Raw genomic sequence first — 144,179 nt, 5'->3', positions numbered from 1 at the left:
ACATAAATCAATTTGGTCACCTGCAAGCTTGGCCATAGGCTCCCCGCAGGAATTACAGCTTATACATACACAAGCCCCAAAGAGTTTTGTTCACAAAGCTTAATCACATGGCAGAAAATATCATTTTCATAATACATATACTAGCTCAAGTTATGAGATATCATATTTCTGAAAAGGTAAAGGAACTGGGTAGCATTCTGAATCTACTAGCAAGGTGAAAGAAATAATTTAAAATGTTCAATACAGCAGTTACTCTTGCTGTTATTCAAGATTGTCTCATAAAGTGTGAAAACTAAAGGCCATTATAAAGGCAAGAAAGTTTATAGAAGCTGAGTATTAAAGAAACCAGTAGGACAGTGGTATCAAATATGAAGTCCAAATGAATCCAAAAGGGCTTCCTCCTGTCCCCACTGTAAGGATGTTGACAATAAAGTCTTTTTTCTTTTTTTTTTAATCCTGACTTGCAGGTCAACACATTCAGGTTTTGGAAGATCAGTGGGAATAGCAAGCTGCAGAGAGAAGCGCCGGAATGGCAGAAAGGCCTGCTTCCAGCCTGGATGGCTCTTGAAGTAGTTGCCTGCTAGTAGTGTCAAATTAAACACACCAAATGAATTCCTTTGTGATGATATAACTCTTCAGTGTTCTCAGAAGTTCGAATTCGTCACTATATCTGGAATATGGAAGTAACTGTGTTTTCTGAAAGGAGCACTGTTCCTCTTTCTTTTTTTCTGCCCCTCTTCCCTTTGGCACTGGTTTGCACCTCTCACTCTCACAAATTATTGTTTGAGTTTTACGCACAAATGCAACAAGCACATCTGGTGCATTTTTCCTAAGTATTTGATTTGCCTATGACCTCATACTACTTCAGCTTCAATACTTCCTCTATCTTACTTTGCATTCTAGTAAAATAATGAAAACAAATACAACAACCTCAAGTGCTGCAGGACGTATGGGAAAAGTTCATGTCTCAGACATAGCATCCTTTTACTCCATAGTGGTATTCCAGCTTCATCACTCTTACACAGTACAGTGCAATTTACACATGATACAGTTTTACAATATTTTTGTAACAGTACTCAAATGCCACACAGACCTTAGACATAATGCTTAAACCTGTACAAAACATATCTCCTCCCCTCTGTTTATTTAAGAATTGTAATATATTAGCTGGAAGCACCGAGAAAAAACAGAACCTCCCAGCGCACTCTCACCAGCCACAGCGTGGACCAAACAAGACATATTGCATTTCTACCTCTTTCCTCTCAACCATATTTCCCTCCTTAGTCTCTTTCCCAATGTTTGAAAAGCAACAACTCAACTAATGTTTAAATTAGATTTTAAGAACTCATGGTGTTTTCAATTCATCCTTTCCAAAATGGGAATAAAATCAGAAATAGGAAAGCACAAGCAAATTAGTAGCCTGTGTGTTCAGTACCAAAAGGCACACTTAGCAACCATTAGGAGACCAAAGGAGGAATTCAGAATTCCAGGGATCAGAGTGAAGCTGATCCCCTCCAACCCATTTTTAAGCAAACAGCCTGATTTTTCAGAACACATAAACTTGCAGCTCTCATGGCTGAAGAGACAGTACCACATGCTCAAGCCACATGCTAAGCGGTCCAGGTCCATGCTACTATTTTTGAAAGCTACATTATAGATTAGCTTATTTTGACTCTTATTTGGCTTCTACTGCTGTTCTCATTGTAGTTTTCAAGAGCTTCCAGATGTACACATGTAATAGTAAGAAAGATCAAGACAATACACCTCAATAGGTATAATGACAGAGGAACTAATACAAAAAAAGAGTTATAAGGGAAGGGAAAAAAAACTGCTCACCCATCTCTGAAGATTGAGGCTCACAAAGGAAGGATCTCCAGAAAAAGATCCTTACCCAGTGGCAGTCAGCCCTTAAATGAGGTCTGAGAGGTGCTGCCAGGCTCCAGACCATCTGGTCACACACATGAATTGCCTTCACCTGTGCTCCCAGGGCTGACCCCATCCTTTCCCCAGGTGCTCAGCCAGTGGTTCAGGCCAACAGTTACCAGCCCTAGTACCTTTGTTAGAGAAAAACAAATCTCATATTTGAGTTGTGTGTGTCAGCATCCAGCTTTCACGAGTTAGCGTCTACACTGTCTGTCACAAATACAGAGAGCAACACTGGGCCCAAACTCAGCATTCCCCTGAAGACAATTATAGAAATGAAAAAAGAAAGTCAAAAGTCTCTGCTATTCCTCTGTGGCACACTGAGCCTGTAAAACTAAACCTATTTTATTTCATCCTATTCAAATCCCTATAGTTCCAGTGAAATTTAATTATACCTTCACTTTGCATAATTAAACAGCCATTGCATAGCATTCTAAAGCATATAAAATGACTGATGAGCATAGTAGAAAAATTTTTAGAAGTAGTAGGTGGTTGAGGAGGCTACAGGTATGTCTAGACAAAGCTAATGTGCACAAAAGAACCGTTCTTGCTTGCCCAGCAAGACGAAGCAGATCACCACATATGCCATGTTTTATGTAGTTCGCCTATTACTGATACTTTATCTACCCAATTCACAGCTAGCTTAAGTAATTGCATCGTGCAGAACAGATATATCTGAAGTCCTGCCAGTTATCACACAGGACTATCTCAGCCTCATAGGAGCTCCTGAAAGGCTTGGCATTTAGTGAGGTGGTAGCAGTGGTACCATTGGCTAAATCCTTAGCAACAGCTTATTCCACTACACAGACTGAGAACCAATAGTTTTCCCCACTCACACTGAACATAGATTATATGAAGCTTTCTATTTCATTTTCTATGCCATGAAGGATAATACAAATCAAATTCCTCATGTTTTGGTAGGTTTCTTCTTCCTTGCTTTTTCTGCGCGGTATCCATCATAGTGATATCCAAGTCGGCCTTCATTAAACTCATTCCTCTGAGAAGAGGTGCTAATGAGCTGTGATATCTCTGAGAGTGGAGCATGAAAGCTTTCTCGATTTTTTTTCTTTACTAGAAACCTCATATATTGTAAGCAGCTAGAACACCATTCCAACATACTGTCTGACAGAGTATCCCTCTTTGTTTTCTCTCTCATTCCCTTCTCAAAGAGATTTTCTTTGGTGATAGAACTATTTCTGAAACCAAAGAATACACCTTCCAAAATCCTTTCTTTAAATGTCAGAGTAGGTGATAGGGGCCTTTTCAGTCACTATGTTGAACACTGTATGTAATTAACAATGGCTTTGAGGATGTATTTTATTTTTCATGTACTAGGGGTGAAGAGTAAAATGTTTTTTACCTTTCTTCTCAATTATTCTACAGAAACTTTTGTGCATGAGGAACACTACTATTTTGTATGTAAAGTTACTCAGATAAAATGACCAAGGGTAACGTAAGTCAATTTAATTATAGCAACCATCATGGTTTTCTTTTTTAATTCACTCTGGTGGGTTTTTTTAATCAAAACACAGAAGGTCATAACTGAAGAAAGTATTCCTGGACACAATGCATAACTGTGAACTTTCTAGCAAGAAATAAGGAAAAATATTAGCCAAGACTTCTGGAAAATAACTCACATTGAAATTCATGTGGTGAAACAGATGTTTTACATTATTTTTCACTTTTGTGTTCAGCTGCACTTCAAATACAGAATAGAAAAGACTAAAAAGAAAAAAAAGCTCAGATAAAGCAATATTACATACATGTTAAATTGTGTACAAAAATATAAAGCACAAATAACAGAGATATATCCTACATGAGAAACCTCTCAGGTGATCAGATGAAAATCAGAGCAGTTTCTCCAGTCATAAGATAGATGGCTTTTCCATACCTTTTAGAAAGGTTGGAGTATTCCTTTTTCTTGACAGACTACTACCACACTCCCTATGAAGTATTTTTTCCCTCATCTTCTATTGCTTGCTTTCCTAAAGCACTCCTTAGCAAGGCTCAGTCACTGGAGACTGCACAGTGCATGCAGACCTGATCACAACATTTCTGTAATTTAACATCTGTAGACATGCACATGCTGCTGACAGATGCACATTAAAAAAAAAAAAAAAAAAAAAAAAACAACAAAAAAAAAAAAAACTGAAGATTACAGCATATATGTGAGTGGAATAGCTACACACGAAAGAACTCGACTGAGGAGGAACAACCTTGGAAGTCCATCAGATTGCAGGAACTATATGCTAAATATAAGGTAGCTTTGGTTCATGAGAGAATCAGGGCAAACAGGAAAAGAAAATGTTTTGGGCATGATAGGGTGAAACCACACAGTATTTTAAAAAAAAAAAAAAAAAAAAAAAAAAAAAAGCATAAATCAGACCATCAGATTTGAACCACAGAATAGTACTAGAGACCACTTCTACTCTAACCTTAAGCCAGGCCATATTTTGGTAAGCTACCACATACCAACACACAACAAAGCAGAAATTCTTGGAAAGCCACCATCCAACCAACAACTGAAATACACAAACATAAACCATAACTAGAAAAAAAAAAAAAAAAAAAAAGCATGGCTTTTCCTCAGTAGACTCAGTGCAAGGAGCTGTAGCAACACAAACATCTCAAACCATCCCAGATCCACTCAGTAGAGCCATTCCTAAATAACTACCACTGCCTAGTGCCAGCAAGTTTGCTGTGACCCATACCCTAACGACACAGCTGCACCAATTTAGCAAGTCTTTACCTCAATCCACCTCTTACCAGCTCTGATGGGAAGCTGCTGTCTCTGCAAAAGGACAGTTTATAAGCCTGTGCCTTAGCTTCTTCACCTCAGACCCTGCCATTTAGTGCAAATCTGCCTTTTGCATCTATTTCATCTCCACCAGTTCTCAACAGATGAGATGATGCACAGGTATATTCTTCTTCTATGAGTATAGCAAACAACCAGAGATGGAGATGTCTTAAACTGCTGCTGGAAAACTTGCTGCCACCATGGAGTCAAAAGTGTCATATACATGGAAACTGAGCACGTATTGAAGCAGCTTGGCACAAGGTTTTCCCATATTCATGTTTTACATTATGTCCTCTGCTAGTGTGATATGCCACCAAGCACAGGGATGTAGTGGCCAGTCATGTTTGACAAATGACGTCCTGCTGGGCATTCTCTGCCTTGCCTGTGCTGTAGGCAGTATTGTCTACAGGGGCATTGGTCATGTGCATTCCTTTTGCTGGAGCACAAAGCCAGCTTGTGCAGATGAAAAAGGAAAATGGGAGGAAATGCAGTTACCTGCCCTAACATTTTCAGACTAACTCTAGGAAACAAAGCATTCACAGCAAAGTGTCATCACTAGAAGAGTATCAATAGGCACAAAGGATTTTAAAAACAGTCCTCACTTACAAAACCACATTGATTTTCAATAAAGCCATTTGCACATTTGTTTCTGTGGATTCCAGGCTGACTATCACCACTGATTTACAGACGAGATATTTCTATATAATACCATTACTATTATTATTTTGTAAGTGTTAAAAAATAAAATAAAATAAGCTTTTTTCTGCTTCCAACAGTGAGGAAAATAATATGAAAGCAAAAAAAGAAAAGAAGAATGCCATTTGATTTGCTTTTCTTTCTGGGTAGAATTGCTTGGGAAGCTGAAAGAACATATAACCTTACCAGATAAGGAGGCACTTGTTTTGAAACAGCAACACAGATCATATTGGCTTTTCACCAGAAATGCTTCTAACAGATCCAGCACAGGAAATTAAGAATGGGCAGCTCCAGGAGAGCTTTTCATGATCCACATTCTAGGTGAGTGGCTGGTTTTACTTCATCTCTCAGCACGTTTGCACTACAAAACATCTACCCACTAGAAGGCCATCATGCAAGAGTAAGAGGTCATGTGAAGAAATTCAAATAATATGGCCAGCTGATGTAGGTCACCCTTATAACAGAAGACTTTCTGATTCTGTAGGGCTTTAATTTGGCTAACAAGCAGGATTTCACAGGCAGAGCAATCAGTAAAAACATACTAATAAATACAGGGCAGGACAATTAAGCACACTTGTTTGGTGATGCTGGACACTTTGCGCTCACACCTGGAAATAAAAAAGAAGAAAACAAAACCTTACAAAAAACACCACGGCTATTTTTCATCCACACAAAGTACCTATGGGATCTGATTTCACTTTCCAAATAGATGTAGCTACACCTGCTTCACTCATGAACTGTCTCCTAACACCACTGATGAATAGCCCTACATTTATCACACAGGGACGCTGATCAGAAAGGAATCTGCCTTCTGCTCCAAATTTCAGTAGAAATGCCTGAAACCATGAAACACCAAAGACAACTGCAGATTCAACTGGGAATCATGACGCTGCCGTTATGACTCCTAAAGAGTTTTCAGACCCTGTCGAAACAAGAAGCGAGCACGTGTGCAGAATGGTTAACAGCAAGTAACACAGGAGCCAAGTCCTCTTGCATGGCCCTGACTGTGGCAAATGCCCATGCATGTACTTGTCTTATTTCTACATGGTCAGCTCTAGGGCCAGGAACATGGTACCTTCCTAAAGCCTACATTTCAGCCATTAGTATCAGTATTTAACATTAAATATTTAGTGTCAATATTTAACAGGGATAAATGAGATGACCCAGATAATTATAGACTTCTCAGCCTGATATCAGTCCAGGGAAAAATAATGAAGCTGCTGGTACAGGATGACGCTAAAAAAAAAAGCGATGAAATGTGGTGTAATGTCATGCAACATGGTTTTATGGAAAAGAAAAAAAGATCTCTTCAGGCAGTTGTTACCTTTCTTAAGGAAAAACAGGTTTCAGTGAGAAGGGCTGTATCCTTAGCCTTCCAGAGGGTACTTGGCAGTTGTAGTAAAGGAGTTCAAAAGATGCAGAGTCAACATTGGCAGTTTTAAATAAAAACTTGAAAAACAAAACTTTCCACTCAGTACACAAGGCTCCAGCTAGCTAATTTAAGGAGAGGGAAGAAAGAGAAATCCCACAGGAGATGCAGAGAGAATGAAGGAGAGTGTCACAGGTTCTAGAAGTGCCCCGCTGATGATCTTGCTGTTCCTAGTTCCCAGGCTGTTCCCACATTTTGTCTCACATTTTTGACAAGTAACCTTAAGAGTCCCTTTTCAGGACAGTATTGCAGCATATGCTAATTAAGTATAATTCTGCCCTTTATTTGTTAAGAAAGGGAAGGGGAGCATATTTTTGTCATATGACCATGTGCCCAAAGAGAGTAGGACTGAACCCAAAAATCATAAAATATAGTCCTGTATGCTGCCTGAGAGTAACTTTCAAGTGGTGTCATCTTGGCCCAGATTCGAAGCAGTAGCTCTGAGCAGACAGGAACACATAACCTTAACTGCCCCAAGAGCAGTCACTGTGTCCTTCTGTCACAGAGAGGAGTTGGTTAGACAGCCTGGCAATGTCCTATCCCTGCTTGTACAAATTGAGCAATTCTTCAGGGCTTGTTTTGAGAGTGTTTTGTTGTGTTTTTTTTTAATGGTTAAATAACTACTCATTTTTACATTGTTATCCATCATCATGGTGAACAGCCAGTGATAACTGAAAAAATTGGATGTGTTCGGTTGGGAAGTGAACCTGGTGAGTGAGTTATAAACACTCCACAGAAAAATCATTCTCCAGAAAGCTTTAATACCTTCCAAACACATAGCTCAGGTGCACTGGCACTTCCTGAATAACCACTGTGACTGTCTTAATTATGGAAATACAACTAAGTGACTGCATCCAGGTAAGCTATTTTCAGTTCTGCTGCACAGTAATGGTAAAAGCGTTATTCCCAGAAACTTGGAGGTGGGGCAGTTTTACAAACTGCTTTCTCTCCGCTCATCATGATTCTTGTGCGAGACCAAGCAAGTTTTTGGTCTCTTCCATACCAAAAATCACTGAGCTAGAAAATGTAAGGCCGGAAATATCCAGTCATCAATCCATGCTGGAGCTTCAGTTTAGGAGACACCTGATAAAAATTTTATTGGTTTTAGAAGCTGAAGTCTGATATCACTGCGTCCTCTCCTCTCTCCCTTCCTCTTCAAGGCACACCATTAGGTCTCATCTGTTTCAGAAGAAACTGTTTTTATCACAACAGCTGAAACTCTAGCAAAAATGCCTAATTATGGAGGAGGAAACAACAGATTGCTCTAGGTTTTAGTGTTTGTGAGCAGAGAGCAATGCCTTGTGTTCTAATAAAAGCAATGAAAGAAAAATACCCTGCATTTTGCATATGGCAATTTTAAACAAATGAGCTGAAAATGTTTATAAACAGAAAGGGCAAAATCCACAAAAGCATGAGCAGAATTGTTGTCCAGTAAGGCAAAAACACCATTGAAAAAAACCATCTCTGATAGACATGCACTGTGTGTCTTGGAGACCCCCAGCACTGCTTCATTCAGTGGGAACAGGTCAGGGGACCCTCGTATTGAAATCCAGCCTCACAAAAACCAAAACCAACACAATCAGTAGTAGCAATCCAAAGACTACAGGGGAACACCTGGCAAAAACAAAGCTTAGAGTTTGGGTATTATATAAAAGTATAACCATTATTCTTTAGTATAATTAAAATAGTTTCTAGAAGGATTTAAATGTGCCTTCATGGAATCTTCTTCCCATCCCCAGAAGAATGCTGGAAGGCAAGGATTACACCAGCCTAATTTCACTAAGCCACTTTCATCTGCAGCAGAGGCAATTTAGCCTAATTCCAAGACCACGGAGGAGATGCAAAAGTTGTATGCATATGAGGGTCCTGACTGGAAGGCTAATTCTGAATTAAATGCAGCCTGCAAAGAAAGTCTAGGAGAAAACAAGACATGTACTTTCTTTCACTTCTTTATGAGACTCACTAAACAAAGTATCTAGATTCCATTGCTGACTTTTGCTTACATGCATGCGCTTTTATTATGGTTAGATTAATTACACTTCCTTAGCAGCTGACTTTGTACCTTTAGCCTGTAAGGGAACCAATAACTTTGAAATTATAAATTTGCCACCTAGTTCTGGAACTTACATCTCCTAGCTGTGAAGCTGAGCCCTGGCTATGCCAGCCACGTCGGCCACCTCAAGAAGGCTGAAGATGGAGGGAGAAGGCTTCATCTTGAATACCAATTTCACTGGTTTTGCACCATAGTGGTGACGAGCACTAGGTGGTCTCTGCCCACAGCTGCCAGCCCATTACCTCTTGGTTAAGGTAATGCAAGGCCATGGCTGTTTTGCCATAGAAGGAAAGCAGCTGCCCAAGATAATGTCCTTTTTGTCTGCACTGAGGTTGACACAACCACACATGCATGCATGAAGCTACAAGAACAGGCAGGCCACACAGACTCTGGCCATACAGGGCTCTGCATGGCTGTGACCCTACGCAGCCCCTGGCTGATGCAGGTGCACAGAGCGTGCCCTGTTCTTGGCCCTGCTTCAATATGCAGTGCCCAGCCCAATCCATGAGCTATACCCCTCCACATGCCCACACCATCTGAGTAGACCCAAATATTCAACAGCTAGTGCAGAGCTCCACCAACCTGCAGCAATATGGCTATGTGAGCACACATCACCTGCTCTCAGGAGCACTCTGACAAGTATACATGAACTGCAATTGCCCCTTTGAACTCTAGTGCAGCATACGAAGTTAGCCAAGGTGGCTTGCTCAGCCAGCACACTCTGGTACTGATGGTGACCTTGCTGGAAACCCCGTCCTGTGCACACACAGGGCCCTGGGGAGAGGCCTTTGTCTCCTCACCTTCTGACCCGAACCTCTCACGTTGCACCTCCTGGGGCACAGCAGAGAAGCCTGGCCAGATGTTTCAGTTTCCTCATGTTCACAATTCTGATTGCATTAGACAAGACAGGATTTCTCCACTGGCACTACCCAGGGGTAATGTGAAATGAGTTATGAACATTATCCACTCTGCAGTGTACATATCTGATGCTGAGAAAGCCTTAATAAGGTCAAGTGGAATTTCATGCTTGAAGAATCTCATATGCTTGGACATGACCCAGTTTGGAAAATGAGTTGGTTGTATTTCTGTACAAATGCTTTGGAGATGCCGTTCCTGGTAGAACACGGCTGCCGGCTGAGGCAGCCTGGCATTGCCTGTCCTGACAGGGGCTCTGTTATTTCAGCTGGAGGCTCTTTGCTGCATTGAAGGGCTCCTATTCTTTTTAAAAGAGTGATTTTAGCAGTGTTGTTTCTGTATATCGAAATAGATAACCTGAATTACATAGGAAAGAAAAAAAAACTAGTTTTTGTGCTACCGATAACCATGACTCAGCTTTTCACATGATCTCAGCATTTCAGATACTCAACAGAGAACGCAGGACACAGCATCCCTTTCTAAAACAAACACTGAAGGTTTTGCTAAAATCCTCTAAATTGTCCAGTGAATAACGGAGAGTCACAGATATCTCACTCCTGTGCACACCTGCTCCCACAGTGAGTGCCTGCCCACAGCTCTGGCACCCAGTATGATTTAGCACAGGTCTGCCCTCTCTCACGTACTGAGACATGCAAGAACTCGATGATGCTGAAACCTCCAACCTCAGCCAAACCAGACTGACACTGACTGAGCCCAAGAGGTCCAGAACTGTCAGGGACAGGGCAGAGGGAGCACAGATGGACAGAAAGAGTCCTCACACAATGCCTGATTTTGTTGAGAAATCAGACTAAAAATCATTAGATAATTAAGATGATCATTTTTGCAGTCAAAACACGATATGTTTGTATTGACTGCCATATACATGATCAATAATAATATTTAGCATTGCTGTGGTGCTTTTCACATGCAGCATGAACTTGTTTATTTAATCACTGACCAAGCAGTGCTGAGAGTAAAATTCTGATGCTTGCAGGGCTTTTGCATAACTACAAAGGAGACTTGCCTGACAAAAAACATAGTCGGGAGGAGCTGACAGTGCACAATTATCACTAAATAATGGGTAATTGACTTAAGATAAATTATTTTTATTTCCTCTTATGCACAATAGCTCACCCAGTCTACACCCCCTAACTGTGTGCTAAAGATTTGATCCAAGCCAGCTCAACTAGCTACGCTTATTATTAACTTTGCTTTGTGTAAATTTGTGGATTTAATAACAGAGGAGTTTGGGGAGCAGACCGTCCAGCAAGCCCTGCACTGCTGACAGGCCAGCTGCCACAGGCTGCAAAGCAAGTACAAGAAACCTTCGTAGGCTTATAGGGAATAGCAGGTTCAGAGAGAAAGCCCTAATTAGTTAGAAGATGGCTTGTACCCTGAAGCACAGGAGACATTCTAAGGTAATTAAATATAAAGAAAATTAGCATGTAGTTCATGAACCACACAAGCAGGACGAAACAATGCCTGGTAGCACTGAATTGAACTATTCTGCTAGCACAAAAATTAATACTCCTCTTATTAATGTGATCTTTTTCTCAGCCTCAGTTTAAGGCTGCAAGAATAGAAGGAGGAGAATTCAAGAGCAATCACTATAGACACCAAGATTCACCAGCAACAAATGCAGCCTGGGGGGAGAGCAGACACAGCAACTGCTACTCAGCCCTAAGCAGGTGCCTGCGGGTGGACATGGGGCTGGTCTCTGCTCCTGCCTCTGCCAAAACCCCTGGCAAACATTCCAGTGTGCCAGATGGTCTGCACTTCGAAGGAGAGTGTAAAAAGGCCAGTACAACACAAGAGTTAAAATGCATGTAACACTGATCATTGAGAAAAACAATGGCATCACAATTGCAAATTCATATCCCCTCCCCCATTGATGAGAATTCAGAAATAAGCATCAGCACATATTAAAAGGAAAGAGAGAGTAAATTCAAAACTGTATTAAAGACCAGCAGTGAGCATCAGGATGCTGGGTTTTCCCAAGTTATATTACATTTTTCAAGAATGAGAAATTTACTTGTAAGTTTTCCTAAATTTCCTTTATCCCCTCTAAGATGAAGCCATCTTTCCTCATGGGCTAAAATGTCTCAGCAGAAAAGAACCTAGACAAATCCTCCTTTCTTCTTCCTACCAGGAACTGTGGGTACTTGCACTCCATGCTATGATATCCATCCTACTTTTATACTTCAGTGTGCACAGCAATCTATCTCTACCCGTAAAACATTCTAATCCTCATCTCTGTTGAGAATGCTTCCTAATCTCTATCATTGTATCTGTCCAATAACATTGATTATTTTTAGCCCTGCTATTATTTTTCAAACTGTAAATCAGCTCACCGTTGAGACTCTACATGAGGTACAGTCTCCTACAGTCCTCTCCTGTTTCTCTTTGCAACTAAGTTTTTTCCTTAGCATTGGTCACAGCCTCCATGTTTACTTTCAGACCCTTTTTCCACACGAGCATCTCTCTCACACTTTGACGCCATAGGGAATGGCCTTGGTGTCTCTGATGAGCCTCACAGCCTGGGGAGAATGAGCTTTGCTGGGTGACTATTCCTTCTGCTTCAAGTGGAAAGGCTTGAGACTTTTGGGAAATGACAAGAGCTAATTTCAAAATCTCGGTATTTTTCCCAGAGACACAATTCCTATTTCATACCCAGCCATAATTTATAAATAGAGTGACAAAACCAAGGGAGCTTTGTGAAGGCAGAGCTGCGTGATTACCTCCCAAGGTCTGGCAGACAGGCTGTTCTCCTGCTCCTGTTATCTGATACAGAAAAAGAGCACACTCAGTTAATCCCCGCTGGCAGCTAGCATTTCAGTTTCTGGGTCTGGTGGCAACACAAGGCATCTAATGCCCCTCTAAATGCCTAGGAGGTTTGTGTGAAAAGAAATATGGGCACCTAACTGGAAAAAAAAAAAAAAAAAAAAGCAATACAGAGCTATAAATCCCAAGTTAAATTAGAAAAGACCTCACACATCACTGCAGGCAAAGAAAAAGTAAACGTGTGTATAAATGGTGACAAGTTGCATGTTTACAGCCACTCATCTTTGAGTAGTCTAGCCTTTCTTCAATAAATATGCACAGCTTTTTATATACGCCCATGCAGTCAATACAAGGCGATCAATAACATTGTTCAAACAGAAGATAGCAAACCTGAATGAGTAATTTTTTCAGGAGTTTATCAAACCATGAACACAAAAGTCATGGTATTGTCTTAAAAAGCTCTACGTAGCTAGAGTAAATTAGGAATGTCATTGCAAAGGCACATGTAAGCTAGAACCCACCCTGGGTAATAAGAGAAGACCTTTATTCAGATGACCTGTGCTGCTGGCCACAGGACCTCAGGTCAGGCCCCTTGGGGTACAGCTGCTCAGCCCCTCTCTGTGGGTCACAGCCCAGGCAGAGGCACCATCACCAAGCTCTTGCTGGGCAGGGCAAAGCACCATTTCTACTTGCCTTCTAACCCAAAAAAACAGTTTATAGAAGTTTACATTTCCAAGGCCATCATAGCAAGGAAAAGTGCCAGAAAGTTAGTGTTCTTTAAATGAAAGCCTACTTTATATGTTTAGCTTCTCCAAATAAATGCAGCCTACATTGTGTTTTGAGAGGCCTAAAGTCTAGCTCTGCAAGTGAGAGAAAAACTCCGGGCCTAAATCTTCTTGAAATATATGCTGAGTGTCTGCGATTAGTGGTGGAAATGTGCCATAATATGCGTCAATCTAATTTTGGAAGCAAAATGTCCAACCGAATGGCATATTGCTAATTTTTTCTCCTTCTCTGTGATTCTATGCAAATCCTGTCATTTCCCCCATCCTGGAGTTGTCTGCAGCCATCAGAAATGCTGACTTCTGTGCATTTAGCATTCGTGTGAGCTTGACAAGAGCCAGCACTTCTGATCAGTGCCAGTGCTGCTGAGAGAGAACTTGGCAAGATTAATAGGCTACAGGAGTTTGCACCTCTCTTTTCCTACCCTTCTCCCTTCTACTGTCTCTGTAAAACATCCCAGGCCGTTGTTTGCTCTTTCTGCCACTACTTCATTAACCTCATTAACAGCAGGAGACGAAGAAATCAAGACAGTTCTTAATACACCAGATTTTCAGATATGCCTGCTGCAGTTTTATCTGTATGCAACAAGATGCTGTAAGAGAAAAAAAAAATACACATCACTTTAGATAAATTAATCTCTGAGAGTCGGAAACCAGAAACAAAGTTAAAGTGTGATTTTAAAAAGTCTTGTTAGTGTTTGCACCAGCTCTGTATTTTTGAGGGGAAAAAAGCATTTTCACTGTGAAGCATTCAAGATTTAAAATTTTAGCATGACACTTGTAAAAAGTGACAAAACAGAGATACTAAAATATTAACATCTTGGATTTTGTTGTAGTTGCTGTTTGTTTGTTTGTTTTTAAGGTGCTGGCCATAGCTCTTTTAGCATGTGTTTGTCTGGTTCATCAAGTTTAACAATTGTGGTGTGTCTCCGGACTGTAGGGCTAATATAATTAAATCCTATTAACACATCAAGAATAAAATCCTTTAATAGGCACATGAGGCTTTGAGAGGCAGCTCATTCCTGAGCAGATTTAATATCCTTAAATTAAGCAAGTGTGAATGGGAGGATGAATCTTATTAAAAACTTAAATCTGATTATATTTGAAAATTATTGGTTTCTTAATGTAATAAATTATCCAATACAGACTAGAACAAATAATATATCCTATCTTCACATAACTCCAGTCTATAACAAGTGACAAACGAAATTAAGAATGACTGTGGGGCAAAAAGGAAGGTCTTTTTATAAAAGTCATTTTGCATAATGAAATACTTAAATCATTTTAACAAACACTGGGGGAGGGGATAGAAGATATATGTGCGGATGAGGACATTAGAACAGGACTCATTTTTCCTCTTCAAAAACTGAATACAAAGATAGTAGTATTGTTGCCTTTTTTCCTCTAAAAATGCCATTCTGACGAATTTGTTGTAAATTTTGAAAAGAAAAGCTGAAGCTTATGTTGGTGGGAGCTGATTCCTTTTCCAGAAGGCTAATGCAAATGTAAACCATCTGCCACACATTCTGCTGATAAAGCTGTACTTCCGAACAATGGACCAACAGCACTGGAATACTAAAACATTAGCTCAACATTAGGAAAAAGTTTTGAGAGAGATTATAACTTCCAGAAAGTGTAGGAAAATGTAGGTATTTTTTACTGTTCTTTCACCCAAAAAGGAATTGGATAGCTGTGTGCATAAACATATATATCATATATATCTGAAAATAATGCCCCCTACTTATTTCCATGGAAACTACAACAGATACAAAGACCTCAATAACACCATTAGATAAAATAAATTCTCAGATACAAAACACTATTTCTCAACATAGCCACCACCATTAGTTGAGCATTTTCTTCAGTAATGAACAAGAGCCTGCGTGAAGCACTCAAAAATCTGCACCCACTGCCACTGTAACCACTGCTAAAATGCACCATCCACAGCCTCACTGTGCTCACATCCACTGATTGGTTTCCAAAATCATTCAGCAAGTGGTGATGAACGTCAGTGGATGCCATTTTTTCCACATGGAGGAAGTCAGGGACATACCTTTACTTCATATACACTTCTATGTCAAACACCATTTAGTCGGACTGCCCCCCTGCTGCCATCTGTCACACGGCAACAGAATGGGAAGGTTCAGCCTCTACTCCCATAGCATCAATGTCTGCCTCTGACATCATGGGCCAACATCATAAAATAGGAGACATTACTTTCACGGCAGCCCTCATCCACATATACACACAGACACTTTGTATGTATAGAGCATAAATCATGAACACTGAGTAAGAGGTAAGGGTGACAACAGGATCCCCTGATAACATTTACAGTACAAGTAAACAAAGAGTTCGTAGCTTACAAATACCATGGCTACTTCAAATGAAGATTGGAGTCCTTGAATTGTGAATGTCTTCCTTCTAACACTGGGACATTGCAACGTGTTGACAAGTATTAGTCAAACAAGCAGTAATGTGACTGGCAGTAGTCTGAGGTCTTTTCAGAAGCAGTACTGATTATCAGGACAGTGGATGGCATCCAAACACTAATGAATCTAAAGGAAAGCCCCAGTGGATTTCTAATCCAGACCTATGTGACATATCTGTGAGTGGAAGAACCAGGAACCAGAAAGTTTTACTTCTAAATCAGGTTAACAAAACTGTTTTCTGTAAGCACATGCAAGTATAATAGTTAACCTGAGGAGAATGCCACAAAGATGTTTCTATAAATACATTTGGGTAGTAATGGTAATGGGAGGACATTTGGACTAGATGATCTTGTAGGTCCTTTCCAACCTTGTGATTCTATGATTTATATGTACACAACTGATTAAATATCATGCACAGAATGGTCTGTTATATTATTTTGATGGAGGTAGACACCAGGGTAAAAACCTCTAGTGAAAAAGCTTATGGTGCAGCTAACATGTAATGCAGCAGCTTAAAACTGTTCCACTATTTCACTGCTGAGCAATATTCTTGAGTGCGTTCTAGGCATGTATGCATTACTAATTATGTATGCACTGTAACAACAGATCTGGATATAATGTAATGTGACCCTAAAATGCTAATGATCTGACCAGAAAACTTCCATAAGCCACGAGTTCCCTTAACTGTATTAACTATTCAAGCACCAAGGTGGAGATGAGAAGATAAATGATGTAATCACAAGTTAAAATTTCTCTAAAACGCCACTAATGCAAGAAAAAAACATATTATTTTTCTTACCTGCCTACTAGAGCTGATGATGTGTCAAGCTGTAAGCAGGGACCAGTAAAAGGAGTCCTCAATATCCCAAATCTCAGAGATATTTACATAATTCTATAAATCCACCTACACATGCACTTCCATCATTTGAACATCTCTTTAAGAAGAAAAAAAAAAAAAAAATGTCATTTAATTGCAGAAAAACACGTATAATTATGACTTCTTTAACAGTAGTTGTCTTGCATTTACTAAAATGTCAGCTTGAAAATCACTATTAGTCTTTCTGCAATTACTGCCTCAAGTTGTGTGTTTGTTTTACATTACCAGTAATTTTCTCCCTCTTTTTTTTTTTCTTTTCTTTTTTTTTTTCTTTAAGTAAAATAACTGATACATCTGTGTTTAGTACACAAAATGGGTTACTCTAGAATAAGTAAATTAATTCTTCCCCCACCTTTTGATGCTAGTACTCATTTATCTTTAAATCTGGAGGGGGAAAGGGGGGAAGGAAGAAAAGCAAGAGTTCTGGTTGTTTCTTAGATGGATGACAGATTTTGTTCTAATTAATCTAGAGCACTGTGTATAGAAAAGACTGCAAAAGCAAACATGTCTATTAACAAAAAGCAGTGATTACTGCTTGGCACTTAGCCAGTAACTCTACATAAGCAATGAATTGATGCCTGCAACTGTCTCAGTGCCATATGGGTTCTGCTGTAGCAATGAATTGGATCCAACGCAAGGTTAAGATGTGTCAAATTTAACTGGGGTTTAATTGATACTGGTAAAGAGGCTCTAAATAAAGAAACAGTGTGTGTGCTATTAGAAACAGGATGCATGTCAGCCTACATCCCCCAGCTTGCTGGCAACAAAACTGTGTTGAGATATCCAAATGAGTTTCCAAACTCTTTTTTTTTTCCCTCAAATCAAAGAAAAGAAAGAGACGGAGACAACAAAAACTCTAGGTTAACAAGCTTACTGGTGCTTAGTTGAAAAGACAGACCACTAGTCAGGTGTACAGTGCTACAGTACTCACATATTTCTCGTTTTCACATACAAAGTCTCTTTTCACAGTGGTGTTGGTCATTTTGCCCAACTGAAAATCCAAGCTAGCATCTCCATTCACTTATGAAAATAACAGGAGAGGCACAAGTTTGCACAGCTCAATATTCAAGAGCCATGAATGGCAACTTGCTTACAAGAAATATCGTCTTTTCTTGAACAGCAACAACACAGTCTATGATCCCTGAACAGCCTCAGAAGTTTTTCATTCTGTGAGACTGTTATTTCTGTTCTACTGACAGCTCTATTGCAATAAGCATTTTAAGCAAAGTGACATGTACTTGGAGCGTAAAGCTCTAAATTGTCCACTGGGGTTGGATAAGCGCCTGGCCTGAGAACCTGGGGCTACAGGGAGTTATTCTGATCCTTTTGTACTTGGAGTAAAACAGAGATGAATAGCAGGTCAAAAGTATTCATCTCTGCACCCAGAGACTCTCCTCTCCTGTCCAAATGCAAACCATTTCAGTTTCAAGCTTGTGGAAGTGCTATAGTAGCAGATGCAGATGTTCAAAATGCCAGCCTCCCTCTGTGGGTCTTAGGTAAGGAAATTGAGACAATAAAGGGTAAAGCGACAAAGAAACAGGATTGTTTTACAGCTTGCTATTGAACTACATTCCTCTCCTTTCCCTTCCTTGGCAAGGAAGAACATGGCAATCGGAATAGAACTCCCAAATTTTCCCACAGAGACATGCAGCACCCCACTGGCCACAGTCCAGAGCAACCTGCTGCAGCCGGCCCAGTGCCAACAGGGGGCTGGGCTGGAGGGTCTCTAGCCATCCCTTCCATTTTCAATGGGTCTTTGATTTGGTGATTCTGTAAATTAGAATCCTTTTAGCACTGAGCCTGATCTTACCTTTCATGATACAAAAAACAAACAAACAAACAAAAACTGATTTAAAAAAAAATGGTAAGTTAAAATATGAAACTGAGGTATTCTTAAGACTCCCCGTCTTCCACGTGTTACATTTCTGAAGATATACTGCTTTCATTCTAACCGTTGCTCATGCTCAAGTGGCAGCAGCCCATAAATATCCCTAGCTACCTATCCTTAAAATCACTTTGGTTTACTTCCTTCAAAAAGAAAAAAGAAAGAAACCACCCATGCTGAGCCCATGCTGAACCTCTGCTAGTTCAACTACATCCATCTTTTATTATATATATAATTGTTATTATTTTGAATGAGGCCACCTTTCACTTTGTATTTAAGCAATCCCTGGCATAGTGAGGGTCAAAGTTGAAAGCCAGAACTTCTAGGCACTTCCCTACCAGTAACAATGGTATGATACTTTATTCTAACAACAGCCTTGAATCTCTTCAACACCACCTTCCATCTGCCTCCCAGACCAGTATACTTTGAGTTAGTGTTTAAAACCAGTTTCACATCTATACATCAAATGGTATCTATAGAGTTTATATGATGCCATACAGACTGTTTCCTCAACATTAGATTTGTGCAATATTCTATATCTGTTCAGACAGGTTTTTATTATAATGTGTTATTGCACAACTAACTTATTTTTTATAATCATTTTGCTGCAATTTCAGTACATTTCACCAGCAGTGGAAAATGTTTTCTAGTAATTGTAATGATTTCTTTTCACTTGGCTTTGCTGGCAGTGTTCTAATCCCATAGGTAGCTATTCACATTGTTTTTAACCCTGCAGGGAGTAATGACTGTGTGACATATTCTGCAAAGGAACCATTTACAGTAAAAGGACATTGCTGCATTACTTATGTTAAGGAACAAAGACAAAAAACAAGACAGGGAAATAGAGTAAAACCAACTGTATCTATATAGCTAATGTTTGATATTTGTCAGAAAGACATAACAGAGTTGTTGTTCTCTCCATGCAGACAGTGGAATCAATACAGTTCTACAAATAAACGTATGACAAAGAAGAAAAAGTTGTTTGTTGCTTATTAATGTTCAGTAATACTATGTGCTCTATATATTTCAAGCAAAATATAAACTCTAGTCTCACTCTGCAAGAAACACAATGAAAGAAATATTTACTAGTGTATCTTTAATGCCCCACTTACTATCTTGTCTGAAAAGTAGGAGCTTGATTTTCTTCCTCTGTCCTTTCAGACGATGTGTGTGTCTGAGAGACAAGATTGCCATGTTACTGCCAATTCTCTAATACACAGTCTCGTACATGGGAAATCAGTATGGAACACTGCACTCGCATCTCCAGTAACTTTTTACAGCCTTTAAATTGCCAGTCTTCTGACTACATTTCTTCAAACAATATTGCCATCTGACTGATATCAATCAAATGTATTGCCCTTTGATGTCAGAACTCACAGAGTCATCCCACTTGACTGAATTTTGATTACCTCTATATTCAGAAAAGTAATGTGTTGTTCTTCAAAAAAAAAAAAAAAAAAAAAAAAAAAAAAAATTCCAATTCTGTGTGCATTTTGTTTCCTGAGTGGAGGTAAATTTTTTATAGCGCAGTTGGGATTGGGTAATAAACATTTAGAGATGTAACCTCTAATACCGGTGGTCATCTGTTGTGGCCCAGATTTCACACATCCTTCCAGCCCTGCAGTATGATTACTGAAGGGGACGTAAACACCCTTTGGTGGTGTCCAATTCTACTTCATATGCATCATAGCAGGAGAGACACTAGCATCCTTTTTTTTTTCTCTTTTAATCAGTTGTATGTTGAAGCGAGATTCAAAGATAGAAGCCTTTGCTCAACAGGGAACAATTCAGAGATCAAATTTCCTATTGTTTAAGTCAGTTGCAAAATCCTACAGAATCAGAGTCACAAAGGAAGGGAGCCCAACTACAAGCATCAGAAACAATGATCTTAACTGCTGCATTCAGACAGCCCATGTGGAAATGAAGAGACTGGATAACTTACAATGACTCATTGCTAAGAAATGGCCTACGAAACTGTGCTGAAAGCTAGTCATAACTTGAAGCTTCTCAGATGCTAGAAGTTTGGTTTTTTCCATTTATACTTTTCTTATGCTTTACTTTAACCCCTGCAGTATTTGTTTCCTGTGTTCTCTTTCCTTCAATGGAAAAAAAAAAAAAAAAAAAAAAAAAGCAATTGCAAAAATCAGACTCCTTGCTATCACCTCCATCCTGCATCCTGCACTTTGTGCAGAGCCTGCAGGTGCTCTGACTTCAGTTCTCACCTTGTCAACTTCTATAGGAATCCGTTATTTGAGAAAAAATTCTGTTCTCCCAGATGACGTACTTTGCCCATCATTCAAGGAATGGATCTACCACCCTCACAAGAACCCCTCACCTCTTCAGACACCACGTGTAAGCATCAGCAGCAATCCCCAAAAAGAGCAGTCTCCTCAGAAGGCAGCTCATCCTTTCCTCAGATACGCACAACGTGAGGCTAGAAAATTCACTGCAGCCTTAAATGATTAAAGTGCTGAGGAGATGGGAGAGATTTTAGCCATAAAGGGGAGGCAAACCAAGTGGAAATGGTTCCCAGATAATGGAACTAAAAGGTTTGGTCTTGAAAGACCCTGTCTGAAGGATAATCCTGAAATTCAAATCTTTCTAGAGAACAATGATACACTGATTATAATAAGAACCTCTGTTTTTGAAAGCCATTCCTGTTAAATATTTGTGAATCTGGGGGGCAAGGTGAGATGTGTATAGAAGGCTGCTCCTCACAATCTGTGATGGCAGGTTTCTGGGAGAGCTGTGTGTGGTGTCAGTGTTTTCCTTCTGAACTGTGCCGTGCCTCCAGCCTGAACTGCCCAGACTGGCTGCCTAAAAATATTCTACAGACAAGAAAGCTGATACCCAGCAAGTGGCTCACACATTAACACCACACAGGATTGCACTGTCCCTCTGATTCCCATATTTTTTCAACAAATACACCGCTCATCATGCATCAATTCATCCAGTGTTACCGTATGCAATGTTTCTCTTTGTCTTTATTTTTTTTCCACCTCTACTCCCTCAAATGTAAATAGGGTAGGATTCTCAATAAAAGTCAACTAGAAATCAAATTGAAGTTAACAATTAATTGCAATAGGAACAAAGTTACACAGTTCCTAAGGAGTTTGGAAGATGCCACCCTTACAATCAACAAGCTTTTGAATTCAAAATGCTGGTTGGAAAAAGAAAGCACAGAAGAAGCAGCTTCTCTAGCTTCCTTTTGGCCTCTTAAGTAATTGAATAGGTACTAACCATTCTCAATTTGGCTTAGGTATGCCTGTGTTACTATACCCTCTCCACCCTCTTAGGCACCCTAAATTACCACATTCTGTTGTATGTATTTCTGTTGAAAGTGTTGACTGTCTTTTGCTCATGTCCCTCATGAAAATTCTAGTCTTTTGCAATGCTTAGCTTTTGCTGCATTCTCACTCCATCACTGTTGCCAATACATAAAGTTCCTTGGCACATCAGGGCAGACAAACTGTTTCTCTGGATGGCTCATTTTTCCAGAAATGACATGTGTCACAAAGCACCTCAAACTCCTTAAACCCTGCATCCATCCAAGCCATTCAATATATTCCGGTGCCCTTGTATACAACCTTCAGGCTTTGAGAAAAAGAATTAACTTTCATCGAATCAGTCCTCAGTATTCCTAGCATAACAGACTGTACTGTCACACCTAAAGCCTCTGCTTCTTCAAACAGACTCCTCGCCCTTTGTGCAGGGGCTGAGGGGAAGGATGCCACCTCCTTTCTTAATTCTCACCCTCAGAATAAGCATGAGCATTTATGGAGGTAACAAAACCTTATGCTGTCAGAATTATGTTCTCTTTCTGCTGGAAGCAGGCACTCCAAACACTCACAACATCATTTTCCATTTCTGTGCCAAGCTCACTGCCCCAGCCAGCTTTCTCTGAGCCTGATCAAGGAGCGAGACTGGCTCCAGGCTACACATAATTCTTAAACTTGTACTTTAAAGAATGATTTTAACAGAAAGGGGTGTTTTTTTGTTTGTTTGTCAACTGAATCTGAATGGCTTATGGTGACATATATTTCTACGGGCTAACTACACAAAAAGATTAGCTCTCAGATGTTACAATACGTGGTAATGCCAGACACAAAAACTAGATTTACACCTGTATGAATATTTTGTATCTCTGTTAATCTTCTGTGCCTGTTTGCCTTTTCTAAGGCCATTACAATTGTGAGCCACACCTATAGCACAACATTTAGTACAATAATGAGAGGTGCATCAGTATAAATTTTGTTTGCTTCCTCAAAAGTATTGTACTCACGGACATAGACTCCCATCCCCAAAGGATGCATTCCACACATTCAGCTCCCAGATGCTTCCATACCACCCCACTGAGCAGAGATACCAGAGAGCAGCACAGCAGGGAGATGAGCAGATCTCAATGTTAGCACCAGCCATCATAGCTCACACCTGGGAATGGCCCTGGAGCACAGCAGGAACATGCACCTGCCCCACTCGAGGAGCACCACAGTGCTCAATGCTTGCATTAGGAAAAGGACTTCCACCTGGAAGCAAGAAAGGCTTTACTGTTACAAGGCTGTTACACTTCCTGTTTCTCCTGCTTGTCGCTGACCAAGCCTCTCTTCTCTCTTTTTAATCTAGGAATGCTTCTTACCATAAATAAAGAAAAATAGAGAGAGCCTAAGCATCAAAATCCTGCAAGTTGTAACCACACATATGAAGTGTTAAACAGCTAGCGTAAAAGAGCTCATGAATGACAGTAAGTAAAGCACAAAAGTGACAGAAGTGGTGTCTACAGAATTAAGACTCCGATTTTGGCGCTTCTTAAAAACACGTCACAAGAAAGTTGTGCCAGCAGTGATGAGAGCAGAGAATATCTCTCCTCCAAGTCATAGAATAGTTATAGAATAGTTACTGATGGATGACTGGTAGATTTTGAATCATTCATTAAATAAACAAATAAATAAGTGCAATTTTAGGATATGCGGAGCTAAATGTTTTATGGATTGGTTTAAGATAAAATCCGTAAATTCTCCCAGAAGGTGTTCTAGCCAGTGAAGGAATAAGGTATAAACTAAAAAAATCAAAAACCTATCTAAAAGCTGCTCATCCATACACACAGAAATTAGTCTGGGGGTTGACTGTAACAAACAGTTCTTTGCAAAACAATTCTGCTGAGAAGAGAGAGGCAAGGATATAATAATGAAATTTTCTTCTGGAATTCTTTATGTTATTAATGGAAAAACATGGGACTAATTAAAATCATTTTGTTTGTGTGGGATGGCCATTTCAGCCATTCAGAGTACAAAATCTGAAGTTTGGAAGCTACTTGCAAGAATTCCAAAAGTCAAGCACAAAAGAGGTTAGCACAAGAGGATACAGTACAATATTAGTTTAGCTTATGATCCAGTGCAGTGCTATTTTCTTTAAAAGCTTACACAATGCTGTATTTTGTGCTGCCGGCAAAAAGTTCTAGTAATATGTTTTTAGATTGGCAGTTCTTGCTCTTGGTGTTCATTTAAAACTTGCTCATGTTTCAGAATTGGCATTTTCAAGATGACGAAGAAACAATGAACACTTTTGTATCATGGCTCATCGTGTTTTGCTGTTCTGGACCATTTCTTTCTTTCTCAATTTGATTTTTCTTAGCTGCCCAATCTTCAAACAGCTTATCTTTTAATTGTTACATTACAGCTGCACAAGAATACTACTTTGTGGATTGGCCTTGAGTATTATTTTCTTGAATTCCTGTCAGAGGGATTGACCTCCCATTCTCTTGCCTTCATTCAATAGCATGTCACTGAGGTCTACACTGAGCCTTTCCTCTTTATATGCTTTTCCATCCTGCATTTTGTCTCAAGAGCTGCCAAAAAGCGGCAGTTCGTCACCTCTTACTGACAGTGCTACAGGTCTATACGTCCAGATACGTGCAGTATAATCATACCTTTATGCAAACAATAGGTGTTTTCTCCCATTGAGGAGTTTTACAAAACTATGTTGTTAGTAATGCTTCTTTTTAGTTCACAGCTAATGTGACAATTATTCCCAAGAAAAATAAGTATGAAGGCTCAATTTTACCCTTCATCAGTTCAGAACCAATTGTCTTATGAACTCCATTAGGAAATACTGCTTTTTAAGGTCATCTTCCTTTGGGCCAGAATTTCTGTATTTCTCTGTTATTAGTTAGGATTTCTCTCCTACCTCAGCTCACTGTGTCCAACTCTGTAAAAATAACAGAGCAGGCCAAGTACTACTATCTACTCACTGCAACAGCAACACGGTATTTGGAGTTTATTCTTCCCCTTCTAAAAGGTTGTGTCAAAAAATAGCTTTTATAGCAGTGATATACTCAGGCAGCCTAATTCATTAATTAAAAAATAATTAGAATAATTAGTTAAAAGATACCTGTTGATTGTTTTAACCACGAAAACCTAGAAAAGTTTTAGCCACAAAGCATATTCAATTTTAAAAAATATATGAAGAACAAGTCACAGCACAGTTGGCTCTTCACTACCTTTGACATTTCCAGTAAAGCATCTTTCTTTAGGAAAATAATTATGGACAAGACTAAAGCACTTGCTTAATTGCTGAACTTAAGCGATCTTAAGGCAGTTTTCATAAATCAACAGCCTTACAAAGGTTGGGACAATCTCTATTTTTGCTCTTCTGATTTTGGATGCAGAATATAAACCCAGTAGTCATTAGAAAATACTGCAGACTGTGGAGTAATGAAGAGTAAATATTGATAGGAGGAATTTACCAGCTTCTTTTTCAGGCTGCGTAATGTACTCACATCTCATTCATACAAAGCAGATGAATCTGCCCATTTTATTCATTATTAAGCCACTGCTTTAAAGACTTTCTAGAATTTTTTACAAGGAAGATGCAGTTTCAAACTCAACCTACTTCATGCCATCCCTTTGCCACATTGACCACCACAGCAGCTCCTGGAAGTCTTCATCCCTTGCAGCAGGCTCAGCCAACTCCTGAACAGGTACATAAAAGCTTGTAAGAAAAGGGTTACATATGGCTCTGAGTTTTGACATGGAGATAGAATTATTTGAACACTTGCATGCATGTGCAGTGATGTGCTGAAAGAGCCAACAGTTCTATTTAAAATTTTACTCCCTTCTCATATCACCTCCAAGGAGGCAGGATAATAGAGATATCTGCAAAGGGGGAGCAAGAGATCTTTACAGATCCTCTTGCCCAGCAGTAATTTACTGCCTTTACATCCCATCCTGATGGCTGGTTGCTTCCTTCATCACCACTGTGCTTTTTCCATTATGACAGAAAATGATGAAGCAAGAGGAAAAGACCTGCAATCACAAAGCAGCCCAGCGATAGCCCAGCTAATAACATAAAATAAAACGCATTGTGCTTCCCTGATCCTGTGAGAGAAAATGATGAAGCACAAACTCAGCTCTCATCATTCAGTAGTTTGGCTTAAGAGAGGGGAAAAGAAGATACCACATGACTGGTAAGATTTTGGACTATGTCATTGTGATTGTTCTATTTTCAGTATTACATAACTGACTATTTTTGAGTCTGTCTTTGTAGCCTGACCTGTGAAGTCATTGGATCTGTGAAAGTACAATATCTGACAATACTTGAAATCCTCAGTGAGCAGAAATACCATCATGTTTCAGGAAGTTCATACTAGTACCATTCTGCATGTGGATTATGCCCTCTAATAATTCATAACCAACTTCTGCCTGTTGACTTTTCTACATTCCAGGAAATACACTGACTATAGCAATGTGGGAAGGATGGTAGCTTTCTTCTGTTCACCACTTCATTACAAGGCTGCTTGGTAGCTTTAACATGTTTAGTCTTTTTCCAAATGCAAAACTATTATAAATATGTTTATTTAAATAATATCGTTGTGGTCTACTTCCCAATCACTCAGTAAAAATAGTCCTTTGTCAAATTGATTTTTATCTGTTGTTTTCCCCAGAATAATGAATAAACAAAAAGGAGGAGGACAAAGGGAAAGGCTTGAAAAGCTCTGACTTCTCTAACTTTCAACAATTTATTGCCCCTTGTCATCTTTACTGATAACGGCTGGGTTTTGTAATTCAAACTTTTATTTATTCCTTAAGCAGCCTGATGGCGTGGGGAAATATATGAGAGCACCAAAACCAGCCTAGAAAGCCAGACAGTCTGCCACAGCTCCTCCAGACAGAGTGCTAGCCAACGTGAGGTGCAGAGCTGCCGAGTGATGGGCACCAGCATGAGATGAGGGCACGCAGCGCTGTCAGGGTCAGTGACCCACAAAGCGCCATGCATGCAGATGTGCGGAGCATTCTGCAACAGCAGGCAGCATGTGACAGGAGACTTTTAGTCACACATGATTTGTGTACTGATTTAAACAATAATTGCTCAGCTATCCTCCACCCAGCCAGCACCGTGGGGTTCACTGGGCTTCTGAAGTAAGTAGAAGAAGTTTTATCTCTCTATTACTCCCTCTCCAAGTGCTCCACCTGTGTGAAAAGTGATTACTTTCAGAACTGCAGTCTAAGACATCTACAGCTATCACGCCAAAGACATCACCAGACTTCCCTCTCTTTCATTCCTATCATTTTATAATTAAGTAAACAGCATTTGTTAAGAATGTTACACAGTACAGGGTACAAGCAGAGCAGACAAATTATCCAAAAATTTTTTTTCAGATTATTTTCTTCTCTCTTCAATACAGAATATTTAGCAGTTTTGCTTTTTGTGTTATCTCTACTTTACTGTGCAAACAGAGACTACATGTTCTTCGCTATTTTATAGAGGAGCTTTTGGAAAATAAGCAAAGGAATAAGACAGTTTATGTGATACAGAAGCATATGAGCCCCTGACATTGTAGCTTCTCACATTACTGCAGGTCCACATTTCTTAGCAGCATTTTCATTTTTATCAGTATTTCATCAGAGTACAATGACAAATGGATGTTGCATACCCCCAGGCTTGCAAGCAGTTGAGGAAAGATCTGCCATTACCATAATATACAAACGCTAGGTCTTAATAAACACACTGTGTCATGCAGCTGTAGACCTAATATACAGACATATGTAGCAGATTAATATTGGAGGCACATGCATATTATATAACCGCATTCTAATAATACCTTTACACCGTGATTTATTCAAACTCCATGTGATGAGCTTAATTATAAATCCAGACAAATTAATAAGTGCAAAATAGTCTTCAGTTCAGAGCTGCATACTGTGAGTGCCCTGTACAAGAGGCCAGCACCTACTGCAGTGGCTTTCTGCACAGGGATGAATTATCTTTATAAAATCACATAATTTGGAAGGAAATAACCGTCCTTGTCATGTTTATGTCTATCCAGCAAACAGAAGTTGATGATTAATGTGTAACGTATTTTCCACAATGAAAGAATCCACTTATTCAATACGGTTTGATTTGCTCTCCCTTATTATTGTGCTGTAGCTTGATAGACATTGTATCTGTCTATCAGGCCTGGTCTTAATCTTTGTAACTAATGCAGCCCCTGAAATACTTGGGCTTCACGCAAGCCAGTGGTATTTGTATAAAGCCACATTACCAGTTGCTGCAGAAACAGAGCCACTTCCTGAAGCCAGGCTGCTCTTTTAAAAAAGCTTGCTATTTTCTCTTTTAGGGAGAAATATAATCAAGGTAAGATACCAGAATCCATCTTGCAAAGCGATATCAATCACATAACTTTATGGCAGCAGCTTTATTTCCTGTCAGTTCCCAACAGAGCAGATTGCAAGGTGCTTGCTCTCAAAATTGGTCCAGCTGATTTTCTTCATAAGGTTTTCCAATGCAACCAAGAACGAAGACTCTCCTCTGCTCAAATTACCTAGATGGCCTTTGACTGGAAACACAGATCCTAGTCACCATCTCTGGGGTAACATGCAGCAAGCTCTCCCAGTCCCTTCTCTGTAGCTACTCCATTGCTACATGTAACTAACCAGGCACTGGCACAGCCCAAGGATCTGTGTGGCAACGCACAGGGCACCAGCAATTTCCCAGACAAGGATTCACTGGATAGAAGGACTTGGGGGGGAGAACCAGCTCCTATATCATGCCTGCAGATCAGGAGAGGATCTTCTCCATACACCTCACATTGCTCCTGATGATTCATCCTTTCCTGAAAACAGCTGGGATGCATAGCATTTCCTACCCACTCCTAGCATGTGCTGGGCACTCACCATGGACAACTAAACCTCCATTATCCCCTCCATCACCTTCCCATCCTCCGTACCTTCTCAGTTATTTCTGTCTTGAGCTCTCTCATCAAACTGCCTTGCTTCTCTCTCTTCTTACCATCCACACTCAGCTGCAGGGGAAAATCAGCACAAGCAGCGACCTGTAGGAAGGCTCCTGCCTTTCAAAACAGACCAGCATGTACAATCCAAGGCTCACAAGCCAAATTCAATGTGAATATTGCCATCTACTTAGTTATGACATGTGACTAAATAACAACAACAAAGTACTATTATAACTCCAAAGTGATTTTTAAAAACCTTGTTGAATGGGGACAGCTTTCCAACAGTCACTGCATGGCTCTCCTATCAGAACAGCAGCATTTATTCCCTGCAATTTATTACTTGAAATGGGATAAACGATAGGAAATCTCTTGAGTCACAACATTTAAGAGCCTCAGTACAAAGCAATGTTTGTTTTGAAAATAAGATTACAACATATACAGTGATTCATAAATATTTGCATTTTATAATTGATTCTACAAGTGAATTGGCAAGTTAAACCACACAGGGATGCAATTCTCCCCCTACAAAGAGCTTGAGGTGCAGAATTCTAACTAGTTTCATTCGAATTATCTGGAAGCTGTGGTCACTTTTTCTCTCTCACAGCTCCTTCTTTGTGACATGCAAGGGAAAAAAATTACTCATTTTTTACCTGCCTGTTTTCCTACTTGGAGCTGTGTGCATTAGCTGCAAAAAGCAGACATTCCCAAAAACCAACGGGTCTGGCAAGAATAAGGCAATGGTCCATTTAAAAATAGAGACAATGTTTCAGATTCCTGCAGTTTCTCCCTTGTACCTTCTAAGTGTCTATACTTAAGGCTATGCTGCCACAAAGAGGCAACCTGCTCTGGCTCTCACTGCACACAGGAATTCAGCCACTGATTTCCAGGCAGGAGAACAAGCAGGCTCAGAAATACTACTTACTTTATTTACTATTTATTTTAAAGAAGTCCCTATAATACTGGGGAAAACAGCATATGCTTAATTAGGCGGTGACACCAGGATAATACATACCTCCACGGATGCCTCTCCTGAACTCCTGAAACCAGGAGTGCCATCCCAGCTGTTCTTTTCATCCTACCTGACCTAAAGTCACTGAAGACTGGAAATCCCTTCCTGACTGCTGAATGGCAAATCAAGAGTGTGTGGAGGGAAACTACAGAGTCGCTTCTCTCTCCTTCCTCATGGGCCATGGAAGGATGTTGGGAGGGGGAGGGGGGGGGGGGGGGGCTTCAGAATGGAAGAAAATAAAAGGAAAAAAGAAAAAAACCCAGTCACAAAGCAACAGCTACACAGCAGCCAAAAAGGGAGCAGGTCAATCTGGCACTGCACAAAGCACTGATGGCATTGTATGGAGAACAAAGACATGTAGGACTGGAGCTCACATCCAGAATCCCACAAGATAGTCCCCTGCTGTGCCTCATGGGTGCCTACCCAGGTGCAAGAATGTTCACACAGGCCTGAAGCAGAAGGGTGGCCTCTCTTCTAGGAAAAGAAGAAAATGGCACACACAGAATTTTCTTTCAGATAAATCAGTGCCATACCCTCCTCTCCTCTACTCCTCATCACATACTATTTCACACAGGCAGACACAAAACCAGGCTTTGAGGTTTTGCTCTTTGTTTGCACTCAGTTGCAGTCAGAAAGGGGAGTTCAGGAAAGGAAATAGACAGTACTGCAAATTGTCACCCTGCAGCTCCTTCCACATCAGCAAGGGAAGCTCTGTGGTCAGGACAGGTATATTCATAAAGCAAACTATGGTGAAGTTAGAGAAGAGAAGCATATCTAAAACTGGTGGGAAATAAACACATTTACTAACATTACAAAGAAACTATCAACATTTACCTGCCACAAAACCATTCTTCCATTACTGAAAGGAAGCCCGAATGTGCTTAACACACACACCCACAATGGAATTTCTAACGAAGTTGGACCAAGTACATTCATTTAAACTGACCACAGTAGAGCTTTACTTCTCTATCTTCTCCATTTTGGACACTCACTCTTTTCTTAGCCTGTGTACCTGGCAAGCTCCCTGAGATGTCTCCCAAATTCCAGCAAGTATACCAATTTCAGATCATTTGAATGAGGCTGTTGCTAAGCAACACCTTTTTCTCTCTCTCTCTCCCTCTCTCTCTCTTTTTTTTTCCTTTTTCTTTTTGTGTGTGTGTGTTTCAATTACATTTAAAAATAAAAAATAAAAATCCAGGATGTGCTGGAAGTGAGCAGAGACACTGCTTAAAGTTTTACTAATGGTATCACAGAGTCTCCACTAAAATGTTATGGCTCCCCATTTTTTAGTTTTTATCAAAATATTGACTAAAAAAAGCTCAGGTCTACACGAGACTAATCTGAACACTTTACTTCCTATATTTTCCTCAGTCTTCAAATAACAAACAAGCTTAGTATTAATAGGATGTTACTAATTCATACCTACAGTCCATCCTCCACCTTGGGTCTCCAGTGTGAATCAACTTTCCTGTGTCCAATCCTTCCTTCCCACATGGACTTATGCTTGGGAGGGTAAAGGTTTAAGGGCCCTCTTCCCTTACTGAGTTACTGTACATACATGAAATCAAAAACCCATATAAGAGATGACCTGAAGTGTGTAATACAAACCTGTTTTTTTCCTTTAACTTCAACAGACTTTGGATCGGACCCTAGAAAAAAAGTCAAGCAATTTATAGATTTCCTTGCAGACACTGTTCATAAGATTATGAAGCGGTTTCTGTACAGCGGCTCATTAATTTAAAAGGGTAGTTGATCCCCAAAGGGAAGACCCGCTTCAACAGGAAAGGTCTGATGTCATGACGGGATTTCATTAGTTTACCAGCTAGAAAAGATGCTAAAATAAAATGTAAATAACTAAGTAATTATGCATGCACCACAAAATGGAGCTCCTCCAAAGTAATTAGAAATGTCCATAGATGGCAGGCGGAACTGTGTGCTCAGCACTGAGGGCTCGTGCTCGCCAGCTATGACAACCGAGCGATCACTGAGTCTGGGCTGCAACGGGGCAAAAAGGGACAGCATTGCATGAGTGTGTTGCCTGCGACTAAATTTAAATTAATAAAATTAAGAGAGATTGAACCAACACCAAGCCAAAACATTCTGATTCATTCTTGGCAGTCACAGACCCACCTTAAGGAAGGCTGAAATCATATCTTAGCAGAGATAAAACTGGATTGGTTTGAACAGAACTGAACCCCAGAAAAGACAAATATAGCTCTGCACATTGCCAGTGAAAATGGTGGGAGCTACGAGAGAGGATGAATGTAGTGACAAGTCAAGAACCAACATGTTTCACCTTCCCTCCACCAATTAAAATTTTACCTTATTTTCATGCCATTATTCTACCTGTAAAACTAGGGGATTCAATGTAAACGCTTCATTATTTTTTAGAACTCCTTGTTAGACCTTTTTAATCCTTGGCACAAAAAGATGTCATTTGGAAATTATTTTCCTTCTAAGGAACGTACCATCCTTGCTGAAAGATGTAGGAAACTTTCTTTGTAGGGAATACAATTATGCAGAATGGCACAAATTTTGCTGTCATTTGTAATCCTAAAACTCCTGTGGAGCTATTGAAGATACATGGGCATTTCAGAGAAAAATCTATTTTAACTCTTATATGCTCTCCACTTTCTTTACAGCAAGATCTGTCACTTCCCACTCAATTCTCTGCTTAGACATCACTTCTCTGTTGTAATTTAGAGAGCCCAGTTCTGTCACAGTGGTGCAATGCTCAGCACCTGTGCAGGAGAGTTTGTAGCTGAGGCTGGGTCACAATTGCAGGAGAACTGTCAGCAGCTGGCACAAGCAGGGCCAAGCTTTTCAGTTTGCCCCTTTACCTTTACCTAAGCCCCCCCCTCCATCTTGTTCAACAGTCAGCATGCTGGACAGCAGACTCCTGTCTCACTACTTCTTGGTTGGGTGCTGCAGCTGATATTCCCACACATTTAACATTTTTGTTGCTACACCCCAGTAAAACAAGAAACAAGAACCTCAGAGCTGAGGTTCCCTGTGGCTCCACAGGATTGGCACCTGAGCCATGCTGTTTCTATAAATCAGTTCACCAAATTCCCTCCTCCTTTCTTATTTTCCAAGTTGTTTGAACTTCACTTTTCACAAGAGGCATTCTGGTCCAGACAGTAACAATGTTACGCAACCCCACGTTTGTATAACTCCTAACCAGTCACAGGTCTCTTGTCTAAACCGACCGATGTTTCCTCACCTGTGGTGTGTAACACTTCCAGCAGCACAGCAGGCAGGCACAGCCACTGAGCACAGCATGTGGCACAGCATGGGGCACAGGGGCCTGCATGTGATGCCCGAGCCTCACCCATAAAGTATGGGCCATAGCATCCACGGTTGCCATGGCAACAACCTTCGCAGGCAGAGTACACTGATAGTAGGCCCACCAACTTGCTCGCCATCAATTACTCATGAAGGCTCCTTCCCAGAAGTCATTGAAGGTTTTGCCAAACAAGCTTTTTTCAGGGTGCAGCGTCAGCTAAGGAGGGTCAGGTAGGCGACATCTGGATAGGGAAAGGGCAGGAGGCACGATGGACTGAGGAAGGCATGGCACTGCTGCCTCCAGCCCTGCAGCCTCCAGCCCTGCAGCATAGACACAGACATGGAAACCAGCTAAGAAGGGATGTCCCTTGCAGAAAAACATATTGTGGAAATGCAATCACAGCTTAAACAAACCATGAACGTACAGCTGACGGGGCAGTTTGCACTGGAGCCACTCTCGTAAGCATTAAAATCCATGTTTTGTTAATAAAGGGTAATTTTAAAAGCACCTGCATGTTTAAAAATGTCCATAGTTTGAAGCTGAGAATGGGGCATGAAGAAGGTGATAATGATAATTAAATAAAAACAAATGTTTCTGTCAAAGGTTTAGCACTGAAAAATAGTTTAATAATGCATGTTTAAGCTACACACCCTTACAGAATAATAATAATAAGCTACAAATCACATGTGTACAGAATTCAGTTACTACAAAAATTAATCAGTGTATTTACAGTCAATTACTTATTTGTCTTACTAAACCCTCCAGAAATCAACATTGCATTATTACACTAGAATCCTGCTCTGTTGAACTCCAGGAATGCACACTGGATTCTGAAAAATCTGTAGGTTCAGAGGACAAAACGCAGTCAAATGTTTCTGGGAAGTGTTTGCCTTGCTTTTTATTTACCTTTCTGTACATGTAATCTTCAACATTTTCTCTTCTTGTTTGCTTTTATTTGCTTTTTTTCTTTCAGAAAATAAAGTGAAGGGAGAGCTGCTTCTGCCTTACAAGCTACGAGACGGGATTTGAAACATGCCATATTTTGTGTGGTCTAGCAAGATAATACTGGTTCAGGGAGCATCCTATTTGCAACTGTTTTCCTGGATAATAACAACATGCGAAAGTCTTTTATACCCAAGTCATAAAGAAGGTTTGGAATCCAAATGTATAAATACTCAAATAACTGTGCTAAAGCAGGTAAGAAAGGCTAGAGGGAAAACAAATAACAAGAAATCGTGTTTGGGGAAAGGGAAAAAAAAAGAAAGAGAGAAAAGAAAAGAAGGAAAGAAAAGAAAGAAAGAGTGAGGGATGGCGCTGCCACTGTTTTTCTAATGCAGTGAGGTGGTTTGTGAGTTTTACAGTCCTGGAAGGTAATGTTAAATTATAACCATACCTTATTGATTCATATCACTGAAGAGATTATTTAAGTTAGCTCCTACTGAGGGCTTGATATGGGAGAAGGAATACATAGGAAAGAAGGTGCTTCACTGCTTGCTATATTCTGAAAGTACTACTTAAATTACCTTCAAGTCATCAGATAATTATGAACTTTCTTTTCCTTTATATTTATATGGAATATTTATTGAATTGCACACTGTGCTTTTACAATAAAGTGCTTTTTACGTTGGTTTCTTTGTTCCTCCAAAATAAAACTGACAGTTATCCTTTTATAAGCTATTCTGAGAACATTTTTCTCTTCTTTGAAACTGATTGATGCACTACTTTAAATGTTCCTGCAAATATCGTTTCAATTCAAGTTTCTGCATAATGTAATAAGAAGATAAAAGAATTCTATACTTCAACAAGAGACATTACAAAGCAACTAGAGACATTATCAAGGGCATTAACAAGCTCCTAATAGCAATAAAACCTTTTAACTGTCTGATGTAGAACATGCTCCCACCAAACCACCACATATTATGGTAATTGGCTGCAATTTCTGAATCTTTCATTGTAAAGTTACCAAGAGTTAGGTAGAACTAAAACGTGAAGCCAGAATCCACAGTTCAGTTGCTTATTCTTCATTATTATTATCATTATTGTGTTTTCTATATAACATACAGAATCAGCATGAGGCCCAGCAGCAGCTGCAGCCTCTTGTATTCTGTTCTAAGGTTGTTGATTCTCATGTTGTTCTTGTTTCTCAGTATTTAAACATACAGCTTTTTTAGCCCTTCTACTTCTATCATCTAAACAGAGTAGTATAATGTGCAAATTAACCACATTCCAGTCACCTCGTGTGTTCATTCAGTGGAACACTGGAAGTTCAGAAAATGAAAGGAAACTTGACTTCGAGACTGTAATTTTCTTTATGAAGTAAAATAAGCACATTGCTTGTTTTCTATCCCTTCTTAAGAATTTTCAACTCTAATCTCATCCAGCATCCCATGAAAAGAAAAGCAACATTCAGTAAACTATAAAAATAAAAACAGAATCCACAGCAGAAAAGTGGAGATCTGATGTGAGACTCCCTAGTGATTAACCTGCAGTTTAAAGCCATATGTCCAGCTGACATGACTATCATGCCACGCGATCCTTCACAGGCTGGCAACCTGTTTACTTGAGAAGGGCAATCCTATTGGTATCTAGCAGCATGCTCTGAAAAAGAAGCTGTCATTTCATGTCTCTGAAACAGCCCTGACTTAATGTACAAGGCGCCAAAAAACAAAGTACAGGAAAAAAATAAAGAAAAAAAGGAAAATACAAGGAAGGAAGAGGGGGGGGGGGGGGGGGGGGGGGGGGGGACAGGAAGAAACCATTGCAAATCTACAGTATTTCCAGGCCAAAACTTGGTGTTCAGACACAAATCCTGTCAGGCTCTATCTGCAGTAAAATGGTTGGAATTGTGCATATGAGCAAGGTTTACAGAAGAAATACGTGCTAGAAACACAAACCAGGATAACTGGACCACCCCCTTTTCTTCTTCATAAGCAGGAAGAACTGCTTCCTTTCTGAAGTTCTTGCTGTTTGCATGGAATTTGATTGCTTGGACTTTGCTCAGATCATAAAACCACAGCATGCAATTTCTATCTGCTTCCTGCAATAGTTAGTCGGACAATCCTTTCATTACAGAGTAAATTAGAGTAATCCTTTATTATTGCTATTGTCAAAGGCTGCTTTAATTAGACTCACTTAAGGGTTTGCTAAGGCTTTTTGACAGGAGGGTGCACGATTATTACACAGTTACCAAGGTGTTTCCAGCCCTGCTACTAACACAGCTCCTTAAGAGTACTCAGAAGTGAAACAAAACCCAGGCCATAAACTAACTGCTGTGCCCCCAAAAAACCTTAGATAGCACAGCTCTTTCCACTGCAACCTTTGTACAAGTTTGTGGGAAAAAGACCTCAGGAGCAATAGGAACAGAAGATGCCTGCAATGACTCCAAATACTTCAGTGCGACGTATTACCAAAACATTGTAACTACCGGGAGTTCACTTTGGTGAAACATGAAAGGGCATTTTGGTTTGATACCAGACCTACTCTATAGGATTCCACTGAACTCTGCTTAGCCTTGCCATTTTGGTACCTCTGCCTTTCTGGTGTTAACTCATTAACCATCAGCAGTGGGAGATCTGCACAGTGAAAACAGAACTGGCATCACTCAGTGCCACGTTATCTCACAAACGTCGGCAGTGAATCAAAGCCTGCTGTCTCAGTCATGCATCAACATCTCGAACAGTCACACAGCTGGAGGTATTTTTAGGGCATTTTACAAGAATTCCATTGAAAAATTTATTGTTTTAACAAGTTGATGTTTGACGGGAAATAAGCAGAAAGAAGCCAACGGTCTTAGAACACGAGAAGGGAAATAATCAGGCATCACAACACTTTCCTTAGTGTACACTCAGGATAAAAACCTCCCCACTGCTGCTTTAAGAAAGGCAGACACCTGACTTATCCCCTGTAAACCCGCTAACGGTAGATTACCGCTAAGGCTGAGTGACACTCGAGCCTTTCCAGTGCACGATCGGGTTTGAACAGAACGTTTAAACCATCATGTTAACGTCTTTGAGAAAAACACTACGCTGGGGGCAGGGGGCCGATTAAAACCCGCACGGCGCGTGATGGCGGGGATCGGGGCCAACGGAGACAGCCCGGCCCGGGGCTGCGCGGCGGGGAGCGGCGGCCGGAGCCCGGCACGGTCCTCGAGCATCCCCTAGCGGAGCCCGGGAAGGTTTTGCCCGAGCCTGGCTGCTCGGCGGGCTCCTCTAGCCGGCCTGGGTGGAGAAGAGTCGTGAAAGCGCGGCGGGGACGGGCTGCCCCTTGCACCCCTACCCATTTCTTCCACTTGGGACACTCGTAAAAGAAATAACAATCCAGTCGTGTCCAAAAATGTCAAACTGCCTACAGCCCAGGCCCTGGCTAAAGCCTGGATGCACAGGAATGAGGGATGTGACATACTTTCTGGTTACAAAAATCAGTTTGACATGATATGAGAGAGAATGAAATAGAAGGATGAAAAGCTCCTGGGAAGTTTCTCCTATATGTCACTTCATTTGAAGAAGAAAGGGAGGAATGATCATACAGAAAGCAAACAGTGCCAACAAAGTCAGCCCTAACTCATGACTAATCATTGCTGCTTTACTCACATCAAAGGTCCCACAACGCACAGGGACAGAGCCCTCACAAACATGAGGGCTGCTGCTAAGCCCCCGAACCCAGTGTGTCCGCATGCCCTCTCCTACATCCTTGTAATTTCCAAAACACGGAGGACTGGGTCCTGTCTTGCTCAGAAACTGGGGCCACCTCAGAGCGGGCTTGCTGGCTTGCAGCAGCCTCCTGGTGGGGGGAACAAACACACTGCTCACTATCTGCCCCACTGAACTACTTCCTCTCTACAGACAGGGCCAGTCACAGCTGCTAATGAGGCACCTCCGTGGGCCAGGACATCTCAAGTAGCATGCTTCTGCTGCTGGGCCACTGTAACCAGCTGTGAGCTGCTTTACCAGCTGAAAATGTGAGGCAAAGCACACCAGCTCCAGCACAATGCACAATTCATGCCCACATCCTGGGAAAGACCTGCTTTTGGTCGTTCCAGGGGCTCATTGGGTACCTGTGGCTCAAATCTACAGCTGTTTTCCTAATTTGTCTTGTTTCCTTCCACACACAAAAAACGTAGCCTGGCATTTTGCAAAGTATTACTGTAAATCCAACATTTCATTATAGCTGCACTGCATTTATAGCTGCATTGCATTTAAGATGCACTCCACCTCAGACAAATAGTTTCTCCAAATAATAAAACATAAAAGACATGGCAAGGGGGAGGAACTACATAACCTTTAGGGTTCCTTCCAACCCAAGCCATTCTATGATTCTTTTCCAAAGCCTTTTCTCCTGCATTGACATAACATAGAAAGGAATGTCAGCGTAAGAACCTGCCCAGTACACAGAATAAGCAGCCCAGTCACTGATTCTAGGGCACACACTGTCATCCCAGGAAAAAGAAGCAAGGAAATCATACAAACATCCTACATTTGATAGTGGAGATGAGCCTGTTTATGCAGTTTGCAGCACTAACTCATGCCATAGATGTCTCAGCAATTTAAGGCATTATTACACAATCTAATCGATGTTTAAAGATGTTACAGATCTCAGGAGCAAGTGAAAGCCATACCAGGTTACTATCACCTGCTTTAGCACAGACAGGGATAGAAGATCTCACACACAACACACGAATTTTTCTCTCACAGCATTAATTTCTTCCTTTCTTGGGGAGCAGCACAGCTCTGCCTGTTCAGAGCAGCCCTGTGCAAATTCCCTGTCAGCCCTTTGGTGCAGAACTGCCACCTGAAACTGCAGCACAAAGCTGAGAGTGCTGCCAGACTGTGGGCTGTACCTGCTCTCCCCAGGACAGGAACAGCCCTCCCCCACACTACCCTTTTACTTCTCCGGCATCTCTATTCCTATCTCCCCATATTTCCATTCCCCCTCTCCTCTCCCTTTGCAGTTCTAATAGACACCAGCAGCCAAACCCAGACCAGAACAGGTTTTTTTTTCCATGGTCATACAGATCCAGGTGAGTCAGACCTGACTCTTGTCTGCTTCCTGCTGGGGCTGTGCTGCAGGTTGCCTCCAGCACTTCATGAGGAACATTTTCCATTACATTTTTCATTTCCAACTCTCAACCTTTCTATCATATGATTTCAGGTTAAAACAGCAGGAATTTTGTACAGCTTATCTACTTCAATATGATCTTTCTGTCAGCTGCTAGAAAAAGATTAGTAGACATTAAAGCCAAAAGCCAAAATCCAGCTGTGATTCATCTCCAGCTTCACCCTAGAAACTTAACCTCATTCAAAATACCTGAGTTTTTCCATCTAAAATCAAGGATTTGTACACATGAACCATCACTTGTAACCTTAACGCTTACCACAACACACTTTCAATGGATGTAACCAGATTTCCTCGGCTGTGCATGTTTTTTCACAATTAACATAGTCCAAAAGCTTAAATAGAAAACAGCATGTAGTTTTGGTTACTGAACGTGCCTTTAGAGGCTGCTCACCACCCTGCAGGACCACCAGCACTGCTTTTGCCACAGGCAGGTAAAAGAAGAGTGGCAGAAGAGTCACACAGCTTTAGGCCACCAGCACTGCCAGACAAAGGTTAAAACCACGGCCAAATTGGAAAAGAAGATAAACATAAATTTACAGGATATTCTCTCACCCATCTCTGGCCTTGACACCTTGGCACATAATAAGAAAATACACACAATAGAAAAATAACACTGAAGTTTTCCATTGCATTCTTAAAAGAAAGGGAAAAGCATCTGACGAGATGTCTTGCTCCAAACCTACCGTGTTTGGCACCTCTTCCAGCCCAGCTCTTCCACAGGATCCAGGGCAAACTTCTGCCATAAGCCTAACAAGTTACATCTCTATTACAATGCATGGTTTATATGTACTGTATTGGATTAGTGATGAGACAAATGTCATTTCCACCATTTTACATCTATTTCCACATTTCAAAGGGCTTATATGTTACTTCACAGAATTCTATGTACTCTTTCATGAGCTATTATTTCTGTGTCCCGTATTAATTTCTTTTGTGTTTTTCATCTCCCTTGTGTCAGAGCAGTGGTTCCTACGCTGTAGCCCACAGAATTAAGATCTACAGGAAGGATCCACAGCTCTGCACTGTCTTCACAATATTCAACAGTTTCAAAAAGGAGGACACTATTCCTCCCCTGCAAACTATGCCTTGCCAAATACTGGGGCTCCACAGTTACCTAAAGAAAAGCAAAGAAGCTGGGGAGTCGCTGTCCCTTTTCTATTCCAAAGAATAATGGCTTTATAATGGAATTTTCCAGTAAGTAAATCTGGTCATACAACCAATTAGGATAATTAAGAAATTCACAAAAGTATCTGTCTCAAAGAGTACAGATTCCAGAATTTTGCAAATCCCAGACAGACTTGATCCTCTAATTTACACCGACATCACATTACAATGACCTGCCTACATCTGACATTAAGCATAATTTAATGCTTGTTAATCAACAATGAGACAAAGTGTAAGCCCTGCTTTCCTTATCTAATGCTTTTTTTCTCCTCTGCTGAGAGAGTTAGAGGATTTGTCTGGTTCTGTCTATCATCTTCTTTGGTAAACACCAATCACTGGAGTAAATCTGATAACTAGGCTGACCTCTGACCTCCTCGTTCATATTTGTGTCATATATAAATATGTTGCTGGCAATATTTTCTGGTGGTAAACTACTTGGTTTTTTATCCCGTTAAACAGAAACGTATCATAGAACAGAACATAAGGGAATTTCAAAGCATTATAAATATAGGATTAGGAAACTTGCCAGCAATATCTATTGCTGACAGCTGACTTTATTAAAGTTCATCAGCATTAATTGCCTCATTGTTGAATGACTTTTGCATGTAATTATCACCAGTCTAAACACAGATTGCCTCAGGTACAGTATCTAATGTGATCATGTGTTCTGAATCCTATTAAAATAGCTGAGATGAAGCAGAGATTATTCTCTCCCTATCAGTAGGGAAGTGTAAGAAGCAAGAGAAACAGGGATAAATGATTTGGCTTAGTCTAAACAGTGTCAGTTTCTCTGTATCATTCCAAGATTTCCAGCAATGCTTTGGTGCCGTAGATGCTGAAGGAAAACTTAGAGATGCCAAATCCATACCACTGTCATTTATCTCAAGGACAAGTGAAAATTCCTTTGCCCCACTAGAAAAGAAAATGCCTGAGGCATGATTGCTAAAATGGGCTTTAAACGTCATGCTATATTTTAATAGACAGAAAGATGGATACATCAATGTCTAAAATAATAATTGTTAGATTATATTTATCAGAACAAGGCAAGGCTGGAATTATAATTTGAAGTTGCCTAAGCTCCAGTATTGTGAGCTAATACCCACAGAGAGAGGACAAAAAAACCCTTCTTTGAACTTCTATTCTGTTTTAAGATGTTTTCAAGATCTAAAGGCTCAGCATCAAAGACAAAATTTCATACATTTTACACCAGCCTAAAACCTTCATACCATGTTGCTTTCCCATTCCCAAACTCTACTGTCTCAATAAAAAATAAATAAATCAATTACAGTTTCCTTTCCCATTTTGAGACTCACTCTACTTTTTTGAAACCTTACAAGCAATAGACACATTAAGGTTTAAAAACGTGTGTACGTATACATAGGTATATGTAATTCTGCTCTTACATTTACCTTAGGTCTTGAAAAGGATCATCCCAAAAGCTTCGGCATTGTCTTAGGAATGAGTTGCTTGCTAGTGCCAAGTGCCTGCCATACTCATGCACACACACACCTCTGTGCATAACTAACTAGCAACTACCAGGCTTCTGCTGTGACTTCTCAGCAAAATTTATATTCACAGTAGTGTTTCAGCCATAGATTTAACAGCAAATGACTTCAAAACTGTTGCACGGTATTTAAAAATACAGCATGAAAAACTATTGAACTACTTTAAGTAGTCAATAAAGACTTGACTGTGGAGCACAAACAGCTTCAGGAATTCTGTAATATTTCTAAACAGTACTAAGTAGTTCTTGATTTGATTTTGTGTGTTGCAAAAGGCTTTTGTGGCCCTCTTGTAAGAAAAGTAGCTGCATACAAATGCTCAAATAAAGGCAAGACTTGTCGCATATTGCCTCCCTTTCCCCTCCTCACATTGCTTTTTCTCTCAAGTTTATTAGCATTAATAACTAGAAGCACTGATGTAGCCTTTTAGGGTATTAGACCGAACCTGTAAATTAATGCATTGGTTCATCACAATTCATTAATCAAGCCTGTGTTGGATTTAACAGACAGCAGATTATTAAAGACACCAAATTACACAGACAAAAAAACCCAGCTCCCAGAGGGTCAGATGTAATGTGAATGGTTTTGCATAAAACCATAAACCTGCTATTAAATTAAAAACTGGCAAAAATTATGTCCACTGCTTATCTAAAGTAATTTTTTTTAAAGGGTTGTTACGCTAATTTACTTCTTAACTGGTCCTGGTTACACAGCAAAGGACTAAAGGTTAACTGCAACGGCTCCTCTGATGCTTGGTTAAGCAACTTACACTAACATATCCTGACTGAGGTGAAGAAATTAATGAAATTACTACTGTAATTCATTACTAATGGAGAATTGTCAATGCTTTCAGCCAGCAGTTCACACAAATTTTCTGCAGACACGGAGACCTCGTACACTGACTCATGCTCTTAGACTTGTTCCTCTTATTTCAAGTCCCAGCACCATTCATCAGCCAAACTCTATGCCACGCGATCTAGCAAAGTTTAGCAACCTTTAATCTCAATATCTGAGGTCTTTCTATGTCTGTGACACAGGTTTATGAACAAAGAAAAAATAACATATAATTTTCAGCATCAATCTAAGGAATACTAAAATAAACAGCTCTCAGAGGCAGAATTGCTGCAACCAGCAACCACAGTATAACAAACATAGGAAAGACTGTAATCTGATAACTAACAATGCCAAATGCAAACAGTACAAATGAGTATAAATTCCATAAATCAACTACCATTTTAAAGGACATTTTTTTAAAGTACTGAGGTAGTAAAGAGCCCATTGTGCTACCAAGTCTTCTTCTCCCTGATTTCCCTACAGTACAGCTAGAAAATCAAACAAAGATAGTATAGCAAAGTCCTGAAAAGAGACTCATCTGTGACTGCTCTAATCATCACCTCCATACAGCAAGAATGTTATGTTCAATCACTTTGACATAAATAAAGTATTAAATACTACTTGGCTACACATAGCATGAAACTCCTAATAGAAGCATTCTTTTATGTTAATTTATGGGACACTGTTGTTTTATGGTTGTGGGGTTATTCTGGGAGGAAGATAATAAAGATAATGTTTATGATCTTCCCATTGATTCACTTTTTGTTTGCGAGCAAGAAAGATACTGTTTGTGATGGTCATAAATACCCCAGAGAAAAGAATTGCACAGCATGGCTCCCTGTACAGCAGCAGGGTTAAATTACACAAACAAAAAAGAAATTCTAAATATCAGTACAGATTATCCCAAGGAGAAGGGCACAATTAAAAGAAGTAGGGAAATCCTTGCCCATACAGAAACTCAGCAAAACACACCCACTGCTCTCCTGTGCTTCTCCCAATGTGAAATAGAAAGAAGATCCAGCATAGCAAGAGCAACATCAGAACAGCAAGCGCTTTTAATGGAGGAAGACAGCAGATTTGCTGTGACACCCTTCCCTCCCAGCAGGGTACTGCTGATGGTAACCAGCAAGTCTGACTAGAGAAGTTCCCATACATCACCCAAGCGTCAAACAGCATCCTTGGGAGAAACCAGTGAAAGCAAACAGCACAAGGAGGTGAACCAGAGAAGAGTCCCCCTGCAGATGATGCTCATTCCTCATACTCAGTCCAGAATCATCTTGCTGGCTGCTCTCAGGGGCCAAGGGCTAAGGCAGGCAGGATCCCAGCAGTCTCTGGATGGCATTTCTCAGCCTAAGTTTTTGCCAGGTTCAGCAATGAGAATTTCTCTTAACTCAATGAAGGGTATTACAGGAACTCTTACTAAACTCCAGCTAGACCCAGTGACACAGAGCAAAGGAGCCACAGCACACAGTAAGAGCACAGCAACAAGCAAGGTGTCTGTCATCCCCACAGTTGTCTCTCCTGGGGGCTCAAAAATTTGGTAATGCAACCTAGAAACCAAAGGAAAGCTAAGGTCTTCAGGGACAAAGCATGCTTGGAATTTATTTAATCTAAACGCCTCTGGTTATGTTATTTAACACATGAAAACTTACACTTCTAAGATAATTCTCACTAACATCATGTGGATGCCACCCTTGTGCACACATCTGTACCAGTAGGCTGTAACACATTTTTGCACAGTCCTTTTGCCGGTATCCCGGGCCCAGTCTCTACTTCAAACACAGGAGTTGTAATAGCCAATGATGCAGTTTATAAACTTTTCCTTCAAGCTTTTAGGATATTATGGTTTCGCTCTATAACTCAATGGGATAGTCTGCTCAGTCCTGTTTCTCTGCAGACCCGAGGAACTCGCACAGCAACCCAACCTGTCAGTCTGCTGCCAAAATGCTCCCAACCACGTGGGAAGGTTGGAGATAAACGTAATCCACAGATGCAAGACTGCTGTAATAGCTGAGCTTTTCTGTATTACAAGCAATTTTTGTTTTGTGTGATATTGTAAGATATTTACTGTACATATCATATGGACGTGCATATCACAGGATCTTGCAAGGACAAACTGAACAACAAATTACACCTTCCTAGCACTACAAAAAAATTAAAAATACGGTTGAATCTATTCCTTAATTATATCAACTCTGCAAAGAATAACATGATTTAAATGCATTATGCAAATGCTTTTAATTTATGACAGATTGCTACTTCAAATACAAGTATTAAATCTCTATCAGATTCGTTGAGGTAATGCACTAATATGCATCACTGAGGTCTTAAATTCCTAAGTAGCAGTAGTGTTTGTTAGATGCAAATAAGGATTACTTTAATTAAAATACTATCCTCAGCATCTCAGATGATTTAATCCAAATCTTTATATAGGGCACATTCATTATCTATCTTCAGTTAATAAAGATACGACCTACTTTGGTTACATTTTAGAATTTAATGTTGATTACCATTTTGTTAATAGAAATAAGATTCTAAAGTCTTTAAAGACAAGCCGAAAGCAATTTTGCCAGCCTAATTAAAATACTATTTAATAGCCTCAGAAGGAGCTCTACATTTATTCATAACTGTAGATGCAGAATTTTTAGAAATGTTTTTAAGATATTGAATTAGACATCCGAATCCTAAAAGTACACCTAAAGATAACAAGGGAGATTTATAACCAATGAGCTTAAAACACAGCCTGAAGAGAGCCGGTGAAGAACTCCTAAGCCCCACAGGGACCCTTTTGAACAAAGAGAGCTGTCCTGATAAACTCAACAAGACTACTCACTTCTGTAGGAGGCAGCCCATACCATGTGTCTTGGCAGAAGCAAGGCTTAAATTAATCATAACACTCCAAACGGAGCGTCAAGTTTCTGCTAAGTAGTAGTTTCCAAGGAGATATGATGCTTATCAAAATACTCTGAGGCACTGCAGACTGCCAGATATAAGACAGTATCTGAACGGGATAGTCACTTCTTACCAAAATGTAGCTTCTTCTGGATTAAATCAAGGTCACTGTAAGTTCAGTGAGAAGGCAGTGTTTGAGGGGAGCAGTGGAAGCACACCTCCTAACACAAAGCTTCTTGTGTGACTACTGCTGCAGGATTGCAGGGGGTGAACAGGTGAGCAGCCTGCCTCTTCCTATCCTCGTGGGAGAGAAACGTGCATCCTATAGAGACAGAGTGTCAGGATTTGTTCTTCAGACTCCCACATTTCAATATCCTAAGACACTGTACTCGCTTTTGAAGCTAAGAATGTAAGGTGATGGCTGAATGAGAAGCCTTGCCCATTCATCATCCAGCAAAAACATGAGTGCAAAGAATTTATCTCATTAGACCAAATTCAGATTGGCCACCTCTAGATATTACTGGATTCAGTTTATTTAAAGGTTTCAAGAGACAAAAAATCTTGCTGCTTTCAAGAGACACAATCTTTATGGCCTTCTACTAAAACTTATTACCAAATCCTACATTGTGAACCCAGTAGAGTTGTGGATGGGTCCTGTGCCACTGACAGGTACTTCTCCCTTCCCAGCTCCCAGACATACTTGCAGAAAAACACATAGTGGCTCATGTTTCCCTCCACTTCTTTTGCCACTCTCGGTCCAAGAGCAGCAGTCACAGCCAGCACAAATATTCCACCTCTCACACACCTGCAGGCCTGTCCTCCTTGATCCTGGACAACCAATCACCGCACGCAAGGAGTTAATGTTATTAGACAAGGGATTTTTAAGCCTAAAAAAAACTGATGACATTAGAAAGCTCATTGTAAATTTTACATAAAGAGGTCTTGTCTCTTTATCGTGTACATAAATGTCACCCACTGAAAGACTGTTGTCACAAATGTCTCCCGTGAGTGCTGGATCTGTCGGTAACGCAACACAGAAAATGATTGTTCTTCTCTTAACCTGCACTTTTCAGTAATTATTAATTCCTTAAACATTTAAAATAGACCTTTCCATTGGTGCTTTCACCTTTCTGGGTCACTGCAGGAATGCGAGCCTGCATGGCTCATAGTCCCCTTTCAGCACTCATTTTCAAAGACACACAAAGCACAGCCAAACCAGGAGTCAAAAGCAGGCTCCTAAGGCTAAGATCTGTTTTTCCCCCGAACTCTTCTGTATGTTAATATAACTCCCTTTTGCTGGGTTTCATGCATGAGACAAGGGATTCTAAAATACCCTTTATCTCACAGAAAGCACAATAGTCAGAATTTTTCCCCTTTCAACTCCCAGCTACTCCTTTCCACATAAGCACAGACTGAAAAGATGATAAGGGCAGTATTTTAGCAGATCTGTCCCTCTCCCTTCCTGTATTATTAAGAAAGTGGGGGAAAAAAATGTAAAAAAAAAAACAACATTACCTTGGAAATGGAGGCAGGCTTTGGTGAGATAAGCCACTCCTCCATGTCGCATATTCCACCAAAGGAATTCATACTGGGCTCGGTATCTTCTAATGGTTTCATCAGTTAACATTAAATTGCTTTCAGATAGGAATAGAAGAATTTTCCTTGCGCTGCACTAAATAATTTGCCTTTATATAGACTGCATAAACTGCATTTCTGAAGAGGAGCAAACAATTATTGTTCCATTTATATAAGCGACAGTGTATGGCTTCTCACAGATTGGCAGCCTGCAACCCATACTGCTTGTGTTTGGCTGTGCAGTTCTCTCCCTGTGTCTGGCCATTTTCTTACACTTGGCAAAAGGAAAACTATTTCACAGTAAGAATGCAGGATTGGATTGTGCTGCATAGCACAGATCTTTGAAGTGAGGTCTTCCTGCCCTCAGATGGCCTTTAGTGTCAGTGCTTGAAATGCTCTCATACGGAAACAATCCCTGTAATAACTGGGACATTTAATGGGATAATGTCCATGTAGCATATATAACATTAATGGTGTTTACCAGACTGTGCAACAACTCTATTTCTTCTCTTTCTGAGAGAGCCACGATTGGTGGTGAAAAATTCATCCTTTTTGTTTTGTATCCAAAAGTAAAGCTCCACATTTTGGAACAAGTTGCATCATGTCTGACCTGGAGCAAAAACCTGAGCTTTCCTGCAGATTATTTGTTCACATAGTTACTGTTCAAAGGTTTAGCATGTTCCAGCATCCCCTCCAGCCTTAGTAGGCAAAAAATAATAATAAAAAAACCCTTGCCCTTACAGTAGCCTTTCAAGTACAGCCCTGCATGACCTAAAGCTGTCACTCCAATTGCCACAAGCTATCTTTTGCCATTAAAGTAATCTTTCCCCAGGCCTCTGGTTCCTCTTCTGCTTGCCACCAGCCAGCATAAAAGCTAAGCCTGTTTCTCAACAAGAAAATCTCTCATTCAGAATAAAGAATCAGAACTCTTTAAAAAGACTTTTTTTTTTTTTTAATGCTTTAAAAATAATAACAAAAAATTACAAGTGAGATCTACAAATCTGTTGGAAATGCTGTTCTGCCTGCAAGACGTGCTTCCAAAAGTACATCCCAAACTTTCTTTTCCTTTGCACTACTGGAAAATGATGAGGTGGCAACTCAATGGCATAAATATAATCTCTTGCTGCTGGCTCAGGTATAAAAATCCTCATTTCTATCCAGAAAAAAAAAAAATAATACTAACAAAAAAACCCTTAGACCTCCTTGTTACAATTCCTAAAAAGGCCCTGAAATTTTGTAACATTCGCTTCAGCACTTTTAATGATGTGCTGTTAGCAAGAAATATTCTGAGAGCTGTAGCACATTCCTGCTTCAGATTCACAAGAAACGTAACAGTTCATTCCCTCTTAGGTCTTTCAATCACGCTTTCTGCCTAAAGGCAGGAAAACTTTTTTTGCCACTAAACAATTATCCACAAGTCATTTGTTTCAACTCAGCAAAGAATTTACAGGAAAAATATACACACTACGTAAGTAAGAGATTAACTTTCCCTTTGTAGAAAGCTATTACTTTCCACCTCACCTTGTTCTTATTAGTCATGCCATGCCTAACTCATACTGAGAGGGTGGCTCTTACCTCTTACTCACATGAAATTATTGACCCATAACAAGTTTGCAGCAGTTAAATGCAGTAACATCACTGATCACCCTGTTATCATTGGAGGCTGCCTTTGCAGTCTATGTGGAACCGAAGCACAGAAGCCTCCCAAAACACTGCACACTTGAGAAAAGACAATGCAACATCCCCACTCCAGGTTTCTATAATATCTATGCAGAAAAAGTCTCACAAAAATTAAACACTTACCTGTATTCTGATCCCACACACAAGCAGACATTTCTTTTGCCACCCTTCCCGGTCCTTACTTTGCAGAATGCCCATGCTCTGCAGGCAACCAGCTCCTGGAAGCCGCCTCTCACCTCTCAAATCTTTCCAGCCACCTGGAACGCCTTTCCCCTGCTTATAAGAGTTTTTCAGGTTATTGCCTCAACAAAGCCTCTATCATCCCTTGGTCATTTGAGGAAAATTTCTAAGAATTGCTCCAATTCCTTTGCACAACATACAGCTCTTGAGCTATCTTAGTCATCTCTATAGCCATGAAACCTTCCATTACTTGTTCTCAGTTGTGCAGGCTGTTTCTGCTAAAAAAAGAGAAAATGACAATGAAGCTACACATTTATTTCAAGCCCTTCCATTTGAAGCTTAGATACAGTAGCAACATCTTTGCATATTACCCCCCCACCCCCAATTCTTTCCAGGGAGTAATCCATCAAAATAAAATAAATAAAATAACAAAACAAAATCCTTCTTTTGGCTTCACATCACCAGTTCTTGATGCTGTCTGTTCCTTTCTAACACCTCCACTTCTACCAAATAAAAACCATCCTCTGGCACATCTCTATCCATACAGCTCCACTTCTCTTCAGCTTCTCACAAGGGCAGCACTCTCACGATTAACTCCATTTGCTTTAAAAAAGAACTGCTTTCTATATGACCCTTGCTGAAAGGTATTCATAGCATACACTTCCATAAAATCATTCCTTGCTTCTGTAAAATACTCCAAATTCAGTGTTCAAGCAAAGACCAACAAAAATATTTTGCATTTTCTTTTTTCTAAGTGCATCCAAAGAACACCAAATGATTTTAGCACCTTCGGTCTTAAAATCACAGCCTTGATTTAGCACTGCAGCTTTCCTTTTGAGTAGCAGGAGTGTCACCTGTACCAGGAGTGGCCCCACCTGGGCCTAGAGAGCATCCTGCCTCCAGCCAGCATCTATGCAGACCTACAACAGTACAGGGAGTCACCTGCTAAGCTCTGCTCAGGAAAACAGCAATCATTTCACTGTTTCCCACATAAATTGATCACTTCTCCTCAGAAACATCAGAGTTGGCAACAAGATGACGTTGTTCTTATGCAGAAATCTTTGGTCTCAAGTTTCATCCTAAAATGGCTCTTTGCATCCAAGCTATTATATCAGGGGAAATACTGATAAAGCGTTTACCACAATTCCACAGTCAGCCATTTTCTAAGGAAGGATACAAACCGATCACTTGCATTACGTTGTTTAAAGAATGCAAAGAAAATCAAAAGTGTAATGACTGTTACTTTATTAGCATAAAATTAAAGCATCTGAATACCTAATTGACTGAAAATACACGGTATTCATTCTTAGAGTAAAAAGAATTCCTTACATTAATGTGAAAATATCTCTTTGGGGCAATTTCTTCTGTCACACTGAAGAGTTGTCTTTGCTGCAGGTTAATATTGCGGGGTTAGAAAACATGAACTCATACTGATGTAAAAGCCAATGTGTGACAATAGCTCAGAACAATAACTGCAAAATGCCATTAGTGTATTTACATTTCAAGCTCCATTTATGCTGATATTTAAGCATATAAACATCCATGATTCTTATATAACAAAAAATTAAGTATACCCAGAAAACATAAAAGCCAGAACAGAGTGCAGCCAGCACTGCATGTGCTACGGACAAGAAACTAGGATAATAATGGTTAATAATACTGTAAGATATACGAAAGCTGATTCCCGCAATGGTACTATTTCATAATACAAGACATTTCAGTTCTAAACTCTGACAGAAATACACCCTGTGCAACATTTCATCATCTTACTTTGAATGAACTCTAACACCATTATGTTTCTATTTTCACAGATAAGCTGAACAAATCAAGGGACGCTGGGTTTTAAATCATCCATACATGCGTTTATTAAACTGTTTCTAAAAGAAACCATGTAAACAAAACATCCTCCCACTATGGCGGGGTTTTGTTTGTTGTTTTGTTTTTTTTTAACTTGGGGCTCATTACAGCTCTTCTGTGTATAATTTATTCTAATACTGTGTGTGATTCACACAGAAATAAGATACAGTCGTGTTATGGGAAAATGACATAAAACTATAGAAATACAAAAATTAGCTTTATCCACAGAACCACCAAATCTACTTTCAATTAGTTTTTTTAATCAGTGATTTTCATCTTACAGTGTTTCTTTCCCCTGGAATAACAAAAACAAATGGGGAGCAGGGAGGGAGGGAACTATGATCTTAAATGGGACTGAATAGGTTCAGAGGGGAAAAAGGTTTACCAGTTCCCCAAAATCCCACAGTGATGCCCCTCAGGAAAAGCACTTTCCTCACCTGGAACTCTGCATTATTTCCACTTAAGCCATGAAACTCTCCTGAATGGTTGGCTGCTCATTCAGATTTCTTTCTAAGATCAATTACAACCTTTAACTACAGTCCATATATATTACAAATAATGTTTTCAAAGATGACGATACAGAAAGAAGGGAGTTTAACTCCATCTCCTCCCTCTAAACATGCCTTATAGTGACAAACCTGCCTGAGACAGCTGGATACATCTCCTCTGGAAAAAGCAGGTACCCAGCCAAGGCTGAGGGTAGCACATCCTTCTGTGGAGCTGAGCACACCTCATCAAGATGAGAACAGATGCTCTGGATGCGGTGAATTAAGTAAGAACAACTGTGCAAGTAGGGCTGATGTTGGGTTTGAGTTTTTACTCCACCGTCAATGCATTTTTCTTAATCCATCTTTTGTTTTCTTCTCACTTAATAAAACAAGGGATTCACTGAGGCCAATTAAATCATGGTTTCATCCTAAAAAACTTGATTATTTATCAGTCCCACTTCTACAGCTTTCATTGCAGCCTGACTTCCACAGCAAGGTATGGTTACATGGCTGTGCTGCCCATAAGGAAGCATGCATACTTTTACTACATTTTTTCTTTAAGTTCAACTTATTTCAAGTAAAATGAGGTTAACAAGCTGAAGGAAGTTCTAACAGGTTTGATGAACACAGGTAGCAGACTGAGAAGAAAAGTACGACTGATCCTTCAATGATTTATGTAACTCATAACCAGTATCAGACACAGGGAAAGAAGTCACGAGTGCCTTGCCTACAGGAGAGGTTTCATGCGTACAATTTAGACACAAGCAAGTCCACAGGAAGCAAGACTTCACTAAATAAGCTGTTCAAAGATCGTTTATATTGCAATACCCACAAGAAAAGTTAGCTTCTTATTTGTTAAAACATTTTTCTTTGCCATTTTCTTTTTTTTTTTTTCCTCAAGTAAAATGTCTTACTCCAATAACTATATATATTTCACTTACTTTTCAGACAGTGAGACATGCCCTCTTAACAATTCTCGGGAGCTTTGGCTTCGTTTCCTCGCGTTTTGTACTTCTGTGTCTGCTTCACTTCCTTTGGAGGGAGGAACATGCACCACAGCATGCATTTCGATGACTTCTGTGCCCCAGGGGCTCACAAGCTTACCCATCTCTTTTACCAGTAAATGCAAACATACCATCTGTTAACAGACAGCTGCAACATTCTTCCAAAAGAACAACCTTTAGAAACATTGTTTACTTGTCTGAACACAAGATATCTCTCCTATCCTTCAAAATAAGTGACTGATTGACAGGTAGGCAAAAACGTTTGCTTTGACAGAATCACGCTGACATCAGTTTTCATGTTCTTCTTTGCTGTCTGAACAGTATCAAGCTGATCAGATTTGTAATTCTTCTGAAGCACATCAAATCAAGCATAAATACCACAGTCCCTTCTGCACCGGACTTGTTGATTTGTTCAATGTAAGTTAGTAACAAAGTCAACTGTGATAATGGCACTGTGATTCTGTTTTCTACATTTCTTCTTTCAGCTCCTGGAATACAAAAATCACCCAGGCTCTTTGAAAAGCTCTGTGCAAACAGATAACCAAGAAGGCATCAAGCAACAGTAACATTCCAGAAAGTACATGAGTTTATAGCCCAGTGCGACTGGAGCCACACACCCCACAAATGGCTTTTCTAAAGCAGCTAAATGTCACAGCTTTTACAGCAGTGAGGAAGAAGCTGGAGGAAGGTCTGCACCTACCTGTGCAAGAAAGATGGCCATAACTGTATGCCTCAGTTACTTCCGCAGTCATACGCAACTTGAGATCACACGGCTGGGAAAAATATTCTGTCCAATTCCCAAAATTAACAGAAAGAATATTCAGCTGATTTATATGCAAGCTGGATAAGGCCCCAGCTAGACTTGAATGGCCAAGATGTTGATGTGGGCTGGGACAAAGTACCTTGCTGTTCTACTGCCAGAACACTGGAGGATTTTAAAGATCTGGCTGAGGACATAAATCCACCAAAGAAAACACTACATTTGGCTTTACCTCAGCTGAAATAAAGCTTTTAAATCAATTCAAATTCTCCACTTCAGCGGTTTAATACATATTTGAATAAAAACTAACATTAAGAAAAACATTTCGAGGATTTTTATATCCAAATCACACGAGCTCTTTCTTTAAATCAACATTCAAGTATTTATAGATTCAAGTAAATAGAGAAATAAATGTTAGCAGACGAACACCTAAGGGTTGTTAAGCATATGCCGTCCTCTCATACTGAGATCTGTTTGCTATGCCTTTTAGATAAATACCTTTACACGAGCTTCCAAAGTGAAATTAGTCACAACTTCTAGCAGGCCATTATGGAAGACCACCATCACAAGAGATAAAAAACACAACATTAAAAACTGGGACTGTAAAACAGTTTATTTGAAAGATTATTACTTTAGCACCATTTTCTCCCAAATATTTCATATTTACCATGCAAACATCACCATTAATTCCACACTCCACTGAAAAAGTTACATCATGCGTGGAAGTCGACATATCAATTCTTAACATATATGTTGTTTTCTCCTTACTGCAATTCCTGGCTTATTTTCTTTTTCTTTTTAGAAAAGTTTGTTTGTCAAAATAGTCTTTATCTCCCAGAAGCATCTGCAGCCAAATGCTGCTCTACCCAAATACTACTCCAGTGCTTCATTTTTATTTTAAGAGAGGAGGCACAAACTCAGAGAAGAGATTTGCAAGTCCCGCAGTTTCAAATTCCTTTTGTAGCTCATCCAACGTTGAATATTCTTTGACTTCAAACATCTGAAACCTACATTGTACAAGAGAAACTCATGAATATGCCTCGGTTTGTCAGAATGTAATTATCGATTCAGTTACTTTTCTATCCACAACAGTATTAAATTATACCTTTTATGCTGTGACTGTACTTTTGTCTCACACAGTACACTAATCATTTTCTCTTTGCATTTCTTTCCGCTTGAGTCCACATCTACCTTAGAAGTTTTCTGAAGAATCAAGTACTCCTAAGTGACAAAAAGAACAAAATATTAAATGTCAGCCAGCATCTTTGAAGTTGAGTGAAACTCAGAAATCTATATGAAACAAAGATCTTTGTCAGAACACAGTAATCACATTTTGAAAGTTCATCCCAAAAAGTGCACGGCTGTTTCAATGCATCAATGAAGCTGAGAGCAGTCTTAAGTAATCTAGAAAGCACAGAGTTTGAAAGATCAGAATGTTCTTCTCCAGTATCACCATAAAGGCCTGTCTAATGCTGCGGGACTAAATAAACACAAGTTCAAAAGTACGGTAGGAGCACCACATGGTGACAAGGAAGAAGACAGCTAGCAATTAGCTACTAGTATCTGTTATTACCTTCTGATCACAAATGTCCTGGCTTTAGGGTTACTTCATGGGGTGTTTCAGAAAAAGAGAAGACAGAATCTAGCACATTGCAGTCAGGAAACACAGGGAATGTAAGAGCAGAATTCCAGTGGGAATCCAATGGAATATGGGCCACAGGCTTCACTGGTTTCTTTCTTACAGAATAACTTATTTTTCTTAAGCATGGAATCAAGTTGTTGGGCCTTCCTATTCTCCTATTGATCATTCTGCTTCCAAAATTGCTAATGTTGGAAAAACACACCAAAAATTTACAGACACAGGTTTCAGTAGTAAATCAATAGAACTAGTCAACATTCATTGTTCCAGCACCTTAATGTTGCTCTTGTCACCCTGAAGAAGAATCAATATTATCTTGCCCATGAACATCAGTCTTCCAGTCAGTTTTAGATCTGAAGCCCATTTTTCCACAGTTCTGATGTATTTTGCCTTCGCTCTCATGTGATCTAAATGCAAGAGGAGCATCCAGATAGCATCCTCTGTACTTGCTCCTTTTGACAAAGTAGTTTTTTCACTGCAAACTGTTGCCGGTTGCTTAATGACATATTTAAGATTCTGTTGTATCCAAAGAACCAGCTCATGCACCATGGGTTCAGAAAGATGCTTCTTTGCTTGTTCAAGTAATTTATCTTTTATGTCCATGCACTGGGCCCTTGTAAGCTGGTCTGAGCTAACAGAAATTTCTGGTAGAGCTGATGGATAATTGACTGGTAGATGAAATAGCAGCTTTAAAAGTATATCTGCATCCAGTACTTCTTTTACGCTGATTTGAATTCTAAATGTGACTCCATCTGCTTCTGAAAAGTACAAAAAGTAAACATTAATAGTTTGCTTGAAGTTGAAAAACATCATTAAGTTTTGCTATCGTCTTTTATCAATTCAACTCCATGTCATTCTGTACTAAAAATGTGGTGTTTTTCTTGGAGCAAAGTGGAGGTGCAGCCGATAACTGTAGCTTCACTTGCAGGGAATCCTAAAATGAAACACTTCCATATCATACTAGAAGGAAAATTATTTAACACATTCCGAAAAGCATTCACACCTTTTGGCTCCTTTATAGTCCAGACAAGTCAGTAACAAAGAACTGTCCTAAAAACTCAAGTCAGCTTCTACAGCTCAATAGCAACAGCAAGGATAAATGAAAATAGAGGGTCAGAGCACTGCCGTAACTGCGCTCCTAGAAAAATCTGTAGGGCTTTTACCATCAATACCAGCACAACCTTGTGTATTTTTGAAGATGTAACCATTGAAAAACAGTTTAACACAGAAAAGAGACAAAGAAAGAAAAAGAAGGTCACAAATTCTCTGTCCCCTACAACTTTCTGAGAAACGACGTAGCTTTTTTGTCAACTTCTCCACATTCGCAACAGTTGGACTGAGACAATCATACGTACACCCACATGTATATCCACAGCTCGTGTTTATACACTTGCATGGGTACTCAAAACATGTTCTCAGTCTACTTCAAAACAGAATTACATCCAACATGAAAAGTATACAACATGGAGAATGAAGGACAAAAGACCAGACTCTCCTGATAAATCTTGTAACTCAAATCAACGAATATGAAAGGACAGTAATTCCTGCAATAAAACCCTTCTTGTTTTACAGAAAAAGCAACACAAAATTTGATCATGTGAAAAGAGGGGACAAAGACCTAACCTCCGCTGCAATCAAAAGAGAGGGTATCAGATAAAAGGTGATCTTCCTCAGATGTTCTCTGCTTCACCCCTTTTGATGCATTCCAAACACTTCACCCCATTTCTCACAGAAATCGCTGCAGTATCAGGCTGATTCACTCTAGGAGGGCAGGAGAAGCCAGATTTGAAAGGCAGATGAGAGCAGAGCTGAGTTTCTGAGGAGCTCTTTTGAAGTGACTTGCCGCCTTCTCCCCCTACCTTATCTTCCTTCACATGACAGTCAGCTGAATTACGTTTGATTAGCATTGCCTGCACTGCTAACCAACCTCAGCGCTCTGTGACTTTATATTTAAACACTATTAAGTGAAAGAAACTTAAAGCGACTTGGACAGACAGATGTATTTGAGGGAGCTTAGCCACAGGTCTGCTGCCAAACTTCCTTCCTGGCTCACGCAAAAAATACTCAAAGGCAGAACAGTCACAAAATAAAACAAGCAAACCCTCCAAACTCAGCAACTGATATATAGCATTACAAGTATAGCTGCCAGGCCCCCAGCCTCTGGATGAACATCGTTGTCACCTGGTGCCTGCCCAACCGCCGCTTCATTTCACACCGTGTTGCTTATATACTTTGAAACACAAAGCCTACAAATGAACTGAAGAAGCAGCCAGGCCAACCTTGCCCCTTCGGCAAAGACCTCCCACTTTCCTGCATGCATCCATACGCCTGCCACATCCTCACACCTCTCCCTGCAATGATGGACTGGTCCCAGTGCAGCCTCACATCCCAAAGCAGAATACTCTGAGCCTGGTCACGTCCATTTTACATCTGCTTCAGGCTTACTTTAAAACAGAGACCTTGTTCAAAACACGTGCTGTGCTGCAGTGTGCAAAGTTTATTTCAGCATCGTGGTGCCCATGTTCTGCACTAGCACTGCAGACTGCCGGCAGAACAAAGAGTGACACTTGTTGTCCTTCGGAATGAGCCTCTGAAGAAATATATCCTTTGTTTGCACACACTACAAGGGCTGAGTTGCCTTCGCAGCGAAATGGTGATTATTTCTGAAACAAAGGTTTGGGTATGACCTGTGTTGGCATTTAATGTGCTAATATGACTAAACTCAATACATTTTAACCTATTTTCACCCACAGCGGCACGCTTATCAGTATATTTAGCTCTAGCATACTTCAGATTTTTTCTTATGTTCCATGTCAGCCAGACAGATATCCCCCTCCTCTCCTGCCCAAAGGCATTTTGTGCAACACATGCAGACTATTTTTACATTCAGAAAATGGCATCTATTAAAGTACGAGCTCAGAATATATAAATATATTTTTATGGCAAACTGGATGAGTAAATGGGAAAAGAACAGATTAACAAGTAAATTATGGATTTCTATCTCTAATGCTAATCTTTCTGAATAGACGTGCAAGGTAAGAATGATATGCCATAATTAGTTTACTTGGATTCATCAACACATTGGTTTGGATAAAAACATATCTTACATTCTGAATAGCTCATTGTCGATCTCTGGGAAGCTGAGGTTGTTAGTACACCCAGAGATCTGCAAAAGCATTTCCTTCCATCCCTCAAAGCCATAAACCCTCAACAGGCTCCTTTTTGATTCTACAGATCTACACCCAAATTACTCTTAACGTATGAGAGACAGCAGGATCGAACAGCCTCACTGGAAGTTACCCCCATGCTCTGTTCTGTCGATGACAGTTGCTATGGTTTGAAGAGATTAAGCAAATATTAGCTAGTAAACACAGCAAAACTTTCCTTCAGACTAACTCAAGGCTTTTGTAACTCCAAAATAAAACTTCACAACATTAAGAAAACTTCCAACGATCATTACTGTGAGGAACCTTTTCCATTCCAGCTGAAAACAATGGAAGTCAACCAGATATTCATGGTCCTGGCATATCATGGGAACAACCTCACAAGGCCACATAGCACTAACACAAATACACCAGCCTGTCTGCACTGAGCATCCACGACACTCCATGATGTTTTCTAAGGAAGGTTTCTAAGCCTTTTACATCCAATGTTGATTAATTTACCAACACTGAACCATTTTGCTGCATGTGAAGCACGGAGATGGAGAGCCAGCCTTGCATACGCCATGGTCAAATGTGCTTACATTTGTTGTACCTGTTAAGCCTACATTCTGCATTTTCAGTTAGTGCCTGAAATAACACCAAACGCGGGGCTGTTCCAACAGACCGATGCTGGCGGGGACCAACGAGGTCAGCTCGCCGAAAGCCCAGCCCAGGCTGCCCAGGGCCGCGGCCAGCGCTCCGGGGAGGAGCCCCCAAGCCAACCTGTGCCGCTGAGCTCCCGGCCCGCGGCACCGCGGAGCGCTGCAGAGCTGCCCGTCCTCCAGCCTACGGCAAACAGCATCAGCCGCCGCAAACGCAGCGCGCACAGCCGCCCGAGCAGCCCGTGCCGCAGCCCGGCCCCGCGCGAGGAGCGGCCCCGCAGCGCCTCCTGTCGTTCCGGGCGGCGAGCAGCGCACCGAGGCGGACAGCAGCGCGCAGCCCCTGCGGCGTCCGGCACTGCCGGGGAAGCGGCAGTTGGGGCCGGGCTGCGGGACGGCGCCGGGCCGAGCGAGAACCGCCCGGGAACCGAGCCGCTCAGAACCGCGGCCGTTTTCACCTGAGACCGCCAGCACCTCGCAGGCGCCCGGCTCGCAGTAGATGGCGGCGAGGGCCGAGAGTTCCTCCAGCGCCTGCTCCGACATGGCCGCGCCCGCCCGCAGCCGGCTTCGCCCGCAGCTGCGCCTGGGGGCGGTGGCACGGCCCGGCCTTGCGCTGCCCCTCGGCTTCAGAGGGAGCGGAAGGCCGTGAGAAGGGCAGAGCGGCACGAGGGCGCAGGGTGCGGATCTGCCCGGCTGCCCCGACGCAGCTGCCGGCTGCAGCGCCCTCAGCTGTCGCGCTGCAACGCCGCCATTTTGCCCGGCAGGGCTGTGCGCTGTGCGGAGCGGTGCGGGCGCGGCGCTGTGTGCGGGGCCTCCTGCTGCGGCACTGCCCGGCGCTTACTGAAAAGGATTCCTACTGTAACTATTTCTAATGCCTCAAGTTCTGCTGAAACACCAAGAAATGGGGTGCTGAGCGGGGAACGAGTGAATAACGTGAGCAGACATAAGACCGGAGCTGTCAGAAGTGCTGCGAGGCAGCAGTCCGTGCAGCTGTTCAGAAGGCTTTGTGGAAATTAGCCTTAGAAGTGCCTCCCTCTATTACTGAGAACTTTCCTGCCCCCGGTCTTTCCCCCTTCTCCTCACCCACTTTGCATATTCCATTTTACATGTTTAAATAAAAAAAGTCGATGTAAATGTCTTCTAAATTGACACTATCACCAGACACTGAGGTCCCTATGAATAAGTTACTGCACTCTGACATTTGGAAGTCATCAAATGAGACAGCGTAATGTCAGCTTGATATTTTTCACACTATGAAAATATCAGCTTCGTGTCAAAGATCTAAATTCCATCTTAATGTAATAAATTTCCTTGTATTCACAGACTGGTGAAAATGCTAAATATTTAAAATTGAAATGAACTTCCACAGTTACGATCTGGCCTTCACATCCCAATATTATTAAACTGGAACTCAAGATCTATATCCCTCCGCCCCCTTTTTTATTAATTTCCTCAAACACTGCAGTGTTTGATGGAAAAACATTAGCTATATTCACTTCTCTAAATGGCTGCTTCCCCATCAACACATGGCAAATAAAGTTCAAAAGCCCCACTTTTAGGAGTTACCCTGTATTAAAACACCCTCGGCACCCTGTCATAAATTGATATACCACTGATGATATCAATATTTTCCACTTTGCCTGACAAGGCAAACAGAACACAACCTTTCATACATCAGAAAAACTAATCTCCCCAGTGTTATTTGCAGAACTAACATCCTTTGCTTTGCACTCACTGTAATTATGACTCCCAATCAATCAGGGGTTATACTGACAACCACCAGCGATTAGATATAGAAGTGTGCATTTAGAGCTGCTTTCCCCTTAAACCAAGTTGTGAATGACACAGAAGGCAGACATTTGGAAAAACAAACAAACAAACAACATTGATCTGGACCATCCATCTACATATTTTTGCCATCATGCAAGTCAACCTGCTGTCCCAGCTACCACAATTATAAGCAGTCCTAAAGTATGCACTCTAGAAGGCATTAAAGGACCACTAAGAGCCTAAAAATCTCTTCAGTTGCCCACTCATGAATCACGGAGCAAACGATAATGAATAACCCATAACCACAGCACAAGTGTGATGGCTAAGCTGCTGCACGGAAAGAGAGAGCTGAAGGAGAGCATCTCTGCAGATCTCATTACGAATCCATCTGATCGGGTCCAATTCACCTGCTTAAGTTTTGCACCAGTTCTTTACCTGGAATAGAGGCTGCTCCCAAGACACAGATACTTTTACACACCCTCCAGGAACTTGCAAAGATTTTATCTAAATACGCTTACACAGGTGAGAAAATTATGTACAAAAGCTTAGAAAGCTATTTGCCTCCATAGATACACGCATACACAGGCATCTTCTAATTCAGAAACATGGCTAATTTGAAGGGCCACCTCCATTATATAGCAGCACTCTAGAGTCCTGTGAAATGCAGCTTTAGAAATTCAAGAATAATAAGAACACTCAAGTGTTTCACATCATCTTTGAATTACCCCACAATGTTTTATGTTGGTTATCAGGACAGAGTAAAAAAAATATATAATAAACACTATCTAATTTGAGAGAAAAAAAACCCTCACATTTTCTTTTGCTTTTCCTTTTAAGTATTTAAGAAGCAAGTTTTTCAAGGATCTGCGGCCTAGTGGTGCTTTTTAAAGGCCCTTCTATTTATCCTCCATGCATCAAACTGCTCCAAGTCGATTCCCTAAGACATTTAATCTTTTGAGAGATGGAAACTCATTTTGAAAGTCTAATAGATCAATTAAATCATTAGCTATCCCTACAGACAGGAGACCAATGGGGTTGTGGTCTTTGGAAAGAAGCAAGAGCAGCAGCATGTCAGAAATACTGCTAAAATGTTACGAAGTTACTACAAAACTGGCAAAATATTGGAAAGCAAAAATCATGTCTGAGTCCGTGATACTTGATACCCCTTGACATTTTGAAAACAAATGTGATGGTTTCTAGTATGTAAGAAGTTATTACCCAAACTGCAATGTCAATACAAAAAACAGCATCTATTCCTTTCCATTTTTTTTTTACATGGGGCCTAAAAGTAATCCCAACACTTTCAATGTATTTATATTACCCTTTGAAAGTCTGGTTCATTCAGAGTCCATTTATAAACACACATTGCAAACATGCAGATGTGTTTTGTGAGGTAGCTCCTGCTAGAAGCAGCACAACCATTCGGAGCAGTAAATAACTCAGCACGTATGCTCAAGGGAACACATCTGAGTTGGGAGGCAGGACCAGTATTCTCTATACAAGTTTCTGTACCAATTGATGTGCGTGAATTAAATAGGTACAACTGTTACATTCATAAAAATTAAGATTCTTTAAGAGCTTGATAGGCTCCTACCTTTTTCTAAAAGAGGCACATAAAAGCAATTCATCATCTAACAGAAACAGAAAAGGATATTTTTCAAAGCGATGCATCCAACACAACCGTAGGTTCTAACTAACATTGCCAAAAGAATCAATACTTACTTGATTCACTGCATATAGATCTTTGCCTTAAGATGACAGACTATGTCCATTTTCAGGGCACTGAAAGATCCTTGGCTGCTCTCAAGCCTTTTGGAGATATAAAAATATTCAAAGACTAAAATATGTCTTTCAATAGTTGTTCACAGAGCACACTGAAGTCCTGAGGGTGAATGCATTATGTAATTGCCGTTACTGTCCCCCTTTACACTAAACTAATGTATCCCTACCACATGACAACTTAAAAACAGTCATCCAGAACACTTACCTTTGGCAGTTAAATATATGTATGTATATATAAACGTACATATATCAGCAATCAACAACAGACACAAATACCTTTTTATAAGGAATACAATCCCTTTCTTCTACACAGAAGAAATTCTAGGGTGTGGATGCAAAATTCTTAAAGAGCTAGGACTGTTGGCATAACACTGAAAAGGAGGAAGAGTTATTTCTATGGGAGAAGGGGGGGGGAAAGAAAGGTGATAAGAGATACATCCCCCTTTCCAAATTGCCTAATACAACACAGTGGTAAAATATCACATGACTGCACGTGTCAAGGAACTACAGGTATCCCAGGACAAGGCTGTGAATTAATACTAGTTACAAGGCATTCATGTCAGCCAGATGCTGAGTACACGATGTAGAAAAGCAGAGAATTAAGCCATCACTTAAGCAGGGACAGCATAGTAGGCCCAGCAGGCATGTTTGGTGTTCCTCAAGATCAGCAGCACAGTGCCAGGCACCCTAACTGCAAGGCAACTGCCTGAAGCAATGCAATGGCAAGAGGCCAGAGGAAATGAATGCAGAACAGTCTCACACTCCAGGAAGATCAGCATTACTCCTGGATACATATATAAGACCTACATACCAAGACCTAATCACAGTTCGACTGCTATGCTAGAGTCCTTTTCCACTGATGACTGCAGTTTCTGAACACAGTATTTTGAAGAACACATTTTCAACTGCAGAGCAGCTGTTTTAAATGCAAGAACCAAATACAACAGGGGAAGGAGAGCTTGGATGTGGTAAAGCAGAACACAGGTGAACTGCAGACAACCTAAAACAGAGAACTGAAGTTTTCCTTAAGCCTCACTGCTTGTAGAATATAAACTTCATTAATTCCTAATGATTGCTAAAAAAAAAAATACCAAAAACTTAAACCTTCCTTTCTGCAGACTGAGGATGAACATATTTGTTGTCTTATATCCTTGTTTGGAAACCTGCAGGTTTGGCTGGCTAACGTTTAAGGTAGTCCTTCCTTTTTGATTATCTCTTCATCTGAGTAGTACATATTCAAAGATCTGCTGTAATGGCCTAAAGAATTTATCTCATTTGGCACATGCAAGAGCTCGTATTAACAATTCTTAGAGCTAGAAATATAATCTTAGAGCTAGAAATATAATCACAAATACCAAAGTTAAGAAAAGTATATTTATTTGATTCTCCTTTTTGTTTGAATGACAAAGCAGCACGGAAAAGAAAACTCTGAATCTAGGAAAAGATGAAACAGAAGACAGCAAACTCACGAAGCAGCATGAAACATCTCCTACCAGATTCAGTAGCAATTACAGTTTTCGTAACACACTTAACGTCAAGTTTCCAAAACTAACAGTGCAGACTTGCCATTTTGAAGCTTCCAAAACGCTCACCCCATTGTGCGTAGATCAAGTTACCAAATGTATACATAAAACTCAAAAAGCCCAGCTCAAAAAGCAGCAACCTTCTGTCTTTTCTGTCAGAACTGAAAGGAGCAGCTCTTTCACTGTCAGATACAGTGCTTCATAGAAAGTCACACACTTCTTGTATCTTGCATATATACTGCCTATTCAGACTGAGGCTTGGGGTTTTTTGCTTTAAACTGTTTTTATTAGTACATGCACACACACACACACACAAATCGCTGAAAAAAAGGGAAAAAGTAATAGGGAAATTGGGAAAAGATAACAGTAGCAGTTATTTCTTAGGATTCTGGACTTCTGGGTAAGTTTTATTCTGACCCTACAGATAGTTGCCTGTGAAGTGGGAGTCATTAGTCTCCATTAGTACCATGGAATATGGAAGCTTCCCTGATTATTTTCCTAAATGAGAAGAGTTACTTTACCAATGTACTGAGGTGTTCTCCCCTTGGGAGAAAGAAAAAAGCTTCTGTTATCAGTGAAAAATAAGCACTTTCAGAAAATTAAGGTACAGCCGGTTGCCAGTTCAAACTTCTAAAGTTACAAGAAGAAACTCTGGCTTGAGAAACTACAATGTGGTATTTGGTTATTCTTTCAGTTCCCGAGTCTTTTGCATGGAGGTCTTACCCTCAGCAGTACTGTATGCTGAAAGGGAGGAGTAACATAATTTCAAGTATGAGGCAACTGAAATTTACCAAGCCATGCAAATTTCAAGTTATTACAGTGGAAGACTTTAAAAAAAGGAACAGAAAGTAGTTTATTTTCCTCATTAAGCACAAACTCACCCTGCATTAACAAGCATCACTCTCAAAAAACATTCAACTCAGCCCTGCTTACTTGCAAAGTGTTGACTGGCACTTTGGATACCCTTTTAGCCAAGTTGTATACACAGCTGTCCCACACCTTGCTATCACTGCTATGAAGGAACCTGTTATAGTCACACACCTCTGTGCAACTGTGATCTGTTTCAAAAAGAATTCAGAAATACTACACTACAGGTGGTGAAACTACAATGTGAAATCCAGATGTGCTGCCGGACACAAGCTTTAAATAAAGTTTCTGTCCTGAATACATGAGAACACACAGTAAAGGCAGAAAAACATACAAGTGCACCAAAAAGAATACAACTTTCTTACGTCAGAAAACAAACTATTTAAATGATTAAATAAATACTCATTAGAGATCAACCTTATCTCTTTTGAGAAATATTGTTTTAAGAGCAACCAAAACACTCATTTCTTGCCTCTAACAACCAGCTGTTCTGTTCAAAGATAAACTGCAAATTAAGGCTTAAGTATACTCTCCACATATTCAACTGAAAGCACTTCTAGAAACACTCACGCTGTAATACTCGCATTTCTTTAACAGAATAGATTTGATTGAAATTTTCTGAGGAAACATATTTGAACATGTAAAGTGCCCATGTAAAAACAAGCTTGTAGTTTTCAATACTTCGTAAAACATGCAATTCGTAACAGTTCATAACTTTCATGCTCTATTATCTGAGTATGCTGATACTGTAACTAAGGGCAACCATTCATGAAACTTCCAGTTTTTGCTATTTAATATAAGTAATACTCAAAACCACAGTCAGAACCAGAAACCTAATGTATTTGGTACAGCACCAAAGGCATGAAAGGAAAGAAGGAAATCTTACACAAGATTTGTAACAAAATAAAAGATTTCCCAGGCCTTAAGAAAATTAAGGTGTTTTTGCTTCTGTACTTTTATTATATAATTTATAGCATCATAAAGCACTGGTATACTTAACAATGCATTTCTTCATCCTTGTCATGCCCCAACAAAGAACAGTGGCGACGAAAATAAAGACAGTTCCACTGAACTTCTATTTCACGTCCTACTGTCCACATATTCTCAAACCTCAGAGGGAAGTGGTTTACTTTTTGATCACACATAACAGGAGTAGTTAAGAAGTCCAACGCCACCAAGCTACCTTCATTCTGTCCCACACAGCCGACAGAGAATCAAACGCAGGACGAACATCCAGGATAGTGAACTGATAGTTCTTATCTACTGCACCACCATCATAGTAATCGATAACGTATCGCACTTCTTTTCCACATCGGTCAACAATCCAGTCATGTCTGTCAAAGGGAAGTTCGTATCTGGAAAGGTAGATAATAGTGCAGAAAAATGTAATGGATAGGTATTATGAACCTGGGAGAGGGAGTGGAAGCAAGATTTATTTATTCAGATTCTGGCATAAGATACCTACTACTACATGCATCTTCTGTTCATTTTAACTTGCAATTCCACTTTCATATCATCTCTAAATTACTTCTACACTGTATCTCCAGACATGCCTCTCTACCCTTCCTTTTGACCAGCAGTCCTATTTGTCCTATTTTCTTGCCAACGTACCCCATCCATGACCGTATTCTGGCTCTTGGTGAATACTCCTTCGCTTTGCCTCCAAACCGCATCAGGGATGGTCCACAGGGACATTCCCTACAAAAACAATTAGAACAGAGATAATAGTTTCTATAGCCACACCCCTTCAACAAGCACTCAATCACCAGTTCAAGCCCTGACCTAACAGTTCCCCTGCACACCACTAAAATAATTGTTTCAGTAATAGAGAAATAGAGTAGCAGAAATAGTAACAGTAAAAAACATACTTACAGCCATCTAAGCCAGTGGGTTTTTTTTAAAGGTTTGAAAAGTGCCCCAGTTTTGATAGCACTTACTGCTGGTATGATAAGTTACCCATACGCTCCACAGTATTGTTCTAACTTACCAACAGAGAAGTTCTCATCCACAAATGTAATGGGTTATAGAAGTGAAAACAATTAAAGAACAGAAAATCATAAAGGAAACCACTCTGTACCAAAGGTCACGGTATTTCAAAGGACCATTTCTAGACACACCATCTTTAACTAGTCTGTGTCTTTTAGGAACAAGGACCAAAAGTGACACCAGTCCCTTCTAAACAAAGTTTATGTCCCTCGCCTTTTTCATAACAAAGACAGAAATAAGGTAATCTTCAACCAGACACAGTAAGATGTTTTTTCCTCCAAATCCACACAATATACCACACCACTTGACGGTTGATCCGTTTTGTCAGTGTAATTATTCAGCTCTAGTCATCCCTTACGAGTAAGCTTCCTGCCTCATTATCAGAATGGGAGATCACAAAAGACCGTAACTTTTGAAATGTATCAACACCAGAATATTTTTATGAAAACTACAAAGTCTGCTTTGAAGCAATTACAAAATCAAGTGCTAAACCAAATGATTTGCTTCTCATTTCATGTGTACATACGTAGCATGAAGAGCTTCCCACTTCAAAATCTCCTTCCAGGCTTGCTCATTATTTTGATTGTGAATCTTAATGATGTTAGTCATGTCTTGACTTGTTATGTCATCATCTTTCCACCTCCACCTAAAAAATAAGACAACTATTACTGTGTAGCTCCTCCATATTCTGACAAGTGTTACTGTGTAACTGCTCCATATTCCTTAATTTACTGGATGAACATCCAACCAAGAGATCTAAGCGTTCCTGCAAAGACAAAATGCAACAATGGAAACTTCTGGCTCATCTGCTTAAGCATCCTGAGAACCACTTCATTTTCTGTGTAAACAGATAGTTATCTAAGTTATCATCACAGAGATCCACAACTTCTGGTTAGCTAAATTAACAGCTTAATTGGATCAGAACGTTATCAGGATGTGCAAACAATGGCACATCCACAGTATTTATAAAAATGCTTACGAAAAATCCCACCTGTGTTCTTAATTCACCAAAGTCCTTTACTCAATTTGCATACACTTTGAAGCACCTTCCATCTCTCTGATCCTGCACTGTGACTGTGCTTCCTTTCCAAGAGGCATAAGACTGAATACAATTGTCAAACAATTTTAATTTTCAAATTGTTAGCAGAATTACAGAGCCAAATGAATGCTCCTGGATTCACAGAGTCAGTTCACAGGATTAGACTGAAGCCTCCTGCATCTGGAGGTAGGTAGTCATACAAAGCCTGCTGGCACCTATGCCAAGTGACTTTAAAGTTAGTAGCAGCTGCCTTGACATTGTCAGCCACCTTGCTGATGATGGGGGAGGACAGTCTTTGAGATCAGCTCACACATAACATTAAAGCTTATTTTTTTAAATAGCAGTGTTTTTTTTTACAAATGAAAGTTAATTGCTTCCTGCTTGAAACTCTTAAATAGCATCTATGAATAATAACTAATGATGCTATTTCAAAAATCTCAGGCTCACACAGACTTCAGCTGGTAATTCAGTGTATTTACCCTTTTCTTAGCATAGCATTCCAAAACATCTGCTCTGAAGGATAGACCCATTTCTTGTCAGAGTGCGCCCTCGGAATGGAAGATTCTTCTCTAACAGTTGACAATGGAAATGGTTGATCTGGAGATGGCAACTGATTAGGAGGAGGCATCTAGAAAACATGAAGAATCACCTGAACAACAGCAGCAAAACCAAACTAGAAAGTGTTAAGTATTTAAGAAAAAAATAAAGCAATAATTAAGCAGCCACTGCCAAGATCAAGAAGTTCAGCCCCCACATTAAATCCACTGAAGTCACCTCTCCTTTTCACAAGAGACTGCTCTGTGTGAGTTTGTCATCTGAAGACCAAAGGACACCTTTTGTCTCAACTTCAACGTTCAAATCTGCACTCTTTGTAATCAGACAAAATGTCCGAAAGACCTGAATGAGAACTTACTATACCACTATTGCACACGGCCTTAAGATGTAACTTAAGAACCACACGTGTAAGTAACAAATAGGAATATATGGCATAAAACACCTAGAAACTGTAAAACCACCTTTCGTCAAAAATGATTCAACTTTGAAGACGACTCTTAAGCCCTATATAAAAATATTTGGGTACACAATCAGAAAAAGCAGTTTTAAAATGGAAAAAAGAACATTAATTGCCAGAGTTCCCACTTTAGACAGTATCAGGATTTACATTTTTGTCACTTCAGCAAGAAATGAGACTGAAGAAAACACCTGAACTAAGTGAAAGTTACCATATTGCTAGGATCTATGTCATCAATCGCTTGAGATGCCCCAGACTTCACGGGACACGCTACATATTCATACGCTCTTTCCTGATGTGCAGGAACATCGTCTGCGTTCTCAGCCCTACGCTCAGAAGTCTTCATGTGCATCGGACAACCTGAAATACAGGAGAAAGCACGATACGTTTTGTTGCAAAATGAAGTCTCTAAAACACAACAGATGGGGAACGATTCAGTGAATGCTAATGTAAATACAAGACGGCTACTTCACTTTTTGTTTGGAGTTTTAGAACACTTTCCAACTTTCATAAATATTTTTGTCTTGCCTGTTTCAGCACCCAACACCTTGCTCAAACCTATGCTTCTCACACAGGCCTTGAACGCTTACGCCCTGCTCCATGCTGGCCACTACCAAGGTGTTCATCACCAAGATTTCTAAAGCAACATGAATCCAACTTGTGTTCATTGTGCCAACAAAGAGCTGACATCATCCTTCTCCAGACACTGTCCTGATCGCACCCTTCTGCTGCCCCTCCCTTATGCACAACCATCTGCACCCAGAGACCAGCCCCAAAGGGGCATGGGCACCAATCTGGCCCCAAAGCCCTGCAGGGCCACTCTGGAGAAAGGCAAGCAGGAGCGGCCCACAGGTTCTGCAGTAGGTACCCTCTCTGGGTCCCTACTGAGGACAGCTTATATCGTGTCATCAACTGCTACCTGCATAACCTTGGGTGGGGGACAGGCTCAAGTTTTTAATGCAGTTGTTTTTCTTTCTTGACAAACACCTTTGAGTTTTCAGAGTAAGGAGCTAACTTCATTAGCTTTCAAGCACAGTTACCTCCCATTTTCTCCCGATGCATGGGGCATTCTGAAGGTGGAGAGGCAGCCTGGTGCTGTTTGGCTGGCTCAGCTGCTGACTGAGCTGTGGCCGCTGGGGAGGATGCAGACAGACCCATGGCTGCTGAAATGGGGCTTCTTAGTTCAGGTTTCTAAAGAAAAGAAAAAAAAGAAGCTACCTATAAAGCAAACCTAAATTCATTATTTATTACAACGAATGCACGCACAAATATACCGCGGCATCACAAAACACGCCCAAAATAAATAACAAAAAACCACCGCGAGCAGTAAACGCAGTGCCTAAAGAAAAACCCACGGCCTCCACAGCGCGTACGGCGAAGGGCGCAGTGAGGACAGGAGGGGCGCTACACTCGGGACCCTTCCCCGGCTCTCAGCGCGGCGCCGGCCGCAACCCCGCAGCCCTCGGGCGATACCGCACGGCAGCACCGCAGGCGGCGCTTCCTGAAAGCCCCGGGCCTCGCCTCTCCAGCCCCGCGCTGGAAGCGTTCCATGACCCGTAACACACACCGTGACCGCACTCACCCGCAGGCAAGGTCAGACCCGCCTTCCTTCGCCAATCCGGGCCGGGCAGGACCGGGCCCGGCGCCACGGCCTGCGACCCACCGCAGCTCCCGCCGCCTCCCGCGTCGAGTCGCTTCGCTTCCCTCCGGCTGCCCTCACCTCAGCCCGGCTCTCCGGCGACCCCGGTGCGGCAGCACGCCTCGCGAGAGCGCCCACCCACCCCGCGCCTGCGCACAGCCGTGGCCGGGCCGCTCTGGTAGGCCCTGCCGGGAGCTGCCGCCGGTAGGAAGCGGCCTGCCCGGCACAGCGCCACGCTGCGGGCGGAGCCCCGCAGCGCTGCCAGGGAACCCGGGGCGGGCGCAGCCTGCGCCGGTGAGGGCTGCTGGCATCCAGCTGTAGGACACAAGTGTGTAAGAGCCCAGTCGTTGTTTTAAGCACCCGAATTAAAAAAATCAGTGCTTTTAAGGAGACGTTCACGTACCACCTCTCAATACAGGATCTTCCCGTGTCCAGCACGGAGTTTCTGCAGCAAATAATTTTCCTCAGAGTAGAGCCTTGCAAAGAACAGGGTGATGGCCTCAAGGAAGCGCACACTCTGCCCTTAGGTATCCTCTGCGGACTCCAGAAAAGCCGAGCAAAACCAGAGTATACTCACGACATTATCCACCCTTTAGAAAATGAGAGATATCCACTGCAAAGACGTAAAACAAGCAAAACAAGGAACTGAACAGCAAATCTCAATATTCAGGAAAAGGACTGTGTCATGCATGGCATCTGTAACGCACAGATGGCAGTAGCTCTTCATACCTACAGCCTGCAGAGAAGCACTTAGCTTACATCCTGAAATGTGCTATTATAATTCATGATATAATCAATACTATCCGATATAAACATAAGTTTTTCCACAATACACAACAATTTATAGTTGAGGTCACCTTTCTGGCTGCACTGAGGCCCTACACAGCATTTCACCCTTCTTAAGTCCACCCACCCCAACACACCTGGCTTAGGCCCCTTCCTCCCTTCTTCACCCCCTCCCCATATATTTCTCAAGCAAGGTGCAGCAACTTCAAGGTATTGTACGAGCCAACTGTTTCTCAGCAGAACCCAAAGCAAACCATTCTTTCACGACACATTTATCACTATAGGTACATAAGCTATTAACACAAGAAGAAAGAAAAATTCACAGAATAAGCAGCTCTGTTCCTTTTGTTTATTATGAAGTAACAATGCCTTGCATACAACATGCAATTTATTGCTCATCGACATTATTGCATATATCAAAGAAAAAAAAAAGTCAGCCAGTATAATGCAAGCTCCTAGACTGGTCAAACCAAACACAAAAATGCTCCACAGCATACTGAAATGCAAACACAATTCAGAACTTTTGTAGCAAAAGGAAGATTTAAACACATCGTATTTAACCATTCACCTTACTACACCCGTTCACTGCTGTAACCGATCTCCAGAGTTATTATATTGCATTCTTAAGTTCTTGTGCAGTGATAAGGATCCCTACTACAATCAGACCACGTTACTATTTGGATTTCCTAATACGATCCCAATAGTGGGTGACAGTGTTAGTCTTCACTCCGCACACCAGATTGTCATGGTTTTCCAGAAATCAGTCTGGAAGAACGTTCAGGTTTCACCTTTGCTCAACACCCAGCTCAGGTGTACCGTATTTATCGAGTTTCTCTTGAAGATGACATGAACATTTCTTAATCACAGACTATTACTTATGCCTAAATCGTATATCACTTGTTCCCAGCAGATTGTAATTTGCTTTTGCATCAGTCTAACTGTGCTTACACGTTAAATTATTCTCCCCATATAGGTATCTGCAGACATTAAACACTGTTTGGTTTATGCACGATAGAAACAAATCCAGGATATTTGCATGTATGCTTATTAAGTGTGCAAAATATACCAGAGCTCAGCATTAGCCCTTTTCCTCCCTCTCCCTACCATATAACGGATATCTCTTGTTAAACTTGAATAGTGTTACGATAAACAAAATCGGCATCTCCTGCATCGCATTCAAAGTGGTATGCTCTGTATTAGAGCTCGCTGTTGATACTTAAATGTTGCATTTAAATGATCTGAATCTTTTCAATAACAAAGCTGTAAAACTTAGAAGACAATTTCCATGCAACATGTTCCACTTGGGTGCAGATTCTCATATACTTCAGTATTTATAGGCTCATAAAGGCATGTGCCGTCCACAAGACAAGAACAGTTTTTGACATCCCACACACAGATTAAAAATAAAGATACACTACAGAATATTTTATTTGCTTTTATATTTTCAACGTCAATGACTAAGAAGTTATAAATAGCACACTGAATCATACGGTTGATACCAAGGCATGCCAAACTCCTCATAAACCACTCTCTTTAGGACATTTCCTTTATATTACAAGTAGATTAAAAATGTATGTACATTGCTATCACTTGCCCTCTTAGGACACCACACCATGAAACTGATCTCAGAAGGAATTTTGAGAAAATATTTCTTATTCCGAATAATACAAGTTATTCTTCATAGCTACCTTCCATTCTTTACTGAGCTATAAAGTGCTTGGTTATTATAAATAGAGCAAGAATGCCAAAGGAGGTAGCTAGTAGAGATTTTAAATGGATAAGAAATCACGTTATCACCTAAAAGTATTGATTTGATGCTTAATCCCAGAGCTCTAAACATCCCGAGCAGCACATCTTTCTCTCCTTCCTCCATAAAAAGACCTTTCAAGTTGTGTTCAGAAAATCATCTAACCTTTACCTGTCCAGCAAAGAGATTTCACCCAGGGTTTGGATGAATGTTCAAGTTAGTAAATATTAATCATTTATTTTTTTCCATTTGACTGGTGCCAGGAGCTCAACAGCAAAGTACTGCTCTTTCTCCAGCTGTCAAATGCGTTCCATGGATAGAGACACTCTAGCAGGAACAAGTCCCACCTTGTGAAGTCCCTTTAATTAAGTTCTATGGAAGGCCATTACAACCAGGAAAGAGGGCTGCACATACTTCTAATAGCCTTCTACAATTGTATTGCTCTTCTGAATTCTAGTTCCCCTCTACCTGGCTTTCCCCATTGGTGAAGGCTGTAATAGATCTTAAGCTGCAGTAATTTTCAGTCAGCCCTTTGTTTTCATCTGAATGGCTCAGCAGAAGCTTTACAAAACAATGTCACAAACTTTTCTACTAGAAGACCTTTCACAGAAAGTTTGTATGTACATACACTTGAACGCACATGGTTCCTCTTCACACAGCAATCAACAACTTAGAAGCCTTTTTATACAGCTTGAAAATAAATGTTAAAGTTTCAGTTTGCACCATTGCAAAGATATAGAAATACATCATCTTTCTGCTACTCATCATTCTACCACTGTGTCAACCACAGCAGCAGCTGTACTCAGCATCCCCTCCACCTCTCTTCTTTCAACGTGCTTGAATGTATTTGCTCACTTGTGAAAGCTTTTACTCAGAGGTTAGCATTAATTTTTCAGTATGAATAATGCTTTGCCATAATCTCTAATGTAAAGACGGAAATGATTATCATCCAGACATTGTAATTAATTTATTTTAAAATAAACTTTGACATAAAATTTGGAATTGATAAAAATTGATAAACATCAGCTCCTCTCATTTTTCCTGCTCATAGAGCATCCTTCATTATTCAGTAGATTCTATTTTTAAGCAATTAAGAAAGTGTTGAGCTCACCCAATAGAACATTTACTTATAGAGGCAGAGTAGGTTTCAGAGATAAAATTCCTAACACTGAAGAATGTGTACAGATACCCATGAAACACCTCTGTAGAAATACGGCTCTTGACTTCATTGAAATCCACCCAAACACACACCAAGAAAATGAGGATTTTCCTCTCTGCAAGCACTGCTTCCACAAATCAATTATAAAAGCAAAACTTGACCTATAGTATCTCTGAGAGCAGTATTTATTCATCTTCTGATGGAAAACTAAAACCACAGAGAAGAGAAACTTGCATACTTACACACAGCCCTACTGGTACAAATGGACACTCCCTTGACCACCACTCTAATTTTATGTATGGCGGTACTGAAGAATATTAAAAAAATAAAATATGATTTTTGAGCATTTTTCCTAAGCTAATTCCATCCATACGATGGATCCATTCGATACCCCTGTGGCAAAGACAACTGGTGATACACCAACTGTCTGCTTCACAATGCAAGTGTTAAAATAGAAGTTTCAAGCCACTGTTAAAGTAATATTAGATTCCAGAGATAACATTTATGAAAATCCTGGTAATCATGCACTTCTTGCAAAAGAAAAGCAAAGAGACGAGCTTGCAACACAAAATAACATCAACATCTCAACATCATTTTTAAATTAAGAAAGTGTAATTGAAAAAAATAAAGGTGCCAAGGCCATCTGATTTGCTGTATTGTAAGCCTTTAGTGGCAGGTAAGAGTGCTCTATCCTAATGAATTCATTACAGCACAATTTTGCAAACTGCTGACTACAGTTCTTGCTAAATATACAGGTGTTAATAATGTTTTTTCCTTAGAAAGTTGCCTTCTCACACACGGTTGATGCATCCGGACTAAACAGTAATACACTGAAATGTCACGATAGAACAATGAAACCGAATGCATAGTAAAACACTGTTTTAATTACATTAATTTCATGCAGCAATCCAAAACATTGCCTGTTCTAAATAATTATCTCAATGCCTTTCTATTTTGGGTTGTTGCCTATTATGTACTCTGCAGGCTTGTTTTCCTGCTTGTTTGTTTTCCAGTCTACTTATAAAACAACTTTATTACAGCTTAACTTCCCCCCTATAATGCACAAAACTATCTAGAAGAAAACTGACTGCCTTAGTGAATGCTCTGTGCCGAAAACAAAGCAAAACAAAATGATACCGAGATGTCAAAGATTAATGTGGAGATGAATTTTGAGTTTTCATGGGTTGTCATCTTAAAAGCTGCTTCAGCTCACCTTCCTTATCAGTTTTTCATCCTACTTCCCAAATACAATAAAAGAATGCTTCCACTTTCAAGCACATTCTCCAAAATGTTTGAATTTACTTAATTTGAAGGTGACTGTAGAACAGAACAAGCAATCTTTGACATCACCCTCAAGAGGGCAGGCTTGGAAACCAGACTGGAAAACGTCTGCCCAGTGAAACCAAGCAGATAAAAGCCAGTATTGTGCATCTCAAACAATAGTCTGACATCCCTGGAGCTGGGAACTCAACACAGCTGCCTTGGCTATAAGGCACTACAGTCCATGGGGTTCTCACTGGGGCTCACTGACATCTGATTCCTGGGAGACAAACCCTGTTTCTCACACAGCAGCATCATAGTGTTGGTGCAACAACACTGTGAACTGCAGAGGTAAGGGCTGCTTCCACAAAGCTTTGTTAAGGGGAACAGAAGAAAAGGAAACAAAATATCCCACACAGGATAAATTTTTATCTCTGTTTAAAAATAAACTGCTTACACGCAGTCTGCTACAACACTTGGTTTGTGCACTGAAGTACTGAGTGAAAACGTGTACATTTAGCACACCTTGTTAGAAGGTATAACTAACAACACGATGTTCAAAAATAACTAAAAAAAAAGTCAAGAAACAAACAGAAGTTGATCAAACTCAATTCAGACATGGTTAAAAATAAGCAAAACAAAACCAAAACTATACGCAAATACTGCTCTCAAAATCATTAAAAAAAAAAAAAAAAAGAACAGAATTTCCTCCAGTTACAATAAAATCTGGATCGAGAGCATTCCTCCTAGGCAGTAAGATTTCTCTCCAATGTCCTCCAAGTTTGAAGTCTGCAGAAGGAGGAACGGAGTGCCTATTGACAAATATGTGGCTCTGAAAACAGAATGTTGTGCCTACAGGTGTGAACTGTCACTGTATGTCACGGATTGAAAGAAGTTTGGCACCGTTAATTCAAGAATCTTCTTTTGTCAACAGCTCAAATGCGATTAACGATGAAAACGTGATGATAATAATCAGCCATCATATCATATATCATTATATCATATATGGGTCACTTGTGTGATTAAAAAAAAAAAGGCTCATTGTGAGTTCCATGGCACATTACAGAATAATTTTATCTAAGTAAGTTCCATATCTTGAAAGTCAGTGGTTAACTCTGAGCAGAGTTAACTGTCAGAGGCAGTAGCAGCAAAGCATAAAAGCACTCCAAGTAAGAATTATGCTGTTCCCAACCATCATTTACCATACTAACTGATGAACTCGTTTCCACGGCTGATATAGTAGATGTGTTCTTGCATGTAACCTAAAAAAGCAGAAGTGAATCCTTCCTATAAAAATCAGAGAATTTTAACCACTCTTAAAATATCTTGTACCATCTTATAATACAGAATTTTTGAGAAAATTATTTCATAAATTTCCCCAAATGGTTTTCATTCATACAAGGCAGAACAAAAAGCAGTAAAAGACTTCACAGAATCAGAGCTAGACTTTTAGCATCTCTTGCAAAAATTAAAAAGTTCTCAAGAATGAAATCTTGATTGTTATTCCTAGGAGGAAATATAGAAACTTGCCAGGAAAAATTGCACCGTATCATGAGTTTGGGGAGTTTTGTTTATGTTTTTATAAAAGAGAAATATCAGTATTCACTAGATTTATAAAACACATTAATCTGAGAAACCTGAGTGAAACACTTCAAACACACTGGTGGTCAACAGCCAAGTAACCAGTCAGCTCCCTCCTCATTTCAGTAGTTTAAGTGCTCAGAACACGTAGCGTTCCTTTCTGTGAACATTTGCTTCTATTTCTCATTGGAGGAGATCCTTAAAGCGTGGCCCTGGGTGCGCAGGCAGTGTGGCTAGGGAAAGAGTAAGGTCAGTACAGAGGTAATACCTTGTTTCCTTAAGAGGAGCATTCCATGGCAGAAATGTGCACTGGTTCAGTGAACCCAAATTATTTTCATAGCAGAAATTTCTGTTTATGCATATGAGCTCTAGTCAGATTTTCCATTTTTATGAGTTTTGGCTTCCTCCTGTCCAACAAGACAAATAACTTTGTAGCAACCTTTTGTAATTTTGACCATCCACATCAAGTTCATAACATCCAAGACAACACTTGAGATAATCCAGGCGCTCTGGGCTGCGAATCCTAATCTCTGGAAACCCTCAGTTCCAAACGAAGAAAATACACGGCTGTAATACATAGGCATGACGGCAATCCTCACCACGAAGAACACAACTGTCATCAGCACACCATTGATCATGTTAGCCTTTGAAGATTTGGGGTATCCCAGTACTTCAAAAAACCACCTGCAAAAGAAGTATTCACAGACTGCAAGTCCACTTAATTGAAGAAGATTTTATTTCTCTAATTAAGCATGTATTTTTTTTATTGCTTCTACCTTGCACTTCTTAGTCATTGCTTGTATTTCTAAGTTTCTTGGATTAGCTTGCAAATTCTTCTGCTTGGCTTTTTTTATTTTCTCCCAGTTAAACACCGTGTGATACCAAGAACACTACATATAGAATAACACATAGAAAAACACAGTCCAAATTGTAAGTCAGCTCAAGACCACTGTGTGTTTGCCAATGACCACTGCACTATATTTTAAAGTTACTTTTAAGGTGGTTAATTCAAATTTATTGCTTTTTATTATAATTTGCATCAATAGGCAATTAAAAAATATTTCTCCCCGAAAGCAATCCTAACATTGTGTTTGATATGGTAATCGAAACAGAGGTATCATATTTTGTAGATATGGAGTTATCTGACTCCTGTTTAGCCCTAAATCACAACTTCAGAACCAGCCACTGCAAATCACATGTGTCTTAATCTCACTGTCAGGTACACATATATTAAAGAACCTTCTCTCCCTCCTATATTTGGAGACACATTCACACATAATAAATAAGTGCGATAAAAAACTGAGCAACAATGGAAGGCTAAAAACAGGAAAATAACATAAATCAATGTAACCATGACAGCGATTGGGAAGGAGGAAGTGGGATAACCAATTCGTTTTCAAGAAGGTATGGGGGTAAAGCTATTAAAGAAAATAACAAGTTAAAAACTTGTAAAAAATAAAGTCAATTTTAATTATCTGCAGATTACAGCCTAAATAATTACTGATACACTAAAAAGACTTGACAGACATCCAACTCTAATGGAAACACACCAGGTAATCAGTTAAGAATGCAGCCAATACAGACTCTGGGCTCTCCAGGTGATAGCCTGAGCAGGAAGCTGGATACCTCCCTGCAGAAACACTGGGCCAACAGGGACCTGGCACATTCAGTGAGACAGAGTCTGTATTTTCCTCATATTTACAATGCAGACTCCAGAAGTAATGTCAAAGAAAGTTTCTGAAGTGCACAGCAATGGGCCAGGATAGGTAACTGCTGAGAACAGGGTGACTGGACATCTGCTCGGAGGCTTCCCTCTCCCAGCAAATTCAAAAACTATGAGTAAGTAAATCTCAGTGATTGTTAACATTTTACCCAGCACAGTTTATAATTAACTGCATAAATGTTGACATTAACATAAAAAGACCTAAATGCTTGGCATGGGGACAATCTTGAATTAAATACCTCTAATCATTATCGTTATCTACCACTTGCTGCCTTAAGTGTCTGGCTCTTTTCAAATGTAATGGAAAAAAAAAAACATGCACTAATGAGATGACATCCCTCAGTGCAAAGGACTTTACCATCTCCCACAGGGACTTCTGTTTTCCTCAGAAAGCAGTAGATGTGAGTATTCAAGGACACAGTCTCACTGTAGTATATGTTATACTTCCAAAATGCCTACTTTTAATAAATTTGAAAGGTAAGCATCCATTTCCAGTACAAAATCCTATCCAGATAAAAGTCAGTTATGAAAACGAGTGGGACATGAGCACCAATAGAGAAATCTAGAATATGATACCACCTTCAGAATACACTACCTCCCACTTTCTTACTCTTATAGGTGTAAGAAATAATATATAATATTTATATTATATATAATATTATATATATAATATATATAATATAATTATTATAATATATATATTATATATATATATAATATTTATATAATTATATATTATTATTATATAAGTGTTTCTTCACTCCTTGGTTTCTTTATGCATGCAGAACACAGCCTGAATTAGACCACAACAGCCTACTCGACTTCCCTTGGACAAATGGAGACAGTCCTGCAGAGCTCTGTTACCCTGCCCTCCCCTAAGTTGAATCTGCCAACATTCAGAAGGGTCCTCAGCACAACCCTTTCATTTTCATTTTCTTAGAAATGCGAGGAATCCTACAGTCTCAAAAACTCTTTCAGAGTTAACCATCACAATCTAGTAATAGGTAATACTCAGACACCTTGTTTGAAGGCTTAGAGACCCTTTTTAATTGCACTCACCCTTTCTCTACCTGACACCTGGAAAGGAAAATAGACACTACAAAAGAAGGATCAGCGAAGCAGAAACACCCCAGAAAGGATGAGAACAGCTACGTGGTGCACTGTGAGATCTGACCCCACACCACAAACAAAAGAAAGAAAAAAAAAAAAAAAAAAAAAAAAAGGAAGAGGAGGAGGAGGAAGAAGAGGAGGAGGAGATGACAGCAGCCCCATGCTATACCAAGGTCCTGCTTTTGAGATGAAGTCCTGGGGCAGGTCAGTTTCCCCAGCTGGGTCACAGCAGCTGCAGAGGAAGCAGAAGGCACCCAGCCCAGAGCTCTGGGAAATGCCCTCCTTGGCATTATCATGCCTTCTCTGATACAGCAGCAGTTTGAGTGCGATGCTGCTACCAGGAGCTACAACAGTCTTCCACTGTCACTGAAGTCTGCTAAAGAACCTCCTGACACTTTGTTCTCTGATCACCAGTGTAAAGCTTAACTACCACCGCTGCATTTAGATGTTTTGCTACTCTTCTTATTTTAGAGCTCAGAACCCAGAACTATTTTTGAAACAGAAGTGTGAAAATCTGGCATTTCATATGAAGGTTGGTCTGCTTTAAAAAGGAACTCAGGGGTGAGCACACCAGCTGTGCAGCAACAGCAGCTAAATGTTTTCATAGCAAGACAGATTTCCAGATAGGAAACTCTAAATAAATTAAAGTTTACTTTCAGCAGCTATTCAATGACAAAATCCTTCCCAAATAATATAGATCAAAACACAAAGAATTGTGTAAAAACTCCACAGCTACTTACCGCTGATTGACAAAAGGAGTGGAGAACTCTGCAAGCAGACGGAAGTTCCCAAAATAAGCCAGCAGACCTTTGCTCTGGTTGGACAAAGACAAAGCAGACACAGAGATCAACAGTCTAGCAGATGAACCTCGACTGAAGTCTTCAAGCATACAAATAATGATACAATGACTCAAAGGCCTGATTAAAACTGACAGTACATAAGTTTCTTAGCTGTGGCCATCTTCCTTACAAGTCCAAAATGAATTGTCCTTTAAATACCATGAGTCAGTAGCTTTTTATTATTATTATTATTAATAAATCTTTAAAAGAAGTAGAAATAAGAGGAAATGGAAAACCAGCCAGAGGAGACTGGCACAGAAATTGGTAGGATATAACTGTAATGGTACAGCTGCTGTCTAAGAGGATTGTAACTATTCTGGATTTCTCATGTTTAAACAAACAAAATCAGTAAGGTGAAGAATGTCCCTGAACTGTTTTAGGAACGCAACTGACCTACATCAAGATGAATTACGAGCTCTTATTTGGCAGCAGAAAGTGCGCACAAAGCCCTTGAAATTTTCCCCTGCCTTCTAGTTGTGTTGCAATCCCTGCCACATCCCCTAGGCTGGAAGAAGACTTTGTCTTCCCTATGTTGGTATCCAGATAATAGCATGGAACTTTTCCACCAAAACACATTGTAACTGAACACCTCCCTCTAAGTGACAAAGTACAGAGGCTTCTCTGTCTTATCTTTTGGTTGTGTTACGAGCTGGAAATAGTATCCCACTCCACCAGGACTGGGCAAGCAGCACTTGGCAGGTGTAGAGATAAACAAAACTCATCCTTATTCCTGAACAACCCATGGCACATAAACATCTAGTGGGAGAGTTGGACCCAAATAATAAATGGAACTTAAAGTTCACACTATATTATTTACTCCAGAAATAACTACTGATCTTTCTGCATGGGGAATTAGCCTGAGCAGTGATATTTCCATTACTCTAATATCCAGTTCTAATTCGTTTCATTCATGACAATACTAGTAGATCCAATTATCTCCAACCCGAAACAGAGTATTTACTTGTCAATCTACTTCATTCCCTTTAAATGGTTACATGGGAAATCTGGCAGTAATCTGACATCTCAACACATTTTTAAATATTTTAAGCCTGAGATTCATGAAGTAGCTAGTGAAACGAGACATGGTAAGTGATGTACATTCTGTTTCATAGGATTTCTTTATTTACTGAATGAGCTTTTCAGAAGTGATTTAGCAGCATTACTCTGGAGGTCAGCAGGATTTCTACCAAATCACAAAGGCATCTTAGCAATTCCAGCAGTAAATCAGCAGCAAAGAGTAATAGAGTTAGTCTTCGCCCTAGAAGAATATCCTTTTCTTCCCCTTATATCATCGATGCATGCACATATGCCACAGATATTGATAGATACACACAGTTAATCATCAACTGCCTCCCTACCAAAGCAATGTTGGAAAAAGTCTCAAAGGGTCAGCATCAATCTTCGTAACAAAACAAACGAAAAGCACACACTTAATTGAGAAATCTCAGTTATAACAAAGCTTAAAGTTAGTTTAAGCTGAACAGCAGATATAGTTACTTTATCATATGCAACTGGGAACTTCATACGATTGTTCATTTTTCAGATTAGCATGCTTATTTTACATATGAATACATGCTGCATGCCAGTTGTTTAATAACTGAAAGTGGAGTAGATTTCATAATCCTACCTCCATAAAAATAAAATGTTCATGTCTGGGTGACATAAGTGCATACAATAACAAAGTTTTTGGGGTTTCTTGTTTGTTTTTGTTGCTGCTTTTAAATAAAAAGAAAAAAAAAATCTACAGAACCACATCCAGAGTTAGACATCACTGACCAATGGTCTTAAAAATGCAGTAACAAGCAAAACATTTGACACCATCTTCTGTTTTTTCAACTAAGTGTTCACACTGGTGATTTTGTGGCCTCTGTATTGAAGATAGAAATATGCCTGTCACAAAAGTAACACAGCAACCAGCAAATAACTTTTTTAAACATTAAAGAAACAAGATTCATAAAAGCATTGTCACCATTCTCATTTGCTTGTTACATTACTAGAGAATACAACACTCACCAGTACAAAATAATAAGCATACAGAGCTGCCAAGTGATGTATTACAAAAAATTTGTCACCAATTGCCTTCCAGTAGATAATAATAAGCAACAAATCTACAAGAGAAAATAAATAACGTTAAAAAAGAAGCTAATATCCTGCCATTTACCCAAGAATAATGTTTCTCCTAGTTTTTAGAGGTATGTAGAGGTATGATTGCCAATGTATGCTAACAGTAGAAACACACTTTATCCTAAAGATGTTTTTCCAGTAAAAAAAGAAAAAAAAAAAGATCTGACAAAATATTAAGCAAGTGTTATTCCAAAAGCTGCCATAAATTATCTTCCATATCAACAGAAGTATGGGGACAATACCTTTAGCTGAAGTATTCTGGAAGGAAACAGTGGATTCAGAACCTGATATGAAGACCTCACACTTACAAATCCACATATTTGGAACAAGTGACCAAAAAAAGTGGGGTGGGAAGGGATATACATAGCAACGTACAAATGTCTACAGTAAAAGCAAGAATCTGCTATGGAGAACTATAGTGAATCAGAACATTATACTTGCAACCAAGGAACCATTAACCCTGTGCAAGAAACACTTGGAATGAGAAGCATGCCCACTTAACATAATCAGAGATTCCCAGTCACTGCAAGAGCAATACAGTGGACTTGAGTTAATGCTGTAAAGAAAGCTTTGACAGAAAAGTTTTTCTTGTCCTGTGACTGTATGAGATTTCAGAAAATTTTCTGGAATAAGCAATTTCTGCCTCTACTTTCTCCAAATAAATGAGTACTTGGTACTTTGAATGGAATACTAGAGATCAAGGTTCAGAATCAAAGACCTTATCGTTATGCTTTTTCTATCTCCAGTGAGTACCTCAACCTCTTATACGAGCTGTTCTCAGGCAGAACTCTGTATTATCTGATATAGCTGCTCCACTACATATTAATAATTAAACATTAACTACATAAGGAAGGAAAGAGAACGAGTGGCCAAGTTCAGGTCTCTGTTCAAATGCATTCATTAATTCATAATGAAAGCCTAATGCGTAACTATTTAGAAATAGATACCAATGAATTTAAACACGGAAGATGAAGTTCTCCTTACAGACAAACCAGAGACTCAAACTGCATGTGCTGATCGCCAATCCCATTAGTGAGAAATCAACTGCAAGAGATAATTCAGTATACAGTGCAGTCTCTGGTGAAAGACTCCATCCAAACAGGGGAAGTTTTCCCAGAAAATAGTCCATGTTACAGAGTTTTCATTTTGGCAAGTCAGCAACACAAACAAAAGTTCCAGTTTTGTTGCAAAATTCCCATGCCAGTTTTAGTTAACAATCAATAATTCAGAACATCAACATATTTAAGTGTTAATGCTGTATTTAAAAAAAATAATTCTAAATTTTCAAGTTATATAGGTGACTTAATTTTACTTTGAAGGGAAATTAGAAGGTGGGCAAGTGAGATCCAATGGCATCATTTGCCTCAATTTGAATTGAGGGTTATATGTTGAGTTCCAGGTAGTGAGCCACCTCCACGCCTTCTGAAGTGGCTAAAGAACAATCTGGAGTTGGCAGTTGGGTACCAAACCATCACAAAGCCACGCCATGGCATTTCCTTACTGCCTGGGGAGACACCATTCCCATCTTTCATATTCTGCAATTTCACCACAACCCCACGACTCCATTGCAATACAGCTTCTGCTGTGGATTTCAAAACTCATACACACATCACGTCTCTGAAACAGTGTCTCAAGATGAATATAAATATATAGGATAGTGACTCAACATAAATAAATAGGTTGAGCGCATTATAAAGATGATGTTGCATAATTACCAGAAATGAGGTAGCCTGTGGTAATAGCAATATTCAGTTTCACAATTGAAGGGTCACCCCTGTAAAAATACCAAAAACGCACAGTTAAACCTTCATAACAAGGTAATTTGCAGAGGACACATACATATCAAACATCATCATGCCTGTGAAATTACCTAATGTTTGTCCCAACAGTAAGATATGGTGAGATTTGGCTACAGATCAAAGTTAGAGAAATGAATTCCTTTCCAGGCAGATACAAGACATCTGCCAACTGTCCCTGGCTACACACCAGCACGGAAAACCAGCAAGTGCCCTGGGCCAGCTTCACTGGCAACAGCAAATGGAAGTAAACAGCCCCAGCAGAATCACAGCACTCTGACTGACAGCCCTCATCTACATTTTTTTCTTCTGCCAGTACTAAAACTTCGTGACAGATGACAAAAATATCTCAGCTGGTGCTTTTCATATTTGTGAGAAGATGAATGCTTATAGGAATAAACAGAATAGAAGGAGACAAAAGGAATTATTTGCCTATTCTTTGAAGCCAAGGAACCTTCCAGCAAAAAATGTTTTTCAGAGTAGTTTCACACCTTCTGTGCCTTCCTTTTTGGTGCCAAAGACTCAGCAAAGCTCTTAAGAGCAAATAAAAACCAGAAGCCCCTCTAGTATGTTCAAAAACAAGACTTGTGAACACTGCTCAAGAAGAAGCATTCACATTACAGCAAGTAACTTCTATTTGTTCTTTCTTCCATTACCCTCTGTGCATTGCTACCTTGAGGTAAGCAATTCCCCTTTCCTCTGCTCAAAGATCTTTTCTTTTTTATTAAACAAACAAAAACAAACAAAAGAAAACCTTACTTTGTGCATCTAATTTAAATGCGTTTCATGTAAACAACACACCGAGCTTCAAGTGACATATCAACAGAATCATAAGATGTGGGCTGCCCAAAACCTCCAATCAGCATTTCTGAGAGAATCATAATCTTGCAACAAGCCTTCTCCTGCCCTTCCGGACCAACACTTTGACAGTGCGCACAGCCGTGCTACCCATTTGTCATCTCTCAGTACCTTCAAGAAAAGTCCATTACAATCCCAAATTAATCTCAGTTAACAGAAAATATAGAATTCAGTCTAAAAGGTTCTGGATTTCCCAATCTATCAGCTTGAATAGGAAATGCTGTCAAGTTTATGAGCCCTGATGCCTGCATCAAAACTGAGCTGCAGACAAGTGCCAGGAATGACAAACAGGGAGTGACTTGAACAAGCAGGAGAGGTCTCTTTTACGACTGCTCAGGAGGTATATGTGGCAAATGAATTACAGGAACACACACGGGCAGATAAAACACAAGGATCCTCAGCCAACTTTCTTCAAGTTTGTTTTTGTGTTGGTTTTGGTTTTTTTTTTTCCCCAGATATTTTTCAGATACAGTCTACTAGATAAAAACACTTTAACTTCAAAAATGTTAATGACTGCAACGTGGACAGTGGCGCAAAAAAGCTGGCTCTCTTGTAAATATGTGAATTGAGCTGTAGCTTCACACCTTCTCTCTCTCTCCTTTCCTAATCTCTACCACCTACACATTTTCTACCATGTTATTATCTCAAAAACAATTTCTACATTACTTATGCTAGTTAGCTATTCTCTTCACATGTAGAAAATAGGGCAAGTGGTAGGGAAAGTCCTAGACCATCAAAAAAGGTGTAAAAATGCCAGGCTGATGAACCTTCTGTGGCATATGCACAGTCCAGTCTATCATCTTTCGCTAGGACCTATTGTATCTAATTTCAGACATTATCTGACAGCAGCACCACATCCTCTCTCCATTGCACCCAATGCCCTAGTAGGAATCCTGACACCCTTTCAAGACCTATATGTATCGTCATCACCACGCATTTAAGCATTGCATGAGCTCAGAAGTAAGGCTGACATATGTTGACGATTGGAATCTATGGCTTTCCATCACAGATATAAAAGAATCAAATCCTGCAGAGAATAAATGGACGTGATCATACAGTCAATGGCTATACAAAGACCATGGCAATAAACAGAAGGCAGGAGTGACAGTGGTCTAAAACTGGAGTACCACTGTAATCCTTTCAGGCTACATGAGTAAAAGTTGCATCAAGGATTTCTGGGCACACACAAACTGCTGAAATTAGACTCAAATGCTTCTTGCACTGCTTATAAGACACTCCTAATGAAAGGCTCATGCATCCTTCATATCTGCAGAAGATATGAGCTCCATAGCTTATGACTGCATTTCAAAAGGGCATTTGATTTCCATGACGGAACAGCCTTAGAATAGTCCCTCAGAATTTGCTTTTTCCTCTTCAGCCATATTCAGTTAAAAATCAAAACTAGGTGAATTCAGCAACAAATCAACAGAAAAGTGACAGATTAAATTTTATAGTACATCTAGGTCACAAAGCAGGCTGCAAATTGATTAAAGCACTGTATGGTCATCAGTGAGGGCTTCAGTCACCACAGAGAGGGAATCAGCACAACGTATGGAGGAATGCAGAGACAAATGCTAGCTATCTCCTTTATAAGAGTAACATGAAAATCAGCCTTAGGAAAAAATATACACCTGCAATGGCTGAGGAAACTGACCTGTGATTCTGGCTTCACTGGTAGTTTCTGACAGAAGAAGCACAACACAAAGTTTTAATTCATTATAATCATCATTATAAGTGTATCCAAACAGAAGAAATACTTAGAAGCAATAGTAGAAATACAGAATAATTTCCCTCCCCCAAAAAATTGTGTCCTATGGTATTTTTACATAATACGGGACGCTAAGGCTCCATAAATGAGGCTAAATTTTCAAAGCAGCACACAAAAATCTCACAGCCTTTCTTAAACTTGTTAAGAATTAAAGATAATTTTTGAAAACTTAATTTTCTATTTGATTTTATTTTTTATATATACCGGGATAATTTAGTAAGCGTGCAGACAACTTATCACCAGCAAGCGATACTTCTTTCTTTTTTGTATTGTTTAGAACAAGGTCTACTCAAGCAAACCAAGATAAAAAACTTGTATATGATAAAGCTTACCACAATCCATACAGATATCAAGTTACAATAACCCACTGCTTTTAAACAAGGCTAACACTCTCATAAGATACTGAAGATTGTATATAGGCACTCCAAAGATACCAGAATACAATGAAAAAAAAAAAATCAAAGCAACAATTAATCACATATCACTACAAAAGTAAGAGGCCAGCATTGTTCAAATGCACATTATGAATCAGTGTTACACTTAAGAAAGCCACGTAAGAAATCAGTGGCAGAGATACCATCAGAATTCATAGCTTCAAGCACCCAGTCTTCTCTAGTCCATACCATCATTGGTTTACAATACCAAAAGAGCAGAATAAACATCAGACATTAAATTTACATGAGTTTAAACTGAATTGTACTGTAGACCTACAACAAAGTTAAAAATAGCAGCCTATGGCAGAAATATGAAACAAAGCTTGCAGTAGTTAATCACTCTTCAGGAGTAACATGGCCTCTTCCAGAGTGACAGATCCAGAAGGTAGTGAGAGTGAGATGTCAAAATACCAATTAAATAAAAGCAAGACACATAGCCTGCCCCACAAAAATAAGCATGAAACAAAACAATGTAACACAGTGAAACTAGACATTAAATAAATAAATGATTGTTTTTTTTTAAAAAAGGAAGCTTAAGATGGAATGTTTGATAGAGGAAACGTTTGAAATCTATTTATTAAAAGTTTATATTCCCTACAAAGATAGCATCCCTTAGAACTCCTTCCTACTCCTTGGTAGAAGCCTTCTGGGAGGCTATAGTATAACATCCTAACTTCTCACCATTCATGTATGTATTTTATATAGATAGTAGGCTCCAGTTTTTCCCCCATGACTTGCAAGAGCATTTCAACTTGATTTAAAAGTAACTGTACTAAGTAGTGTAGTTTCAGTCTTGCCAACTGGGTTAGACTCCCAGTCCTACAGATTAGTAACATAATAAGCAATTACAAATCAACTCTCTGCATTGCACCTACCCCACTTTACAGAGACAATACACTAAGGGCATTAGCACTAACAAAATAATCTGGAACTGTAAAGTAGTATGGACAAAATCAAATACATCAAACTGTATATTTTAAAGAGAAATAAAATATTTACTACAGTAGTGAATAAACTGCAGGATATTTTTTCCATGCTCTATTATGTTATCTGACTGCGTAAACACAACATGTAAGTAACATGTCTTACCAGAGATGGTCAGCATTAACAGCTTCGTCGTACAACAAAATATACAGACAAAATCCACCAACCACCAAGGCATGGAATGTGGACACTGTCCTGAAAAACAGAGCACAGTCACAAGGAGATACTGCCAGTCATAACTGTCTGTATTGTACTGCAGGTACGATACATCCAAAGCCATGCCTCACCGCATCTCTGCTTTACCACTTACACAGTGACAGGTAGGAAAGAAATATCTTCTGATGGGGATCAGGGACAAGCACTGAAGAGAAAGAGTGGTTTCAAACTAAAGTAACTGAGATCTACAGGTGTTCTTTGTTTTTCAAAGTAACCCATATGTTACTGAATACTTAAAAATAAAACCACATCCAGTTCTTAAACAAATACTGCATAGCTTTGTTTGATGGAAAGCCTACAGGAAAGCACCTTGATATTATACTGGCCTGTGAGTACCACAGCAGTAGGCTCCTCCTTCCAGGCACCAAGATGACCCAAAAGTGAGCCTGGGTTTTGCAAAGAGGGGCATTATGTGAAAATCCTAGTGGTGAAAATTTCAGAAAATTTCTAGAACACTTGAAGTAAATTCAGGCCCTCAAAGAATAAACTTATATAACCAAGAGCTGCAACTGCATACCTGAGGTGCAACAGCAGCAGCTTCTTACCAGCTTGCAGCCTCACTTGCACTATTTCATACTCCTCCTGTCTTACACAAAGCCACAGGAATCAGCCAAGCCCACAAGTGCTTGCAGGGTGCACCCTGTGCTAGAAGCAGGCAGGCTACATGCATGGCCAGGTTGTGTCCTTTTCTTTTTTCCCCTCTAGAAGGCTTACCAAATAAAGAGGGATTTAGTCTGTTTCCAAGGGATGTATTGTCTTCTATTGGTATGAGAAAATTCGATCACTTCTCATAAAACAAGTCTCTATGTACCATTTGCATAAAGAGTGTCATCATGTAACTTTCAACGGCTTTTTCAATCATATGCCAGAAAATGGATAAACACAAGCTGAATAGCCAAATGGAACTGGCTGCATGTGAACATTTAATATTTATTATAGCACAGGCCTTTTATATAAAAACTTTAAACAAAGGAAAACTCAGTCATCAGAGCTTCAATAATAATTAGTGATTTAATTAAAACATTGACTCTCACAACACAGAACTACATAAGACCAGGAACTTTGTATCCTTTTTAAAACAAAGCATGGCATGCAAGGTTACTTCTTGAGAAATTTAGGAGAGCACAGCATTGAAGGAAGTAAAATCTGTCCTAGTGTATGCTTCATTAGCTTGCAGTTTGTCTCAGGAGTGGCTGTTCATTCAAACATTAGCCCGGATAAGCTTATAAGCTACATACAAACACAGCACTTGAAGAGGAAAAGAGAAGAAAAAAGAAGGAAAAACAAAGAAAGGGAAAAAGAAAAGCGGCAGATTTCTTCCTCAGTTCTGGACTTTGAAGTTTCTCCATAGAAGAAGAGAAATACTCCATTTTAATATGGAAACTAGGTCAAGTTATCAAGCTCAGTACATTTCTTAGAAATTACTGTCAAAGCCTGCATCCTTTAACTCCTCATTAAACTGCAAAGAAAAAAAAAGTATAACAGCTGCACTGGTAAACTGTATCTGTATTCTTTTCCTCCCAAATGTATGTATTTTCACAACGGCATAATAGCGGTACAAATATATATTGTAGAAGAGGTGACAGAAACTTCTGTATGACAAATTAGAAAGTTACGGCACATTTGTGTTGAAGTGCAACTTTGAATTCAATCTGAGAATGCACACGCTTAAAGATCGCTGAATCAGTTTCTTTATTGGTTCTTAACTCTTGGAAGGTCAGAATAAACAAACTGACAATATGGAAAACACGACCCAGAGCTGCAGCTCAAACACTCGATTGACAAAACCCTCAAAACTAACAACATATTTTCAATGCTGCAGCTCATTTCAGGCAGATGCCGTCTTCCAGACCCAGCTGAGCTGATAAAAATGCATGACCATCCTCTGTGCCAGTTTCCTTCAGGACTGCCAACAGAACCATTTGTCTGAGCCCTCCCTACACCAGCTGAATGTAAGACAGAAGAACAAACATCTACTTTTAAAATATTTAAGCTAATCAAACTCATTTTAACTGGAGATAGTAACTTCCTCCATGTGCATGGCCATATACACAGTACATATGTGCCTGTCTCTATTCTGTGAACACATACTATACACCTTGGGGCGTTTCTTCACTTTAGTGAGATGTGTAAGTGAGGAAGCAGTATGGTGAAGTGCTGCTCTTGGCTAGCAGAGTTAACAAAACCTCTTCCAGAATCACCAGCACCATCAGCCCTTCTTTCACTCCATGCCCTCCTCAGATAAAAAACCAAGAAACTGCTGATGAGCTGTGCCCCATGTTGCATGCCTCCTAATTCCAGAACTGAACCACAACTTATCTGTGTGCTCACATCAACATCCTGCTCCAAGAAAAACTGTGGAAACAAGTTAAAAAGAAGGGCACAGCTTGAGGTGCTCTTCCAACTTGAGTAATTAAACACCTTACTGCAAAGTAGCCCAGAGATTACAGAGCAGCTTATTTCCAGCACACACTTGTGATCACAATGAAACAACTTGTGTGTTGTTATGCAAAGCTTTTCAACTTACCATAATGCTACCAGGCATGAGATATGTCCTCAGAAACCTTATTATGCAATTTAGGGGTCACTTGATGTGGGCTTTGAGACAAAAGTTCAACTCCAATATGATAACGTTTTAGTTTCCCTAGTGGACTTTATTGTCAATTTCTAACACAGAGATAAAATTCAGTTTGCACTTATATACTGAGCTGGCAAGCTAGAAAGATGTTTAGGTAGATACACAATTATTCAAAGATCGAACTGAAATTAAGATGGTGCCATTAAAAGCACTTCCAGCAGACATTTGCCGAATGAAGGACAAAACTATTTGAGTTACTAATGTTGCACAGACAAGGAAATAACTTTAAAAGCATCCACTTGATAATGCCTTTAGAGAGGACGGGGAGGGAGAGCAATAACGGTAATGCTTTTTGAGTGCAGTGACAGCCGTACAGCACACACTTCTCAACACAGAATTTGAGAAACACCTGAAAAATATTTTAAAAGTTCAATAGGCCATTTGAGCATGCAGTTAGATTGTACCAATTCATTCTGGATAGAGAAACTTTTGTACTAGACATACTCTTTCAAAGTAGTTTTCTGTAATAAAACCTCAGTGATTATCCTGCTTGCAGTTACTACTCCATACTTCCTTTAGAGCTTAAGAAGGAGTACAGCATCTTCCTAGGGAAAGGTTCACAGGGCTGCACAAGCTGCTGCCCATGCTGTGCCCAAGGAGCAGGTGTAGCACAGGTACACACATCCCAGTGGCAGGACTGTACAGACACAAAGGGATCAAGGCAGGCTTTTAGACCAGTTTTCCACTACTCCTTTCTGAACACTCACCCTACATCTCACAGCATCCTCCTCCCCTTCCTCATCAAAACACAAATATAGCTGTCCTGCAGCTGTAGTGTAACTCTGCCTCGCCACAATACTACAATGACAGTTCAGCAAATATCTTGGAAAACCTATCTAAAGGAGGATGCAGTGTAGTAGTAGTGAGAGATGAGAGTAGCTTACTTTGCACACAAAAGCATGACGCAGAGAAATACTATCATTAAGATAACAGAAAAAAATTGAAATAGAAATGATTTTCACATATGTCAGGGGGTAAGGAATTTTATACCCATTCTCTGACTAGAAGCATCACAGAGAAGTCATTTAACCAATATCCTTATCTGTAGTTTTCAATATATGCACACAGGTGGCAGTTCATTAGCTACCATTTGTTTTGAACACTTTACCTTGAATTCCATTCAATCTTCCTTTTTTGGCTGAGATTGCTAAAACCAGGTGTTATCCGTGTTGACACCCAAGAGCTTAAAACATGGAACAGGAGCTGGAATACGGTAAAACTGGCGAGAACAATACCAATAGTCAGGTTGCTGAAGGAAGCCATCATTCTTCAGCCTGTAAAGAGAAGCAGTTGTTAATTTAAGTTCACCGACCATTCAACTTAAAGCAGCAGAGCGTCTTTGACAGCTAACTCCTTAATGAAAACACTATTCACTAACAGTATAAAAATGTCCCCAGAATTATTTTTTTAAATGTACAAGTTATGGAGTTTTTGGTTTTGTTTTGTTTTGTTGTTTTTTTTTTTTTTTTAATGCAGTATTTTTGCTTTTTAACTTGTATGTACATTTTCTATGCTCAAGCAAAGAAAAGTGGGATAACACCACAGCTTTCCCAACCTCTGTGACTGAACCCTCCACTCCCTGAGCACTGCAAGGAATGGCTCACAACTTTCCACTCCTGCCCAAGAAGCTCCAATGGTAAAACTCTTCTCATTCTTAACAGACTGACTGCTACCGACAGCACTTCAAAAAGTGACAGTGAAGTCACAGAAGCGTGGCAGAGATTTTCAGGACAGCTAAGGAGGCTTCAGTAAGCAACAGCCTCACTGCAGCTATACTCTGCACTCTACAGAGACCAGGTTTCTTGATTTGCACTTTTGTGCCTAACTAAGGGCTTCTCCTTGCAATATAGTGCAGGCAACACCATTCAGGCTTTCTTCTTCACACAAAAGCCTAATCTTTGGACATACCAAGAAGCTCCCCATCATCACAACCAATTATTTCAGATACTGGACCACTTAGCTACTTCATGAGGCCTAAATCAGTCACTAACCACGTCAAAACACAATTGCCAGTCGCTAAATGCTTCAGTCATTTCTCACAGATCTCCAGTATGTCCCAAGGCAGAGCAGTATTTCTCAGATGTCACAAACATCTGACACACATCTCTGGTCTGATGTATGTGAAATGTTTTATATTCCAAGACCCGCAAAGGCCACAAACTCTTAAAAAAGTCAATTTGTATTAAGATGAACACAAATTGGAAAAAAACTCACAGCAAATGGTTTGTTTTGAGCTATTTAAATGGCTACTTGGATCCTTATTTAGCTAACTGCTGTCACACCTGAAAACAAATAGAAGACTTACCGGTTAGCATAATTTGATATTACAACAACAATCTGATGCTTAAAAAAAGATAATAAATTAAGAAAAAAAAATGGATAGAATGATATAATACACACTCACTTCACATGTATTGTGGAATGAGGGAATGTGCATTAGATTTTTGGAATCATATCTGCATTGCAGATGGCAAGTAACAAGTATCAGGGAGAACAAAGGAAAGAAAGAAATTAAAGTCCTTTATTTAAAATAACAACTTGTAAAAAAAATAAAAAAATAAGTACAGTCATTTAAGTATGTAGGGTAGATGGCGAGTGAGTGTATGGAAATATGTTCTACATTAACACTGACAAGCTAGCCCATATGCTCCTGGTCTGCAGTGCAACTCAACCCAAACTACAGATAAGTGAGCACAATGAGAAGGTTCAGTTCACAAAGAGCACCTTTACTCCAAATCAGAATTTGAAAGTACATACATTGCAACACATCCTGGCTATCTGATGACCAGTTCTAGCTCAGCAGTAGATTACTCTAGAACATATTTAAGGGCATTCTACTGGTTTCAAACACTAGCCTGCACATCCCATGTTCTCTCAAGTACTTCCATACCATTCTCACTACATTTCTCCACTGACAAAGAGTACACCAAGCACAGATCCAGTTTTATGCAATTTTTATTACTAGAGACCCTGGGGGTTAAGTCTGATTTTCTAAGACTTGTCAGTTTGAAGGAATAAATCAATCATTTCTGTAAACACACCAAGGAGCAGTGAGTGGTGCCAGACTGCACTCCAGGGGCTGGAACTTTGTTATCATACCATTTAATTTGTAGGAAGTCTCTCTTGGACCATGTAAGGAAAAATAGGGTTGGTCTAATTCCTAAAGCACGTGAAAGAAGCCAAAACTCTTCTGAAGAATAGCAAACCACTGAACATCAATCACATCTCCTTCATCCTTTTGACTAGAAGATGAAGATGACAATTCTCACACTACTAATTATACTCATCTACAGTGGCTACACCATTACCTCTGGTTTTCAAAGGCACTGACATAATCTCTTGGACAAAAGAAAACCATGTTTTTTCTTGCAGCACCAGCACTCCTCAGCACCAGAAGAGTTTGTTAGGCACGTAATATTTCAGTGCACGGCGGGTGTTCATCTTAATACAGGAGATTATGGAATTAAACAGAAGACTCCCAACCATCCACTGCAAGAAATGATTTTAAAAGAGTTAACCTTTCCTCTAATCTTTCTTCTACGGACACTGTATGGGGAATTTAGGAAAAAGCGGTCACATGGAAAGTGTGTGATCAGACTTTGAAAGTACGATGTACATACACCTACCAGCACTTAGGGCAGCAGTACAGAACTGGGATGCTTGCAAGGGAGGCAGCAGAGGAGAAACCAGTCACCTGGCTGCTCTGACAGATACTCAGAAGAGTTTTGTAATACTGATTTCAGAAAGTGATTTCATACATGCTTTATCAAAACACCATTCAAGTGCCGAAGTCCAGGAATAATTCCATATTTCACTTGGGCAAACAAAAATGCTGTGTTTAAATTCACTTCAAGGACCACCCTGCAAACATCATGTTCCATGTGAGATGGAAGAACAGTTCAGCTATAGACATTTTCTCATATGCCTAAGTTGTTTTCAACTGTGTACAACTCGCCATGAAAATCAACTGTAGCTTACCATGTTCTCTTTTAAATAAGAAAAATCATTCACCTTGCTGAACTGAACTTTATAACTTAAAGAAACATAATACACTTCTGGTTACCTATAGTTTCTTTGCCCCAAGGAAAAGAGCCAAAGTTAGGAAATCAAAAGCAGCTTTCAAGTATGCTGTGGCTCTCTGCCCCAATATTTTCTCATGGCATTCCAGCAAAGTCCAACCTGGACACAAAACGGCATGGATTATATATGAGCAGACACTTTATCCCCCAAACTGCACAGTCATTGATTACCATTCAGTCAGCTGATAGTGGAGAGAGCTGGAGTAACTACTTTGCAACACAGGAGAAGAGTAATGTAACAGAGTTGGATCCTCACCATTAGTTATTGAACAGCAGTCTGCTCCTGGCTCACCCAGATTATCGTCTTAACCATTCAGTTAGACAGAAGTTACAACTTCACTCTTGCATCTTTCAAAGTAGACTTTAGGTAGACAAATATCAAACACTGGAAGCTGACAACTGTCAGCAAGGTGTTAGTTGCACACTGCCTCCAGCAGCACAGTATTGAACTGTTCTACCAACCCCACTAAGTCTGAAAGAGCTAACAACATCACTTTTCATTCGTACTCAGAAAGAGCTAAAAGCACAGTCCTTTCATCTGGTATTAACAGCATGCACTTTTCCTCACATTCTGCTTCTACTTGAAAGTCAGGGGAAAAAGTAGGAAAAAAAACTTCCATTAAACAGACATATCTAAAGTCAAAATTCATTCATCTCCAATATGAAAACATTGGCAACTTCTGATAGCAAAACGCCAGCACTTACTGAGAGCATAAAGGAGGAGAGTTACCCGGCACTTGTACCATCAATGGCACTCAGCATTTATGTCCTGCTCAGCGTCCCACTGCTCACATCAACCATTCCCATCAGAACAATAAGACACGCTGCTCTGCCACAGACCCAGTGCAGAGGCACAGCCCACAGCCCTCACCTCTTCCAAACTGGATTACAAGACCAATGGGGTCACTTCCCAAACAAGAAAACGTGGTAAAGCTGTGAGATTGCAATACCAGGGTATCCCACTCAGCACCATACTCTCCCGGTCTGGTTAAAACTCACAGCTCAATCCAATCCTTGTAAAACTTACTATGGTAATTTGCAAAGAACACTGTGGTACTGCTGACTGTTGGCACAGTTTATAATAAGCCTAATAATAAACCAGCTGCAATGCTTGAGCGTTGTTGGGTCTGAACTGCAGTTTCTATTGCCCTGATTAGCTTGGCTCTGCACTTGCTAGCTCGGTAGGAAACGCAGGAAATATCCTCACCACATCACAGCAGTATAATGGAGACACGAAAAAAAGCAGTAACGATCATAGCTTAAGACATTCCCTGTTCTATGTAAGGACATTTACACGCCAAGCTCCACTTACGGCTCATCTACGGAGCGCCGTGGCAGCAATCCGAAGAGACGCAGTTTGGTACCGAAGCGAGCTACGTGTTGCTATGTCATTTACCCGAAACATCCATCTCCTCACACACTGCAAAAAGTTCTCAGCGGGAAAGCAAGGGGGAAAACAGAGAGGAAAGGAAAGAGAGAACTTCCCGGAGATACGGCGAGCGCAGACCGAGCGGCATCGGAGCCCCGCAAGAAAGCACGAGCAGCGGCCCGGGGCCGCGTTACCTCGGTGCGCGCTCAGCCGGGAGAGGCGGAACCCCGCGGGCAGGGGTAAGGGCAGGGGCAGGGTCGGCCCCAGCGGAGCGCACCCCCGCCGTGAGCCGAGGGAGGAAGACGTCCGCTGCGCTCCGAGCTGCCACGGCGCCCAGCGCCGCCGGCTGCGGCCCGCGGGCGGCCCCGTGTGGGGCGGGCGCCGAGAGGGAGGGAGGGAGCCGCCGCGCAGCCCGGCGGGGGTGTGGACGAAGGGGCTGAGCTGCGCCGCCCCTGCGCCTTTACCCCCGCTTCGCAGCCTCCGTTCGCTCGTCCTCGCCGGCTAACAGAAACGGGAGGGGAGACAGAAGGGGGTGTGAGCGCCCACTCTTCCCGGCCCGCCGCACCTGGAAGTGGGGCTACCGGGGCCGAGCCGCAGCCTCCGCCATGCCTCTCAGCGGCGGCGAGACCGGCCCTTCCCGCACAGGATGCTCGGGTTACGGCAGGCGCTGCCTTAAAGCGGCCGAGCCGCCACCTGCCGCCGGGCTCCGCCAGGGGAGGGCGGCTCCCCCACCCCCGGAGCCCCCGGCGGACCGAAACCGCGGTAAGCGGCGCCGACGGGCACCGGCGGATCGGGGCGCGGCAGCGGTAGCGGCAGGGTGCGGGCACACCGCAGCGCCCGGAGCGGGGTCAGCCGCACCGCCCCGCCGCGGTGGCGTTGCCGCGCCGTGCTAAAAATCCGACACGAACCGGAACGGCCGCACCGCCCGCTGTCAGCCGCGGGGGACGGCAGCGCCTCTGCCTCCCTCCCTGGGCGGCTTCCCGACAGCGCTGCGCCCGCCCCGCCGAGCGCACTCACCGCCTCTCCGTCGGCTGCGGGCTCACTGCGCCGCGCCGCGCTGGACTCTGGACCCCAAATTCTGCTAAACGCGCGGGGCTGAGAAAGGCTTACGTGTCGGGGGAGGAAAAAAGGCGGCTATGCAGAGCGTTTCACCCTCCAACAAAATTCCAGTCACCGAGCATTCCCATAGGCCCGCCGCCGAAAATATTTCATGGGAAAAATGCTCCTCGACAGCACCTCACGTATGAAGGGTGCAGTGCCCGTGATCCTGGGCTGTGCAGAGTGCAGGTACTGCTGATACTCGCCGGCTTTCAAATCAAATGCACCGACTTTGTTTAAATTATCGTTCATTTTACATTTTCGAGCCATCACATAGTATTTAAAAAAAAAATAAAATAAAAATCAAAGCAAAATTGCATTAACAAAATTAAACACTAGGAAGATTAATGGACTTGGTTAATTTCTTCCAGGAAATGGCAAATCTTACCAAGCAGGAAACAAAATGCTCAGAATTGTTTCCTTTGGTACACCTCTACTATCAAATTCATCCTAAGCCACCTCAACTTCCATTTTCCAGTAAGGATGACTGATCTTTAAGATAAAAAAAAGTACCAATTCTCTCAACCAACATAACATTAAAGGTATTCATTCAGATGTACGTTGCAACATCACAACAGGATAAGCTGCCGTTGCCCAAGAAACCATCTATTCCAGCTGTGCTCACTAATCTCTCTTGCAAGATGTCTCTCACAGAAACTGCCATTGCCTTACTGGAACAGGCTGGAATGCAGGTACTGACTGGTGAGCCAATAAGCCACCCCTGCTGTAGAACTGGAAACCTGTAGGAGGTGAGCAGGGCCCATCCCCAGCACCTGTAGTTGCTTAAAGCCACTTCAGCTTAATCCATTGCTGAACAAAGAAATCAACCTCCAGGTAAGAATTTGTGTAAAGATCTGGATTGCTGAAGCATGACTTCAGCTGGACCTGTGTCCTGCAGCTGACCACTGACCAACTCCAGCAGCATTTTAGTAGCAAAATTCCACACGACGTACTCAGCTGAGTAAAGCAGATCTTAATCCTGCTTCCAACCTTCTTCCAGCAAAAAACAGATGGACAAAGACAGCAACTGCACATACACATAAATACTTAACAAAATTAGGATTAAAAAAACCCTCATATTTTATTCTGTCATATCAATTTATTCCTCATATAGCGCAATATTTCAGCCTACCCTCTATTATGTTCGTCTAGGGTTTCTGATGAAACAGAACAGCCAATAAAACCTCAGAACAGTATGTTGAGATCATAAACCACTTTCAAAATGGCAAACTAGAAAAGTCTGAAGAGTATTTTCTTCAAAAAATCACTTTCCAACAATCGGGCCTCACTTTTTGCTTAGTCCTGTATCACCAGATTTAAAATTTCTTTGTACGTACCCTGTACGTACTTCTTTGTACATATTGTGTGCATACTTTGTACATACCTTGCCCTCCCTAGCCAAAATGACTGCAATAACCATCTTCCATTCAAATGAGCAGCAAACCTCTGGGGTGACAGAGGGTCTGTGGCACCAGCAAAGGCAGCGAAGGCTATTCTCAATCCTGCAGGGACACAAGGAGAGGCAGGCTCTGGCAAGGACTCCCTGCTCACAGCTCACAACCCACAGGCTCTGACCAATGAGCTCTGGTATATTTCTCAGCCTTGTCTTAAGGTGTTCTTTCTCCCAGCTGCCTGAGGTCATGATTGCTCTAGCAGAGCACAACAATTAAAGGAGGTTAATTGTTTAATATGCCAGCTTGTGACCTGGAGGCTCTTCCATGAAGGTGTAACAGTACCTAGCAGCAGGGTAAAGCAGGCAGATCAGCATGGTAAAGCAGACATGGTAGTCTCTTAATCTGAACAGATAACTCTGCCAGACCACCGATCAGAGTTTTAAGCCTCAAAAAAAAACTCATCACCATTCTGCAGTTATAGAGCTAGGAAGCATCTAGAAGACAAACCAGACACTCCCCAGGCCTCTACACCAGCCTGTGTAGTACACATCTTACCAAACAATTCCTTTGGCCCAGCACAGCGTGTGGGTGCAACTTGTCAGACCTGCCTCACTGCTTTCACCTTGGCCCACAATAAGCACATTGTCAAACACCAGAAGCAGTGCTGTTTTTCAACAGCTCAACGTGCTTTGTTGAGCAAAGCTGACTGGAAAGCTGACAGATGATGATGCACTGAGAATTCCAGGCTGGCAACTGCACTCCCTATGGGATCTCTCATTCTTTTGACAAAAGGGATTTGCAGATAAAAGAGAACTGGCTAAGGAGGTACAAAGGTATTGAAGTAGAAAAAAAGGCTGTAGACATGTTTAAATATGGCTACTGTATGCCCAGGCTAACTTACTTTTGTTATCTGTCCTCTTTTTCAGCTAGAAATGTCCTGCAGGAAGATTTTGAGCTGCCTGTACATTTGGAATTGGATGTTACTGCATATTTCCAGCAGCTTCAACTTGGAAGTCCTATGTCCAGTAATACTCAAGAAGTATTTCGTGCAAGCACTCTATGCCCTTATTGCATGGGCAAGGAAACTCCAACAAAATCAATAGAGTAACTTTACACTCCAATAAAGTTCTGCATGAATCACAGAGAATACCCTGAGCTGGAAGGATCAGAGTCCAATTCCTGCCTCCACGCAGGACCCAAACCCTGTATCTGAGAGTGCTGGCCAAAAGCTTCCAGAACTCACGCAGGTTTGAAGACATGCCCACCACCCTCTAGCACAGACCCTGTCCCTAGCCCCCAGCTGCCCCTCCCCTGACTCAGCTCCATGCCATTCTCTCGGGTCCTGTCACTGCCACAGAGAGCAGAGCTCAGCACTGCCCCTCCACTCCCTGTGAGGAGCTGCAGTTGCCATAAGGCCTCCTGCCTCAGCTCCTCTACTGAGCACACGCAGGGATCTTGGCTGTTCCTCACATGCCTTGACCTCCAGACCCTTCAGCATCTTTGCATTCCTTCTTTGGATGTTCTCTAATAGCTTTCCATGCTTCTTACATTGTGGCATCAAGACCTGTACACAATGCTCGAGGTGAGGCTGCACAGTGCAGAGCAGAACAAGACAACCCCCTCCCCTTGCCTGGTGGAAGTATTGGGCGTGATGCACACCAGGGTACAACTGGCCTTGTTGTCTGCCAACACACATTGCTGACTGATTTCAACTTGACATCACCCAGAAACCCCAGATCCCTTTCCATGGAGCTGCTCTCCAGCCTCTCATCCCCCAATCTGTACATACATCCAGGGTTGCTCTGTCCCAGGTACAGAATCTGGCACTTGCTCTTGTTAAACTTCATGCAGTTGGTGATTGTCCCAGCTCCCTAATTTGCCAAGATCTTTCTGCAAGGCCTCTCTATTCTCGAGGGATTCAGCAGCTCCTCCCAATCTAGTGTTATCCACAAATTTACTTAGTATACCTTCCTGTCTATCATCCAAGTCACTGATGAACTTACATCACAACCACTCAGAGCACTTGCACTAAGCCCTGCTAGGATGCCTACTGCTGCAACTTGTGCACCTGTTATTCGCATTGGAAATACAGTAGCCCAAGGGTGGGATAAACAGTAACCACAGTAGCAACATAGCCAACTGGCTGCTATACCCTTTATGCACACTTTTATCACTCCCTTTGCTGTTGTCACCAATAGCGCTGTCAAGAGACACCCCAATATCAAACGTAATTTCTGGAGCCAAGCTTCAGCTGGGAAAGGAAGTTAAGGGCAACGGAGTTGCTGAGGCAAGGTGTAGCACAGAGATAAAGGAATGGGGGGACAAGAAAAAGAAATAATATTCCATCTACACAATAGAGAACATATGCTGAAAGAGCACTGGGAAAGCAGGGAAGACATGGAGGTACTACAGTAACATTTGTAGATAACAGCATCCTGTTGGTTTCAGTTGAATCCACTTATTTACACTACATAAGGGAGAAGTTTGGACTCTTCCTTTCATCCACACATTAAAACCTCTTGGTTATACTGATGATTTTAAGCTTCATGCCAAATAGCTCAAAAATTCAACAAATGAGGAACAAATCTGGATGAAATTGAGTGGATCTGCTAAGATGGGGTGGCAAAGAAAAGTAGCAGCTCATCTTCAGCCAAGTTGTACACACCTGTTCCGTATCCTTCTCCTTCTGTAACTGACAAACAGGGGGGCACTTCAGGTATGGCAGAAATTTACTGCCTGCTAAAATCTGAGAGGTGACAATGAACAGAAAACCCCATGGTACCCTTTTTAAGTGTGCCTGTTATTTCAAAACTTTGCTGTCTCAGAGCTGAGCTTGCCTCTGCAGGGTATGAAACTTTTATCACAGCCACCGTACAGTAAAGTGAGGCATATGTGAGAAAGCAAAATACTTCCAGAGCAGCTGAAAAATTACTGCAGTTCTGGCTTTGAACTTAGGACATTACTAACCTTCCCGTCCAAATTAAGAATAGAATCTTGATGTTTAAAGCACAACCTGACCACTTTATGAAAGAAATTATATAACATAGTGCTGTGGCAGCAATGGATTGAACCCAGTGACCTAAAAAGAACTTAAATTTATTTTCATGTCAGGAAACCTACCTCCAGCAGTAGGTTATATTCCCAGAGAATCAATTATACATATAAACAAAAACATCGTGGAGATGAAGGAATGTATGAAAGAGCAAGCACAATTCTCTTTTCACAGCGCTGTGAATCAAGAGCAACTGCAGTGAAGCCAACAGACTGGTGTGAGTGAGAAAAGAGCCAGCTCTATTGTCCAAAAATTGCTCAGGCCGCCCCTGGAGTCTAATCACAGTAACTGTAGGCAGCTAATGTTACAGCATTTAATACAGACAACCCATGGCTGAAAAGACACTGAAGAGAAAGGATCTAAATTTGGCGTTAGCTAAAATAGCTGAGAAAATGGCAGGGAAATGGTGATTGGAAATAGGAAAAAAAAAAAAAAAAAAGGTGCCATTTAAAAAACAACACAACTCCTGCTCCTACTCACACCCTCCCCACCACCCCAAAACCAAAAAATGCACAGAGAAAACAGTTTCTATATGCTTCCCCCACATAGGTTCTGCATGTTCCCAGTTAATGGTTACTGAGCTGCGTGCTTGCCTGAAAAAAAGTACAATATCTTCTCTTTCCAACATCAGACATGTTTTGTACATCAATGAATGCTGTGTTATACACACTCAGATTGAATACTACAGAATGTAAATCTTACCTTTCCAGCACAGGTCACAATATCATTTCTTGTCACGTTTAATAAATTGTTACTCAAACAATATCTTCATTTTCTCCTGCATTAGTTTATTTCCTCTAAACACACTCTCCCTTTTCCATCTCAGACCAGTTAATTCAGCTCTCCTAGCTCCTGTCACTTCCCCATTTGAAACAGCACTTCTGACAGCAGTACTTACTCTCAGTGCTCAAAGGCTTGTTCTGGAAAGCTGTCTGGTCGCTTACCTCTTCCTGTATCTCAGCCTCCCTTCTTCAGTTTTCTTCTAGTTTTTCTGTCTTCTCCATTTATCTCTCATCACACGCTGCCTCCTTCATCTAATTACACCTCACCTGTAGCATCACCCTCTCTACTGGTGTTACTGTCCCAAGTATAATCATCCAGAAGTTACTGAGGACCTGTAAAATAGCACATGGTGAGTTTATCACCCTGCAGTACAACCCGCTACATTGACACACCACGTCAGCATTAAGAAAAAACATCAAACTGCATTACGATAGGTGCTAAACACAATTCACAGAACTCTCAAGAACACCAGCTCTCTTTTCCTCTTTTTGCCTTTCCTGCTTTGTCCTCTATTTTCTCACCCCTTTTCTGTCACAGTATTTTCTTCCACCACTACTAGCCTCACACTCCTCCATGCATTCTCTCCCTCCTGATGTGCCCAAAAGACACATCTGAGTAATGAAGTAATAAAGCCAGCCCTGCAGCTTTATCACTTATGTCCTTTGCCCTTTAATAAACAAGGCTGCACCTGAATGCATCCTTAGGATCAGCAAACTAAGGATCTAGAAAGCATTCAATTCCCAAAGGCTTAAACTAGAGAGCTCTGAAATTAATGCAACTTCTTGGTTCCCTAATGCACGAGATGAAGCACACTGAAAGCAGCAGGAGGAAGCCTGAGATAATTCAAGACTATTTTCTTTGCATGCACATATTTCCCTCTGCATTGTGATAGCTGAGGCTCTTAGCAACAAGAGCACTGTGGAATGGGGTAGCGACTGGAATTTGGTGATGTCAGAACAGCACAGAATGGTAGATGTACTTTGTAATGGCATATGATTGAAAAGCATGAAATTACAACCAAGCAACACTACAACTGAGCAAATTATTTCTCAGCTATTTAACATGCAAAGGGTCAGAAAGAAATACCTTTTTAATATGCAGACTGTTAATTAAAATTAACATAATTTAGGTAGAGAATAAAACCACGTGTTCACCCTAGGTATTCTGCTGTACATGACAGCATCAGATGTTCAGAAGCAGCACATCAGGTAATGAGGGAGAACGCACACTTGGGAGTACTGCTCACCTGCATGCTAAAGACAGCTTCTAAGCCTCACGTAGATCAGCCTAAGCTTTGGCACATGCCATAGCAGCTGCCCCACATCCAACTAGGCCTCTTTCAGAATGTATCATGATGCAAAAAGATTGGTTTATAATGTATCTGACATTAAAACATCTTTAATCTGAAAATGTTACGTAGTTTCTTCAGACGATACAGATGCTCCTGAGTATTCTGGTCAATTTTTAAGATTTTACAAAAGCATTTCTACCATTTTCCTGAGTTTTCCACCTTTTGTTGATCTGTCAGTCTTCAGGAAATGAAGGAAAATTACTCAGCAGCACAAAGAAACAACAAAACCTCCTGCACACACATAACTTACGTCTAAATGCAACCAAAGTCCATGCTAAAAATCCTGAATAAATTTTAAAAAATATATCATTTTCTACATGGTTTGCTAATACAATATTGAATAATATTCTCAGTAACTGTAAACATTTCAGTAAACAACATATTTATCTTACATATTAAAACCTTCATAATTTCTTTTTTGGGGGTAAATATTAATGGGGATAATACATGGCTTCTGAAGGAAATATATTTTATGTTCTAAATGTACCTGTTTCAAAGCCCTAGAATGTACTTCTCTTTATTTTTGCTGATAATATCTTTTTGTAAAAATGCTGCTTGTGGAATTAAAGCTGTAATTTATTTTAAACAAATGTGTATTAGTACTCTTACCAATTATTAGCTTCTTACCTAGAATTTCATTCATAGTTTCCATTGCTACCAGCAGGTTTAGAGATCTTCCATCTGTCTACAGCCTTGATCTGCACATTATTTCAAACGAGTCCCTGTGCAGTTTTGGTCATGTTAAGGAGCTCGTGCTCTGTCCTGTAACTTGCAAATCTCTTATCTAAACAGCAGTCCTGGTAAGAAAGATAGAAAAAGAGAAGAAACACTGGATTTACATCATTTCACACTGAAACACAGAACTAAAGCTTTCCTTTCAGACCCAGTGGGGAAAGCTTTTGGGCTTCCATTTCCACTGGGACTATTCAAACACCATAAACACTTTTACAGATAAGCAGCACTCACTCTGATGTACTCATATCTACAAATATTAGGAAAGAAATTGAATATAAAACACAAAGATTATAAACAATAAGTTAAGAAAACTGGAAAAACAATCTAATTGGCTATGTAATATGCATAAGTAAAGCTAAGGTGGTCAACATGAAAACATATGTAAACATTGTAAATGAGTTTGAAAAGTCTCTCTGTGAATTGCAACAAATACACTGTGTAATTGTATACAGTGCCATTTTTCTGGATACATAATATTAATCAATTGCAACACCACTGCTTTTGTCCAGCATTATACGTTTATTCTTGTTATATTGTGTATATACACACCTTGCTACAATAATACTACTGGATCTTCATAAAGAAGCTCCATTTCAACACTTGTTCACTTGATTCGTGGAGTCACAGGTGTTACACATCTGGAGTTCCTCTGGCAATGTCTTCTTTCTCTACATGGAAACTATACCCAGAAGAAAAAAGAGCATTCCACTGACAGTAAGAGCCTTCACATCCAAGCTATCTTGGGCAGCAGGCCACATGTACAAGGACCTGGATGTTCCAGCCTCAAGGCCCACGTGTGTTGTGCTACACACAGGTCAAGAACATTGCGGTCACATTGCACCCCATGTGCACACAGTCAGCACTGGACCCACTGCATGCACCAGACTCACCATGTGGCAAGTGCAGCATATTCAGAGCTCAGCATATCTGATCCTGATGAATGTAGGCAATCTGGGCACTAAACACACACTTACTTGTCAAGTTATCCTAAAGAAAATACAAGGAGCCAGGCAATACGCTGTTCTTTGCATAATCAGTCTTTCTTTAAATTAACAGAAATTACATCTCCTTAAAACAGGGACATCTTACTTTTGTACAGCACCTGTCCCAACAATTCCTGCATACGGCAACAACAGAAAATACTCCAGGAGAGAACACATTCCCCATCAATGCTGGGGAAGCTGCAAGAATCACAGCTTCTTCTGGTGCTGATCTTGACTACCAAAACAAACACACAGGGAAGGGAATTCCAGAGCCAGTAACTTCCCCATGTCATTTTGAACAAACAGTTCTTCCTCCCACAGACAGCACTTTTGAAAGGGGATTGCAGTTTACCTGATGGGTTCTCAATTAGATGCAAAACAAACAAAAATATTTCAGTGCATGGACACACTCTTGGCACGGCTAATTCCTGTGTGAAAACTGCTGGGGTCTCCAATCATACCAGTCCTCAGACACAAAGGTCCAGAAGAAAAGAAAACATCATTTGTCTTCAAAGTGTTTTGAAAGTAATATGAAATCACATACAAGATCTCTACTTTGAAATTCTATTTTTATTTTTTTTCTGTACTTGTCTTTAATCCAGTGTTAGTAAATCAGGAGCTACCGTGACATCTCCTGAGAGCTTCCACAAGCATAAGTTCTTATTCTTTTCAGTCATACATTAAAAGTCAGTCAGCAAAATACTTAACATAATTTCTTAGCTCTAAGCAATTGTCTCGTTATCATCATTTAATTCACAACAACAGGAACCGACCCACCCTTATGGCACATGCATTAAATTCACACTGTTGATGCAAATGGTGTATAATTTCCCAGTTCATTTATTTGTAGAGAGAACAGCATTATGCATCATCTGAGGTTGATGGGGGAAAAACGAAGAATGAAGATAACCTGTTTTTAAATGGTGTATTGATCACATAATTGAAGACTTAAAATGTAGTGCAGAAGGCAAGTTATTTGGTTCGTAAACTGTGAGAGCTTTTTATTAATAGTTTGCTTGACTTCACATCTTATACGTTGTAACAAAACAGGAAAAAAAAGCAGTAGAAGGAATGGCAGATTCCAGATTTTTTAATATATTGCCTTACAACATCAATGCACACACTTGTACGAAATAAAATACTGAGGTAACCTGGCCAGTCTTTGTAAACCTAAAAAGAACTCTATTTCCATGGAGAGTTCATGGTGCCATTACACTAAATTGCCTTTAATAGGATCTGGACCTCCAGATGTATCTGGCAGCATTCCCAAAACAACAGTCAATAAATGACATTTTTAAATATAACTGTAAAGACACAAAGAAAAGGGGAGGGAGGGAAACAAGAACCAAATACAGCACAGAACAAAACAGAACAAAACCAGAGCGTATCATCTCGTCCCTCTTCATATGACCTTTTTTTTTTTTTCCAGCTCCAGTATTTTACTAATTCAATGGCAGATCTTCAGAAATCTAAACAGCTCAGAAACCTTTCCTCTTTCATCTCAGGAAGCCGTCTTTATTGTGGAGGGCATCACACTTCATATCTTCATAAGCAGGGGATAGAGACAGCATAAAAGGGTGAGAGGCATTTTTCAAAAGCCTGAACATGCTGAGGGCAGAGTACTGGAACCTTCAGACAAAACTGAGATGCCAGCAGAGTCACCTAAGTACCAGTTTCCAGCCTGAAAAGAGGAGGAATATGCTGATGCAAGCTGATGGATGAGGTCATGGATAAGGCTGCCTCTCTCCACCAGCAGCATTAGCAATGGTCAATTTTCTCCTGGCAGCAGGGATCCAAAGAAAGCAAAGCAAACTGTGCCCCCACATTCTGCTCAAAGATCCATGGGAACTCACCAGTCTTAGTGAAGCAAGAAACATGCAGAGAATCTTACAACCTCACCACTGAGTATGCTGCAAATTCCATTTTAATTTATAAGCAGACTTGAAGATACATTTCTAGGAAGGTAGTATCAGACTCCAAACTTATTTTTAGGAATATAAATATACACAAAGAAAGGGGCAGGAGGTAGGGGATTATTTCTCCACACTGAGCAGCCAGAGGCACCCAGTGACCTCCAGGTTGTTCAGTACTTCTGAGCTGTGAAACAATAGCCTCTTTCTCCCAACACTTTGAATAGATCAAAGAACATGAGTTTACATTATGTTGCAGGACCGCTCCCTAAGCATACTACTCAGTAATCAGGCCAAGTTACAGTGTGCAATTTTGGTGCTGTATACTATAAAAGCCTGTGCTTTCTAAAACCACACTCAGAACACATCCACACTGCTACCAAATGTGGGGTCATTGGAGCAATGGGACCAGCTTACTGCTGTGCTGTCAGATGTGGCTGACAGGACATCTGGTATCAGTGTATCTCATGTCCATCACTGAAAATCTTTTCCCCTACAGGTTGCTACTTTGATTGCAAATTCATAGGTGGCACTTAGAGGCCCAGAGAGGTTTCCATAAGCAGCCTCTTCCCTCCCACCCATTCCCACAGAGCACATACAGAGACTTGTCACAGCCACAAAGGGGAATCTGGATATTTCTAAAGAAATGTAAAATCTGCAGGCAGCTGGAGGGAAGGAGACCTTCCTTATTTAGCTGCTGTAAGCTAACAACCACTTTACTGTCTGTCACCTATGGCAGTGTTAGGCACCAGAGCACACTACCAGAAATTAAAATGGAAAGAATGGCAAATGTGAATGGGAGAGAGAAGACAATTTTAACAAAAAATTAATCTCATTATTTGAGAGATTTTGTTCCAGTCTTACAGCCACGGGGTCAAGCACTGTTCAAGTGCTTGCAAATGTTTTTTCTTTGTATTTAAGCAAATGCGAATCATGTTAAATATATATGAGAAATGCTGTTATGCCAGGAAGCACAGCACTAACTGTGATGTGACCATAAATATTACAGATGTTATTGATCCCAAATACTAATCGGGGCTTCTAAGATTGTTTTATTATAATTGCAATGATTTTTTAAGTTTCTGACTCACAAAAAAAGCCAAAGCAAACTTAGTCCAACCAAAGTAATTGGAAGTAACTGCAGCTAAGAGGGAAGCATTTTGTCAGACTGACTCTGATAAACCCTCATGCTGCCATCACGTGAGGTCACCTCTCACTTGGACACTGACCAGCTGCCTGCTCCACTCTAGCTGGTGCACAGCACTCTAGTTCACAAACTTAACAGTCCCTTCTGTTCCTAACAGCAGAATTTGTCACAACATTCATGATGCTGGTATTGTTCTAAAATCTTCCAGATACAGCTCTACAGTTCTAGCATGAGAAAAGATTAATTAGGAACTGTAAGGTGGAATGATACAAAGATGGTAACAGATATTAAAAATGTTATTTATGAGGAAAAACTCACCAATATGGATGCCTTCACTGGGAAATGCTGAGGCAGTCTCCACCAGGGAGCAATCTCCAAGAGATGCTGCCTTAGTGGTGGTCAGCCCTTAAATGAGGTCTGGAGGAGGTAGAGTCAAGCTTCACCCCTTCCAGGAGCACAGCTAAATTACTCTCACCTGCACTCCCACAGCTGACCCAACACTTACCTCAGCTGATTAATCAGAGGTTCAGGCTGTGATTACCAATTTCCCATACACGAACCCAGCCACAATTTTTTCCTCTAATCAGAGAACACAGCATCACTTCTCCTTATGTTGCTAAATAACATTGGAAACAAGCTTAAAAAAAAAAAAAAAAAAAAAAAAAAAAAAAAAGGTTTTGTGTAGAAATTGCTCACTTACATGAATTTGTGTCTTCCAAATCATTTCACATACAAAGTTATCCTGCAGAAATTGAGAATACTTAGATACGTAACATGTCTGAGCTTTAACGTGATAAACTGTTCCACAGGGCAATCTATCCAGTGGCAAAGCCTGGCTGACAGGTTCCTGCCCTTTTCCTCACACAACCTCAAACCGTTTTGGTAGTTTACCCCACAGTTGTGCTGCTGGAGATGTTTGTGGCACTGCATTCTAAGTCAAAATGCAGCAAAATAACCACATTTAAGAAAACAAGTTCAAGAAGATGCGGTGCACGTCCCCTGGGGCTGGCAGGAATCTCCTGAACAAGCCCTCTAGTCTGAGATTTGTTGTTGTAATGTAATATCCTTGAGCTCTAGGAATGCTGGATGGAGATTTTGTCCAGAATCACTTCCCCTGCTTTTACCCTACCTGTAAGTTACTTTGGAGTAAAAACTGCAGACTGAACAACCTGAACAAACCTCATCAAATGGACAAGGGATTTAAAAACTATTTATCCGGGAAAGCACCAAAAGCAAAATACTATCTGAACAATACAAGTACTTTGCTTTCCTACTTTTTAAAGTTAATTTTATATTCATTATACTTTTTATGCCTACTTTGAGGACTTGTCATTAAAAGAAGAAATAAAGCAATCAAAATGCCAGTTAAGAAAGCACAAATTTAAGTTGTACTTTAGTTGCAGGAAAAGAGTTTCTTGGAGACATGCACCAGACGTACCAGTAAGAATATTCCATAGAGAATATTCACACACAAAAAGGACTGCAGCATGTTTTTCTTCATACAATGGGAAATAGAAGAAAAACACAATACCATCGTGCTTTCTTCCTTTCTTCTGTACTTTAAGGTCATGTACCTCTATTGTTTCTAATTATTAGTTTTATGAAGCTAATAAAGTGGAAAGCAAAAATAATTTTTGAGATTTATGCATCCTCAACAGAACTATTAATTAAAGCCTTGGTGTTTCCAAATGTCAGTGATGATTAAGTAGCAATTGCTTTTGTGATGCTGTCTACAAGCAAGTTACTCATCTGAGTGGAAGACCATTCTATGGCAATACTTTTAATAGTCTGCTTCAGACAACTGCCTAATTACACGTTACACTGATGTAAGAAAGGAGAACGCATAATGTGAAGAATCGCTGGACATGAATCAGGAGGATTCGCTCAGCTCCAAAGCTGGTGGACGGCAGCTGGGAAACAAACACCTTGTTTGTAAATGACGCAGCAGTTACTAGAGCCCATGGCTGGCACACGTTTTTGTGACAAATGAGAGAGAACCTTCCAGCTTCCAAGGCTAAAACTGCAGCATCCGTGAACTCGAGGTAGAAGCAGCACACAGCAGTCGCTGGCACATGCCTGACATGCCACCCACAAAGCCTGTGGTGTCAGACCGCTCCGAGTAGTTCTGAAGCGCTGATCCCACCTGCTAGTTGAAGGACAGCCCTGGTAGAGGCCCCTCTCCCCTGATCACCGAATGCAATCCTCCCTTTGTCAGCGACAGCACCCCTCGCCTGAGGTCAGCCCTGTGCTGAGCCATCGCAACATCCCCCACAAGGCTGGACGCTGCAGAGATGGGAAGAATGCAGATCTGGTACCACACGCTTCATATAGAAATACAGGGCTGAAGCATTAGAACAAATCAAACCGAGAACTGTGAACGGCAGTAAAACATTACTATTCCTGCTTCACGCATCATTATACGCTATGCAAGTGTCAGTTCCGCCTGCGCGTACATACCTGAACTGCTTACTGCTGCGTGCCGGCCTGAGCTCCGCGCGCGTCAAAGGATGTGCAGCGGTACGCGCCTCCCGAGGCACACAGGGCGGCGCGCATCGCTGTCCGCTCCCGCGGTCCGACAGCGGCGGGACAGCGGCGGAGCAGCGCCGGGTCAGCCCCTGCCGCGCTCACGCACCGCCCCCGCCGGCGCCCGGCCCGGCCCCGCTCCGCCTCAGCCCCTCGGCGCCCCTCGGCGCACCGCTGCCCCCGGCTCTCGTGCGGCCGCGGGGAGGTTTGGGCCGCGCCGGCCGCCGTCTGCCGGGAGGCGCTCCCGCGCGGGGCGGCGAGCGGTCGGGCCGCGCCATGCAGCCTTCGTTCCCGCCGCCGGGCAGCACCGGGGCCTTCCTCCTCCTGCTGCTGCCCTTGCTGCTCATCCCCTGGGTGCTCCTGGCGAGGAGACGCCGCGGCCGGCGGACGCCTCCCCTCAGGCTGCTGGTGGTGGCCGGCTCCGGTGAGTGAGGCGCGGCTCGGGGAGCTCGCGGCGGGCGCGGGAACTACGGCTCCCGGCACACAGCGCGGCGCGAGGCCGAACGCGGGGCAGTCGTTGCGCCGCGGTGCGTGCCGGGAGCCGTAGTCGCGGTGCTCGCGGAGCCCGGCCCGGCTCCTCATCGTGGAGCTCTGCGGGCGCTCGGTCTGCTGGCACCGATGGTGACGGTTGTTCAGAGCGGGACTGTCCCCGCGTCGTCACATGCACGACATTTCGTAATGATCTTACTCAAAGTACGTTTCCTTGTCTTACTGAGGGGAGCGCAGCGCGCATCTGTCGGTGGCAGTACATCTGGTGCTCCTCGACTAGCTCCCCCGGGCTGCTGGGCAGTCCGCGCCCTCCAATAAGTTAGACTGCCCTGAAAACTGGCAGCAGTCACGTCCAGAGCAGCTCATCACCTCAGCGCTGCCTGCGTTTCACACACCGACAATAAGGAACTAATTCTGCCGTCGTGCTGCTGCCGGAACATTGAGCAGCATTATGTCATCTTCAGTTGTTGAAGGCTATTTTTAGCTCAGAATCTCCTGCTTCTCTCCAAATCCTCGGAAGGTTGCACTGAAATTCTTGAAGGCTTCAACAAGCCATCGCTCAAGAGAAAAGCCCTCCAGTGTTTGTAAAACACTGCGTAGATCATGCAGGGAGGTGCCAAATTCCTGTGCCAGCCCAGCAGCGTGGCTCAGAGCTCATCAGATGTTTGCCAGCTCAGAGCACCTGTCTCTGACAGCAAAGGTCTCTTAGGAGGCTGATGAAAGACAACCAGAGATAGCAGGAATGCATTCAGTTCGTGATTTGGGTCTGCAGCTTCTAGCAGAACTAAAAGTAACAGACCCAGTAAATGGCCATGCACGTATTTCAGGGCTTGGTGTTCTCATCCAGCCAAACTGATCTCAGGGTGACCCCTTCCCCACTTCACTGTTACAGGTAGTCACGTGGCTTTAGTTCTGGAAATCAAACTGGCAAAAAGATCAACCCTGCGCTATAGCAAGAGTACGGTCTCCCCTTCTCTTTGGTTTACTGCCAGCTCAGCTCCCTGAACAAAGTGACCTTGCAGTTAGAAGGTTGTCAACACCCATTCAAGGGCAGTAGGTGAAGCCTTTGGCTGGGGCCAGACTGCTTGTGTCCTGGCACTCAGCTTTTACCCTGGCTTAGATGCAGAAATCATTGCCAGCGTGTTTTCAGCATTACAAGCTGGAATTGCACAGTCCCTGAATTCTGCCTGCCTTGTGGCAAGGCTGAGCACTCGGTGTGCTCGGTGAGAGTCGCTGCTCCACAGCACAGCCACAAGTGGGCTCTCATGTGGTTTTATTTGGACAGTCGCACTAGGGTGTGGGTTTTGAATATGGACTACAGTGCAACTGCCAAATTAATTTTGCATCATGCACAGGACATTAAACATCTCATTTCTGTGTGATCTCATTTAACTGAATCTCTTTCATCACTATGGCTGCAATGGGAGCTGAATTGTCTTCATGTTACTCAATCGTGCTTTAATTGAATATTCTCATTTTAGAAGAGTGTTACCAATAATATTAGTACAAATAAGTTTTAAAAGGAAAAGTGACTAACTCAGCTGAAAGTTACAAAATACTTCATATACTAACAGCAGCATATTTCATTTTTGCAGGAGGGCACACAACAGAAATCCTGAGGTTGCTCAGTTGTTTGTCAGAATCATATTCTCCTAGATGTTATATTCTTGCAGACTCTGATAAGATGAGTGAAGCTAAAATACGTTCTTTCGAACAAAAAAGGGCTGAAAGGTTCTCCAATTCCCAGGTAACTTGTTAAGTATATTCTTGTAAGATAATTTGATCTTAATGTGACATTCTAATTCTAGGCAATTTGGAAGCAGTTCTTTAAAAGGTTATATTTTAGATCAGCACGTGCTTTTGATTTTCTAGCTATTGATAATCACTGCCACTAAAGTTCTGTTGAAGTGCCATTCTGTATATACTGTTTCTAATGTTGCTAAAAGCGAGGCAGGTAAACACAGTTGATTACTGCTCAACTAGATAGACTCTGAAAATGCAAAATCCCTGAAAACAACAAAGGCCATTTATTGCCACCTTCCTTACTTAGTTTTAAAATGATCTTTAATTGATAAAAAACAATGGGGAAGTGTAGTTGTAGTAACTATAGAAATATTGCTTAAGAAAAGCACAATACGGATAAGTTTCTTTTGCTTTTATAAATGAGTTAGATGTGTTGCTTGTAGCTAGAAAAGTATGGAGACAGAAATACGGTGGTTTGCTGTTTTTTGTATTTTTCTTTTTTCAGTCGGGCCTTTTCCCTCGGTGAAATTATTTTTGAGATAAAAATCTTCTAAAATGTTTTATCTAAAAAAAAAACTTCATTGGAATTGTATTCCTCTTGTGTGTTTCTAAGCTGTGATTTGATGTGGTTTTTAAACCAAGCATTAGTTAGAGAGGTGTTTGAAAAGAAGGTAATGCATTTTACTGCCAGTAGCTTTCTGACTGATCACCTGAGTGAATGCTGAACTCCCAATTCAGCAATACCTGAGAAACGTCCAAACCTAGGTCATTACATTTCTTAAAAATATTTTGAGTTTTAAAAGGTTGTGCATTTTTTCCACTCGTACACTTAGTTTTGCTAAGCAACTTCACGTTCTGACTCCTTCCAACTGCTAACACATCATGTAGTTATATTTTCCTTGAGCACTGGAAGCCAGAGGAACATACTTGGCTGCATCTGATTTTGCTGTCTGCACAGCAGATGCTCGCTTTATTTTGGCCATTCTTTTTCCACTGAGGAAAAACATTCAGAGCAAAAATAGAAGATGAATTTGGAAAGCAAAGGTCACGTGCCTATCACATATATTTGCTAACTTTCAGAGTATGCTCTCAGCCAATACATGTTTTGGCACTGAGTACTGGAATATGTATGCATCATATGCATTTAAAAATAATGCGCTAGTGGCTTCTTGTAGTTTTGAGTCAACAAAGGGGAAAATTCTGACAGCTTCAATCCACAGTCATCCTCTTCCTCTTCTTGTCAAGGAAGTATATTTTTCAGAACAAAGAACTGAACAGAAGACAGGTTATAATGATGATTGAAGAGAATGTCAGTGTATTCATTTAGCAAAAACTGTGTAAAAAACACACAAATATAACCAGTTTCTCTTTTTGATATATGGTTCAGCCCAATTCTAGAAGCTACAGATTTCAGGAAGGAGGAAAGGAAGCTAGAAGCAACATCTTCCTTACAAGAAACAAAATGCTGCACCTCTACCATCTAAGTCTTTTGGAAAAGAAAATCAAAAAAGCCTCTTTGTGACGTCTCTGGTCCCACTGTGTGTCCCACTGTTGCTTGCCTTTCTCTTCTCTCTAGCTCTCAGCCCTTAATCACAGCTGCTGTACTTGGTTGCCCCCGCAGCTGATGCCCAGGTTACCTCCTGCACTCAGCACAGGGAATCTATTTGAGCTCTCAATGTCCTAGTCTAGCAGCAGGAAGACAACTTAGATATATTAACTGAAGAACGCTCATTCTTCACAGGATCTTATATCCCCATTTGTCATGTCTGAGAAGAGAAGCTTGATTCACTAGCCTTCATGTGATTTGATCACATATTCTACTCCATGTTTCCATATTTCATGAAAGTTATCATGATAGGAAATCTTCCTCAGCATGAAAAAGAACTGCATAAGTCAGGTTATTTGGAAGGTCTGCGGTACGTTCAGTTGAGGATACTGTAATAATTTATGGCAGGGGTGATTTTTCATCAACTTTTCTCTGCATGCTTACAAAACAGTGCTATTAATCAGGTAAAGACTACATCACTGGTTTTAAAATTACAGTACTCCATCAACCATTATTGAATTGCCAGTCTGGAACGTTTGTCTTCAAACAACAACAAGGTCTCTGACTCCACTACAGAAGTGCTGAAAAATGAATGCAATAGTATGAGACCACAGAACATAGGAGCACAGCTTGTCTACGTCTCATACCGCATACACACTGTGGAGTTTTCCAACAAAAGATGAGTGTTCTTTGTTCAGAATACTAACAGTGCTCCATTAGATGAGAGACCAGGGTTGCAGGAACACCTGGCAGTAGCTTTTAAACAAAATTCTATTTTCTTCCCTAACTTAATACTCAATAACTGACTGACACGTGGGCTGAACTTCCAACATGCGATATAGACCTCAGAATGCAAAGTTTCAGATGTGTATTTTGAAGAATATAGATGCAATGAGTATGTTGTCTACTTGAATGCTACAAGTTAATTGCTACTTTGATACTATTTGGGGGTCCCTTCCAAGTTTTGCTGAAATTAGTTTCTTATCATGAAGAAAATTACATACAGCTCTTTGGCAAATATTATTTAACACCATTCTCACTGTGAAAGGGAGCATCTCAATAGTTCCACTCAAGCTTGATCTGCCTAAAACTACTTTTTCAATACATATTTCTTGCAGGATGTAATACTACACAGAAGTCTAAACTCCGCTTAAGAGCATTTCTTTTTATCATCTGATCTGTTCCAAACCTTTGAAAAAGAGAGAGAATCCTGTTGCATGAAGAGCAGGGGGCATGTTTGTTTTTCTGTCTTTTGTCATCGAACTAATGCAGTCAGTTTCAACACCTGCAAACAGAGCAAAACAACCAGTTTGTAACTTCTGTTAATGCCTTCTATTTTTACAATTAAAAAACATTATTGCAATGAAATGAAATTTCAGTCAAGAAAATTAATATTCTTTCCACTGTGTGTAATAAAGCCCTCAGCTACCACTATTCAAGACTAATAGATAGTTTGTATTTCATGTGAGGTTATTGGTAACACTCTTGGTCATGAATCACCAGGACTAAGCACTGTTACTTAGAAATGTTGCATTTGCAGTATGTAGGGAGTTTTTAGTGTTTGTAATGATATTTAGAGTCTCTCATTCTCAACATGAGTTCTGCCAGAGCAGTAGTGATCTGGTGTCCCATGTGAAGGGAGTTCGTGACCATGTCCTGACCTAAACATTATCAGTATCACTGGAGAGTGCACTGTACTTAATGTATTTATTTTTCATCTAAACAGTGAAGCATTTAATTGGCATTAGGACTGACCTCTGCTGCAGCAGTAATTTTTAAGTGGGGTTACTTTGTGTTACTTGAGAAGTGGACAGGAAGCCTGACTATGGCTAGCTTGTGCACAGCATTCTCAGACAAACAGAAAATAGCTGTATTTTGTTAATTTGATACCTGTTTCACACAGTGAAAGATCTTTACCTTTTTCTTGGAAAAGAACAAAGAAAAGCATTTCTTAAACTTATATTTTCTATAATGATGTTGTTCCTGTTTCTTTAGGCAAGTATTTTGCATTTTGTATATGCATCTTTTTATTCTTTTAAATGAGCACTCAATAAGTATTCAAAGGACAGTGATATCTGCTGTTTGATTTTAACAGTATGCACTAGACGTTAATTGAGAAATGTTGTTATATTTTCTACAATGTAAATCCACATAGAATCACAGCAAGTAATAAACAGAAGAGAGCCACCTAGTTTGGACCGTGGCTTCTGAAACCTAGGAACATCTCTCGGTGGCCACTAGGAGGGGCACTAAGTTAACGTACGGCAGACGAAGTGCTCCAGCTGAATTGTTTTTAAAGTTAGGAATGTTTTAAAGTACCATTAGAAACGATTCAAAAAAATGACATATACTTGTAGTATTTTGTGTAACCTCATCACCAGGAGTGCTAAGCACAATACTGAATAAAGCATCTGAGAAAAGAGTTCATACCCAAACATTTCCATACTAGACTTAAAAATTAAAAAAACGTTGACACAGACAGGTCTAATAACTCTATAGAGGGAACAACAGCATTCTTAGAAAAATAACCATTTAGCTTTATCGTGCTCTCTTCCAGTTCACCCTCGATCGCATTCCCAGAAGCCGTGAGGTTAGACAATCTTGGACCTCCTCCGTGGTAACAACCGCATACTCCATACTTTATTCCCTTCCTTTGACGTACAAACTGAAACCAGATTTGGTAGGTAAATTTTAATTTACTAAGAACTTAACAATCTGATCACAGGAGCGTTTGAAATACCAAGACATTGCAGATTCTATCTCATATATTTGCTTAGATTTACAGTTTACAGCATATACTTTTTTTTTTTTTTTTTTTTTAATATATTTTAAAAGCTGTAATAATAGTAGCAATATACGAAGAAACAGAATGAGGTGCAGCATTCAAGAATTATATTAGCAAATACCAGTCTCCCTTCTCAGAGTTTTCAGGTAACACCAGGGAGCTTGTCACCCTCTTTTTAATGCTGGCAAAGCTAGCACAAACAAGGTTGCAGGTTCTTGATCTTATCTCTTCAGGATTGCAACAGGACAAACTCTGCCTGAAAGCCTGGTTATACTGTCAGCTGGTTTCACTCCTGAAATGGTATGACCGGTCTGGAACAGGCAGGTTCAGAGCAGTAGGAATACGTACAGATTCAGTTCTTGTGTTTGCATAGACTTTTCAACTACATGCATATTTAGTCTTTGGCCGACTGACAATTAATTATCTCATCTGATGACAAAAACATCATTGCCGCAGTGGCAATCAGATTCCTCTCACTTTCAGTAATCTTTTCAAGCTGCTCACAAAACTGCAATCCCGTGCTTGTCGCAACATTTATTTTGAATATTCCACATACTTAATTGGGTCAGAATTCAGGGTTGTCAGATTATAGAATTAAGTAAATGACATATCTGATCAATAAAGTTTCGTATTAATGCAGCTCTCAAAAGGTCACACACTGGACTCCCAGGTTTAAGTCCTACGATTCTTTAAGGAAAAATGCAGTGAAAGCTGACCTTCTGCTGAGTTTGTCATATTAAGGTATCTGATATCCAAACTCAGGGTTAAAAAGAGATTCTAACAGAATTTCAAATGAATGTTTTAATGTGTTTTTAAAATATAATATTTCAGTGAAACCTGTATATACTTGTGCAGTTACAAGTTGGGAGGGAGGAGGGGATGGGTTAATTTTCCTTTTACACCGATTTCCATTTTCAGGGGGAAATAATAGGGGGATGTTTACACAAAGCAGACATTTTGTAGGTTTAAAGGCATAAAATATTTAGGGATCGCATTGCTATGCCACTGGTTTCTTTTAATACATATACGTTTCTAAAACTAAACATTGCAAAAGAAACCAACTGAAAAATCCCACTATGTAGCTTTATTATATTATCAAAAGTGTCAACAGGATACATTGTAGGAGAGGAGCAGGAAGTTACAAATGTATTTCTGTGGTTCTTTTGTTTATGGGAGGAATTTAAAGTGACAGTGGGATTTGCATGTATAGTTACTAGAAATGGGCTTGGAGTTTATAAGCTGTGATAAGATGTCCAAAGCCTAATGCTTCCATAGAACACTTGTCCTCATAGAATTAAGAATACATTTTATCAAGGTCTGTAAGACCTTTGCAGTTCAAAATTCTGTCCTAAGATTCTGTATCCACAATTAGAAGTGGGCTGAAGGGGAGGTTTTTTTTGCCAGGTACCATCATTGCTCATGACAGCAGCTGGTAATACCACTAGCAGAAACATCTTTAGCTTTACACCAAATCTTATTCTGCTTCAGAGTAGCTTGTATACTATGTCTATATCCTATTACAAGATGCTTGTGTATGTATCTCATCGTTTAGGAATTCTTTAGAATATATTAAGTCAGAAACCTGTAAAGATTTTAAAACACTTACCAAAGTAAAGTGGTACAGGAATTGAAACGCTTAATCACTGCCAGTGAACAGATTCTGTATGATATGTAAAACAACTCTTAATATTCAATCACCTTTAGAGGAAAATGTTAGTGAACTTCAGCTCCCCCCACTCATGGTAGAATGTAAATGATTGGTAAAGACTTAGAAAGAATTGACTTTACAGGATCCATCTAAAACTTTTGGCCCAGAAGTCAATGCTGAGTTTAGAAACAAGTACATGGTTACATCATGCTGATGGCTTCATCATTTTAAACAGTACAACTTATGGGTACTGTATATTTTCTGTCAAAGAAATTATTTTTTCTTGAACTGCAGGAGGAAGTGACGCATTTGAATTGCTTCTAATTTGTTTGTATGTATATGTACTCCCCAAATCCTTACACTTGATTTCAGGCTTGTCAGAAACCTTTACAAGTTTGAAGGAATACAGGCTTGATCCTTTGAATGAAGTCTTATCCAGACACCCATAATCTAGAGAAAATAGTAAGTGCTGCAGTTTCACTGTAAGGAATGCAGGACAAGAGAAGTAATGCAAAGGGAGCTGAAACTTTTTAGGTGCAGAAAGGCAAGATTTGGAGCAGATATGTTAGTTATGCCAACCCGAACTTATCTATCAAGCCAAAAGAACTGTAAGCGAGAAACAGCAAACCTAGCTGCACAGAAGTTACTTCATATGTACTCATTCACTCGAGCACTACGTCCCCTTTGTATCTCTCAAAATCTTCTGGCAAAGCTTCTTAGTTAAGTTTGCATGAAAAAGCAGTTTAATCTAACCCTTCTTCAAGACAGTGAGTTCAGAAAGAACTGAACAACTTCCAGGAGACCTTTACTGTCTTGCAGAATTTGACCCACACTTAAAATGGGCCTCCAGAGAGTTAAAGAAATGTAAAAGTTAGTTTAGTTGTGCAGTTTGAGATCATCTTCAAGAGGCCCATTTCTGAGTTATGAGCATCTGCACTCTGCAAAGTTAAATCCCTTTAGAGATATTAAACCAAGTAACAAAATTAAGACGTCAGAAGTGATGATTGTCTTATGTTCTTAAAGCCAAATACAGAACTCCAGAAATATAGGTGTCAAAATGTTTTGCAGACACATCTATGCTGGGCAGTTTTTACAACATATCAACCTTACATAGGCTTCCTGTGCACAGGCCTGAAATTCCAGGAGAGCAAGGCTTGTGCCAGCACACTCTGTCTACACCTTCTTTCCCCCACAAAAAAAAACTTGTAACACCGTCATCTGCAGCCAGATTTAATGTGCAGTCATAGCCTGAAAGACTTCAAACTCCTACCATGAAAACAGGCAGCTGGTCAGAGAAGAGTGATTCTTATTGCCTTAACTGAGAGAAAGGCTGAGAAGAAACTTAAAAAAGTAAAGGGCTGGAAGATCTGCTATCTAGGGAAAGATAGAAATCCTTCTCAGGCAGTTACAGGAAAGTAGACAAGCTGCACAGAGATTTCCCTAAAGACAGAGAAAATTGTTGGATCTTGTGTAGATTATTTGATGTCCGAGAGGAGATAGTGCTATAGCCTTACTCTGTTATGCTTACAGTCAGTAGTTCAGAGGGTCCTAGTCTTCAGTTTTCTTGTTGCTTACAGAACGACTGTCCTTGTTGTCTCTGAGATTTGCCAGCCCTGAAAGCTAGCAGGTCTTTGGGTGATCTAGCCCTTTGGCTGGCTCACAATCATTCCAGTTATTCTGGCATAGCTGAAATTTAAGCTGGAACAAAGGCTACAAGTATATCACAAGATAGAATGCTGTCCAGAGATTGCATCCAGCCCTTAACGGTCAGCCACAGGTGGGATGTCTACTTGTTTGGTCAGAGCTTAGCCCCTTCAACGTAATGAAACTGTGTAGAAACTACACTGCACATCCTACATTTGCTGCTTCAATACTCTGCAAGGCCTGAGATAAGCAGATACTTTCAGACCACTGCTATTTGGAAAAGCCGGGGTTAAACCAGGCAAAGAAGGCGGTCCTTCCACTTGAGAGCCTCCTTCCCGTGGGAAGTCTCTAGTAAGAAGTTTACATTTGCACAGCAAGTAAAGCAAGCTGTTCTGCCTCCCTCCCACCAGCTGTCAGCTGAATGGGACTCTCCCTTTTAAACTTTTATAGAAGCCTGAATTCTGCACAGCTGATTATGCTTCCAGCAGCCTACCAATTCTTGTATGACTCATGTGAGGCCTGCACATCCCATTACACACGCCTGGTCCCCAGACTGGTTAAATTCACTGCAGCGAGTTTCTCAAGTTGTTACAGAAGCGTTCACAGTCTGCTATATGAAAGGAGATCATTATTTCATTTAACTAAGATTTTCCATTCTTTGTGCTCTGCCCAGAATGTCTTAAGTTCATAGCACTTTAACAAATTACTATGGCAAATAATAAGCTATTGTCCCATATATCACGGTTCTTATTAGAACTTGGTGGAAAACTACAAAATCTGGGTGGTGGAATTTTTTTTCTCTATTCACTTCATACCAAGCGAACTTTGTATAATGCAGTATCAAGACTATCTGGTACATTCTTTTGTACACTGAATCCTTCTCCCCTGCCTATAATTCTTTTAGACCAGACTGATTTTACACTGTCTGATCTACCATTGTTCTTCTAAGATCAAAACAATCAAAACAGACAAGAGCAAGAATATCAGATTAACACTGTCAGTGATATAAGCTGTATATTCTAAACAAAAAACACAAAGTTGAGCAATCCAAATCTGTTCAACTTCTCGGTGTTAGTGAATATGAATTAATTTCCCCCTCCACCTTGCACTGTGTACAGCTATCCTGCAGCCACAGTATAGAAGTATCCTCTGCTGAACACCCACAGACATCTAAAGCCATTCAAGTCAGCAACTTTAAGCCAGCTTGTAGCTCTGTCTCCTGTGACTGATGTTAGGACATGCTTATACACACTGCATTTCAGAGGGGTGATAGCAATAGCAGTAAAGATTAATTGAGGTTTCAGGCAGGTATTTTATGTGCATTCTTGCTATAACAAGTGCAGTTAGTATTGCTGTAGCCTCAAAGATATTAATGTGCATAGAAAGTAGTTTTAGCTAACCTAAAACACATACTTCAAACTCTAATTAGATGAATGCTTGACTAATGAAGGACACATTGATATTTACAATTAAAGGCTCATGTTAGGTCAGTTAGCAATATGTATGGTTAAATTTAATCTTTGGCCTGCTTCCAAGTAGAAGCAATCTACTATGATAAGCAGTATCTTTTCATATGAGGAGATGAGCCATGCCCTTACTTTTACACAGATTCTAAAAGGCTGGAAATATCTCTCACAGCTCTCTGACCAAGCGCTTTGTCATACTGGCACTCAGGTGAGCTTAGAGCACAAATGGCTTGCTGCTGAAAGACACTTAGTACTCACTGTTTGTAGCTGAAGGTGTGGCTTGGTAACTGCTATTTCATTTACTTGGCAAAAGCCCTTTGCTGAGTTGCATTATAAGCAACTTTTTCTTCTACACAGAGTCAAAATTGTACTTCCCATTAATCTAGCAGTAGTGGCAATAAACCACAGACCTACTCCATGGTAATGTAGGTACAGAGTTCATTCTCCAACCTAAATCTGCCTTTGTGGTCTTCTTCATTTTTAAGCAACCTTCTATCCTTTTTCAGGTTTCTTAGAGTCACTTCTGCCGCTCTTTCTTGGTTCTGTTATTCTTACTTTATACATGACAACTATGCTGAGTGATACACTGAGCTCAAATGTCCCATTCTGCTTCCATGTATCTACAGAAGCATCATATATGAATGGAAATTTCTTCTCCAGAAACCTTTATCTCTCAGTTATGGCACTGCCACTTTTGGCCTGAAATACAGTATGATTAAGCTTAAAGATAGCTTCATTTAAAAACAAAACAAAACAAAAAAAGTCAAACTTGCACATCTCTTCCTGCATCTAAATCTTGATTCTATCACTTTCTTCCCCAGGCTGCTGTGCCTAACTCCTGAGGCTTTTCTTGACCCCAGTTATCTTTCTTTCCAACAGTTAAGCCCTTAGGCACACCCAGAAACAGACATGAGCTGTTTACATCTTGACATTGTCAAGTAGCCACATTCCTGAGCTCTGCTAAGATCCAGAAACTGGGAGCTCCTTTCACTACTTTATGCACAGAGACTGACACGAAACGCATCATCTGGGCTCCCTGCTCCTGCAGACAGAGGGTGAGAACTTGGGGCTGGGCAACTGAGCACCTAGAAGGCAGAAGTGATGATACTTAGTGCTGTCCTAATTAAATCTCATTGTGGATTTGGTCCATAGTGTTTCATGAAACTACTGCTTTTCTCCCCTAGTGAAAATCCCAGGTGGGATTTCTGTCTCACTTTCTCCAACCTTTTTTAGTCTTTGATGAAAATTATACTCTCATCAAAGCAGAGGAAAGGTACTGCACGTTAGGAAACCAACTGCACATTCTAATTTAAGTCATTGTTCTTCCATATCTTTCTCCCATTCTGGTATTTGCTGGTCTGATTTATCCTAATTAGGTAATCTGCTTGCAGAACCATGCAAGTCTCTGCTTGTTTTGAAGAGCGCCTCACCTACTACGGATTTTATGTGATAATAACAATGGAACTTAGCAATAAAGTGTCCAGAAGTGGACAATAAAAATTTCCCTAGTAATTCTACAGGCTGTAACCACTGACTAGCTTGAACACAGGCATTTGCTATAGAGCATTGTAACTATCTTTTGTACTCATGATCATTCATGTGATTGAGAGAGTAGAAGCATTTCAGACATGCTAGCAAGCTAAAATAGGAAAAGACTAAACAAGTTTGCTCCTTCTCACATACTTACATTAAATTTAGTAGAAAACCCTTTCTCCCATAAATTCTAATATTTCTTTTTTTTTCCCCTTTCTGATTACTAAATAGACATACATTTCCTAGAACATCTGATCGCTGTCATCACTGCAATTCCTCCACATACACCAACAATTTATTTTTTGAAACCTTTTAGAGTTACTTACTATGAAAAAGTCACAGCTTTTCTGTGTTAGCTATCCAAAAAAAATGCACGCTCATAAAAGCAGTACTTACCATATCTGGAGATCTTCAGTGAGAGGGGCATACAGGAATCTTGGTGCATCCTCTATGAGAAGTAAATGAATGTTTTCCTAGTATTAAGGCAGAAAATACCTAAGTGAGAGAAAGCGTCATATTAAATCTCATGCTGAATCCACGGCAGAGCCATGAGTACAACCCAAGTTTTTTAGCTCATAAGGCTTGCAGCTCAGTCACGAACTCATAATGTAAATATAATTACAATCAAAAGTTGAAATATTTGTTCACTGATGCTTTTTATTAATTTTTTAATTAGCATAGTCTCAAATACTGAGAGAGCTGCAGCACAGCTACATGCACTCAGTTGTGTTTCTCACAGGCTCCAGGTGAGTTGAATCAGGTCCCTGAGGATCTTCGGGCAGGACAAGGTAACACAGCTGAGACCAAGAAGCTGCATTACACCTACCTGTGTAGCTGCTTGGTACTTCTGTAGGTGAAGTAAGAAACGGTTCAGCTGGGTACTTTACAGTACATAAATGTGGATTTCTTCAATACAATAAGATGATACTAAAAACAGGCAAGTGGTGGTAATCTTGTGAGATTCTATAATTTGCATGTCAGAGTACAAACAAATTAATTATAGATTCTACTTCTTATGCCACAGAAAACAATAACCCTCCTACCCCCCCAAGCAAAACACCCACAAAGACATTTATTATGCTCTGAATTCATAGCAGGCAATAAACTCCTTAAATAACCAACACTGGCCCATCCGCAAAAGTAAGTTTGTTATTATATTTCTTGTAGTTTTCCCTTCAGAGTCCAAGAACCTTTGCAAAGCTTTCAGTGAGTCTGCCTGTTTGGTTTCCCTGTCACTGTAACCATTCTCTCTGTTACGCTTCCTTTGTTTCTGAGATCCTTCAGGTTATTCTATGGTCAGATTTGCAGTTTCCTGAAGGAGATTTCTTTGTAGCAAGACAATACATTCTGCCCCTGTTTGAGTTCTGTGTTCGTGTCTCATCAAATTATGTTTATTTATTGTTATTTCTACTGAGTTATTTCTGCTGAATACTGACTCTACTGAGTCTGTCCTTGTCTCAAGAGTTTTCTAAAGCTGATTTTTCCAAGGTTTTATGCATTATAATTTGCTAGGGCACTTCATTATTTATTTTTGTTATGCAAGTCAGGCTATCGACAACACAACATTTGGGTGTCTGTCATCAACTAAGAACATGCAGTTAAAATGAAAATGCACAGATGACTTGACTTGCCTTTTAGCAGCTTTCTGTAGTCAGTACATCTTCTTGCTGATGTTTGAAATCCCGTTCCAAAGTCACAATTTGCATTCCACAGCGAAGTGGAAAACTTGTAGAAATCAGAGTCCGAATCAAGGCTCTGCTGGCAATACCCTTGGCCAGAGAGCTTTGTCACATCTGTAGATGGTCCAAACTGTTCCTCAGAGCTGAGAAAGAAGGATTTATGCTCCTTTCTCTTGGGAGAGAAATTTAATTATTTGTTTGTTTTTAAATAAAGTCTTATTTGCAAATAGGAAAGCTTATTTCTCAAGTCTGTTCTGTGAGTACATTACAGTATGGTCATGTTTTAAAACTCCTTTGTCTTCTGTGCTGACTGCTTTTCAATTGTCATTCAAACCTGTTTCCCACTTCCTCCCTTTCTCCCCTTTTTTCTTTCTTTTTTTTAAATCCCTTTCCTTTTCCTTGCCTTCCTTAAAATATCAGGAATGCCTGTTTAGATTTCCTTGACCTTTCTGACAAACCTCAGAGATATCTTTTGGCCTTTCAAAGGCTGAACCATTACTTTCTGTTCCCAAATATTAATAAGCTGTTGAAATGAAGTATTTACAACAAAAGATGAGTTTTAGCAATCCAGCAAAAATATGAAGAAAACAGAATTTATAAGTAACCATTTTTGGTCCCGTGTTTCTTTCTAGACAGCATAAAATACCTATTTTTTTCTTATGTTGTTATTTTACTTTTTTTTTTTAAATTTGTTAAAACAGTAGGTCTCTTATTGCGCAGATAAACAAAGATCATACAGTCACCCAATTTGGATCAATCCTGTATCACTCTGCTCTCATTCACCTCTTTGAGTAGTTCTCTGTCTTCACCAACCACATCCTTTTCTCATGCTGCTTAGTGCTGTTAGGAAAGGGCATTACCAGGGCATCAGGGAGGTCTAATTGATTATTTTAATTTGGGAATACAACCAGTACTCAAATGCTTGTCCATTAAGGATATACAGCAAATACAAGTTTACAGCTTTACAGGAAAACTGCAAGTTTTCTGCTTTGCTTGGTTTTGTTTTTAACCAGTGGCCTGACATTTAATCCCAGTGAAGCTGTGTTTCAGTGTTTTAGCTGGTAAATGTCACTCCATTACAGTGCTGCATTCACCAGCTCTAAAGAAGTTTTTATCAGCACTGGTGCCATGTGCCAGAGTTCCCCACGTGCCAGCATGCCGGCTTAGCTTCTTTTCTTTCAGCAGCTGTAGAAAATATCTGAAGTACAAAGGCAAGAATGATTCCTTTTTCACGATGAACGTGAAGTCAGACATATCAGGTTACTAAGTATAAAGATTTTATACTGACCCTTTACTTTCAAGCCTCCGTTAATAACCAGATTGATTTTTTTACCATTCAGAAGACTGCTTATGTTGAATTGCATGAGGATTGTAGTATGTAGGCGTTAGCTTACAGGCCTTGCTGTGATGCCAGGCAGCCTGTTTAAGATTTACCTGGAAATTTCTTTGCATTAAAGGTGAATACAAAAGGTGTAAAGAGGCCTGCCTTGCTGACATGTGCAGTGATCCCATACTACAAGGTAAGGTAGGCCAGTGACCACATGCTACAAGGTGAGGTAGGCTAGTGACCAAGAAATTCCATAGGCTCTTGCAGCTCAAGATCACAAAAGCTACACAAAAACTGTCTGATCCTTTTCTCTTCTTTTTCTGTGCCTCTTTGAGGGAGCCTGAACCAAATAAATGATATGCCTTTAGAGACATATCTCATACAATGCAAATATTCTACACGCAGCCTTGTAGCTAAAGTAAATAGATATTGGGAAACACTTGCCCTGAATAGCCAGATTGACCTTGGAGAGGCCCTTCTCATTTCTTGCCCAATATGCCTGCTTCTGCTCCAGCGGACACTAATAGTTCCTACCAGATTCCCCAACAGATTCTACTGGATGGGAAAAATGGAAGCCCTGATCTTTTCCAGGTGGAAGACATCAATCATTCTTCAACACTTACTTTTGAACAGCGTTTCAAAATGTACTAACAGCACAGCTCATCTTCTTTTACGAGCTTTGGGAAGGCTGTAGATGATTCAGTTCCTTTTATCTTTGCAAGTTTGTACACTGGAACAAGCTGAACAGCAGCATTTCTTGCTTACAGATCTACATTGGTTCATCTTCCTTAGAGAAAATAGAGATGCTATTTTCTCAGAACTTCTCCTTATTTCTACTGATGAGCATCTGATGCTGAATTCCAAGCAGCAGGAACGCTGTTGGCTCTTCCTGGTGACTGTGAGAGGGCGTAAGCAGAACTGGCCAGACAAGATTTTTGGAAGGGAATTGCCACTCCTATGTGCTTGCGACTCTGATTGTTCCAGTATGACATGTCTCTAGACATGCACTTAGGGTTGACTGAAGGTTAATTTTTAATGACCAGAAAGGTTGATTCATAGTTCCAACTTAAAGATCACGACCCTTTAGTCATATAGGGATCTATTTGTCCATAGAGTTCAGCAGGTTTATAACAGCCTCTTTCAGGGGAGGATTCCTAAAATAGAGGATTTTAGAATGTGAGCATCATAGCCAGGTTACCTTATGGACATTATGCATGCAGAGATCCTGTCACAAGTGCACTGTCTTGTTTTACAAGGTATGTGTGGAAGGGGAAGGAGCAGAGGACTTTAGAGCTATGGTCAGATAATGTTTTATTACAGATTATTTTAGAACCTCCATAATTTTCCTGATCCCGTTCCCTGTGAAAATAGTTTTCTGCAAATCAAAGGGCATCTGATATAACTTCTTAACAGCTAGTAGGAGATCTAAATTGTCAAATCAAAAAACATATTTAGTATAGAGGTTTCGTTATGATTTTCATTTTGATCTTTTCTGGCTCTTACCTCAGCAAAATAATTACACCAGCTTAGTGTGGCCTATAGATCTACATAGATCTTAACTGACAGACCTATTTAAATATTATTTCATTACACAGTTTTTTGTGAGTGCACTTAGTTTGAATTCATTCCAATATTTAGTTTTGTGTGTGTTCACCCAGAGACAAGAATACCAAATGTCAAAAAGTCTAGAGAAGAGTGAAGTGTATGGCACAGTATGTCGATAAAGACCATTATTATAATAATTTGGCTTTTATAAAACCAGTTTTACCACCCTTGACTTCTGAGACAAGGAGAAAGTTAGGATTTCTACCTAATGTTACTTTTTGTGTCGGATGATGGAAAGTAAGGGAGCGATGGAGAACCACTATTGCTTTAGCCAGCCAGGCTGAGCCTGAGCAAACCCAGGAGACAGTCTGCCTGAGAGCAGGGCTGCAGAGGGAGAAGAGCATGGAAAACAAAAAGGTGAAGGAAGAAAGAATGGGTGGAGGCATCTCCAGGGGCCAAGCAGAGTGCAGAGTTGCTGAAACAGCAGACAGTGAGGGAAGGGCAAGGGAGGGGATGGGAGCATAATGCAGCAGGGAAAGGTGTGGGGCAGCAGCAAAAACAAGCCAGTGTTGGTACTGCACATAGCTCTGCTCAGGGAAAGGATCAGGGACTTTCTGTTTAGCAGTGGTACACATTTTATCTGCCTATTTAAAGTGGAATTTTGAACCTGAAAGCAATAGTCGGACTGAATATTCAACTTACAAGAAAAAGCAGTAAATACTTTTTTCTTTTAACTGTTTCAGTGCTTCTTCTCTATTTGCCTGGAGCAGCATGGTTCTGCAGCAAAAACCCTGATGGTTTTTCTTGCTCTGTGAACTCACAAAAACACTCCAGGTTGATTCATGTGCCTGTGTCTACAGTAACAAATGCTATTACTAAAAAATGCAATTACTAACAAATGCTATTACCCAAACATGCTTAAATTTATATATCAGTAGCCATATGCCAGAAACAGGATCAACAACAGTGCAAATTAATCAAACTCAGCAAGAAATAGGGCAAAATGCCTGGTTTAGTTCACAGGTATGGAACAGTTTCTTTGAAATGTTAAAAGGCAGAGTGTGGTTGGTTCATGTCCTTATTTGCCATGCCAAATATATAAGACCCAGATTTTCATTCTCAGCAGATTGTGGAGTACGCTTTTAAGCTCCAGCATGGATTTACTTGAAAGCAAGTTCAGCAGGGGATGTTCGAAACCTGTTTATTATTCTCATTTCAGAAATGTTGTATGCAAATCGGATGTGTTCATTTCTTAGCTATATAATTGTTAAAGGACAGTATTTGCAGTCAGGTCTGGAACTCAGCAGTATCAGAAGTGCCTGCGTTTCACTGAGGCAAGGTGCTGTCAGCCCATCTGTCACTAGGATCTCACCACAAAGCAGAGAAGGAAGCATTCTAAAATACTTGCTACAGCCCTGAAACAGAAATTCCGATGTTTTTTTTTTTCCTTCCCTACTAATATAATATTTTTCACAAGCTGGACAAAAATGTAAGTTCATAGGATATAGGGCCATGATTTGTAAAAGAGCTCTTTATTTCCACATAACCCCCAGCTGCGCAGAAAAGTGCTGATTACATGATAGCTGTTGAATTTAATAAGAAATTCCCTGCCTGAAATCAGTTTTGATTCTCAAGTAGTGCACATAATACATACCCTGGTTTAAAGCTTTTTGTTTTAAGCAAGATTTTTGTCAGTTTCCCAATGTCTAAGCCTGAAAGACCACTTTTCTTTTGCTGTTAATACTTACAAGTGAATTTGAGATCCTCTGCTACAAATAAGCAATGTATACCTCGAAATAAGTATACATAAGAAAAGCATATAGGTGAATACTGACATATGTTAAAAGAAGTCAATAATTTGGTCGTGCCTACGAGCTAGGAGGTTTTGATGAAAATCCTGATTTATTAGCACATTTTTTTCTGAACTCTTTTAAGTGTTTTGCTGACTTAAGCCAAAGTTCAAGAAGTTCATAACTGAATGCAAGGTTTAATAATCTTAATTAAACTTTGGCCTTATTATGCCTTAATCGGTGCTCAAATCTTATGAGTGGTACAGCACAAAGCTGTTTTACTTATGCATCCAAGTCCAGGAGCTCTTTCTGCTTCCTTCCTAGAAATAGCCTGTACCATTTCAGAACTCTTCTCCTCCTCCTTGACATGTAACGAAAGAAGATCTTTTTTGGCAGCTACTTAGAAATAATGCCTTTGGGTTGCACCTCTCCCTCCCCTCCCTCCCCCCCTTTTTTATTTAATGTATTCAATTGCCTCTTCTGTTTACTTTAAATATCTTTGGATTTTTTTTACATTTTTTAATTTTTATTTTTTTTTTAAACAGGGGATGGGGGTATAAATGTAATATTACAAGATATGTACAATTTTAATTCTTAACCATATGACAAAAAAAATGTTTCACTTTTGTAAAATGTTTCATCTCTTTTAGATACTGTGCAATGGACCAGGAACGTGTGTTCCTGTCTGTATATCTGCTCTTCTTCTTGGGCTTCTAGGAATGCAAAGAGCAATCATTGTGTACGTAGAAAGCATCTGCCGCGTGGAAACTTTATCCCTGTCTGGAAAGATTCTTTACTACTTTTCAGATTACTTCATTGTTCAATGGCCTGCTCTGAAGGAAAAATATCCCAAGTCAGTTTATCTTGGTCGAATAGTATAACAGAGGACAGGCTTTACCTAAAATAAACTCTGAAAGCTTCTCACTGAAGAAATTCATTCATGTAACATAATTTATTTTCAAGGATTCCTGTTAAAAATTAGGCCAGTATTGGAAAAACAGACAGTAATAAAGATATCTCTACATTGCAGTACACTTTTCTGTAGTTGTATTTATTGCCATCATGAAGGTCTGTGCAGCAGTACCCATAATGGCAGTAAGTCTGTGCTGTTTCTGCTTTCATCTAGTTTTCCTGCCATGCGAATAGCAATTTTTGTCTACAAATAAATATGGGAATTTGTATGAATTGTAACATTTCCTGTAAGGAAACTTTGTGTAGTTTTTTAAATTGTAAGAAACAAAGTCTTGTTCTAGCACAACAGACTTGATTTCCTGTATGCTAGCAGCAAAGTCCCTTGTGAATCCTTAGAGTATAAAGGAAACAGTTATATTAAGTTGGCTTCTTGACAGTTTGTGCTCTACAGTCTTCCAGCCCTCCCCACACACACCCCCCCACACCCAAAGCATTCAACCAGTATCATTTTTCCTCTGGGCTTGTCAAAACTGTCCTTATAATCTGTAGCATACCTTCTGAAAATGTTTTGCCTGGTTCTTAAATAAAAAGGTGACAAGTGTCATGCTACAGGCACATTTACAGATGTAAGAAGCACTTCCTTCAAAGCCTACACAGCAAAAGTCCCTGTTAGGTTTATATCACAGAGAACAAACTGTCACTTGGGAGAATTAAACTGGTTTGGGTTCTAATATATAGAGGAAAAAAAAGTGTTACTGTCTGTTGTAGGGGGAGAAACAGAGATTCTCTTCCCTTTACCTCACACAGTGAATTTGTCTTTTATACATTCTGTTTTCACGTTTTAAACACCTCACTTTCAGCAGTATGATGTGCTCTTAAGATTTTGTTATGGAAAACGGTACTATATACATGGGGACCATTTTTAAAACATATTTTGTTGGAGCTAAGCACGTGAAAGCCTGCTTTAATATTTCACATTAGTCTGACAAAATGTAGCTCTACACACTGTTCTACCTCTGAAGCAATATAAACAGATCTGTCATCTGTGCACACACAGAGCTATGTGTCTGGCTACAGAAGCATACAGAAAGCAAAAATCTCAGGGAAAAGCAGAGCTGCCTCACAAAGCCATTGTAGCAAGGCCCGCACACCACCAGATACAGAACCTCATCTCACTCAGATGTCAGAAAAGTTGCAGCCATGGCTTGGGCAGGGAATGGCAGTTAGCTGAAGAGAACTTATAGGTCCGACTTTAGGGAACAGGAGTTATAGGGATATTTTGCTTTTTGGAAGACATTATGCTGAAAATTGCTATTATGAGACCCTGCGGGTAAGCCAGCCCTTACAACCTGTCCAACAAGCTCCTCAGCAGCGGGAGAGGCACAATGAGAGTCCATTGATGTGGGCACATGCGAGTTCAGAACAGACACTTTATGTTAGTTTTACCCCAGGTTGCGTCTGACATTAAAGAGCAGTTAATAGCTTAAGAAGATGTGGGAAGGAATCTATATGCAGTACATATTCAGGTCCTTGAAAATGACCTGACTAAAGTGATTTTGACCTGCATAATGTCTTTTTTTCTCTCCCAAGCTGGGAGTCTTATCAGGACTTTCTGCCCAGTTGCAGATAGTTTGTTAAATTTAAGATACGCTGGACTTTATTATGACTAATGGTTCTTTATTTTTGATTAGTGCTCTCCAAGCTGAACCTTGCTTTTAGTTTTGCTAGGGAACTGGAGTAGAGGGGAAGGAGGATAGAGGCAGCCCCTTCCTCTGTCTCTGGTTAGGGCAGCAGTACAGCATCACACCCTAAGGCTTAGAGAAGCATGAGAAGAGAAAGGCAATGAATGCTCCCATTCATGCTCTACATCCTCCCCAAACTGCCCGCTGGCCTGGCAGCAAGGCAGGCTCCCTGGCCAAGCACACAAACACAGGCCCAGCTCAGGCAGCTCTGCGTTCACAGGCTGCTTCTGTTAGAGCAGGGCAGAACAGATCCCATCCTTCACTCTGCTCTGGATTTAGCCCTGGGTGAGAGCATCTCTGGCTGCTCTGCTGCCCCTTACAACACTGCTTGGTGCAGATTTGGGGTTTTGGTGTGCTTTCAAACCATGGGTTCATAAACTTCATGAGTTTGGATTTGAACACCAGAGAGTTCCAAAGACTTTCTTTCACCTGTCACCTGCACAAAACTACTATTCAAGGATCACTTGCCTGCTTGGACCTGAAACCTCCCTCGTGAAAGCTCAGAAAGTAGCAGTTGAGTGTCTCCTGAAAAACTGAACTGCTCCATGCCTTGTAATGTGAAGCTGTCTCATCTTCAGCCTTGGGAAAACACTGTTCCCTTAACTTCACTGACAGCCTTTAGGAGAGCAAAGCCAAAAGGATCTCTGTCTGTGTTCGTCCAAAATCGTGCTATTTACTCAGTTTGGTAAACCTGGAAATCCTAGTCAAAATAGGGAATTAAAACTAGTTTTTAACCTGAATAATCAGCTCACATATGAGACTATGAGAGAGTAGGACAGTACTTACTTCCTTGTATTTGTCACTATTTTCCTTATAGGTTCAATTGCCAACTTGAGTTAAGGAAACTTCACCATGTTATAATCAGTAAGTAAGAACTTGTGTTAGAAATGGTGCAGTGCTTTGTAAAGCTAAGGCAGCTAGAACTACTTAGGACAGCTCAGAATGGAATGCATCACAGCTTAACTTTGATGAAAGCCTGCAACAAGAGACTGCATTTCTAACCATAGGGGATAGGATGTAGAAAAGAGTTCATGGCTTTAATTCTGTTAAAGAAAAGTTTGTTATCAACCAGATTGACTTTTCCTTGAAAAGATTATCTCATCTAACTGCAAGTTCTCTGCAAAAGCAAGTTGGAGAGCTAGTAAGACATGGCTTTGTTATTGAATAGCTCTTATCTTTTGTTTGTAGTAGGTGGGTACAGTCAAACTGTCATTGTTCTGAAGGAAAAGTACATTCTTCCTGCTCCCAGCAGTGAAACACACAAAAAACCATCTGATGGCCTGCTCCAAAAAGTTCGAAGTTCCTGACTGAATTCATAATGTTTAGCTTCTGAGGTTTTGCTGGGTATCATTCTTTCCCTTAATTATTAACACTGAGGCAAATATGTTCGCGTTACATATGTGACAGAGTTTGAAGTAAAATCTATTATCTCTTCTTTCCCTGTTTCTGAAAGAGGAAGGCAGTATCTTGTGGATCTAAAGCAAAATAGGGAATAAATGTATTCTTCAAAGAAAACAAATATGACTTTATGGAAATATCATCATAAAACTGGCAAAAATTCAGAAGAGAACAGAATGCATCCAAAAGTTCCTTCACTGAGTCCTAGCCTGGAAGCCAGATTTAAAATGAGTTTCAGTTATCAGATAGTTTTATCCAGATACGCATTAATTGACAAGCATTAAATACTCAGAGTTTTCACTTTTTATCTGGTTGTCTTCTAAGGGAGAACATATATTGTACATTCATTAAAAACAGGCTAGTTTTATCTTAGAAAGGAGGGGAAAAATAAAAGAGGAGAACCAGTTGGACTGCAATAAAATAATTATATGGGGAGAGAGTTGATTCTAGATTAGAAAAGCTTAAAAGATTATTTATTTGCTTTACAACTTATTTTGCAGATTTGAAATGTAAAATAGTCAGTGTTAGATAAAAGCCTAAGGCAGTATATCAGGGATAAACAATGCAGTTCTTTTCATGTATATTTCCTACAATTGGTTGTAGAACTGCTCTCAGAGTTGTGAAGATCAGAGCAGGATGAGTTAATACCATCCTTGTATTGTATTTGCTGTTAGTCTGGACACATGCAGTCTTCCCTTTCAGTCAAACAAGGGACATCACCAGCCACGAAGCAAGAGTTTTGATCATAGTGGTACATATTAGAGACTTCTCAGCTCTAAGAATAACCATACAACATTTAATCTACACCTGATTTCCTGAAATTAATCTGAAACTAATTATGAACTGGCTGTTGAATGTAGTGTTTAAGATATCTATTCCCTAGGACATAAGTTTTTAGTTATAGTTCCAGCTTTCATTCATTAAATAATGCTGTGTGAACGAAGGACAGCTTACATGTGATGAACACAAAGACAACTTAAATGAAGCTTATTTGTCAGCAGAGAATGGCACTGGGGAGTGTCTGTATTTTGGGACAGGAAAAAAAAACCTGAAATATTATAACAGAAAGCAAAGCCTTTCACATTGAAACAAAACTAAGCTACATCGTTACTCTACATCTGCCAGTCACAGAATTTAGAAGACTGCTGGTACTCGGCCACAGTCAGAGCACAAGCAAACACCATGTAAAGTGTTTGAAGAACCTTTGGCTCATTCTGCACTTTGATACTGCTCTCGTGTTGCTGGCCCACTCTGAGCCTGGATATGACACCAATAAATGATTGTTCCGGAAGGCAGGTGAGGATCCAAGAAAACAGCAAGCCATGCTGGTTATCTGCAACACAATTTGAACCTAGGCCTTTCTGGAACTTGAATGCAACCTCCTTTTTATCACCAGACTTCCTTATAGCATAACAGTAGTCTCGTGACCAGTACTGTTGAAGTCAACAGAAAGTAAGTCATCTTGCAGAAAACAGCCTAATAAAGGACAGGCACACAAGCAGCTTGCACTGGAATGGCTTTGGACAGCATTTTTTCATCTGCATTTCCACCTTGCACTGAAGTGGTAGTGGAGAACAAAGAGAAAGTGTCCCGTAATACAGAAAGATGGGCCTTTGCTGACATGCTTATTTAAACTCTGTTTCACAGTACAAAATTTCACATTTAATGTCATGCCTTTTTTTCCCTACCTCTCCATACTGGAAAAAGAAGAATGTTTAGCACATTCTGCATTCCAGTTAGTGGACCAGACTGAAATATGCATGTAACAAAAACAAGCAATTCCACATTTAGCTATACCAGTGGTAGGCTTTAACTTTGCATGTATCTAAAAAGATTTACTTGTTGACTGATAGCATTAGTTCTGCACATGCTTTTGCTATCTTTGTTCGTACCTGAGGAACAAAGTGAAAGGAGATGTTTGGCATTTATTATCCAAACAGAGAGAAACTTGAAGCAAGAATAGTACTTAACAGACAAAAATGGGGAAAGTGAAGGGATCTCTGCAAGTTATATTTCTTGTTTCAAACAAGTTACACCACTTTTTCATTAATTTAAACAACATACATATTTAACAAGTAATTGTAAATGGATGCTTAATTAATGGTAGCACAGATTCTAGTCATGGAATCATTAAGGCCCACTAAACCTCATCCCTCAGTGTCACATCTACCCTTTTCTGGAACACCTTCTGGGACAGTGACTGCACCACCTCCCTGGGCAGCCTGCTCCAATACCTCACCGCTCTTTCCAAGAATAAGTTTATCCTAATATCCAACATAAACCTCCCCTGGCACAACTTAATGTGCCATCATCTCTCATCCTATCTTCCAGTTGGGAAAAGAGGCCAACCTCCACCTTGCTACAACCTCCTTTCAGGAGCTGTAGAGAATGATAAGGTCTCCCCTGAGCCTCATCTTCTCAAGACTGAACCGTCCCAGCTCTTTTCCAGTCCAGAACTGCCATATTCTTGTCACCATCCCACCCAGAGTATTTCATTTGAGTTTTTTCTCAAACAACAGAGATCAGATACTCATGACTGCAACACAGCAGTCTTCTGGAATAGAGTTCAAATTCTTAGTTTAGATTTAACTGTGTAAGTGCTGTAGCAGATTAGATATAGACTTAATTCATAAAGAGAAAAAGAGGTAGTAGTCATAGATGAATTTGTTCTTGCACTATTTATCAGGTCATTGCGTTACTCCTTTACTGTTATTATTTTTTAATCAAGATAAAAATTTTAGAAGTATTTTAATATGCATTGCAGGTATCAGAATAGTCATAAATAATTTTGGGAGGAATTAAAGAGAGTAGATAGCTAGAACTAGTTGTACTGTTGTGCATTATTCTGCCTCTTCCATGCTTTGGTGCACAGTAGATTCTTAAAAACAAAAACCCTCTCATTTCAGAAAGCATGGATATTTGCCATGTTACATCAATGTGATCTGCTCAGTTAGCATTACTGTAAATTCTAGTTTGTGTTGCCAGTAGTTTGGCAATTAGTGTTTCCTGCTTTATTGTTATACAGAGCAATTGAAGTCCACTGCTTTTCATTTATGATCCAGCTTGGGATGTCAGCTGACACAGAAATGAATGTCCTAACCTCAAATCCAGTGGCTTTAAAGATACCTCCCTAACATTCATTGCCAAGATGAAGTCCAGAGATTACTGTTCAGTGGAAGCAAACAGGGTCTGTTTTTGCAGGCAACCATAAAAAAAGAAAAGAACAAAAAATAGACAAAGCAGAGCAGCTGGGAATCACTGTTAATGTGTTTTTATAATTATGTTGAAAAGCCAGATGCTAGAAATAACGCTGCAGTATTAATGAAGCAGCTCTTTAAGCATTATCTTAACAGTTCTACGTTAGAATTTGAAAGAATTCTTTCAGTAACGTCTGTTAAAGGATAGTAGTCGGATTTGTCAGCAGATTTAGGTATATAACAGATTCCATGATAAACTACTGGTGTAGGATCCTCCGCTTTTCTATCATAGATTTACAAGTTTTCCGTTACTTTGCTAAGATAATTATCTAAGAACAAGGTCACAATGCTGAGCATATTTCTTTTAATTTATCTCCAGACTAGAGAGAATTCCTGACAAACTCCATCTAGCTTTACCTTGGTTAATAGGGATAGGGGTGGAATAGCAATCTTGAGGAAATACAGAGAGCAGCTTCTGTGTAAAGAACTACTTCAGGGGAGATTAAGCAGATAATTCTGAAGAGAAGTTGTTACTGCCACCTTGTCACCTTCTTCCCCCTCTTTGAGTTGGCTGAATTTATGACCAGACTGTAACACTGAGCTGTGCTGGATATGATACCGTACTTCTAGAATATCATGCTTGTTTTCCAACCTTTTTTTTCTCTAAAGGAAGTATATTACAGAATGAAGATACAAAATAAAGCTACTTACTTAACAGTTTTAATCTTTGTAGCTAGAAGCTTCCTTTGTATTTGCACATAAACACTACCCATATTATCTGCTTGAATTCTGCTCTTTCCTCCCAACCCCCTTTTGGAGGCAAGTCAACAGGCAAAACACACAGGAGAACTGCATGTACAGAACAGAAGTGGCTCCAATTCTGCATTTCCTACTGAGCGAGCACACCTAGCACAAAGTACATGGCATTAATATCACCTATTGTTTAAAACTCAGTATCTCATTAAAAGCTCACTACTTTCGGTTGGGTATCTACTTCAGTACTCATATACTAAGCTTTTCTAACAGCTTGGGAAGGAAAAGAGTCCTCACCACACATACACACACACACACACACAAATAATCCCAAAAACCACCTACACTGAGCACTTCCTGGAAATTCTGAAGTTTTGTGGGATACAATACAAGCATAAAATGGACAAGATTAATGATCTGGGATGAAGCAGCTAAAAACCTCATGATCCTGTATTCCAGTACAGTCTCAGTTATCTGAACATCAGCTATTGCAAATTCCCTTTTCTCCCCCGAAGTCTGAATCACATCCTCTGACATCTACTGAAGTACATTAACAGTGACACCGATTATTTGAAAGCTCTCCTATCCAAACAGATTTGGGATCCTTACTATTGTGCTAACTGAGTCTCCTCTCTGTGGTAGTAAGCCCCTGGCTAAATGCCACTCTGTCTCAGCCATTCACTTGTCATGTGCAGCACTAGTCAGCCTTTTCTCCTTTGCACCATGTCAGTCTGTGTAAGGACTCTGAATGTTATTTGTGTACTGTTTATACTAACTTCTGGGAAGTCTGAAGAAGGATAATGAACTAAGGTTAAAAGAAAGCAGATTTCCACAAGATTTTAGGAGCACTGTGCCAGGGGTGGGAAGTACTTCTCATTTGGAATTAGTACCACCTAGAAAATGCATCCTAAATAATTAACATTGAAAGAAATCACAGAACTAGGCAATAAGGAACAAGTTTTCTATTCCTCTTTTCCATGTTCATATTTTGACAAGGAAAACAACAGTACTGCTGTGTAATATAACAACTCCCTAAAATATCAACACTACCCAGGTGTAGTCCTGTTTTCAATAAGCAAATACAAAGATTTCAAAATCCCATCTATAAGGTGGAATGATATAAAGATGGTAACAAGGATGGTAACATATATTCAAAAGGCTATTTATGAGGAAAAAACTCACCAATATGGATGCTTTCACTAGTAAATGCTGAGGCAATCTCCACCAGGGAGCAATCTCCAAGAGATGCTGCCTTAGTGCTGGTCAGCCCTTAAATGAGGTCTAGAGGAGGTGGAGTCAAGCTCTACCCCTTCCAGGAGCACAGCTAAATTACTCTCACCTGTGCTCCCACAGCTGACCTCAACACTTGCCTCAGCTGATTAATCAGAGGTTCAGGCTGTGATTGCATACACCATTATTCCCATACACCATCCTATTCATAGGCCAATATATTTTAATTAGTCAAATTAAGAACTGGTTGACCACTTTGTCCAGACCCTAGTAAAAGCTGTTATCAAACAGAACTAAGGACAACATGCTCAAGTGGCAGGGAAACCAAGTTTGGGGGCTTGGAGGAGGGCGATCAAGTGCTCGGATCAAGCTCAGGTCATGTCATGCAGGCAGTAGCCAAGTAGTAAATGTGAAACATCTGTCCTCATCCTGGAGAGCCACCAATTGCCTCTTATTACATGTATGGAAAGTTTAAGTGGTAGCTAAATGCCAAGAACTATGGAGGCACAAACTATCCCCTAACTCCCTAGAAGGATGATCCTCTCAGAAACAGGACAGAAAACTGACTCGTGGGACAGTCAGGAGTTTGTTAATAGAAAAATAGAGTTCCAGGCTACAGCAGGTTACAGACACACACATTCACTGTAGGCTTCACATGCATCACAGACATGGGAACTCTTTTCAAAGGCATTCCGTACTAGCATTATATCAATTCATTTATCTCAAAGCTACCCAATGCTTCCCTCTGCTGAGTATGCACACATGCTTTGCTCCCTGTCACTGGAAGGAAGGGTCCTTGTGTGTGCTGCTCAGTGGGCACCGACCTCAGCCTTCTGGTGGCTGCCAGGAGCTGTCTGCTGAGTTTTGGGGTCAGCAGGGCAACTAAGACAACACTCCAAAGGGCAAGTGGTCAGAAGAGCCATCAGAAACAAAAACAAGAAAAAATGGACATTGTTTCTTAATGGGTCTAGCGTGCTCTATAACAAGAGCATGAAGACAGCACCAAGAGTAGGCCTGCTCTATGGAGACATGTTAAAGTGCAGTCCTTTTCTTCTTTACAAGCATAAAGGAAAAAGGAAATACGTTTGCCAGCTCTGTTACAGATTCACAAAGGTAAATACTGGTAACATCCGCACATGCATGCATTTCCTCTGTGTGCTTTGCTACAGTGCTCTTGTAGGTAAATATCATTGAAATAAAGCAGATGTTTGTTACCCTTTTGTTTGTTGACAGGTGGAATAGAACAGTTGCGTACACTTATGCTGGTGACACAGGTTGTCTAGTAGTGCTTTAGGTCTTGCTGATTAGGAAATGAAGGCTGCCAAATAGGTCAGAGATTCACTTCTCCCTCCCATCTGCTGTAAGCTAGCAAACCTATTTGCTGTTACAATGCTAAGAGAACTCTGAGATTTCAGTGATTCTGCTTAGCAAGCAGTCTGAAGTCCTCCTTTCCCACTAACTATGTGTTAGTTTTAGTAAATTAAAAAACACCACAAGAAGCAAGCCTGTCATTCATATTTAGGAGTAGGGTGGAGGGGAGGAAGTCCATAACACTGAATTTGTTGCAGATAAGGTTTTAGTTTTTTCTTCATATTTTTCCTCATATTAACTCTGTTCAGGAATGCAATATGGCATTACACTGCTGCAACTATAACATTTTAAGAGGAGGTTGTGAATCTCAAAAATAAAAATGCACAAACATCCACCTTAAGTGTATTGGCCAACAGCTCTCCTCATCTGATACAGAGCAAAAAAATACCCTGTATTTTCATAGAACGGAAAAGGATGTCAGCATTAGACTCAAGTTAAAAAGCAATGAATTAAGAAGCAAACAATTAGATGTTAAAACTGAATACCTTCTTAAATAAAGCTGAATCTCTACAGGTACAGATGTGTGTAAGTCTTTCACTGCAGGAAGTTACTTTCTCGGGAACATGGATGACATTTACATTGTGAAAAGTTAAATACAGAGGAGAATCTTTCCCAACAAGAAGACTTAGGTTTCCAGTCTTACAGCTTCCAGAGGCCATGGTTAAAATCCCTTCCCAAAACTGGGATTTTCACCATCACTCCCTCTCAAGGGAAGTCTTGGTTTGTATTTCTTTCTTCCACTGTGGTATTTTAGGTTTGGTCCTTTGCAATTCTCAGAACATTTTAGCATTGCATGCATCACTGAAGACATCTCCATATAAGGGAAGTTACTCAAACAGTATAGGCAAAACACAGAACATAGATGTCAGATGATAATTCCATCAAGGCTGGGTCTGGCCCCATGTTTCAGTTTGTGCTACGTGCAAGAAGGGAGCAAATTTAATGTTCTTGCTGTTGATTTTGAAACACTTGTAAATGCCAGCCTCTTAGGTAGAGTTAATGACTGCCAAGAAATTGTTGTCTTCCACAGTCTGCTCAAGAAAAGAGGAACGGTCTACAAACACCTCACAGCATCCGTAATTGTTCTGCAAGGCAAGAGAGTCCCATGTGGGATGAGAATAGTGTGTTAAAACAGACACACAGGCATACATACAGTGTGCCGTGCTTCATTGCAGCACAGAGGTCAGGTCTGCATGCCCCTTGAGATCCTCCAAAATAGTTACAATTAGCTGTATGAATACAGCACTGTTTTAAATAGATCTTGGAGGTCAGCAGATGTTATATAACTTAACACTGATTGTTTTCAAAAGGAATCCTGGTAAATGAAAGGTCAAGGACAGTTCTGGGTATTGTTGGAGTTCACCACTACCTGTTCTGTAGAGTTCTTACTGGGCAGTTCTCAGTGCTTGCTACTGCATGTTGTTGTGAAGAAGAATTGACCAGCAGGGAGATGTAAGCCTTGCTGCAGTCACCAGCTGTATCTACTCCGCAGCACTTTTAATAACTTCAATCCCCCACCTCAGTTAATCAGACTAAAATTTCAGCAAGCAGCTGTGTCTCCAGCACCATGAGCCAGGCCATTTTGACAGTAGCAGGACTGGAGGGAAAGGACAGCCCAGGAGAGTCACCGCTAAGTTTGGGAGAACTGCAGTCACCTTTCCTTTCAGTTAAGCACATCAGAGGGAAGCAGGAGCACAGCTTTGTCCTTTGCCTCACCAGGTCACTCACTCAGTATCTTTTTTTCCCCTTGATGCTCAAAGAGGAACACTTGTGACTCAGAAAACTAAGAGTTTTTTTTCCCTTCCTTAAAGCACTGAGTTACTGGAAAATGTGTTCCTTAGCCAGCTCACAATCTGTTACCTGCAGGCCAGCAAGTTCCATCGTCGTACAGCAGCACAGTCCTCCGTTTCCTTCACCAAGGGGCACAGCCCTGCTGCAGCACTCTCAAGCAGGGTTGCTCCCACCCAGGCTCCACCCTGTCTTCAGGTAGAACGGTGCTCATTCCCTATGGACTTTCTCCCCCAGCCCTATGGCTGGCAGCACCCTCTCCCAGCAAAGGGTTCTGCCCTTCCCAGGGTGAAATTCACCAGAAGAGCCTCCTCACACATCACCCTCCAAGAGCCATACTTGCAAATGAACTTCCAGCATACTGTATGGCTCTACCCAGCAACCTCCGTCCTTCAGTGAAACCATCCAGCTCCTCCCCAGCTGAGCCTGATAATTAAATCCAGGCACTTCATCAGGATCAGATGGGTAGGGAAGAGAAGATCCTTCCCAGGCCAGGCCTGGCTGCAGTCGCCCCATTACATGGCCTCTGCCACTGAGCCGACTGCAAATAGAAATGAGTATTTGATAGTTTTCCATTGAGCCACATTAATTCTATAGATTATGGTGGAATTACACAAGGGATAATTTAGGCTTGGGAAGTTTAATAGGACTACACATATGCTTATAATAATTCATGTGCAAGAATGTTTGCGAGATTATAGTCCATGTTTCCAAGAAAACAGATTGTGTCTCCTTGTGGCTCGTTTCTGCCGGTTTCCAGCTGAAGTCATCGGCACACGTTTATGATATTACATGTGGTTGCTGAAGAAGTTATTACAATGTCACAAAGAGGATTATGATTTCAGGTGGGGAGTAATTCTTGTACAAATCCTCTTTCCATACAAACAGCCCTGGTAATAAAGAATGTGGAAAAAATAGGGCAAAGATAAGAGATTTACACATAATGA

General features: G+C 40.5%; 4 protein-coding genes across 9 annotated transcripts; 1 reads left to right on the top strand and 3 right to left on the bottom strand.

The window, feature by feature from the left end:
* Nucleotides 1-53,730: 53,730 nt before the first annotated feature.
* Nucleotides 53,731-59,321, bottom strand: RWDD3 (RWD domain containing 3). 2 transcript variants are annotated; one of them, XM_072343262.1, is made up of 4 exons: nt 59,040-59,321; nt 55,053-55,537; nt 54,246-54,361; nt 53,731-54,147 (listed from the first exon to the last, which is right to left on the bottom strand). In XM_072343262.1, the coding sequence occupies exons 1-4, from the start codon at nt 59,122-59,124 to the stop codon at nt 54,033-54,035; spliced, it is 801 nt and encodes a 266-aa protein (XP_072199363.1). In that variant the 5' UTR covers nt 59,125-59,321; the 3' UTR covers nt 53,731-54,032. The 2 variants fall into 2 exon arrangements, with proteins under 2 accessions (XP_072199363.1, XP_072199362.1); XM_072343261.1 differs by having other exon boundaries at nt 55,053-55,534; nt 59,040-59,257.
* A 4,174-nt stretch (nt 59,322-63,495) lies between these two features.
* On the bottom strand, nt 63,496-70,342 carry HCCS (holocytochrome c synthase). Its single transcript, XM_072343260.1, has 7 exons — nt 70,143-70,342; nt 69,601-69,751; nt 68,772-68,920; nt 68,028-68,176; nt 67,036-67,155; nt 66,135-66,221; nt 63,496-65,878 (listed from the first exon to the last, which is right to left on the bottom strand). Exons 2-7 carry the CDS (start codon nt 69,716-69,718, stop codon nt 65,680-65,682), a joined length of 822 nt encoding a protein of 273 aa, XP_072199361.1. The 5' UTR covers nt 69,719-69,751; nt 70,143-70,342; the 3' UTR covers nt 63,496-65,679.
* A 978-nt stretch (nt 70,343-71,320) lies between these two features.
* TLCD4 (TLC domain containing 4) lies at nt 71,321-111,760 on the bottom strand. 5 transcript variants are annotated; one of them, XM_072343743.1, is made up of 9 exons: nt 111,581-111,760; nt 104,976-105,145; nt 103,113-103,329; nt 92,331-92,496; nt 88,474-88,563; nt 84,244-84,302; nt 82,418-82,512; nt 80,306-80,379; nt 71,321-77,416 (listed from the first exon to the last, which is right to left on the bottom strand). In XM_072343743.1, exons 4-9 carry the CDS (start codon nt 92,486-92,488, stop codon nt 77,101-77,103), a joined length of 792 nt encoding a protein of 263 aa, XP_072199844.1. In that variant the 5' UTR covers nt 92,489-92,496; nt 103,113-103,329; nt 104,976-105,145; nt 111,581-111,760; the 3' UTR covers nt 71,321-77,100. The 5 variants fall into 5 exon arrangements, with proteins under 5 accessions (XP_072199844.1, XP_072199845.1, XP_072199843.1 ...); XM_072343744.1 differs by having other exon boundaries at nt 103,159-103,329; XM_072343742.1 differs by lacking the exons at nt 103,113-103,329; nt 104,976-105,145; nt 111,581-111,760 and adding an exon at nt 97,688-97,894.
* Nucleotides 111,761-111,796: 36 nt separating this feature from the next.
* Nucleotides 111,797-131,870, top strand: ALG14 (ALG14 UDP-N-acetylglucosaminyltransferase subunit). Its single transcript, XM_072343746.1, has 4 exons — nt 111,797-112,070; nt 113,731-113,882; nt 117,982-118,104; nt 131,492-131,870. The coding sequence occupies exons 1-4, from the start codon at nt 111,923-111,925 to the stop codon at nt 131,720-131,722; spliced, it is 654 nt and encodes a 217-aa protein (XP_072199847.1). The 5' UTR covers nt 111,797-111,922; the 3' UTR covers nt 131,723-131,870.
* The last annotated feature ends 12,309 nt before the right edge of the window (nt 131,871-144,179 follow it).

The sequence above is a fragment of the Excalfactoria chinensis genome, chromosome 8 (genome assembly GCF_039878825.1).
Source record: "Excalfactoria chinensis isolate bCotChi1 chromosome 8, bCotChi1.hap2, whole genome shotgun sequence".
Lineage (NCBI taxonomy): Eukaryota > Metazoa > Chordata > Aves > Galliformes > Phasianidae > Excalfactoria > Excalfactoria chinensis.
This window is presented reverse-complemented; position numbering and strand designations above follow the sequence as displayed.

Excerpts from the sequence above, each read along its gene's own strand:
- RWDD3 (XM_072343262.1), bottom strand. The coding sequence starts at position 59,124 with ATGTCGGAGCAGGCGCTGGAGGAACTCTCGGCCCTCGCCGCCATCTAC. Across the intron at positions 55,538-59,039 it reads CGAGGTGCTGGCGGTCTCAG|AAGCAGATGGAGTCACATTT; the intron begins GTGAAAACGGCC and ends TGTACTTTTCAG. Across the intron at positions 54,148-54,245 it reads GTACAGTCACAGCATAAAAG|GTTTCAGATGTTTGAAGTCA; the intron begins GTATAATTTAAT and ends TGTACAATGTAG.
- HCCS (XM_072343260.1), bottom strand. The coding sequence starts at position 69,718 with ATGGGTCTGTCTGCATCCTCCCCAGCGGCCACAGCTCAGTCAGCAGCT. Across the intron at positions 68,921-69,600 it reads GCATCGGGAGAAAATGGGAG|GTTGTCCGATGCACATGAAG; the intron begins GTAACTGTGCTT and ends CCTGTATTTCAG. Across the intron at positions 66,222-67,035 it reads TGGGAAGCTCTTCATGCTAC|GGAATGTCCCTGTGGACCAT; the intron begins GTATGTACACAT and ends TTGTTTTTGTAG.
- TLCD4 (XM_072343743.1), bottom strand. The coding sequence starts at position 92,488 with ATGATGGCTTCCTTCAGCAACCTGACTATTGGTATTGTTCTCGCCAGT. Across the intron at positions 84,303-88,473 it reads GTTAATGCTGACCATCTCTG|GGGTGACCCTTCAATTGTGA; the intron begins GTAAGACATGTT and ends GTATTTTTACAG. Across the intron at positions 82,513-84,243 it reads CACAGGCTACCTCATTTCTG|ATTTGTTGCTTATTATTATC; the intron begins GTAATTATGCAA and ends TTTCTCTTGTAG.
- ALG14 (XM_072343746.1), top strand. The coding sequence starts at position 111,923 with ATGCAGCCTTCGTTCCCGCCGCCGGGCAGCACCGGGGCCTTCCTCCTC. Across the intron at positions 112,071-113,730 it reads GCTGGTGGTGGCCGGCTCCG|GAGGGCACACAACAGAAATC; the intron begins GTGAGTGAGGCG and ends TCATTTTTGCAG. Across the intron at positions 113,883-117,981 it reads AAAGGTTCTCCAATTCCCAG|TTCACCCTCGATCGCATTCC; the intron begins GTAACTTGTTAA and ends GCTCTCTTCCAG.